The sequence below is a fragment of the Mobula hypostoma genome, unplaced genomic scaffold, assembly GCF_963921235.1.
Source record: "Mobula hypostoma unplaced genomic scaffold, sMobHyp1.1 scaffold_36, whole genome shotgun sequence".
Lineage (NCBI taxonomy): Eukaryota > Metazoa > Chordata > Chondrichthyes > Myliobatiformes > Myliobatidae > Mobula > Mobula hypostoma.
The window spans coordinates 4,177,885-4,303,816 of record NW_026948187.1 but is presented as its reverse complement, the minus strand read 5'-3'; the positions used below and the strand labels follow the sequence as shown (position 1 = coordinate 4,303,816).

General features: G+C 44.4%; 4 protein-coding genes, 1 long non-coding RNA gene and 1 pseudogene across 15 annotated transcripts in view; 3 read left to right on the top strand and 3 right to left on the bottom strand.

Moving 5' to 3' along the window:
* The first annotated feature begins 11,592 nt into the window (after positions 1-11,592).
* Positions 11,593-54,583, top strand: LOC134341663 (zinc finger protein 239-like). Of its 10 annotated transcripts, none has more exons than XM_063039579.1 (5): positions 11,593-12,018; positions 26,386-26,473; positions 38,742-38,905; positions 45,488-45,690; positions 46,850-48,716. In XM_063039579.1, exon 5 carries the CDS (start codon positions 47,258-47,260, stop codon positions 48,209-48,211), a length of 954 nt encoding a protein of 317 aa, XP_062895649.1. In that variant the 5' UTR covers positions 11,593-12,018; positions 26,386-26,473; positions 38,742-38,905; positions 45,488-45,690; positions 46,850-47,257; the 3' UTR covers positions 48,212-48,716. The 10 variants fall into 10 exon arrangements, 7 of the variants coding, with proteins under 7 accessions (XP_062895649.1, XP_062895645.1, XP_062895648.1 ...); XM_063039575.1 differs by having other exon boundaries at positions 38,738-38,905; XM_063039578.1 differs by lacking the exon at positions 11,593-12,018 and having other exon boundaries at positions 26,308-26,473; positions 38,738-38,905.
* LOC134341667 (zinc finger protein 239-like) lies at positions 12,393-21,240 on the bottom strand. 2 transcript variants are annotated; one of them, XM_063039591.1, is made up of 3 exons: positions 19,536-21,240; positions 16,134-16,376; positions 12,393-14,234 (listed from the first exon to the last, which is right to left on the bottom strand). In XM_063039591.1, exon 1 carries the CDS (start codon positions 20,661-20,663, stop codon positions 19,746-19,748), a length of 918 nt encoding a protein of 305 aa, XP_062895661.1. In that variant the 5' UTR covers positions 20,664-21,240; the 3' UTR covers positions 12,393-14,234; positions 16,134-16,376; positions 19,536-19,745. The 2 variants fall into 2 exon arrangements, with proteins under 2 accessions (XP_062895661.1, XP_062895662.1); XM_063039592.1 differs by lacking the exon at positions 12,393-14,234 and having other exon boundaries at positions 14,238-16,376.
* A 685-nt stretch (positions 54,584-55,268) lies between the features above and the next one.
* Positions 55,269-77,533, top strand: LOC134341677 (uncharacterized). Its single transcript, XR_010016841.1, has 3 exons — positions 55,269-55,373; positions 56,549-56,621; positions 75,282-77,533. It is a non-coding gene; the product is annotated as an uncharacterized LOC134341677 (long non-coding RNA).
* LOC134341673 (gastrula zinc finger protein XlCGF57.1-like) lies at positions 58,028-85,779 on the bottom strand. The gene is made up of 3 exons (XM_063039599.1): positions 85,362-85,779; positions 77,554-78,760; positions 58,028-64,442 (listed from the first exon to the last, which is right to left on the bottom strand). Exons 2-3 carry the CDS (start codon positions 78,357-78,359, stop codon positions 63,356-63,358), a joined length of 1,893 nt encoding a protein of 630 aa, XP_062895669.1. The 5' UTR covers positions 78,360-78,760; positions 85,362-85,779; the 3' UTR covers positions 58,028-63,355.
* A 14,178-nt stretch (positions 85,780-99,957) lies between these two features.
* On the top strand, positions 99,958-113,513 carry LOC134341652 (zinc finger protein 850-like; annotated as a pseudogene).
* A 9,975-nt stretch (positions 113,514-123,488) lies between these two features.
* LOC134341659 (gastrula zinc finger protein xLCGF3.1-like) overlaps positions 123,489-125,932 on the bottom strand; it is a 501,443-nt gene continuing 498,999 nt past the window's right edge. Inside the window, exon 2 of the mRNA XM_063039571.1 lies at positions 123,489-125,330. Within this exon, the coding sequence (XP_062895641.1) occupies positions 123,885-124,922 (1,038 nt within the window). The 5' untranslated portion in view covers positions 124,923-125,330 and the 3' untranslated portion in view covers positions 123,489-123,884. The remainder of the gene's footprint in view (positions 125,331-125,932) is intronic.

The following is a 125,932-nucleotide window of genomic DNA, read 5'->3' as shown; positions in this document are numbered from 1 at the left end:
GTAAAGCAGAGTGGCTTGAGTATTTGGCTTAGAGAGAGAGGAGAGGTGGTGTGTGTGTGTGTGTGTGTGTGTGTGTGTGTGAGAGAGAGAGAGAGAGAGAGAGAGAGAGAGAGAGAGATTTAAAGTGCAAAATATGTTGCATTGTGACAGTTCCACTCTCTTGACCTCAGAAGTCTGTGTCCAGTGGTACAAACAACCGTCACAAACTTCTTGTTTCCAGTGAATAGCCATGAGGTCATCTGTGCCTTGACATGTCCTTCGCTCTCTCCGAATGCAAACAGATACTTACAGAATCAAAACCAGGTTTATTATCACCGGCATGTGTAGTGAAATGTGTTAACTTAACAGCAGCAGTTCAACGCAATACATATTATAGAAGAAAACATTAAGTAAATCAATTACAGTATATGTGATATTCAGGAATCGGATGGCAGAGGAGAATCGCTAACTGTGTGCCTTCAGGCTTCTGTATGGTAACAATGAGAAAAGGTCATGCCCGGGGTGCTGCGGGTCCTTAGTAATGGACGCTGACGCCTCTCCTTGGAGATGTCCTGGGTACTTAGTAGGCTGGTACCCAAGATGGAGCTGCCTAAATTTACGACTGTATGCAGATTCTTTCGGTCCTGTGCAGTAGCAACCCCCACTCCAACCCCCAACCATCCATATCAGACAGTGATACAGCCTGTCAGAATGCTCGCCCATCTATAGAAGTTTTTGAGTGTATTTGTTGACATACCAAATCTCTTCAAACTAAAGTATATTCACTGTCTTGCCTTCTTTATAACAGCATCGATATGTTGGGACCAGGTTAGGTCCACAGAAATCTTGACACCCAGGAAATTGGAACTGCCCACTCTCTCCACTTCTGATCTCTCAATGAGGATCGGTACCTGATCCCTTGTCTTGCCGTACCTGAAGTTCACAATCAGCCCTTTCGTCTGACTGACGGTGCGTGCAATGTTGTTGCTGAGACACCACTCCACTAGCTGGTGTATCTCGTTCCTGTGCGCCCTCTCGTCTCCATATCATATTCTACCAGCAATAGTTGTATCATCAGTAAATTTATAGATGGTATATGAGCTATGTCTAACCGCACAGTCATGGGTGTACAGAGAGTAGAGCAGTGGGCAAAGCACACTGCCCTGAGGTGCACCAGTGTCGATCGTCAGCGTGGAGGAGATATTATCACCAATCCGCACAGATTGTGGTCTTCCAGTTAGGAAGTCGAGGATCCAATTGCAGAGGGAGGCACAGAGGCCCAGGTTCAGTAACTTCTCAATCCGGATTGCGGAATGATGGTGTTAAATGCTGAGCTATTGTCATCAAACAGCATCCTGCGTAGGTGTTTGCAATATCCAGGTGGTCTGAAGCCGTGTGAAGAGACATTAAGATTGCTTCTGCCGTTGACCTGTTGTGGCGATGGGCAAATTGCAGTGGGTCCGGATGCTTTCTGAGGCAGGAGTTCGCCCCAGTCATGACCAACCTCTCGAAGCAGATCATCACTGTAGATGTGAGTGCTACCGGGCGATAGTCATTAAGGAAGTTCACATTAATCTTTTTAGGAACTGGTATAATTGTTGCTTTTTTTGAAGTAGTGAAAAATTCCGCCCGTAGCAGTGAGAGGTTGAAAATGTCCTTGAATGCTGCCACCAGCTGGTTGACACAAGTTTTCAGAGCCTTACCAGGAATTCCATCAAACCTTTTGCCTTGCAAGGGTTCACCCTCTTTGCAGACAGCCTGACATCGGCCTCTGAGACAGAGATCACAGTGCAAGAAGGACCTTTCAGAGGACCCAGGACCCGGAGACCCGGTGCAAGAAGGATCTTCACAGCTGTAGTTATATTCTCGCTTTCAAAGCGCGCATAGGAGGCGTTGGATATATAATGGTTGGGAAGTACCGCTGCCATTAATACTTCTGCGTTTCGCCTTGTGGGAAGTAATGTCTTTCAAACCCTGCCAGAGTTGTCGTGCATCCGATGTCACCTCCAATGTCGTTGGAAATTGTCGCTTCACCCTCTGCAAATCATCCCTGTTTTTCTGGTACAAGCCTGGGTCGCCAGGTTTAAATACCAGAGATCTAGCATTCAGCATACGATGTACCTACTGGTTCATCCACGGCTTTTGGTTTGGGAATGTACAGTAATTCTTTATAGGCACACACTCATCCACACAGGTTTTAATGAAGTCGGTAACAACTGCAGTATACTCATCCAGATTCAAAGCTGAATCACTGAATACAGTCCAGTCCAGCAATTCAAAGCTGTCCTGTAGGCGCTCCTGTGCTTCCCTTGTCCAAACCTCCTTGGTCCTCACTACTGGTGCTGCAGTCTTCAGTCTCTGCCTATACTTAGAACATAGAACATAGAATAGTACAGCACAGTACAGGCCCTTCGGCCCAAAATTCTGTGCCGAACCTCAAACCCTGCCTCCCATATAACCCCCCACATTAAATTTCTCCATATACCTGTCTAGTAGTCTCTTAAACTTCACGAGTGTATCTGCCTCCACCACTGACTCACGCAGTGCATTCCACGCAACAACCACTCTCTGAGTAAAAACGCTTGCTCTAATATCCCCCTTGAACTTCCCACCCCTTACCTTAAAGCCATGCTCTCTTGTATTGAGCAGTGGTGCCCTGGGTAAGAGGCGCTGGCTATCCACTTTATCTATTCCTCTTATTATCTTGTACATCTCTGTCCTGTCTCCTCTCATCCTCCTTCTCTCCAAAGAGTAATGCCTTAGCTCCCTTAATCTCTGATCATAATGGATCCTCTCCAAACCAGGCAGCATCCTGGTAATTCTCCCCTGTACCCTTTACAATGCTTCCACATACTTCCTATAGTGAGGCGACTAGAACTGGACACAGGACTCCAATTGTGGCCGAACCAGAGTTTTATAGAGCTGCATCATTACATCTCGACTCTTGAACTCTATCCGTCGACATATGAAAGCTAAAACCCCATAAGCTTTCCTAACTACCCTATCTAGCTGTGAGGCAATTTTCATGGATCTGTGGACATGTACGCCCAGATCCCTCTGCTCCTCCACACTATCAAGTATCCTGCCATTTACTTTGAACTCTGCCTTGTAGATTGTCCTTCCAAAGTGTACTACCTCCCACTTCTCCGGGTTGAACTCCATCTGGCAGTTCTCAGCCCACTTCTGCAACCTATCAATGTGTCTCTGCAATCTTCGACAATCCTCCACACCATCTTCAACACCAGCAACCCTTGTATCGTCTGCAAACGTGCCAACACACCTCTCTATCCCCATATCCAGGACGTCAATAAAAAATCACGAAAAGTAGAGGTCCCAGAACAGATCCTTGTGGGACACCACCAGTCACAATCCTCCAATCTGAATGTACTTCCTCCACAACCCTCTGCCTTCTGCAGGCAAGCCAATTCTGAATGCACTTGCCCAAAATCCCTAGATCCCATGGCTTCTGACTATCTGAATAAGCCTACCGTGTGGAACCTTGTCAAATGCCTTACTAAAATCCACCCATAGATCACATCCACTACACTCCCCTCATCTATATGCCTGGTCACCTCCTCAAAGAACTCTATCAGGCTTGTTAGACAGGATCTTCCTTTCACGAAACCATGCTGACTGTCCCTGATCAGACCATGATTCTCTAACTGCCCATAGATCCTATCTTTAAGAATCTTTTCCAACAGCTTTCCCACCACAGACGTAAGGCTCACTGGTCTATAATAACCCGGACTATCCCTACTACATTTTTTTGAACAAGGGGACAATATTCGCCTCCCTCCAATCCTCCGGTACCATTTCCATGGACAACGAGGACATAAAGATCCTACCCTGAGGCTCAGCAATCTCTTCCCTCACCTCGTGCAGCATCCTGGGGAATATTCCGTCAGGCCCCGGGGACTTATCTGTCCTAATATATTTTAACAACTCCAACACCTCCTCTCCCTGAATATCAACATGCTCCAGAACATCAACCTCACTCATATTGTCCTCACCATCGTCAAGTTCCCTCTCATTGGTGAATACCGAAGAGAAGTATTAATTGAGGACCTCGCTCACTTCCACAGCCTCCAGGCACATCTTCCCACCTTTATCTCTAATCGGTCCTACCTTCAATCCTGTCATCCTTTTTTTCTTCACATAATTGAAGAATGCCTTGGGGTTTTCCTTTACCCTACTCGCCAAGGCCTTCTCATGCCCCCTTCTTGCTCTTCTCAACCCCTTCTTAAGCTCCTTTCTTGCTTCTCTATATTCCTCAATAGACCCATCTGATCCTTGCTTCCTGAACCTTATGTATGCTACCATCTTCCACCTGACTAGATTTTCCACCTCACTTGTCACCCATGGTTCCTTCACCTTACCATTCTTTATCTTCCTCACCGGGTACGAATTTATCCGTATCATCCTGCAAGAGACCTCTAAACATCGACCGCGTGTCCATAGTACATTTCCCTGCAAAACATCATCCTAATTCATACCTGCAAGTTCTAGCCTTATAGCCTCATAATTTGCTCTTCCCAATTGAAAGTTTTCCTGTCCTGTCTGATTCTATCCTTTTCCATGATAATACTAAAGGCCAGGGAACGGTGGCCACTGTCCCCCAGATGCTCACCCACTGAGAGATCTGTGACCTGAGCCGGTTCGTTACCGAATACTAGATCTAGTATGGCATTCCCCCTGGTCGGCCTGTCAACATACTGTGACAGGAATCCGTCCTGGACACACTTAACAAACTCTGCCCTGTCTAAACCCTAGGGACTAATCAGGTGCTAATCAATATTAGGGAATTTAAAGTCACCCATGATAACAACCCTGTTATTTTTGCACCTTTCCAAAATCTGCCTCCCAATCTATTCCTCTGTATCTCCGCTGCTACCAGGGGGCCTATAGAATACCGCCAATAGAGTAACTGCTCCCTTCCTGTTCCTGACTTCCACCCATATTGACTCAAAAGAGGATCCTGCTACATCACCCACCCTTTCTGTAGCTGTAATAGTATCCCTGACTAGTAATGCCAGCCCTCCTCCCCGTTTTCCGCCCTCTCTATCCCTTTTAAAGCACTGAAATCCAAGAATATGGAGAATCCATTCCTACCCTGGTGCCAGCCAAGTCTCCGTAATGGCCACTACATCATAATTCTATGTATGTATCCAAGCTCTCAATTCATCACCTTTGTTCCTGATGCTTCTTGCATTGAAGTACACGCACCTTAGCCCTTCTACCTTACTACGTTTACACCCTTTATTCTGCTTTTCTTTCCTCAAATCCTCTCTATATGTTAGATCTTGTTTTACTCCATGCACTTCTTTCACTGCTCAGTCGCTTCGAGTTCCATCCCCCTTGCAAATTAGTTTAAAACTTCCGGAACCGTGCTAGCAAACTTACCTGCAAGGATATTGCTCCCCCTCGAGTTCAGGTGCAACCCAACCCATCCCATTCGTACAGGTCCCACCGTCCCCAGAAAATATCGCAATGATCCAAAAATCTGAAAGCCTGCTCCCTGCATCAACTCCTCAGCCACGCATTCAACTGCCATCTCCTCCAATTCTTACCATCACTATCACGTAGCACTGGCAGCAAACTTGAGAACGCCACCCTTGAGATCCTGTTCTTCAGCCTTCTGCCTAGTTCCCGAAACACACACTACAGGACCTCATCCCTCTTCCTGCCTATGTCGTTGGTACCAACATGTATCACGATTTCTTGTTGCTTTCACTATCGTACCAGAATGTCGTGCACCCGATCAGAGACATCCCAGACCTTGGCACCCGGGAGGCAACAAACCATGCGGGTGTCCTTCTCACGTCCACAAAATCTCCTGCCTGCTCCCCTGACTATAAAGTCTCCAATGAAGGCAGCTCTTTCTTCTCCGTCCCACCCTTCTGCACCACAGGGTCAGACTCAGTGCCGGAGGCCCTGCCACCGTGGCTCACACCTGGTCAGCTGCCCCACCAACAGTATCCAGGACGGCAAACTTATTATTCAGGGGGATGGCTGCAGGGGTGCTCCGCATTACCTGTCTACTCACCTTCCCTATCCCCCGCGGAGAAACTATTCAGTCAGAGGGTGGTAAATCTGTGGAATATTTGCCACGAGCAGATGTGCAGCCAAACCCATTTGTTGTATTTAAGGCAGAGGTTGATAGTTTCTTGATTAGCCAGGGCATAAAGGGGTATGGAGAGAAGGCCAGATGGGTGGGGATGACCGGATGAACTGGATCAGCCCATGATTGAATGGCGGGTGTGAGGGGTTCCAGGAGTGCCCCTATTAACTGTTTGGAGAGAGACATTTATCATTGATGATTTGTTTGGAAAGGAGAGAGAGAGAGAGAGAGAGAGAGAGAGAGAGAGAGAGAGAGAGAGAGAGAGTTATTTACCACCGATATGTTGCTTTTGGAAAAGAGAGAGAGAGACGAAGATTAACAGTTGGACTGTCACTTTAAGGCATTGGAAGTAACTTGGATTTTTACTGAGTTTGGAGTTGGAGACAGCACCGAGCAGCTGGTAAGTTGCGGGCGGTGTTATTTAATGGACACTCGATGTTATGATTTTCAGCAGGTTGTTGATGTTATTTCCCAGGACAGGTTGCCTGCTTGTGCACTCCTTCACAGACAAAGGAGGGAGGGACTGTTTGAGTGTCAGGTGATGCTCAGCCTGGTGAAATAAATAGGAGGTCAGATGATACAGACCTCAGGACACATGATCTGGACACTGAATGAGCATTGCTGTGCCCGCAGAGAAAGTGGGTTTTGGAGGATCGATCAGGCAGATCGATCCAAATTGCTATTCCATCGGTGAAGAAGGGGTTGACTGGTGGGGAGCTGTCTGTGTGTCCACCCTCGCCTGGGTGATAGCCCCACCACAGAAGACCGGTCCCCCTGGTTAAAGTCACAGTCGGTGACTTGTACAGGATTTCGGAGGACGTCGAGAAGATCGACGGCATCAGCTCACCTGAAGACTCAACTCTCTCTCTCTCTCTCTCTGTCTCTCTCTCTCTCTCTCTCTCTCTCTCTCTGTCTCTCTCTCTCTCTCTCTCTCTCTCTCTCTCTCTTTCTTTCTCTCTCTCTCTCTCTCTTTCTCTCTTTCTTTCTCTCTCTCTCTCTCTCTCTCTGTCTCTCTCTCTCTCTCTCTCCATCACTACTCAACTAATTACCACGAACTGAACTGAACTGAACTTTACTCAACATCGTAAGACTGTATCCTTTTACCCCTAGACTTAAAGAAGCTTGGTTTTTCATACATACATATATAATTCACACTTACTTTTATATATAATCATTGCTAATCTGTTTGATTTATCTACATTTATATTATTGTATTGCGTAGTTACTAATAAATATTACTATTTGTTAGCAATACGAGACTCCAAAGTGTTCTCCATCTCTGCTGGTTTATTAACCCCTGTCACGGGGAACGCGACATTAAATTGGGGCCTGCGTCCGCGTTATGAACAAATTGGTCGGGAGGCTGGTTTGAATTGATTGGGAAAAATTCCTTTGATTGGTGGTGTGGAATATCAGCAGAAATGGATGTTGCGGAATTTTTGGAATCGCCAGACCCCGTGTCCTTGAAAAAGGCTAGGAAATATGAGTTGCGGGACATTGCTAAGGAAGTGAATGCTGAGGTAAAGAGAGGTATGACGAAAGCAGAAATTCAAAGAAAAATAGCTGTATATTATGTCTCTATACAGACTTTTGAGGAGAGCGAGTTGAAGAGGTTTCCTGTAGTGAAAGAGGAGGTCGAGGTATACCTGGAACAGTTAAAGTTAGAGAAACTTAAATTAGAGAGAGAAGAGGCACAGAAACAGAGAGAAGAGGCAGAAAGACGGAGACGGGTCGAGAGGGAGAACGGGCAACGTGAAGATCACGTGGCAGAAAGGCTGAGACAGTTTAAAAGGGTGAGGTTGCAGCAAAGAGGTTTAGTGTCGGACCCTGATGATTTTTACAGCTCGGCGGGGCTAGTTTTGTGTGATGAATTTAAAGGTTGTGTTCATGATTAGGGAAGGGCATATCCAGTGGCACAGAATGCCCCTACCCTGAAGGGGTCTGTTGAGAAAGCAGACTAAGAAGTTTTAACCCACAAGGTTGAGTTTACTCCAGGAAGGAGTTTGCCAGAGAATAGCTGGGAGGTTCGAGATGACCTTGAATTTGAATCTGGGACAAGTGATGACAGCCCAGAAGAGGCAGCTGTCCCGATTGCCTGTGTTCAGGTTGTTGAAGTACCTGTGAGTTCCCATGATACTGAACCTTGTGTTGAAACTCAGTTAAGGTCTGAGGTGCCTGACTTAGTTGGAAAAGAATGCAGTCCTTTTGTGTCAGATGATCTTGGTTCAGTGAGTAAGAGGTTAACCTTGGTATCAGTGGAATGTGAGGATTCTCAGTCATTTGTAGTAGACCGTGTTTTAAAAGTTGGTCATGAAGTAAAACCTGGTGAGTTCAGTGTTGTTGAAAGTAATGGGAAAAGTGCTGTTCCTGGACTTCTGGACAACGTGATGCGAAAGGTTGGATTGGTTGTGCGACCTTTGACCCTACTTGCAGGACCAAGGCCTGCTGAGACAGGATGCGCTAGTTTGTTGGATTTTGTTTGGACATTTGGAAGTAAGCACCTGCAAGGTCATGCTGTTATTCACAGTGATATTATGGAGAAGAAAAAGAGTTGTTGTGGTTTTGGAGTGGAAGTTGCCATGGATACAAGTCGAAGTATAGGCCGTAATGAGATGGGTAGTTTATTTGGTCTCTTTCATAATATATACGTAATTCTGATCAGTCTGATAATAGTACTGAGGTTAATAAACAATGGAGGCTTGTTGACAGCTCTCCAAGATAAGAGTGTTTCAGCAATTCAGCTGATGAGAAAAATTGCTATTGAGACTTACAATAGAAAAAACAAAGGTTTAAATTATGATGTGTCACAGACTTTTCTACCTTCCAGATTTCAGCAGGACTTAGAGGGTAGTACAATTGATAAGGGTAAGGTGTATAAGAAAGATTTGTCTTTGTTGAGAAAGGAATGTATCGAGGAACAGAAGCGAGATTCTGGAATGGTGGCTTTAAGGGAGATGGCTCTCACAGGAGAGGAGGTTCAGAGAGAGTCAGTGGGATGTTACCTTAAAGATGGGATGTTGATGAGGAAGTGGAGACCAGCCACTGTGCCTGCAAGTCAGGTGCTGGTTTTGAAAGGTTACCAGGCTGAAACTTTCAACATGGCTTACAGTATGTCTTTAGGTGGATGTCATTGTGTGAGAAATGAGGAAAATGGGAACGAGGAGGTTCCCTTCCATTTATTTATTGTTGGAGATTCGATTCAGAAAGCAGTGAAGGGTAATTTGTTGGAACCTGTGTTCAGTTATAAGCCAAAAGGACCTTTCACCCTACTCAGAGAATTCTGGAAGGGATATAGTAAGCTTTGTGACTTTGCTAAGGAAACTTTACAAAATGGTCGAGTCAAAATAACACACTTGTTTACTGGAATTGCAGCTGTCAGAATTATTGCAGTCCAAAATGGAATCGTTAAATCTGAAAATGGAATGTAAAAGCATGTTTACTCATTGAATCTAGACTCACCAAGATGTCAGAATTCCATTGTTTTGAAAAATATTACTGATAAGGTCCATCAGTAGGACCCAGAGCCGAAAAAACAAGTAGCAGGACTAATCGGTGTTTTGAAATGGGGCACAGGTGCAGAGCATGACATCATGATGAATTTAGCCCAGCTTATGAAATGGTATCTTCACAGAGTGAACTTTGAAAAAAGTAAAATGGTTGAACAAGAAATTAGAAACAAGAAAGAACAAAGAAAGAGAATGGGTGACTGTATTGATAGAGCGGGGACGGCTAAATACTTTATTAAGATTGACTTGTTAATAGGATACCGGGGAGTTCCTTTAACAGAGAGGGTTAAAGGGATATCAACATTTGTGACACCGTCTAGACTGTATGAATACAATGTTTTACACTTCGGGATGGATATCCTCTAGAAACGTTTCAAAGAATGATCAATTCGATGATTGGAGTGTTAGAAAGCTCAGGGGTTTATGTCAATGACTTAGTGGTCTGGAATGACACATGGGAAGAGCATATTGCAGCTGTAGAGAAACGGTTTGACAGACTTTCCAAGGCCAATCTTACAGTGAACCTTGCTAAAAGTGAATTCGGCCATGCCCCAGTCATATATCTGGGTTATGTGGTGGGCCAAGGCCAGCTGACTCCTGTACAGGCCAAGGTTCAAGCGATTGCTGAAGTTCCTGTTCCAACTAGCAAGAAAGCTTTGAGAAGCTTTGAGCTTTTAGGGATGGTTGGGTATTGTAGAAAATTCTGTAAGAACTTTGCTGATATTGCTCTCCCGCTAGCAAAGCTCCTAGGGAAGAGTGAAAGATTTGAATGGAGTGATCTTTGCTGGGAGGCATTTGAACGTTTGAAAACCATCCTGTGTTCAAAGCACCTGACTTTCCAAAGCCATTTTCTATAACAACCGGTGTTAGTGATGAAGCTGCTGGGGCAGTACTGTTACAGAAGGGAGTGGATGACATTGAATATCCAGTAGCTTTTTTCTCAAAGAACTTTAATATACACCAGAAAAAATATTCAACTGTTGAAAAGAAATTGCTAGCACCTATTCTGGCTTTACAACATTTTGAAGCCTATGATCAGAGACTTCAAAACCTTTCTGTTGCTCAAAGACCACTTGTGGTTTACATGGGTTATAATCCGTTGGTGTTTCTAAATAAAATGGATAAGAATAGAAGGTTGTTAAATTGGAGTCTAGTATTGCAGAAAGGTGACTTAAGAATCTAACATGTAAAAGGTACTGACAATGTTATAGCTGATTAGTTATCCAGATGTGAAGCTGAAAACTGTAACCATTTTTGCTTTGTCATCTGATGGTTTTTTCCCTGTATTGTTTAAAACCCTGTGATGGACATTTAGAAAAAAATCGGTTCGACGACTTCTTTTTCCCCTGAGGAAGGGGAGTGTGAGGGGATCCAGGAGTGCCCCTATTAACTGTTTGGAGAAAGACATTTATCATTGATGGTTTGTTTGGAAAGGAGAGAGGGACAGAGTTATTTACCACCGATATGTTGCTTTTGAAAAGAGAGAAAGATACGAAGATTAACAGTTGGACTGTCACTTTAAGGCATTGGAAGTAACTTTGGATTTTTACTGAGTTTGGAGTTGAAGACAGCACCGAGCAGCTCGAAGGTTGCTATGGTGACCGAAGGCGGTGTTATTTAATGGACACTGATGTTATGATTTTCAGCAGGTTGTTGATGTTATTTCCAAGGACAGGTTGCCTGCTTGTGCACTCCTTTACAGACAGAGGAGGGATGGACTCTTTGAATGACAGGTGATGCTCAGCCTGGTGAAATAAATGGGAGGTCAGATGATACAGACCTCAGGACACATGATCTGGACACTGAATGAGCATTGCTGTGCCCGCAGAGAAAGTGGGTTTTGGAGGATCGATCCAAATTGCTATTCCACCGTGTGAAGAAGGGGTTGTCTGGTGGGGAGTTGTCCATGTGTTCACCCTTGCCGGGGTGATAGCTCCACCACAGAAAACCGGTCCCCCTGGATAAAGTCACAGTCGATGACTTGTAAACACGAGAGCTCCCCCACAGGTGACGTCACACATGGCCCCTTCCGCCCACACCGGTATCTGCCGTCACGTGTGACTTATCTACGTCACCCACGCGCTGGTGAGTTCGAGCTCGGACGGTTTAACGGCTGGGCTACTAATCACGTGACTATCCCCTCCCCAACGCTGTCAACAGAGGATTCAGGAGCTGCGCTATTCCCATTGGTGCGAAGCGATGTCAATCATCGGTTACAACCAGTCGCGGAGGCGGATCGCCGAGAGGGCGTTACCCGGCTGACTCGGTGGCCCGCTCAAACTCGGCCTCTCCGTCAAAGAGGAACAAATCCCAAAGTAAATGTCCGCTTTCTGATTTATTTCCATTTCCCTCCGAGGGAAGTTGGGGCGTTTGTGAAGCGTCTCCTGCGGCCGGAGTCTGATGTATCGCTGAGAGGTAGGAGGAGACCGCTCGGCCCGTCGGTTTGATGCCGGTTCCCCGGGGAGGGAGAGGGGGATTTTATTGAAAGGATGAAGACGGTGAGAGAGGGGGCGGACAGGATGTTTGTCCCGGTGGGGACAGGAGGGGCTCATCTGTGGAAATGTCTGAGCCCACGGTGGTGGCGATTCACCACATTGGGGGGCAAACACCGGCAGACTGTTGCCCTGCAAGCGGGGACAGGAGTGGAGTTGGGAGGGTGGATGAGGAGAGGACATTTCGGGTAGTGGGGGTAAGATCTCGAAAGATCATTGCTAATGCCTCCACATCTCTTCAGCCACCTCTTTCAGATCTCTGGGGTGTTCACCATCTGGTCCAGGTGACCTATTTACCTTCAGACCATCTCTGTTTCCCAAGAACCTTCTCCCGAGTAAAGTAACTTTACACATTCTGACCACTGACATCTGGGACTTCCATATTCCTGCCAGAGTCTTCGACAGATAAGAGTGATTTACAATACTTATTCAGTTCATCTGCCATCACCTTGCACCCCCACCCCATTACTACCTCTCCAGCATCATTTCCCAGTGGTTTGATATCCACTTCCGCCTCTCTTTTACACTCTATGTACCTGAAGAAAAAAACGGCGCTCTCTTTAATATTACTGGCTAGCTCACCATCTTTTCTTTCTTAATTACTTTAGTTTCATTCTGTTGGTTTTTAAAAGCTTCCCAATCCTCTAACTTCCTAGTAATTTTTGTACTATGCCCTGTGTTTGGTTTTTATGTTGTCTTTGATTTCTCTTATCAGCCACGGTTTTGTCACCTTACCTTCAGAATACTACTTCCTCTTTGTGATTTATATATCCTGGGCCTTTCGAATTGCTTCCAGAAATTCCAGCCATTACTGCTTTGTTTTCATCCGTGTTCTTTTCAAATCAATTTTGACCAATTTTTCTCTCATGCCTCTCTAATTGTCTTTATTCCACATCTGACTTTAGCTTCTCCTTCTCTAATGTCAGGGTGAATTTGATCATATAATGATCACTGCCCCTAAGGGTTCTTTGAACTTAAGTGACCTAATTAATTCTGGTTCATTACAACACCCAATCCAGAATAGCTGATCCCCAAGTGGTCTCAACCACGAGCTGCTCTAAAAAAGCATCTTGTAGGAATTCTAGGAATTCCTCCTCTTGAGACCAACACCGTCCTAATTTTCCTAATCACCTGCATGACAATCCCCCATGACTATTGTAACATTGCCCTTTTGGCACGCATTTTCTATCTCCCATTGTAATTTGTGGACCACATACTCACTACTGTTTGGAGGCCTCTGTACAATTCCCATCAGGGATTTTTTTTACATTTGCTGTTCCTTAATTCTACCCACAGATTCTGCACCTTCCAACTTTATGCCACCTCTTTCTAATGATCTTGTTTAATATTTTACTAACAAAGCCACACAACCCCACTACCAGCTTGTTCTTGGCTTACTCTTTCAAGAAAGATGTAAGTATCTGGGAAACAAGAGGACCTGCAGATGCGAGAAATTGAGAGAACTACACACAAAGTGCTGGAGGAGCTCAGCATGTCAGGCAACACATCTATGGATGGGAATCAACATTTCGGGCCAAGACCCTTCATCGGGACTATTGATACCCGCATATCTAAATAGGGAAAACCTTTGACAAAATTTAGTTCAAGGCGTAAAAATAACCTGCCAAACAGAGCTCAACAGTTAACAAATACAACAAAGGTAATGAACACTTTCATCAATATCAACATTGACTTTTTTTATATAAAATATATCTTGGTCCCATTTCAATCAGGAAAATTAACAAAGATAAAGACCTGAAATGACAGCTTTAGAAAAGACTATTTACACTCAGACTCACTTAGATTAACACTACCTTGGACAGGAGGAGGAAGGGGAATAACACACATGAAAAAAAATCACACAACAGTAAGTATATATTTTCATCAAAAATGAACAGGATTGAGCACTCCATGTGTGTATATGAAATCGTGATAAGAAATACAGACCAGAAAACTTCAATGAGAGGACAAATCAGAAAAATGAATCATCACTATGGAAGAAAACATTAACCAGTGGAATGAGTATGACCCTCCATGGGAGACATCCCAATGATCTGAGCAGACGAGATGGTGACAGGGAAGCATCGAGCACCTGACTGAGAGTTGGAGACCTCTTCCGAGAAACAGAGGAGTTCCTTGCTGAAATACAGGACAAGGTGGTCAACAAAAGGAAAAAAAAACAAATACATGAAATACACACAAACAAGGCAGCAAGTGCAGAAAATGCCAAGAGAAACCAGACACAATCCAACACATCTCAGGATCCTGCAGCAGTTTAACTCAATTTGATTACTCACGCAGGTACAATCAAGAGGCAAATATCATTCACCAAAATCTTGCTTTAAAATACAAACTCATGAATGCCCTCCATCACTTCATTAAGGCAGCATAAATTCAAGCCTGATCCAGTTTTAGAGTCAAAATCTTACAAATTATATGATAATCAATACATTATTTCAAATAGAACAATCCATAATAATCATCCTTATACAATATTACAGGATAAACAAGCAGGAACAACTCCCCCAATAGATAAAACCACTCCCAACACACATTTTCCTTGACCAGTGGAGCACCTCACCACAGATATTGTTTGTGTCATCAGTCAGAAAACAGAAAATATTTCTCTGTCAATCAGCTTCCAAATGTTGCTACTCCGTCATTTGTTGCCACACCCCACTGCTGATTCCCTTCTCCTCATCATACGTTCTTACCCCGACCATCGTCCAGAGCCCCAAACTCTGCCCTGCCGCTGGTTTCTGACCCTGCTTCGTTGAACATCCAACTGATGGTTTCCCATTCTGCTTTCAGTCTTTAGAGGACAGTGGTGTTTTCTAACAATCGTTTAGAAGCAGGGAAAATGACCCATAATGTGAAAATGTGCAGTGAACAAGGAGGTTAACTACCAATGTCATTCTTCCTCAGTCCAGAGGTTAGAGGGGCGAAGAACATCTCAGACAGAACTGCAGTCAGCTCGACTTCTTCAGTCTGCAGAGAATTCAAGGGAAACCTCTTCACCCACACAGTGGTGACTGTTTGGAACCCATCACCAAAGGGAGAGCGAGAGGGGAACCACAGGGGTGGAATTTAAAGGACTGTCGTGGAACAGAATCACTGGCAGGGTCCAGCCGGCCTGAGTTGACTCTCTACTGTACACTAAGCGTGTCATAAATTCACTAAGTACCGGAGACAGAGTTTAAAATAGAACTGATTTATATGTCACAGATCCAGAATATTAAACTCCAGTCCCATTAAAGGTGAATATGCAGCAGAAGAAACTCCTCCCATGCCCAGTGACCAGGGTGCAGAACTGGGTGTGGTGAGCAGCAGCAATAATTGCAGAGTTCAGCACTAACAGTCACTCTCGAAATTGCATCAGCAACGGTGATGGACAAATATCCTGCATGAAGCTTATTGAAACTTCCTCCCAGTGTGAACCTGGTAGTGTGCCACAAGGTTAGGTGACTGAGTGAATCCCTTCCCACATTGAGAGCAGGTGAATGGCCTCTCCCCAGTGTGAACTCGCTGGTGTCTCTGTAGGGTGGATGACTTGAGTGAATCCTTTCCTACAGACTGAGCAGGTGAACGGCTTCTCCCCAGTGTGAACACGCTGGGGTACCAATAGTCCGGATGACTGAATGAATCCCTTCCTACAGTCCGAGCAGGTGAACGGTCTCTCCCCAGTGTGAACTCGCCGGTGTACCAATAGTCCGGATGACTGAGTGAATCCCTTCCCACAGTCTGAGCAGGTGAACGGCCTCTCTCCAGTGTGAACTCGCTGATGACTCTGTAGGGTGGATGACTTAGTGAATCCCTTTCCACAGTCCGAGCAGGTGAACGGCTGCTCCCTAGTGTGAACTCGCTCGTGTGCCATTAGGTCAGCTGACCGAGTGAATCCTTCCCCACAAATTCAGCAGATGACTAGCCTTTGCCCAGTTAGAACTGACTGGTGTGTCCACAGGTTGGAAGACCAACTGAATCCCTTCTCACGCATAGAACAGGCAAATGGCCTTGCTCAGTGTGAACTTACTGATGTACCTTCAGTTGAGATGAACGAGTGAATCCATTCCCACAGTCTGAGCAGAGGAATGGCCTCTCCCCTATGTAAATTGACGGACGTGCCAGTTGGTCAGATGATCGAGTGAATCCCTCCCCACAGTCTGAGCAGGAAGGATGATCGAGTGAATCCCTTGCTCCACTTCTTAAATATCTGGCCAAAGACAGCAAAACTAGCGTGCTGTGTTCGAGATTCCCGGAGACAAATTTCTTGTCATTTTTAACCTGTAAAGAGATTTACAAAATCCATCAATGGGTGATGGACAACATTTCAGATGAGATCACTTCAGTCGCTAAGACGTGAACTGACATCACACAGTTACAGTGAGGTTCAACCAAAGTTGGAGAGAGAAATCTTCTAACTGGGCACAGTGCTGGTATCTGAAATGACCATCAAATTCTCTGATGCTCTTCCTGTCTCTATAGGAATGGGGCATTTCTACCATCTCCAATCTGTCACCTGGCTTAGTTTGACTCTCTCCATTGGTATTATTCCCTGTTCCCACTGAGCTGCATGGGCTCCTGGCCCCAGTAACTGAAACACTCTCACACAAATAGCCCTTGTTGATGTGCAGCTGGGATTTTCTTTATGTACTGTTATTTTAAAGTGCCAAAGTTTTAGCGCCATGTAAATATCTCCTACTCAGATGTATGGTTGGTCTGCACAGCTGTTAAAAGGAATTAGAGTGAATATTAGTATTATTTAAGGTTCTTGTCAGAGTCATAGAAAAGTACAACACAGAAACAGACCCTTTGGCCCATCTAGTTGGTGCCAAGCTATTTGAACTTTCTACTCCCATACCCCCACCATCCAGGTACCGATACAAACCCTTAACATGTTGCAATCGAGCTCGCATGCACCATTTGTGTTGGCTGCTCACTCCACACCCAGATGACCATCTGTGTTAAGAAGTTTCCCCTCATATTCCCCTTAACATTTCACCTTTCACCCTTAACCCATGGCCTCTGGTTATAGTCCTACCCAATCTCAGTGGTAAAAGCCAGCTTGCATTTACCCTATCTATACCCCTCCTAATTGTGGTATACCTCCATCGAATCTCTCCTCAATCTTCTATGTTCCAAGGAATAAAGTCCTGACCTGTTCAATCTTTCCTTATAACCCAAGTCCTCCAGACCTGACAACATCGTTGTGAATTTTCTCTGAACTCTTTCAAACTCTTTTACATCTTTCCTGTAGGTTGGTGACCAAAACTGCACACAATACTACAAATTAGGTCTCACCAATGTCTTGTACAACATCAACATAACATCCATCTCCTGTACTCAGTACATTGGTTTATGAAGGCCAATGTGCCAAAATCTTTCTTTCCGTCCCTATCCACCTGTGACACCAGTGTCAGTGAAATATAGACCTGTATTCCCAGATCCCTTTCTTCCACAACACTCCTCCATGCCCTACCAGTCACTGTGTAAGACCTACCCTGGTAGGTCCTACCAAAGTGCAACACTTCGCACTTGTCTGCATTAAATTCTTTTTTCCATTTCTCAAGCCATTTTTCCAGCTGGTCCAGTTCACACTGCAAGCCATGATAGTCTTCCCGCAGTCCACTGAATCCCCAGTCTTGGTTTCATCCATAAATCTGCTGATCCAGCTAACCATGTTATCATCCAGATATCTGAAATAGATGACAAACAACAACAGATCCAGCACTGATCCCTGTGGCACACCACTAGTCACAGGCCTCTGGTCAGAGAGGCAACCATCTGCTACCACACTCTGTCCTCTCCCAAAACCAGTGTCTCATTCAATTCACTATCTCATCTTGAGTGCTGAGCGACTGAATCTTCTTGACCAACCTCCCAGATGAGATTTTAACTTCACTGCCTTGCCTTCATCCACTTTCCTGATAACATCCTCAAAAGACTCTATAAGATTGGTTAGACATGACCTACCATGCACAAAGCCATGCTGCCGATCCTTAATCAGAACACATCTATTCAAATACTTATATAAATATATGGTTTCTGCACATATGTTCCTCGTTTATTTTTAGAGCCTTTTTTGAACAGTGGAACAACATTGGCTATCCTTCAATCCTCCAGTCCATCACCTGTCACTGAGAATGATTTAAATATCAGTGCTTGGGCCCCGACAGTTTCTGCACTTGTCTTCTGCAGGGTACCAGGGAACAGCTTGTCAAACCCTGGGGATTTATCCACGTTAATTTGCCTTAAGACAGCAAACACCTCCACTTCTGTTACCTGTACAGGGTCCATGAAGTTGATCCTGCTTTGCCTCACCTCTATAAGACTCTGTGACCATCTCCTGAGTAAATACAGATGCAAAAATAATATTTAAATTCTCCCCCATCTATTTTGTCTCCTCATATGGATTACCATTCAGATCTTCCAGAGGGCTATTTTTTTTCCCGTGCAGTCTTTTTGCTCTTAACATATCTGCAGAATCCCTGAGGATTCTCCTTCACCTTGTCTGCTGGGACAACCTCATGCCTTCTTTTATTTCTTTCATAAGTGTTCACTTGAATTTCCTGTATTTCTATTTGTTCCTATCTGCCTGTACCTGGTATGCACCTCCTTTTTATTGATCTGGGAGATGAAAGCCAAAGGGGTGATAGAGCTGCACGGTGGGAGGTGGGGGTAGGGGGGTTAAACTGAAGTTGCAGGGAGAATGGGAGCCTGAATAACAGAACAGATAGTGAAGGAGTTGTGGAGATAGATGTTGTTCATTCCTCCTACAAAGTCAGGAATGAAAACGTTGAGCATGGTGCAGTGAATATGCTGAGCCCTGTATATTTCAATACAAGGAGCAGCGTAGGAAAGGCTGATCTGTTCAGTACATCGATCAACACCTGCAATTATGACACTAGGATCTGGCAACTGTGGACTGGGACAACAACAGACAGGATCTCCCAGTAGCCATCTGCTTCCCACTCCCATTCAGATATGTCCATATATGGCCTCCTCTACTGCCATGATGAGGCTAAACTCAGGTTGGAGGAGCAACACCTCATATAACGTCTGGGCAGTCTCCAGCCCCTTGGTACGAACATAGAATCCTCCAACTTCCTATAATTCCCTCCCCCTCCCTTCCTCTATCCCTATGTCACTCTGCCCCCTCCCACAGCTGCCTACCACCTCCCTCATGGTTCCACCTCCTTCCACTATCCATTGTGTTTTCCCCTATTCCTTCCTCACCTTTCCTGCCTATCCCCTCCCTGCAACCTCCCACCCCCCACCCCTTTATCTTTCCCCTTACTGGTTTTTCACCTGGAACCTACCAGCCTTCTCTTTCCCACCCTCCCCCCACCTTCTTTCTAGGGCCTCTGCCCCTTCCCTCTACAGTCCTGATGAAGGGTTCCGGCCCGAAACGTCGGCCGATCTTTTCCACGGATGCTGCCACACCTGCTGAGTTTCTCCAGCGCGTTGTGAGTGTTGCTTTGACCCCAGCATCTGCAGATTATTTTGTGTTGACAAATGTCCAGCATGCAGCTTAAACTTTCTCCGTAGTGTGAACCCGGTAGTGCATCACAAGTTTAGATTACTGAGTGAATCCCTTCCCACATTCACAGCAGGTGAACGGCCTCTCCCCAGTGTGAACGCAATGATACACATTCAGCTGAGATGATTGAGAGAATCTCTTCCCAAAGTGATCGGCCTCTCCCCAGTGTGAACTCGCTGGTGTCTTTGTAGGTTGGATGACCGAGAGAATCTCTTCCCACAGACTGAGCAAGTGAAGAGCCTCTCCCCAGTGTGAACTCGCTGGTGTCTTTGTAGGTTGGATGCATGAGTGAATGTCTTCCCACAGCCTGAGCAGGTGAATGGCCTCTCTCCAGTGTGAACTGACTGGTGTGCCAGTAGTTCAGATGACTGAGTGAATCCTTTCCCACATTCTGAGCAGGTGAATCGCCACTCCCCAGTGTGAACTGACTGGTGTGCCAATAGGGTAGATGACTGAGCAAATCCCTTCCCACAGTCTGAGCAGGTGAATGGCTTCTCCCCGGTGTGAACTCGTTGGTGACTCTGTAGGTTGGATAACTGAGTGAATGTCTTCCCACAGTCTGAACAGGTGAACGGTCTCTCTCCTGTGTGAACTGACTGGTGTCTCAGTAGGTGAGATGCCTGTGTGAATCCCTTCCCACAGTCTGAGCAGGTGAACGGCTTCTCCCCAGCGTGAACTCGCTGGTGACTCTGTAGGTTGGATGATCGAGTGAATTCCTTTCCACAGTCTGAGCAGGTGAACGGCTTCTCCCCAGTGTGAACTCGATGGTGTCTCTGTAGGTTGGATGATCGAGTGAATTCCTTTCCACAGTCTGAGCAGGTGAAATCCCTCACTGCATTGTGAACTGACTGGTGACTTAGTAGGTGAGATGATTTAGTGAATCCCTTCCCACAGTCTGAGCAGATGAATGGCCTCTCCCCAGTGTGAACTTGCTGGTGAGCCATTAGGTCAAACGACCGAGTGAATCCCTCCCCACAGTCCGAGCAGGAAGGATGGTCGATTGAATCCCTTGCTCCACTTCTTAAATACATAGACAGAGACAGCAAAACTGGTGTGTTGTGTTTGAATTCCCAGACAGATTCCTCGTCGTTTTTTAAGCTGTAAAAAGATTTACAAAATCCATCAATTGGTGAAGGACAACGTCTCAGATGAGATCACTTTTGTTTGCCAAAGTGTGATCTGACATCACACTGTTACAGTGAAGTTGAACCCAAGTTGGAGAGAGAAATTATCTTGTAACTGGGCACAGTGCTGGTATCTAGAATGACCATCAAACTCTCTGATGCTCTTCCTGTCTCTATAAGAATGGGGCATTTCTGCCGTCTCCAATTTGTGACCTGGCTCAGTTTGACTCTCTCCATTGGTATTATTCCCTGTTCCCACTGAGCTGCATGGGTGCCTGGCCCCAGAGTAACTGAAACACTCTCACACAAATAGCCTTTGTTGACGTGCAGCTGGGATTTTCTTTTATGTACTGTTAATTTAAAGTGCCGCAGTTTTAATGCCATGTAAATGACTCCTACTCAGATGTATGGTTCATCTGCACAGCTGTTAAAAGGAATCCGAGGGACTGTTAGTATTATCTAAGGTTCTTGTCACAGAGTCACAGAAAAGGGCAACACAGAAACAGGCCCTTTGGCCCATCTAGTTTTTGCTGAACTATTTAAACTGTCTACTCCTGTACCCCTACCATCCAGGTACCTATGCAAACCTCTTAAATGTTGAAATTGAGCTCGCATGCACCACTTGAGCTGGCTGCTCATTCCACACCCGGATGACCATCTGTGTGAAGAAGTTTCCCCTCATGTTCCCCTTAACATTTCACCTTTCACCCTTAACCCTACAATGTGGGGAGGAGAAGATGGCGACGCGACAGCAGCGCATTCAGCCACTTCGGTGGTGATGTCTGTTATCCGTCAAGTAGGGGACCGTGCACAATTCTGATTTGATGGAGACGGACGTGAGAGTACGGAGAAACATCTGGAAAACTTCTGAAATGCCCACTTCACTGCCGCTGCTACTGTGTGGTAACTGGAATCTACGGAGCAGAAGGCCCCGAAATCCTCGTCTTTGCGTGTGTCAGTGGCCAGGGCGAGATCGAAGGCGCTTGGCAGAGGATGGTGCTCGGGAGGCTGTATCGGAGAGGCGGTTCGGAAGCTCGAAGTTTTCGGACGGATGGACTCAGTGTCGGCTGTGGTCGGCTGCTTCCAAGGCATCGGCAAGTTGACGGTGCCCGGAGGTTTATGGCAGGGAGTTTCTCCCTTTTGCCGCCTGTTTTCAGGGACTCGGGAACTTTTGAGACTTTATTTACCGTGCCCATGGTTTGTTCCTCATCAAATTATGGTATTGCTTTGCACTGCTGTAACTATATGTTATAATTATGTGGTTCTGTCAGTGTTAGTCTTTGGTTTGTCCTGTTTTCTATGATATCACTCTGGAGAAACATTGTATTATTTCTTAATGCATGTATGCATTTCTAAATGACAATAAAAGAGGACTGAGTGTTCTCATAATCTAATCTAACGCATGGCCTCTGGTTGTAGTCCCATCCAATCTCAGTGTAAAAGCCAGCTTGCAATAACCCTATCTATAGGAAATCTGCATCAGGCAGAAAAGGGTGTTGTGTAAACTGATGGGACTGAAGGCTGATAAATCCCCAGGGCCTGATGGTCTGCATCCCAGGGTACTTAAGTAGGTGGCTCTGGCAATCATGGATGCATTGGTTATAATTTTCCAATGTTCTATAGATTCAGGATCAGTTCCTGCGGACTGGAGGGTAGCTAATGTTATCCCACTTTTTAAGGAAGGAGGGAGAGAGAAAACAGGCAATTATAGACCATTTAGTCTGACATCAGTGGTGGGGAAGATGCTGGAATCAGTTATAAAAGATGAAATAGCGGCATATTTGGATAGCAGCAGCAGGATGGGTCTGAGTCAGCATGGATTTACGAAGGGGAAATCATGCTTGACTAAGCTTCTGGAATTCTTTGAGAATGTAACTATGAAAATGGACATGGGAAAGCCAGTAGATGTAGTGTACCTGGACTTTCAGAAAGCCTTTGATAAGGTCCCATATAGGAGGTTAGTGTGCAAAATTACAGCAAATTGTATTGAGGGTCGGGTACTGACATGGACAGAAAATTGGTTGGCAGACAGGAACCAAAGAGTAGGGATTAATGGGTCCTTTTCAGAATGGCAGGCAGTGACTAGTGGGGTACCGCAAGGCTTGGTGCTGGGACCGCAGCTATTTACAATATACATTAATGATTTAGATGAAGGGATTAAAAGTAACATTAGCAAATTTGCAGATGACACAAAGCTGGGTGGCAGTGTGAAATGTGAAGAGGAGATTATGAGAATGCAGGGTGACTTGGACAGGTTGGGTGAGTGGGCAGATGCATGGCAATGCAGTTTAATGTGGATAAATGTGAGGTTATCCACTTTGGTGGCAAGAACAGGAAGCCAGATTACTATCTGAATGGTGTCGTTAGGAAAAGGGGAAGTACAACGAGATCTAGGTGTCCTTGTTCATCAGTCAATGAAAGTAAGCATGCAGGTACAGCAGGCAGTGAAGAAAGCTAATGGCATGTTGGCCTTCATAACAAGGGGAGTTGAGTATAGGAGCAAAGAGGTCCTTCTGCAGTTGTACAGGGCCCTGGTGAGACCACACCTGGAGTATTGTGTACAGTTTTGGTCTCCAAATTTGAGAAAGGACATTCTAGCTATTGAGGGAGTGCAGGGTAGGTTCACAAGGTTAATTCCCAGGATGGGGGGACTGTCATATGTTGAAAGATTGGAGCGATTGGGGTTGTATACACTGGAATTTAGAAGGGTGAGAGGGGATCTGATCGAAACATATAAGATTATTAAGGGATTAGACACGCTAGAGGCAGGAAACATGTTCCCGATGTTGGGGGAGTCCAGAACCAGAGGCCACAGTTTAAGAATAAGGGGTAGACAATTTAGAACGGAGTTGAGGAAAAACTTTTTCACACTGAGGGTTGTGGCTTTGTAGAATGCTCTGCCTCAGAAGGCAGTGGAGGCCAATTCTCTGGATTCTTTCAAGAAAGAGTTAGATAGAGCTCTTAAAGATAGCGGAGTGAAGGGATATGGGGAGAAGGCAGGAAAAGGGTACTGATTGTGGATGATCAGCCATGATCACAGTGAATGGTGGTGCTGGCTCGAAGGGCTGAATGGCCTACTCCTGCACCTATTGTCTATTGTCTATAACACTCATAATTGTGGTATACCTCCATCAAATTTCCCCTTAATCTTCTACATTCCAAGGAATAAAGTCCTGATCTGTTCAATCTCTCCTTATAACCCAAGTCCTCCAGACCTGGCAACATCCTTGCAAATTTTCTCTGAAATCTTTCATACTTTTTTACATCTTTCCTGCAGGTTGGTGACCAAAAATACACACAATACTCCAAATTAGGCCTCACCATTGTCTTGTACAAAGTCAAGACAACATCCATCTCCTGTACTCAGTACTTTGGTTTATGAAGGCCAATGTGCCAAAATCTTTCTTTCCGTCCCTATCCACCTGTGACACCAGTGTCAGTGAAATATAGACCCAGATCCCTTTCTTCTTCAACACCCCTCAGTGCCCTACCAGTCACTGTGTAAGACCTACCCTGGTAGGTCTTACCAAAGTGCAACACCTCACACTTGTCTGCATTAAATTCCATTTTCCATTTCTCAATCCATTTTTCCAGCTGGTCCAGTTTGCACTGCAAGCCATGATAGTCTTCTCGCAGTCTGCTAAACCCCCAGTCTTGGTTTCATCTACAAATTTGCTGATCCAGCTAACCACGTTATCATCCAGATTGCTGATGCAGATGACAAACAACAACAGATCCAGCACTGATCTCTGTGGCACACCACTAGTCACAGGCCTCCAGTCAGAGAGGCAACCATCTGCTACCACAGTCTGGCTTCTCCCAAAGAAAGTGTCTCATCCAATTGGTATGCACCTCCTTTTTATTGATCTGGGAGATGAACGCCAAAGGGGTGATCCAGCTGCATGGTGGGAGGTGGGGGTAAGGGGGGGGGGGTTAAATTAAAGTTGCAGGGGGAATGGGAGCCTGAATAACAGAACAGATAGTGGAGGGTTGTGGAGACAGATGTTGTTCAGTCCTCAGACAAAGTCAGGAATGAAAAAGTTGAGCATGGTGCAGTGAATATGCTGAGCCCTGTATATTTCAATACCAGGAGCAGCGTAGGAAAGGCGGATCTGTTCAGGGCATGGATCAACACCTGGAATTATGACACTAGGATCTGGCAACTGTGGACTGGGACAGGCTGCTTTATGGCAAAGGTGTGCTTGGTTAATGGGAGGCCTTCAAAACGAAATTTTGAAAGCACAAAGCGGGTATGTGCTTGTCAGAATAAAAGGTAAAGATAGAAACTGTATCTCTTGGTTTTCAAGAGATATTGAGACTCTGGTGAAGCACAAAATGGAGTTGCATAACAGAGATAGGCAGGCAGGTTCTTATGGAGTATAAGAAATGCAAGGGAACACATAGGAAATAAATCAGGATGGCTAAAAGAAGGCATGAGGTTGCCCTCGCAGAAAAGATGAAGGATAACCCTCAGGGATTCTAGAGATAGATTAAGATCAAAAGTATTGCAAGGGACAAAGTTGGTCTTCTGGAAGACCAGAATGGTAATCCATGTTTGGAACCAAAGCAGATGGGGAAGATCATCTCTATTTACTCAGGAGATGGACACAGAGTCTATCGAAGTGTGGGAAAGCGGCATTAACATCGTGGGCCCTGTACAGATTAAAGAAGAGGGGATGTTCACTATCCTGAGGCAGATTAGGGTGGATAAATCTCCAGGGCATGACAAGGCGCTCCCTCGGATCCTACGGGAGGTAAGTACAGAAATTGTCGGGCCCCTAGCAGAGATAATTAAATCATCGTTGGTGACAGGAGGAGGAATCAGAGGATTGGAGAACAGCCAATGTTGTTTCGCTGTTTGACATAGAACATAGAAATCTACAACATATTACAGACCCTTCAGGCCACAAAGTTGTGCCGACCGTGTAACCTACTCTAGAAGCTGCCTAAAATTTCCCTCGCACATCGCCCTCTATTTTTCTAAGCTTCATGTACCTATCTGAGAGTTTCTTAAAAGACCCTATTGTGTCCACCTGTACCACCGTCGCTGGCAGTGCATTCCATGCATCCATCACTCTCTGTGTGAAAAACTTACCTCTGACATCCCCTTGGTACACATTTTCAAGCACCTTAAAACTGTGTCCCCTCGTGTTAGCCATTTCAGCCTCTGGCTATCCACATGATCAATGCCCCTCATCATCTTATACACGTAAAAAAGGCTCTGAACATAAACAAGGAAATTATACATTGCTTTGAGGATTTGTTGGAAGTATACAGAATTATGAAGGTAGAGATAAGGTAAATGCAAGCAGCTTTTTCCACTGAGGTTGGGTGGGATGACAACCAGAGGTCATGGGTAAGTGGGGAAGGTGGAAAGACAAGAGGAACATGTGGAAAAACCCTTCACTGAAATGGTTGTGAGAGTGTGGAATGAGATGCCAGCACAAGTGGTTCATGCCAGCTGAATTTGACCATTTAAGAGAAGTTTGGATGAGCACCTGGATGGTAGGGGTATGGAGGGCTGTGGTCCCAGTGCGGGATGTTGCATTAGAGAGTTTAAATATTTTCAGCATTGTCTCGATGGGCTGAATGACCTGTTTAACAGAACTTCTCCATGTTTCTTTGACAGAGAAGCTGGCCAAACTTGATTGGAAGGGAAACTGGTAGGAATGACGATGGAGCAGCAATGGCTGGAGTTTCTGGGAGCAATTCAAGAGGTGAGTGATCGATACATCCTAAAGAAGTGGAAGCATTGGATAGGCAGGAGGACACAACCGTGGCTGAAATGAGAAGCCAAAGCCAACATAAAAGCCAAAGAGAGGGCAAATAATAGAACAAAAACTATTGGAAAGTTTTTAAAACTAACAGAAGACAACTAAAAAAAATCAGATATGCTCAGGGCATTGAATTATGATTTGTAGTCATTAATGAGTCTTGGTAGTACCCAACAGTTTGAGGCATTTAGAGGAACAAAATATCCGGGGCCTCAATATCTCTAGAAAACCAAGGTTCCCTGCACCAGTTACCTTTCAACTTTTAACTTGACAGGCTCATACAAACGCTACACATTCAAAATTCCACTTCTGAAAGACCCCCACTTACCAAGTACTCCTTTGCCAGAAAACAGCCTGTCCCAATCCACACTTGTCAGATCCTTCTTATACCATCAAAATTGACCTTTCTCCAATTTAGAATCTCAACCCGTGGTCCAGACCTCTCTTTTTCCATATTTACTTTGAATCTCATAGTATTATGATTACTAATTTCTGTCTCCAGCCCTGGATCATTCCCTGACAGCTTATTGAACACCTCGATGTCAGGACTTCTATGTACTGATTAAGGGCACATTTGACAAACTCTACCCCATCTAGTCCTTTTAAGTATGGGAGTCCCAGTCAATATATGGAAAGTTATAATCACTGACTGAATCAATCTTTGTTTCTTGGCATGGTCTGCGATCTCTCTACAAATTTGTTCCTCAAAATCCTTCAGGCAGTTGGGCGCAACCAAGTCCCAGTAATGGCGACAATATCATGATTCCATGCCCTGAGCTCATCTGGCTTTCCAATGATGCTTCCTGCATTGTGATATACACAGCTCAGCACATTCATCACACCATGCTCAACCTTTTGATTGCTGACTTTGTCTGAGCAACATCTGTCTGGGTATAAAGAAAGCAACCTCTCCCTCAATGTCACAAAAACAAAGGAACTGGTTGTGGACTTCAGCAGGGGTCCCCGACCTTTTTTGCACCGCGGACCGGTTAAAAATTGACAATATTCTTGTGGACCGGCCGACCTTGCGGGGGGGGTGTGGGCAGTGTTCAAGTAGGGTTAAACTCACCTCAACATGTCTTTTACAGTTAGGGTTGCCGACTCTCTCACTCCCAAATAAGGGACAAAAGTAGCAGTCAAATACGGGACACTTGTGTTTACCCCGAGAAAGACTACAATGACCATGAAGCCTTGCGTGGGCACTGTGTGTGCATGCGCGTACGTGCCGATTTTTTTTTCCCGCAAATCGGCTTTGGCTTAATCTTCCCGACTACAATGTACATACATTATTTCTACCTTATATAGGCTGTGTATTTATCATATCATTCCTGCTTTTACTACGTTTGTATATGTTAGTGTTATTTTAGGTTTTATATGTTACTTGGTATGATTTGGTAGGTTATTTTTTGGGTCTGGGAATGCTCATAAATTTTTCCCATTAATGGTAATTGCTTCTTCGCTTCACGCCATTCTGGCATGAATGGTTTCATAGGAACACTCTACCTTAGCGGGGGAAATACGGGACAATCCGTATGGGTCAAACCAATTTAGCCCAATATACGGGATGTCCCAGCAAATAAGGGACAGTTAACAACCCTGTGTTCAAGTTCAACAGTGCGTGACAGGGAATGAGGAAAGGTGCAGCTGACTCCCGGTTCCTCCTGGCCCGCTAGCACATGGTTGGGGACCGGTGGTTGGGGACCGCTGTACTACAGAAGGAATGGAGACAGGCTGATCACTATTGACATCAATGGATCTGGGGTTGAGAGGGTGAACAGCTTTAAATTCCTCGGCATAAACACCACCGAGGATCTCATGTGGTCTGTACATACCGGCTGTGTGGTATGTGGCTGTGAGCCTCTTTCACCTCAGATGCTTGAGGAAGTTTCCTGTGTCCTGCACCTTGGGTGTAACTCACCTCTCTTCATGTCATATCTATCCCAGATGATCTGGAATTCATCCATTTCCAGCTCCAACTCCCTAACGTGCAGGGTTGCAAGCTGCAGCTGGATGCACATCTTATAGGTGTCGGTGTCAAGGACACTGGAGTCTCCCCACCTTCCCACCAATGTCCCGTCTAATTTGTAATGATCGGTGTGCCAAAAAATCTGGTGCTGTGCAATTGTTACCCAGTGACAATATATGCACACTGAATTTTAAATAGAGAGGTATTTATTTTAACAGCCTGCAAATTACTCTTAATAAGATATCCTCTGGGTTTGATCAAGTTAATCTGCAATCTCACACAACCTATGTAGCAGGCCTGTAGAGGGTGATGAAGGATTTTCTCACTCCAGCTATTGCACATCGTCCATATCTGATTTGCTTACTAAATGACACTTTAAAAAGTCAGATTTCCAAATATCACTCCACTTCCTCCCACTTGCAAATTCTCCAGCAACTTTTGCATTGCCACAACACACACAGGTAACACCAGTTTCTGTATTGTACATAAATATTTCCCCTGAACCCTCCCTCAGGTGACTGACGGCCAATGCATATGAAATGAAGGGCAGTATTCTGTCTCCTTGGCGTCTGGCACATTCGTGATGTGAAAGCTATTTGTTGCCCAGGACAAAGGTGTTTGATATCATTATCTTCACAGAGTGAATGGATCAAAACATGTCCTCACGGTTAAAAAGGTCCAGAACAATAAGAGGTCGAACAAGCAACACACACAAAATGCTGGAGGAACTCAGCAGGCCGGGCAGCATTTATGGAAAAGAGTACGAATGCTGAGTTCTTCCAGTATTTTGTGTGTGTTGCTTGGATTTTCAATATCTGCAGATTATCTCTTGTTTGTGATTGGAAGCAGAACAAAGGTGATTTTCTTAACAGCTGATGTAAAAGATTTTGTTCCCTTTCTCCGAGTTCCTACTCCTTGCATTTAGACAGCTGGAGCTCAGCTCTGTCTGAGAGATCCATCGGTTCCCATTCCCTTATCAGCCGGAAGCTCCCCGGGGCCCGTGTACGGGTCGTGGGGCTGAGAGAGGGGGAAGAGAACAGGACTGTCCCGGGATTGCGGGCCACGGTGTCCGGAGCTCACAGCAATTGTCCCAAATTCGGTGTTGAAAACCCCCTCCCGCAGCCGGGGAAAATCTCTTACCTGAAGCCGATTTCCCGCGGCCTTTGTGCACTGCGCGCATGCGCGATATTCGGGAACAGCCTGTGTATTCGATCAGTGTTTCAGCGACAGTGAACATTGTTGCGCAGAGCTTTCTGGGTAATCACGCTTCCATTAAAAGTTCCTGCAAGCACCGGTTCCATGTCCATACCTCAGGTTTTTTTTGTGTAGAAAACTCAGTGCTGTTTTAACGCACAAAACAGCTCCCATAAACAATTCACTTAATATTAACAAACTTTCCACGTGTCTAATGCCAAAGTAGAACCTTCTTACAAATGCATTATAAAACAAAAGAAATTCTGCGGTTGCTGGAAATATAAACACATACACACAAAAATGCTGGAGGAACTCTGCAGTTCAGGCAGCAGCTAACCAGAAAAGTACACTGTCTCGGCATGCTGAAGGGGCTCGGCTTAAACGTATTCCTCTCCACATTTGCGGCCTGATCTGTTGATTTCCTCCAGTGTTTTGAAGAAATTAACCACTTTGTTTTCAATCAAACAGTTTCAATATGTTTCTGATCTTTTATTTGTAGCAACATCCTGCTGGTCTGATTCCTCTTCCTCCTCCTCCTTGAAAACTCTCAGCCCCATCTCTTTCTGGAGCCCCAAAGCCCTGATTCACGCTGGTACCTCTTTGGTTTCTGACTCTGCACCATCGAAGATTCACTCGCTCATCTGCTGTCAAACTTAAGAGGCGCATTACAACAACTCAGCTGTCTGAGGCACAGACCTTTGAAATGAGTGAAAATGACACAAAGCTTTGAAAAAAGCAGGGAAGAAGGAGCTTAACCACCATAGTCCAGAGCCCTGGGGAAAGTTGAAACCACAGTGTGCTCATCGTCTTATTCAGCCTGGAGAGAAGCATGCAGGAAATCCATGCAGGTGTATTGGATGATGAGAGGCATTGGTCGTGTGGATAGCCAGAGGCTTTTCCCAGGGCTGAAATGGTTAACACGGGGTGGCGGGGCGGGGGGGGGGGGCGGAATGAGGTTTAAGCTGCTTGGAAGTAGGTACAGAGGAGATGTCAGAGCTAAGTGTTTTAAACAAAGTGTGGTGTGTGTGTGTGTGTGTATGTGGAATGCACTGCCAGCGACGGTGGTAGAGGCGGATACGACAGGGTCTTTTAAGAGACTCTTAGATAGGTACGTGGAGATTTGGAAAATAGAGGTCTATGTGGTAGGGTAATTCTACGCAGTTTCTAGAGTAAGTTACATGGTCGTCACAACATTGTGGGCCAAAGGGTCTGTAATGTGCTGTAGGTTTCTATGATTCTATGAAATTCAAGGGAAATCTCCTATCCCACGGAGTGGTGACGAGTTGCAACCTGTCATCACAGGGAGAGTGAGAGGGGAACAGCAGGGATAGATTTTGATATACTGATATGGGACAGAAAGATGGGCAGGGACCAGATGGGAGGAGTGGCCTCTCTAGCGTACGTTGTGACCGTGGTAGAGACAGTAAGTACCTGAGACACAGGATTTGATACAGAACTGATTTATCTTTCACAGACCCTCAATATTAAACACCAGTCTAGTTTAAGGCTAACATCAGCAGAACGGACTCCCCCAATGCTCAGTGACCAGGGTTCAGTCCTGGGTGCGATGAACAGCCGCAAGACTGCAGAATCTGACAGTAACAGCCCCTCATGAACCTGCAGCTGCCTTCAATCACCAGATCTGTGCATTCCGACAGTACATTGAGCTGATATACGACAAAACAATAACTGTAACAAAGCATTATGGCTGCAGAGAAAGTGCAGTGCAGATAGACATATGGTGCAGGGTCACGTCAAGTTACATTGTGAGGTCAAGTACATTTTATCAAACTGGAGACCATTCATTTGGTTTATAACCGCAGACAGGAAGCCGTCCTTAAGCCTGGTGGTACGGGCTTTAATCCTTTTGTATCTCTTCCCCGATGGGGGAGTGGGTTTGCAGCAAGAATGTCCGGGTTGTGAGGATCTTTGAGTGCACGGCCTGCTTTTCCGACGCAGGGGAAGTGTAGGAAGAGTCCATGGAGGGGAGGCTTGTTTTTCTGATGTTCTCTGCTCTCCAAAGTTCTCTGCAGTTCCTTGCAGTCATGGGCAGAGCAGTAGCCGTACGAAGGCGTGAAGTATCGACAAGAAGCACAGAGACCTCGGCCTTCACCCTGCCTTGTGTAGCTGGATCCTGGACTTCCTGTCAGATCGCCGGCAGGTGGTAAGAGTGGGCTCCCTCACCTCTGTCTCTCTGACCCTCAGCACTCATACCCCACAGGGTTGTCTCCTTGGCCCCCTCCTTTACTCTCTGTATTCCCATGACTTGTGTCCCCACCCACAGCTCCAATCTGCTAATTAAATTCGCTGACAACACTACACTGACTGGCCTAATCTCAAATAATAACGAGGCAACCGGCAGAAGTTATCACCCCGACACAGTGGTGTCAAGAAAACAACCTCTCCCTCATGGTGACAAAAACAAAGGAGCTGGTTGTGGACTACAGGAGGAATGGAAACAGGGACCAAATTCAACATTTCCAGTTCTTTTATTGACACAAAAGTTAGTGATTATGGCCTAATATCATCAGGAGGACATCAGGAGGAAGAAATTGCAAAGCAGAACTTTGAACACGTTAGTGCGCATGCCGCCTGTTACAGCCGTTCCGACGAGTTTTCTTAATTTTTAAACTTACGTTACTTGTTGTATTTTTTTCACGGTAACACGTTGAAGCTGCACCCTCTCGAACAGGCTGGTGGAGAGAGTTTTATTTGGGTTTTTAGCGCTGGAAATAGTTACATCTGGACACGTCTCCTTAGCGTGGCAGCAGTATGGTCGCATTGTTTATTCCAGGGACCAGCTGATTGCGCTTATACCGGCCGGTTTAGCGAACAGAGCGGCGGACACCCCTGCTGAAATCTGGAGGAAAACACACAGAGGATGCAGAGGGGGATCAAAAAGGCGAGGGAAGAGGACCGGGTTGAGACAACAGAGATTTATGGAGAAATGGAGTTATAAGCCGTGTCTCCCCTCTCTCATCATGGGAAATGTGAGATTGCAGGGTAATAAAATGGACGAGTTGACGGAGCTAGCCAGGAGTCAGAGAACATTTCGGGAGGGCAGTGTTATGTGTTTTACTGAAACGTGGCTGGACGAGGACATACCCGACCAAAACGTTTCCATAGAGGGCTTCCAGACCGTTCGGGCTGACCGGAATTGCACTGAGAGCAGTAAGCGTAAAGGAGGTGGGCTACCTGTTCTGGTCAACAACAGATGGTGCAATCCTGGTCAGATTACGATCAAGGAACGTGTTTGTAGCCCGGACATTGAACATTTTGCTGTTGGACTCCAGCCATATGATTTGCCAAGGGAAATCTCACATGCAAAAGAGGATGCTGCCCAAATTGCATGCTATCTTGGTCAATGTCTCCCATCCACTACATAATGTACTGGGTGGGCACAGAAGTACATTCAACCAATGACTCATTCCACCGAGATGCAACACAGAGCGTCATAGGAAGTCATTCCTGCCTGTGGCCATCAAAATTTACAACTCCTCCCTTGGAGGGTCAGACACCCTGAGCCAATAGGCTGGCCCTGGAATTATTTCCATCTGGCATAATTTACATATTATTTATTTATTTATGTTTTCATATTGCTACATTTATACTCTATTCTTGTATGCTGCAACTGTAACGCAACCCAATTTCCCTCGGGATCAATAAAGTATGTCTATCTATCTATCTATCTAAAATGCACATTTTAATATTGATCATGACACAATGTATTTTATATATATTTAATGGCATAAAACATATTTATAGATTGTTCCTGGCAGACAACCGTAAAATTTGTGTTATCTGAATGTACTTGCCTGTGATGCTGCCACAAGTCAGTGTTTCTCTGTACCTGTACCTTCCCGTACTTGTGCACTTGGCAATAAATTCAACAGGACCTGAGAAATCTCAGTGAGATTTGATTAGTGATGATCATCTTGGCAGCTCGGTAGGTCGAATGTATGAGACAGTACACTGTTAAATGCAAAACCCTGAACAGTGTTGATGATTAGAGGGATCTTAGACTCCACGTTCATCGCTCCCTGAAAGAGACTGCACAGATTGATCGGGTGGTTAAGAAGGCAAATGGCGTGGTTGTGTTTATTAGTTGAAGCACTGAGTTGAAAAGTTGGGAAGTTGTGTTGCGGCTGTTGCGAGCCTGCGGTCGGACTGTGACTGTGTCTTTAAGAGCGCCGGAGTGAGGAGGCGAGACTATGACGTCAGTCACAGGCTGACGGCGCTCACTGTGGATTTAACCATAAGAGAGAGAGAGCGATCTGCAGACAGGCAGTCGGACAGTCTAGAGAGAGAGAGATAGAGAGACTGAGATACTGAGAGAGAGAGAGAGAGACAGAGAGAGAGAGGGACTGGAAAAGCTGATAGCTTCAGCTTGTCGCAGCTGAGGCTTGGAACTCTTCTGTGCCCGCAAGAGTGGGTTGATCATCGGTACACGGAACCACAACGAATGTGTGTGGCTATCACTTCGTATAATCCACAGGAGTGGATTTTGGAATATTTTGGGGGCCGCTTGTGTTAACCCTTGCCTGGGTGTGTTGTGTGGTAACCCCTGGAAGACGGTATTCCTGTGACAGGTCACTTTCGCTGATAACTTGTATGTGGACGGATTCAACGGATAAGAACTTCGACGACGGTTATTTTGATGTAACGGCCTTTTCTCCACGTTTCACCCTGGATTACAAATATCTCTCTCCCATCATTTATTCCGTGGATTACTGAACTTTCCTACTTTACCGTCTCAAGACTCTAAGCTTTGTTCTCTCAGTCTCCCACCCGAGGCGTGGACTCCAGCTACCCACCACTCTGTGAAAAGAAGAGTTTATATGATTACGAGAGGTATAGATAGAGTGGATAGACGATATATTTTTACTGGGGGTTGAAATGTCTAATACAGTTAAGGTGAGAGGAGATGTGAGCGGCAAGTTTGGCAGTTATATTTACACATATATACACATAACACTGTTAACTTTCTTTTATTTCGATAAGTTACTACATTTTAAATAGATACTAATAAAGCTGGTGCTTTTAACATCAAAACCAGATTCCAGTGTGAACTGTATTGCTGCTGGTTCGTTTCTAAAACGTTACAGTTCGTAACACAGCTTTATAAAACTAGTTAGACCACATCTGGAGTACCTCATACAGTTCTGGTCGCCCCCACTCTCGGAAGGATGTCGGGGCTTTGGAGAGGGCGCAGAGGAGGTTTACCAGGATACTGCCCGGATTAGAGGGCATGAGTTTATAGCGAGAGGTTGGACAAACTTGGGTTGTTTTCTCCAGAGCGGCGCAGGCTGGGGTGACCTGTCCCACGATCCTCTCGTATCCCTTTTGCCAATCACCAGTCCAGCTCTTGACTCCATCCCTCCCCCTCCTGTCTTCTCCTATCATATTGGATCTCCCCCTCTCACTTTCAAATCTCTTACTAACTCTTCCTTCAGTTAGTCCTGACGAAGGGTCTCGGCCCGAAACGTCAACTGTACCTCTTCCTAGAGATGCTGCCTGGCCTGCTGCGTTCACCAGCAACTTTTATGTGTGTTGCTTGAATTTCCAGCATCCGCAGAATTCCTCGTGTAGACGTTTATAAGATTACGAGAGGAATAGGTAGAGTTTACAGATGATATATTTTCCCTCGGGTTAAAGTATCGAGTACATTTAAGGTGAGTAGTTGGTAGCTGGAGTCCCTGCCTGGGTGGTAGACCCCATTGATCACGTGATCGCATTTGCCCCCCCCCCCCCCGCCCTCCCCACCTCCCGTTTAACCACAGCTGGGCAGCATCTGCGCGTCTGTTTCCAAGGCCCCGCCCTCCGGATGATGTAACACCCACCGCGCATGCTCATAGTGTCCGGGTGGGCGGTGTTTTCCTTTCCGGTCAGTGCTGAAGCCGATCGTCTGCGGGATCGGGTAGGGTATCCTCGCCTCCTGAGTTGGGATCACTTCGACGGGCCGAAGGTATCACTTTCCTATTGGTGAGTATTGAGACCGTTCCCGAGCGGGGAGATCTGATGCTGGCCGTGAGTCCCGAACTGAGGGCCAATTACTCGTTTATTTTCGAGTTGTCTGGGCTCGTCAGAAATGCGTAGACTTCACTTAATCTTCATTGAACGATCCAAACCAGGAGCCCAAGCTGTCTATTTCCGCAGAATTGAAATGGAAGTCCCGCCAACAGGTCACGTGAGGCTGTGTGCCGGAGATCTGTCCCGCCCTCCGCTTTGTGACGCAGGATCACGTGGTGTGTACTCAGACACCCTGAGCCAATAGGCTGGTCCTGGACTTATTTTCCATCTGGCATAGTTTGCATTTTGTTGTTTGATTGTTTGTGGTTTTTGTATTGCTATACTTATGTTCTATTCTTGGTTGGTGCGGCTGTAAGGAAACCCAATTTCCCTCGGGATCAATAAAGTATGTCTAAGTAAGTATCTATCTATCTATCTATCTATCTATCAATAGTCCCCAGATGGGTGGTGATGCTTCCTCCATATCGTGTTGGGAAATATGATGTTGGCCACTGAGTCCTGTTAACTTCCCCCAACTCGCCTCGCTCCCTGAGGCTCCTCGCATTTGTCCTTGAGCTTTCTGGTTGTTGTGTCTTCTCCCCGATTGGGGTGGGTGAGAAAGGAGTATGTCCTACGTTATGGGGATCTTTGATTTCACTGCCTGGTTTACCAAGGGACTGGGAAGTCCAGGGGTTTCTGTGATATGCACATGGTCAAGTGGTTAAGCTGTTGAACTAGCAATCTGAAGGTCATGAGTTCGAGCCTCAGTCCAGGCAGCGTGTTGTGTCTGTGAGCAAGGCACTTAACCACACATTGCCCCTGCACGTTAAGAGCCCAGCGATGGTGGTTGGTGCAGTATGTACAAGACAAGATCTGTATCTAAAGGTCTCTGCATTTCCTCGCAGACATGGGCAGAGTAGTTACCATGCAAAAGCAAGAAGTGTCCAGATGGGAAATTTTCTATGGTGTGTTGATAAAAATTTGGTGAGGGTCAAAGTATATATGGAAAAGTTCCTGTTGTTTGTTATAACTTTGTTATTTTAGAATCTTTTGTACTATTCATTCAGTATCTGTGTATTGTTGGAGGACCATCAGTGATTGTCCTTGATCCCTTCTCCCACCTGGTTCCATTTGCTCATCCCTGCCATCTTGTTCAACCTCTATTTAGTCTCCTGCCACCCGCTTCAGTGCTATGCATCAGCCATCTGGGTCAACCTTGGTCCACCCTGTGTCCCACCTCCTCAATGATATATATGAGCAATCTTTCTTCTAACCTTTGTCTTCATTGTGAGGTCTTCTTTTGCACATTTGGCCTTGATGAGTTATTTCCAGAATCAGTTTTTGTTAGCTGGAATGCCTGAGGGTCATCAGGTTCCAGTTCTGTTGTACATTGGTGTGGAGGTGCTTGCTGGGAACTATTACTGTCTGACACATTGCAGCATTTTACGGGCAGCAAAGAGTACTGGGAAAGTTGGTGCTTGGGCTATAATCCTGTGATCAGCTTTCCAGGCATATGGAACTGTTGGTGTTTTGGTTTTGACATTGGTTAGTGCTTCTACAGATGGGATGGGATGGTCGTCTTTCTGCAGTGAAGCAGAAATTTTGAGCAGCTGGACACTGGTTGTGGGGAAATCCCAGATTGCACTACCCAGTGTGAGATGCGGGGACGATGTGTGAGTCTCTCAGGGTCGGTGAGTGGCAGATTCAGCTGTTGACTCTGTGAGGTTGGGTCCTGGGGATATCACAGTTTTTGATCCAGGTAAAATGGACCCGGGGATCAAGCTGCTTGGGCTTATGAGGTGTTGAGCGGGTATTTCTGGTCTGGGATCAGATGTTTGTTTCTGGAATTCCTTCGGAAGCAATGACTGCTAATCTGAGGAGAGGATGCATTCCCATTCCATCCTCACAGGGGGAGGCTATGAGTAAATGAGCTGTTCCGTGTTTACAACAGTAGAAATAGACCTGTGAGTTTGGTGTTCAAACTGTGTTTGCAAATCCCACCCCCACAACTCACTGTCACCTGTCTCTGACTCGGTGGAAATCAAGCAGAATCTCAAGTTGCTGCGGATCTGCACTAAAAGCTGAAAATGTTTGCAGTCATTCTGACAAAACTTTATTAACCTGAATTGCAAAGTTTGTTCCTCTCCCCACAGCTGTTCCTTACCTGCTGAGCGTTTCTGGTAATTAAGTTTCTTTTTATTACATTCACCCTGAACTGGTTTATATTTCCTGAAATGGACCTGTTTTAAGCTGGGAATGGAAATGGTTCATTCTGTGATAGTAGAACAGTAAAGAAACCACAACTTTTCCCTGTAAATTATCCTGGTACCAATTTGTCTATTATTCCTGGAAATGTGTTCAGTACAGTTGTTGCTAACGAGGTTTGCAAGAATAATCTCAGGAATGATCAGCTTTATGTATGAGGAGCATTTGATGGTTCTGGAACTGTGCTCAATGGAGTTCAGAGGGACGGTGGGGGTGGTGGAGGGATGTATGGTTAAGTAAACCTTCCGGATGTTGAAAAGCCTGGATACAGTGGACTTGAAGAGGAGATCTGACAGCAGACTCAGAATAAAGATGCTTCCCTTTAAAACTGAGATGAGAAAAAAATTTGGCCAAAATATGTCTGATCTGTGGAATTTGTTGCCACAGAGGTTGGTTCAGGCTGCCATTTGTGTATATTTATGACAGAGATTAATGTATTCATGATTTCGAAGTAGCTTCAGGGTTACAGGTGGAAGGCAGGAATATGGTGTTGGAATAAAAATCAGCCATAGTTGAGTGGTGGGGCAGACCAGCTGGATCGAATCACCTAATTCTGTTCCAGTGTCTGATGTCTGACAGTGTCTGAATGATGGCTCCTTTTTATCCCATATTGTTTTGTGATGTGTGAGGGACAATAAAAGATTGTTCACTGAGATCATTATATCTGCCTTCAACGTTTAATTTTCAGTGAGTTTTGTTCTTAGTAACATTAAGCAGAAATGTTTTGTTCTCCATTTTATTGTTAATGAGCTTCATTATCTTTCCTGTTAAAGTTAGACCTGCGGTGAGAGATTTATTGGGAGAAAACCCCCAACTGGAAGCAAACCACGACTGAAGACGAGGGAACAGCAACAAGTGAACCAGCCCAAGGACTGAGAGCATCAACTGGAGAGGACCCATCTGACTCGGAGAAACCAGTGATTCGGTCAGGGGAAAGTTTGGTGAGTCTCATTTACTCAAACACTGGTCCTTTAGACTTTACATAACTGTACAAGAGAAAGTAGGAAATAGTTGGAGTAAGACTGAATGTGCCCAGAAGAACCAATTATGCCTCTGTCAGACCCATTTGCAATCACTCCAGGTCTGGTAATGTGCTTCCAGCTGCCCAGCCCTTTAAAACCACTCCCATTCTGTGGAAGTCGAATCCGGATAAAGTCACTCAGAGACTGTATAAGTACAAACTCTTTATTCCAAGCACCCGGGGCTTACTCAGTTAGTTGCTCAAACAGGAACAGTGTATGACTTTTCTCGCCCAATCCACTAACTGACTAACAATTCCCCTTACACCACAGGTATATCTGTCTAGATAGCCCACACACAAGATAGACTGGAGCAAAAGTTATTTACTACACGACAGCCCTGAAAGGCAAATTACATATTGTCATAATGGCTTACACACACAGAACAGACTGAAGCTGTCCTATCTCTATGCATGAATGCACAGGGAGATAAGCATCCTGAAACCCCAGCTAGCTACCCTCAAGAAGAAATATGGCTCAGCGTGGCTTAGCACATCTGTTGATCATCAGCAGTTTCTTTCAGAAAAACAGGCTGCTATTGTTTAACGAAGTGTTAACCCTTTTACATACTTTATCATTCCCTCCTTTTGATCATTACATGATCAACAAAGCAGTATTTTTTTTTACAGAGAAAGCCACTGAGTACAGCATTGACTTATCAGTGGGTAAAAACAGCGTGCAATGTTAATTATTACAATGATATGTATAACTATTAGGCCAGAATGCAATATCATGCCCCACATATTACCGAAAAGGCCTTCAAAGACCACCATTTTGACTCTTCGGTGAACCCGTGTAAATCCTGCCCTACTTTCTTGATGTTGTCAATCTCCTTGGCAGTGTGCTCGGAGAGGGATGTAATGTTAGTGGAGTCATCAGGGATATAGTTGCAGCATTCTGTGTCAATAATAGCACAGGTTCCCCCTTTCTCAGCTGGGATAAAATCTAAAGCCATACGATTCTGTAGGGCTGTTTGCCGGATTGCAATCATTTCAGTGGATATTTCTGTTACTTGGGCCTGTGTTTCTGTCAGGGCCCCTGCAGTATTGTGGCCAGCTCCTCAAGTGTTGTAGCCAAATTGATTATCTCTCGTGAATTCCTGGCTACTCCATAGGAGAGAAAAGCGATCATCCAAAATCACTCAGTCTCAGTTATTCCTCTCCGCTGCTGGGCACCTGCAAGTATGGCCAGGATGCATGTTTCCCAGTATAGGAATTCCGTTTGGTCAGGGCCTGAGATACCATCCCTCAAAACACTGACATCCACAGTCATCTCTGACTGAACCACAGTTCCTCACCTCACTTCCCCGGGTGATATTTGAGAAAGCCCAGGCTGAGAGTTCCTCACTCTGGTTGAGCGGGATTACTGACATTGGAATCATAGTTTTATCATGCTGGGGAATTTCAGCACAAACCCAGCGGGCCCCTAGTTCTACCTGTTTGGCACAGGTGTGACAGAGAGACAGAAAGGTGTTAACATGGGAGCCCCCAGATGCTGGGGTGAGCCCTCTCAAAGTCATAAACACGAACACCACTATCAACCAATACATTTTCCTTTGGTCCGAGAGAGTCCTTCTACTCAGTTCCTTCAGTAACATGTTTGCAGTCTGTTCGATGGTATCCACCAAGATTACCCCTTCAGTTTCACAGCATGGGGGTGGTCAGTAACTCCTGATGTGGTCCTCTCCACCGAGAACTGAGTTTCCCTCAATTCCAGTTCTTGATCAGGACAAAGTCCCCAGGTTCTATGGTGGGATAGTCACTCCTCTCTGTGGGGTAGTTCTCTTCCTTGTAAGCCTGCTGTATCTGCGATTGTAATGCTTGGAGTATTTTGGTTAGTTGGCCCATAGTCATGTACAATTCCAAATGCATAACGGGAGTCTGGGTTAACGTTCGCACTTTTGTGTTTTGCTGGGATACAGGCACGAGTCGGAGCAAACAGCTCAGCCTTCTGGGCGGAGACAGCTGCCTCAAAAGAGGCCTGCTCAACTATTTCACTGTCCGTCACCATCGCATAGCCAGAATATGCTGCTGGATCCACAGAAGAGCTTGCATCGTCATAAAATATTGCCTCGGGATTGAGGGGATATTGCGGAATGGGTGGGAGAGTCTGGCCTTCTTTCATGATGATCCGGACAGGGGAGCAGTTGGTGTAATCGAATTCATGGCCTGAAATTGCCCAGAGATGGGGAACAACATCTTGGGTTTGGTCAATATTAAAAGAGTGCCTTACCAGATGTCCCGTCTTCACCTCAGACTCGTTCTAGTATCGGAGTTGGCCCACAACCAAGTCCTGCCAGTCTCCCTTGGTGCTGGATGCTTGTTTCGTCAAGTGTAGGCAAGGAACTCCAGGCTCTTCCCTCGGTTGTTGTCCCCACCTGTCCCTTGGTCAGTTTTCGTTCCAATTTCTGATCCCCAGATGTAGCCCGCTCGCGTCCTGCTTCCCGCTGAACATAATCACCTTTAATATTAGCTCCCTTCGGGGTTGATCGGGATTCAAAAGCCGGGTCCCAATAATACGTCAAAGCTCGTTGCATTCAATTTCGTTGATTCTCAGGCCAATCCATATAATTTGTTTTAATCATGTTGGCTAACTTTAACCAATTTCCCCCGGGATCAATAAATTATGACTCTGACTATGACTATCACTAACTTAATTGGTAAGCATTGGAGCAGTAAGGCATTAAACTGGGGGACGGATTCCCATCATTAAAGGCTTGATCTCCTGTGAAAGTGCCCCAATAGGGCACAAATCGCTCCCAATAGTCTGGTCCCAATTTCCCCAGGCTGAGGTTTGCCTTCTTGTACCTGAGTGATGTTTACGAGTTGCTGGAGAGCCCTTTCCAAGGCCTGAATAATCTGGTCTGTCTGTTCATTCTCATTATGGTTTCCCGCCTGTAACTGCTGATAGATTTGGTATCTCAATTCTGCCTTCCATTTCCAGCCCTCATCAGCTGACAGAATCATGCAGCAGAGACCGAATAAATCTTGTGGGGTCACATTAAACTCTTGTATAGTACTGCGGACAAACTGAGCAAACTGTGCTGGTTTTTCTTTTCTATCTGGGGCCTGATTCATGATCATGATCATTTCCTGAGGCTTCCAGGGTGCATACAGAGGAATCACTGAGGGCTGTCCCTCCTCCTGCTCATGGATTGGGCAGCATTCCGGTGGGCAACTGTCTTTGTGGAGCCATTAACTCTGGGGTTTTATTGGATTCTCCCCTCCCTGTCTCGGAATAATCCTCAGTATTCCCTGTGTGGATCTCAGGGTATAGGGACCTTCCCTTCCCTGCCGCTGCTGTTTTACCCGAGCGGCCACCGTATCTGAGCACTGGGAGGATCGGGGTTCGGGAGCACTGGGTGCAAAGGCTCTTGTGAGAAAATCCTTCATTACCCGTTAACAGGCCTACGAGATAGGTTGTGTGAGAATGCAGATGAACCCAATCGAACCCAAAGGAGATCAAAGTTCTTAGTGACAGTGATTTGCTAGCTGTAAAAATGAATACCTCTCTATATAAAATTCACTGTGCACATTTTGTCACTGGGTGGGAAAAATGCACGGTACTATATTTATGTGCACACTGGTCATTACCAATTAGAAGGGACATTGGTGGGAAGATGGGGAGACCTCCAGTGTCCATGATGCCCTCAGCTACAAAAGGGGTCCCCAACTATTTTTGCACCGCGGACTGGTTTATTATTGACAATACTCTTGCGGAGCGGCTGACTGGGGAGCGGGGCAGGCTAGAGTTACCAAGGGACAAGGGTAGCAGTCAAATAAGTTGTGTTTACTCTGAGAAAGACTACAATGACCATGAAGCCTTGCACGGGCACTTGTGTGCGCATGCATGTACGTACCGATTTTTTTTCTACAAATTGTTTTTGGCGATTCTGTTCAGTGAAACTACGCTGTACATACATTATTTCTACTTTATATAGGCTGTGTATTTATCGTATCATTCCTGCTTTTACTATATGTTACTGTTATATAGTGATAAGTCAATTATAAGTCACTTGTAGGTCATCATAACATTTTAAGTAACGTTTGGATATTAAACACACAGCACATATTTTCCCCGTATGAACATATAAAATCATTGCAACACACCAATATCGCTGAATCAGTGGGAGCCCTGGGCATGTTTCCCTGCAACAAGATGGTGCCATCGAGGGGTGATGGGAGACAGTGATACTCGAAGGGGGTTCCTTATGTCCACTCTATTCCACAATTTAGTTTTCATTGCATTCATTGCAGAAAACCCCGCTTTGCAGAAATATGTTGGAAATGGGAGCAACATTTTCCATGCTTTCGTGGCTATCCCAGGATATTCAGCCTTGACTTTGATCCAGAATGCCGGCAGAGATGTTATGTCAAATGTACTTTTCAGCCTGCCGTCATTTGCAAGCTCGAAGAGTTGATCTTCTTCCCGTGCTGACATGGATGACGTGTGCGTTTTGACCTCGCATGCGTTCAAGTTCAGCAGTGGGCATGATAGGGAATGAGGAAGGGTGCAGCTGACTCATATCGCCAAATCATATCGTTGCCTTGCGGCCCGGTACCGGTCCGTAGCCTGGTGGCTGGGGACCACTGACCTACAAGATGTGCATCCAGCTGCAGCTTCTAACCCTGCTCTTTAAGGTGTTGGAACTTGAGATGGATGAATTCCAGATCATCCAGCAGTTGGAGGGGGTGATAGATATGACATGAAGAGAGGTGAGTTACACCCAAGGTGCAGGACACAGGAAACTGGGTGAGAGTCAGGAAGGGGAATGAGGTTAAACAGCCATCACAGAGTACTCTTGTTGCTATCCTGCACAACAACAGGTGGGCCACTTTAGAAACTGCTCGAGGTGGGGGGGAGGTGTCGGGAAATTACCTGGCAGAGGAATGTCAAAGCGGTGACAAGGGATTTGTTAGTTCAGGAATTTAAACTAGCAGAGGTCTAATGTTCTAGTGGTAAGTTTGGCTTGTGTGAGTGTGGGGGGTCAGGGGTGTTGGTTGAACACAGTTGGAAAGAAACTGTTCCCAAATCTGGCCGTACGAGTCTTCAAGCTCCTGAACCTTCTCCTGGAGGGAAGAGGGATGAAAAGTGTGTTGGCTGGGTGGGTCGTGTCCTTGATTATCCTGGCAGCACTGCTCCGACAGTGTGCGGTGTAAAGTGAGTCCAAGGACGGAAGATTGGTTTGTGTGATGTGCTGCGCCGCGCCGTGTTCACGATCTTCTGCAGCTTCTTTCGGTCCCATGGGTGTTATGTTGACTTGTAGAAGACATTGGTGAGGCCTAATTTGGAGTCTTGTTTGCAGTTGTCGTCACCTACCTACAGGAAAGATGTAAAAGAGGTTGAAAGAGTTCTGAGAAAATTCACAAGGATGTTGCCAGGTCTGGAGGACTTGGGTTATTAAGAAAGATTGAACAGATCAGGAATTTATTGCTTGGAATGTGGAAGATTGAGCAGAGATTTGATTGTGATAGAGGTGCATAGATAGGGTTAATGCAAGCTGGCTTTCTCCACTGGGATTGGGTGGGACTACAACCAGAAGCCATGGGTCAAGGATGAAAGGTGAAACGGTAGGGGGAACATGAGGGGAAACTTCTTCACACAGATGGTCATCCAGGTGTGGAATGAGCAGCCAGCACAACTGGTTCATGCAAGCTCAAGTCCAACATTTAAGAGGTTTGTATAGGTACCTGGATGGTAGGGGTATGGCAGTGGAAAGTTTAAGTAGCTCGACATCAACTAGATGGCCCAAAGGGTCTGTTTCTGTGTTGTAATTTTCTGTGACTGTGACAAGAACCTGAAATAATACAAAAATTCACATTAAGTCCTTTTAACAGCTGTGCGGACCAACCATTCATCTCAGCAGGAATTGTTTATATGGTGTTAAAACTGTGGCACTTTAAGTTAATAATATATAAAAGAAAATCCCAGCTGCAGGTCAACAAAGGCTATTTGTGTGAGAGTGTTTCAGTTACTGTGGGGCCAGGCACTCATGCAGCTCAGTGGGAACAGGGAATAATACCAATGGAGAGAGTCAAACTGAGCCAAGTGACAGATTGGGAATGGTAGAAAGATAGAAAAAAAAAACTACCCCACAACACGGGCTCTTCGGCCCACAAAGCTGTGCCGAATATGTCCATACCTGAGAAATTAACTCTAATTTTCTCCATATACCTGTCCAGGGGTCTCTTAAAAACCCTATTGTATCCACCTCTGCCACCGTTGCTGGCAGCCCATTCCACACACTCAGCACTCTCTGCGTAACAAAACTTACCCCTCACATCTCCTCTGAAACCATTCTCATAGAGACAGAAAGAATATCAGAGAATTTGATAGTCATTCCACATACCATCACTGTGCCCAGTTAGAAGATGATTTCTCTCTCCAACTTGGGTTGAACTTCACTGTAACAGTGTGATGCCAGATCACACCTTGACAACTGAAGTGATCTCATCTGAACTGTTGTGCTACACCAATTGATGAATTTTATAAATCCTTTTACAGGTTAAAAATGACAAGGAATTTGTCTACGGGAATCTCGAACACAACACGCCGGTTTTGCTGTCTCTGTCCAGATATTTAAGAAGTGGAGCAAGGGATTCACTCGATCATCTGAGCGACTGGCACGCTCGTCATTTTACACAGGGGTGAACCCATTCACCTGCTCAGACAGTGGGAATGGATTCAGTCAGTAATCTCAACTGAAGGTACATCAGCAAGTTCACACTGTGCCAGTCCATTCCCTGTCAGTGTTTGCTCTTTTGTTTGCCCTCTCTTTGGCTTTGATGTTGGCTTTGGCTTCTCATTTCAGCCATGGTTGTGTCCTCCTGCCTTTCCACTGCTTCCACTTCTTTGGGATGTATCGATCACTCAGCTCCCGAATTGCTCCCAGAAACTCCAGCCATTGCTGCTCCGTTGTCACTCCTACCGTATCCCTTCTGAACAAATTTGTCCAGCTTCTCTGTCATGGAAACATGGAGAAGTTCAGTTCAGAAGCAGGCTATTTGGCCCATCTATTCAATGCCAAACAAACATTTAAGCTGTCTAATGCAACCACGTGCACTGGGACCATTGCCCTCCGTACCCCTACCATCCAAACCTCTTCGAAATGGTGAAACCGAGCTCATATTCACCACTTGTGCTGGCATCTCATTCCGCACTCTCACAACCATTTCAGTAAAGAGATTTTCCAAACGTTCCCGTTAAATTTTCACCCATGACCTCTGGTTGTCATCCCACCGAACCTCAGTGGAAAGAGCTGCTTGCATTAACCCTATCTATACCCTTATAATTTTGTATACTTCTAACAAATCTTCAATGTATAATTTCCTTGTTTATGTTTAGAGCCTTTTTTAGGGGTATAGGATGATGAGGGGCTTTGATCGTGTGGATAGCCAGAGGCTTTTTCCCAGGGCTGAAATGGATAACAAGAGGGGTCATAGTTTTAAGGTGCTTGGAAATAAATACCAAGGGTATGTCAGGGGTAAGTTTTTTACACAGAGTGGTGGGTGTGTGGAATGCACTGCCAGCTATTTGTGTGAGAGTGTTTCAGTTACTGTGGGGCCAGGAACCCATGTAGCTCAGTGGGAACAGGGAATAATACCAGTGGAGAGAGTCAAACTGAGCCAGGTCAGAGATTGGAGATGGTGGAAATGCCCTATTCTCATAGAGACAGGAACAGCATCAGGGAATTGATGGTCATTCCAGATACCAGCACAGTGCCCAGTGAGAAGATGATTTCTGTCTCCAACTTGGGTTGAACTTCACTGTAACTATGTGATGTCAGATCACACCTTGACAACTTAATTGATCTCTTCTGAAATGTTGACCGACACCCATTGATGGATTTTGTAAATATTTTTACAGGTTAAACACAACAAGGAATTTGTCTACAGCAATCTTGAGCACAACACGCTAGTTTTGCTGTCTTGGTCCAGATATTTAAGAAGTGGAGCAAGGGATTCACTCGATCATCCTTCCTGCTCAGACTGTGGGGAGGGATTCACTCGATCATCTGACCGACTGGCACACCCGTCATTTTACACAGGGGGAAACCCATTCATCTGCTCAGACTGTGGGAATGGATTCAGTTGGTTATTTCAACTGAAGGTACATCAGCAAGTTCACACTGGGACAAGGCCATTCACCTGTTCTGTATGTGAAAAGGGATTCAGTCGGTCTTCCCACCTGTGGACACACCAGTCAGATCACACTGGGCAGAGGCTGGTCATCTGCTGAATTTGTGGGGTAGGATTCACTCGGTCATCTGACCTAATGGCTCACCAGCGAGTTCACACTGGAGAGCAGCTGTTCACCTGCTCAGACTGTGGGAAGGGATTCACTCGGTCATCCGCCCTACTGAGACACCAGTCAGTTCACACCGGGGAGCGGCCGTTCACCTGCCCAGACTGTGGGAAGGGATTTACTTGCTCATCTAAACTGAAGGTACATCAGAGAGTTCACACTGGAGAGAGGCCTTTCATCTGCTCAGACTGTGGGAAGGGATTCAGTTCGTCATCTCAACTGAAGATACATCAGCGATTTCACACTGGGGAGCGGCCATTCACCTGCTCAGACTGTGGGAAGGGATTCACTTCGTCATCTGAACTGAAGGGACATCAGCGATTTCACACCGGTGAGAAGCCGTTCACCTGCTCAGACTGTGGGAAGGGATTCACTCGGTCATCCGACCTACTGGTACATACGTCAGTTCATACTGGGGAGAGGCCGTTCAAATGCTCAGACTGTGGGAAGGGATTCACTCAGTCATCTAAACTGAAGGTACATCAGAGAGTTCACACTGGGGAGAGGCTATTCACCTGCTCAGTGTGTGGGAAGGGATTCACTTGGTCATCTAACCTAAAGGCACACCAGCGAGTTCACACCAGGGAGCTGCCGTTCACCTGCTCAGACTGTGGGAAGGGATTCACTTACTCATCTCATCTGAAGGAACATCAGAGAGTTCACACTGGGGAGAGACCATTCACCTGCTCAGACTGTGGGAAGGGATTCACTCGGTCATCCCACCTACTTGTACACAAGTCAGTTCACACAGGGGAGAGGCCGTTCACCTGCTCAGTGTGTGGGAAGGGATTCACTCAGTCATCTCAATTGAAGGAACACCAGTCAGTTCACACTGGGGAGAGGCCATTCACCTGCTCAGAATGTGGAAAAGGATTCACTCGGTCATTCCACCTCCTGAGACACCAGCGACTTCACACTGTGTAGAAGCCGTTCACCTGCTCAGACATTGGGAAGAGATTCTCTCAGCCAAATCAACCAAATGTGCATCACTGAGTTCACACTGGGGAGAGGCCGTTCACCTGCTCTGAATGTGGGAAGTGAGTCACTCAGTCATCTAACCTTATGTAACTCTCGCTTCGGCTAGCAGCTTAATATAGGGGGTGATAGCCCTCCAGCCCAGCCAAACTTAAGAAATCTCGTTTGGGTGGATGCTGTGTGATGTGTCCACTGTTACAAATCAGTACCGCAAAATAACAAGCAGGAGACAATATGTGATTAAACAATTGAGCTTTATAATTCTTACTTTGACTATGTGGTTAGTAAAGGAAACAAAAAAAAAGCAAAAGGGCCCACTCTCTCCATTCGTGTCTTCTCATCTCTCCCTGGCAAAAGACCATGAAATCTCTCTTCCAGACTCACAAGAAAGAACATTTCTCTCTTTGGAAAGCCCTGCACGCCAAAACCCTGTTATCTCTAGTCATAACCTAAACATTGCTCTACAGAGAACCATTACCTCAGAAGTGAAACATTACAGAGAGGCCGTTACATTAGCAGTGAAACCTTACAGCATGTTACACTTGTGATACACTACCGGGTTCACACTGGGGAGAAAGTTTCAATAAGCTGCTTGCTGGATATTTGTCCATCACAGTTGCTGAATGCAATTTTGAGAGTGACTGTCAGTGCTGAACTCTGCAATTATTTCTGGTGCTCACCACACCCAATTCTGCACCCTGGTCACTGGGCATGGGAGGAGTTTCTTCTGCTGCATATTCACCTTTAATGGAACTGGAGTTTAATATTCTAGATCGGAGACAAATATATCAGTTCTATTTTAAACTCTGTCTCCAGTACTTAGTGAATTTATAACGCACCAAGTATACAGTAGAGAATCAACTCAGGCCGGCTGGACCCTGCCAGTGATTCAGTTCCACGACGGTCCTTTGAAATCCTGCCCTGTTGTTCATCTCTCGCTCTCCCTGTGCTTATGGGTTCCAAACAGTCACCACTCTGTGGGTGAAGAGGCTTCCCTTGAATTTTCTGCAGACTCAAGAAGTCGAGCTGACTGCAGTTCTGTCTGAGATGTTCTTTGCCTCTCAAGTCTCTGGGCTGAGGAAGAATGACATTGGTCATTAACTTCCGTAATGATGACTCATTTCCACATTATGGGTCATTTTCCCTGCTTCTAAAGGGTTGTTAGAAAACACCACTGTCCTCTAAAGACTGAAAGCAGAATGGGAAACCATTAGTTGGATGTTCAATGAAGCAGGGTCAGAAACCAGAGGCAGGTCTGCACAGGACAGAGTTTGTGGATCTGGATGATGGTCGGGGTAAGAACGTATGATGAGGAGAAGGGATATGATGAGGGGCGTGGCAACGAATGACAGAGTAACAACATTTGGAAGCTGATTGACAGAGAAAATCTTTCAGTTGTCTGACTGATGACAGAAACAATACCTGTGGTGAGGTGCTCCACTGGTCGAGGAACATGTGTGTGTGGGGAATGGTTTTATCTATTGAGAGAATTGTTTCTGCTTGTTTATCCTGTAATATTATATCCGGATGGTTATTATGGATTGTCCTATCTGAAATAATGTATTGATTATCATATAATTTGTAATATTTTGACTGAACTGGATCAGGCTTGAAATCTGATGCCTTTATGAAGTGATGGAGGGCCTTCATGAGTTTGTATTTTAAAGCAAGATTTTTGTGAATATTATTTGCCATTTGATTGTACCTTTGCAAGTAATCAGATTGACTTAAACTGCTGCAGGATCCTGGAATGTGTTGGATTGTGTCTGGTTTCTCTTGGCATTTTCTGCACTTACTGCCTTGTTTTTATATGATTATGAAGACACGTAGTCCTCTTTTATTGTCATTTAGTAATGCATGCCTTAAGAAATGATACAATATGTCCTCCAGTGTGATATCACAAAACACAGGACAAACCAAGACTGAAAAAACTGACAAAACCACATAATTATAACATATAGTTACAAACAGTGTAACAATACCATAACTTGATGAAGAAATCCGTGACCACAGTAAAGTTCAAAGTTTCTCAAATGTCCCACATCTCACGCAGACGGGAGAAGGAAGAGAAACTCTCCCTGCCATGCCGACCACAATCCAACTCTGAGTCATCCGAAAACTTCGAGCTGTGATCAGCTCTCTGACACCGAGTACTGAGTCCGAACGATTCGACCTCAATCTCGGTCACCAAAAGCAGGCAAGGCCAGGGATTTTGAGGCCTACCCTCCGAAACATTCCCGACCACACAGTAATGACAGCAGCAAACGGGCATTTCATAAATTTCTCCAGATGTTCCTCTGTGCGTTCACATCCATTCTCCATCAAATCAGAATTGTCCACGGCCCCTATTTAACAGATACAATATCATTTTTCACCTGAGGGCTGTGCACACGCAGGCGTGCCGCCATCTTCTCCTCCCACCGTGTTTGTGTGTATTTCATGTATTCTCAATTTTTTTTTTCCTTTTGTTAACCACCTTGTCCCATATTTCTGCAAGGAACCGCTCTGTTTCTGGGAAGAGGTCTCCAACTCTCAGTCAGATGCTCGATGCTTCCTTGCCACCATCTCGTCTGCTCAGATCGTTGAGATGTCTCCCATGGAGGGTATACTCATTCCACTGGTTAATGTTTTCTTCCATAGTGATTTTTCATTTTCCTGAGTTGGCATCTCATTTAAGTTTTCTGGTCGATATTTCTTATCACGATTGCATACACACACATGGAGTTCTGAATCCTGTTCAATTTTGTTGAAAGTATATACTTAGAGGTTTTATCTGACCTTTGTGTGATATTTTTTTCATGTGTGTTACTTCTCTAGCTCCTGTCCAAGGTAGTGTTAATCTAAGTGTGTTTGAGCGTAAATATCATTTCAGTTCTTATTTATCTTTAAATTTTACTGATTGAAATGGGACCAAGATATTTTTATTTTTTAAAAAAATCAATGTTGGTATTGATAAAAGTGTTTATTGTCTTTGTTGTATTTGTTAACTTTGAGCTCTGTTTGGCAGGTTTTTAAATGCCTTGAACTAAATTTTGTCAAAGGTTTTCCCTATTTCACACTACTTTCTATTTTCTTTGCTTGTTGATATTCCAGATATGAGGGTATCAAGAGTCCCGATGAAGGGTCTCGGCCTGAAATATTGATTCCCATCCATAGATGCTGCCTGACATGCTGAACTCCTCCAGCAGTTTGTGTGTAGTTCTCTAGATTTCTAGCATCTGCAGGTCCTCTTGTTTCCCAGATACTTGTATGTTTCTTGAAAGAACAAGCTGGTAGTGGGGTTGTGTGGATCTGTTGGTAAAATATTAAATAAAATCATTAGAAAGAGATGGCATAGGGTTGGAAGGTGTAGAATCTGTTGGTAGAATTAAGGAACAGCAAATGTCAAAAAAAAAAAAAATCCCTGATGGGAATTGTATAGAGACCTCCAAACAGTAGTAAGTATGTGGTCCACAAATTACAATGGGAAATAGAAAATGCGTGCCAAAAGGGCACACAATAGTCATGGGGGATTGTCATGCAGGTGATTAGGAAAATTAGGACGGTGTTGGTCTCAAGTGGAGGAATTCCTAGAATTCCTACAAGATGCTTTTTTAGAGCAGCTCGTGGTTGAGCCCATTTGGGGATCAGCTATTCTGGATTGGGTGTTGTAATGAACCAGAATTAATTGGGTCACTTAAATTCAAAGAACCCTTAGGGGCAAGTGATCTTAATGTGATCAAATTCACCCTGACATTGGAGAAGGAGAAGCTAGAGTCGATGTGGAATAAAGAGAATTAGAGAGGCATGAGACATAAATTGGTCAAAATTGATTTGAAAAGAACACGGGCAGGGATGAAAACAGAGCAGCAATGGCAGGAATTTCTGGAAGCAATTCGGAAGGCACAGGATATATACAGTGGCATGCAAATGTTTGGGCACCCCTGGTTAAAATTTCTGTTACTGTGAATAGTTAAGCGAGTAAAAGATGACCTGATTTCCAAAAGGCATATAGATAAAGATAAAAGATTTCTTTAATATTTTAAGCAAGATTACATTTTTATTTCCATCTTTCACAGTTTCAAAATAGCAAAAAAGGAAAAGGGCCCAAAGTAAAAGTTTGGGCACCCTGCATGGTCAGTACTTAGTAACACCCCCTTTGGCAAGTATCACAGCTTGTAAACGCTTTTTGTAGCCAGCTAAGAGTTCCAATTCTTGTTTGGTAAATTTCTGGGTTCAGTGTTTAGTAGCAAAGCACTGACTGTGGAAATTACAAATCAGAATATTATGACAGTCACAGAGCCCAGCAGCACTGAAACAGGCCCTTCGGCCCTTCTAGTCAATGCTGATCTGCTTTACTTTTTACTGCCTCGTTCCAACTACCTGCACCATAGCCTTCATTAAATGTCAGCACATATAACCGTGAGATTCTTTTTTCTACAGGAACACTTAGCAAATCTGTAGAATAGCAACGGAATCAATGAAAGATCAAGTAGAGCATATAATTCAACAAACTGTGCAAATGCAAATATAATTAAATATCAATAAATAACAAGAGCAATGGTTGTAACCCTGGGGAACCCAACTGGGCCGGGCCTTGAGTCCAATAAACAGCCTCCCACCATCACTCTCTGCTTCCTACCATCAAAACAAATGTGCATCCAGTTCGCCAGCTCTCCCTGGATCCCATGTGATCTAACTTCCCACAGCAACTTACCATGCTGAACCTTGTCAAAGGCCTCACTGATGCCCATGTCGGCCACGATCCTGGGACAGAGGTGTCACAGATCAGAGGGCATAGATTTAATGAGGACGAAGAGGATTATAGGGATCTGAGGAAGAGATTTTTCTCTCGGGGGTAGCTGAAATCTGGAACACACTGTCCGATTTGGTGGTGGAGGCAGGTCCCTTCACAACATTTACGAAGTGAGTGAGCACTGAAACTGCCGAGATACAGTCGGCTATGAACCGAGTGCTGATAAATGGGACCAGTGTAGACAGTGAGTGGATGGTCAGAACAGGTATGGCCGGCCAAAGGCCTGTTTCCGTGCTGTGTGATCCACCACTCCGGACATGACAAATTAACGATGGTGACACCGCACGGCATTGATTTCAAAACTCCACAGCCCTCTCCAACCTGAAGTAAACCAGACTGAACCCCTTTGTCACCACTGTGAATATCTGTTTCTGTCAAGGTAACATACAAATTGGTCACTTCTGCTAAACAACTGGCAATTGATTAAGTCCCTGTGTCGTCTTCGATTAATGTTGCTTCCTTACAGCAAAATTAACCCTCTCACTGTGTCAGAATCAGTGATAAAATCCGACCCCAAACACTGTGTTTTCATCCCTGCACATTGTAATTTGAACCATCTCACTGAGGGTCTGATGGAGACACAACCCCTGCCCTCTGCACATGTGATCACATCTCCCCTGCTTCTGACATTTCAAATACCCTCAGAATGGTTTTCTGATTCAGTCTGAAGGTTATGGTACATTCAGCTCATCGTCAGACCTGACAAACCATGTCTTCCCACAGCTGGTTCCACCTGTTGGTGTGTCCTCTTTCCTCCACCTCCAGGGAAGCTGCATCTCCACACAAACTCCTCACTTGAGACGACTGTCTGTACCCGTGACACAGGAAATCACATCACTGTCACTCTCCTGATACCATCCGGGAAGCGGTACCGCAACATTAAAGCCAGGACCAACAGGCTCCGGGACAGCTTCTTCCACCAGGCCATCAGACTGATGAATTCACGCTGATTTGAGTGTAGTCTATATTACATTGTCTGTTTTATTTATTATAAACTATTATAAATTACTATGATTGCACGTTGCACATTTAGATGGAGACGTGAGGTAAAGATTTTTACTCCTGATGGATGTAAGAAATAAAGTCAATTCAATTCAATTCCTGATTCCGTGTCTGAGCTGCTCGCCTCCGGGTATCCTCCGTCAACAAGCTTCTTCCTCAGTCACCATCTGTCAGATTATAAAAAACAATTAAAACGATCTATCAGACAGCTCCTGTACCCCTCCACCCCTGAACAGGTTCCCCTGTTAAAACTCTCTGCTCAGCCCCTTCCCTATTCCCTTTCCCTTTCAGACTCCCGATGTGCCAGCAGATCCGAATTCACCGTGTGGACATTTCTACCCCACAGGAGGCTGTACAAACCCGTGTCCTTCTCTGATGCACAGCTCAGTGACCCCAATCCCTGTCTGCACTCGCAGCCCATGACGGTGACAGCTGTCCTAGACTCTGTAACTCACAATCTTGTAACACACAATCTTGTTCACAGCAAGTTTAGACAGTCATTAATATGAAGAGAGAATTGTTGTTTCCTGAAAGGACAGGCGAGCGAAGCTGTCTGATCCAATTCACCAGATGGTCCGGTGTTTACAAGTTAATTTGTCCCGGGACCCACTCATAACCCCGACCCACACAGACAGACAGACTGTCCCTTCGCCCCAAACCCCCTGCACAACCACAAGGAATTGATCCACGGCCCGGGCTCGGTCGCAAAGTGAAAACCGGGGCTGAGGAGAGCCCGGAGACAAACACCCCGCTGCCCACTCCACCAACAACACGGCACAGCCGGACACATCTCACAACACCGGATCCGGTCCCGATGAAACCCGAATTTCATTTTGTTGTTCCAGATCGGACCCAACAAAAGGTGTTTTAAAACTGAAGCGCCCCCTCACGTGACGTCACACAGCAGCCCCCCCCACGGGCCTGACGTCACCCATGGTCTCCCCGGATCTGCATCCGCTGTCACGAGCACGGTGCCTTACGTCACACACGCGCTGCTGTGCTCGAGCTTTTTCGGTTTAACGGCTGAGCTACTGAGCACGAGCCACGCCCCCCCCCGCACAGTCAACAGAGGAATTGAACTGATTGCAGAGCTGCGCTATTCCCATTGGTGCGAAGCGATGTCAGTCACTGGTTACACCCAATAGCGGAGCCGGACCTGCCGAGAGGGCGTTACCCCCGCTGACATCTCTTCTCAAAGAGGAACAAATCCCGAAGTAAATGTCCGCTTTCTGATTTATTTCCATTTCCCTCCGAGGGAAGTTGGGGCGTTTGTGAAGCGTCTCCTGCGGCCGGAGTCTGATGTATCGCTGAGAGGTAGGAGGAGACCGCTCGGCCCGTCGGTTTGATGCCGGTTCCCCGGGGAGGGAGAGGGGGATTTTATTGAAAGGATGAAGACGGTGAGAGAGGGGGCGGACAGGATGTTTGTCCCGGTGGGGACAGGAGGGGCTCATCTGTGGAAAGTCTGAGCCCACGGTGGTGGCGATTCACCACATTGGGGGGCAAACACCGGCAGACTGTTGCCCTGCAAGCGGGGCCAATGGTCCGGGCAAAGTGACAAGTTTTGTGTTTTGTTGAGATTGTACCGGGAATATGGTGTAAAATCCCGCTCCCCACACTAACCCGGGTTATACAGACCAAAGAACAAACTGCCGGAGGAACTCAGTGGGTCGGGCAGCATCTGTGGAGGGAAATGGACCGTCAACATTTCGGGCCGAGACCCTCCCTCTGGACTGAGAGTGGACGGGAAATAGTCAGAGAAAAGAGGTGAGGGGTGGGGATGGGGCAAGAGCTGGGGAGTGAGAGGTGGATCCAGGTGAGGGGGAGGTGGGAAGGTGGAAATAGTGACGGGGTGGGAGGTGAGTGGTTGGGGCAACACGGGGCTGCAGAAGATGGAAATTAATTCAATAGAGGGTTAACAAAGAGATTAGAGAGTATTTGTTATAGAGAGTGCAATGAAGATTCACCAGACTGATCCCTGGAGTGGTGGGGTCATCATATGAAGAAAGATCAAATGTGATAACCCTTTCATTTAGAGAATCGAGGACTGAGAGGTGAACACGTTGAAATGCACAACATCATTACCGGTTGAACCAGGGATCCCAGTCTCTGAAAAAGGGGGTGGACTGTCCGGGACTGAGATGAGGGGAAATGTCTCCACTCCGAGGGTGATGAATGTCTGTAAATCCCCACCACGCAGGGCAGTGAAGACTCAGTGATCGTCCTCACATAAAACAGAGGCCGGCAGATGAGTGGAGACCGAAGGGATCGAGGAAATGAGGATCAGGCAGAAACATGTGGCTGAGATGGGAGAGCAGCCGCCATCTTGTTGATGGTTCGAGGGGCTGAATGGCCATCTCCTGCTGTTTCTCAGTGTTGCTGTCCAGTGAGGCCGGGGGGAATGTGAATAGAAATGAGTGTTTATAAACATGGACTGATTTAAATGAAACCTGCACATTTCCTGTTTGGGTCTGAATTGTGTGTTGGATCAGGATGGGAATCGAGCCCATGACTCTGTGACCTGGAGGTGGAGGGAAAGGGACAGAGAAGATATGGAGAGAAAAGGTAACCATGTATTTGTTGTAAATATGGAATAATGTGGGAAATGCAGCGGATGGGTCGGACAGCATGTGAGGGGCAAGGAGCAGAGTCACCGGTCCGGGTGGGAGACCATCCACCCGTCACCTGATCCCGTTTCCTGTTCACGTTTTCCCGCAGATCTGCAGCATCTGCCGGTCACTGCTCTACGTGTCCCTGTAGCTTCACCTTTCGCCCGTTCAGACAAGGCAGTGAGATGGGATCTGTCACGTCCTCTCGTGGGTGGACAATATGTTTTTATCTGCAAAATTTTCATCATGTTTCATTCCACTGTTTTTACCTGCTGAAGTGCAGCCAATGTTTCTGGGTGTATGATCAATTTATGTGAGAATTTAGCCTTTTCTATTTATCTGAGCTTCTCATAAATGTGTACACTTTAGTTAAGCTTCACTCCAGAATTTCCAATGCAACAACCCAGTCAGTCAAATAGCTCCACACAATTAAAATAGTTTATTACATTTTTTTATGTTGTACTACTTACATAATTTAACTATTTAATATATATATATATTTCTTATTTTAAATCACAATTGTTAAAATCTATTATTATGAATTAGGTTCTACTGCTGCCGCAGAGACAACGAATTTCATGACATATGCCAGTGCTATTAAACCTGATTCTGATAATTGGTATGGAAGACCCACCACCGGTCACCTGATCCCAGTTACCACACATTGTAATGTGAGATTGAAGCCTTTTCCATTTGTTTGCATTCTTCAGAAATGACAACAATTAAATTTCCTTCTGTGGCTCCAAAGCAGCTCAGTCTGTCTAATATTTCCACACAATTAAAATGGGGAATTTGTTTGTTATCAGCACATACTGAGCTACAGTGAAAATCTTGTCTGACATACCATCCACACAGTTTGATACATGATGACAGTACATTGAACTGATATACGACAAAACAATAACTGTTACCAAGTATTATGGCTGCAGAGAAAGTGCAGTGCAGGGTCACATTGTGAGGTCGAGTCCATTTTATCGGACTGGAGACCATTCATTTGGCTTATAACCGCAGACAGGAAGCCGTCCTTAAGCCTGGTGTTACGCGCTTTAAGGCTTTTGTATCTCTTCCCTGATGGGGGAGCGGGTTTGCAGCAAGAATGTCCAGGTTGTGAGGACCTTTGAGTACATGGCCTGCTTTTCCGACGCAGGGGAAGTGTAGGAAGAGTCCATGGAGGGGAGGCTTGTTTCTCTAATGTTCTCTGTTCCCCAAAGTTCTCTGCAGTTCCTTGCAGTCATGGGCAGAGCAGTAGCCGTACGAAGGCATGAAGTATCGACAAGAAGCTCAGAGACCTCGGCCTTCACCCTGCCTTGTGTAGCTGGATCCTGGACTTCCTGTCAGATCGCCGGCAGGTGGTAAGAGTGGGCTCCCTCACCTCTGTCTCTCTGACCCTCAGGACTCATATCCCGCAGGGTTGTCTCCTTGGCCCCCTCCTTTACTCTCTTTATACCCATGACTGTGTCGCCAGCCACAGCTCCAATCTGACAAGGCTCGGTCCAGACAAACTTTTCAACCTTCTTCAGGAGATTAGTCAGAGGAAGAGCGATATCTACAAAGTTCTTACAGAACTTATGATAATATCCAACCATTCCCAGAAACCTTCTAAGAGGCTTCTTACCAGTTGGAATAGGAACTTCAGAAATTGCCTGAACAGGAGCCAACTTGCCACGACCTACTACATAGCCAAGATAGGTCACAGTGGCATGGCCAATTTCACTGTTAGCTAAGTTAACTGTAAGGTTGGCCTGGGAAAGCCTGTCAAACAGCTTTTCTACTGCAGAGATATGCTCTTCCCAAGTGTCACTCCCTGTGACTAAGTCATTAATATAGGCAACTGTGTGTTCTAACCCTCGAATTACAGAATCAATTATTCTCTGGAATGTTCCTGGAGCATTTTTCATTCCAAATGGCAAACCATTGTATTCATACCACCTAGAAGGTGTCACAAATGCAGAAATTTCTCTACCTCTGTCCGTCCATGGAATATACCAATACCCTTTAAGCAGACCAATCTTTGTAAGAAATTGAGCTTTTGCAACCTTATCGATGCACTCATCCACCCTAGGTATAGGATGGGCATCTGTTTTCGTTATTGCATTTACCTTCCTATAATCAGTGGAAAATCTAACACTGCCATCAGGCTTGGGCACAACAATGCAGGGTGAGCTCCAATTTGATGTTGAAGGCCTAATAATATAATTTTTCAGCATATATTAAATTTCTTGCTCAGTCAATTTACACTTTTCTACGTTCAAGCGATACGGCTGTTGTTTAATTGGTTTGGCTTGACCAATATCTGTGTCATGTACTGTGACCATGGTTTGCTTGTCAAAATAAGGCTTTATCATATTTATGTGTACCACCTGTGTTAGTTTACATCGGGCAGGTGTTTTAATAACATAATTCACATCATTACTTTGAGAGACTATTTCATACGGTCCATTGAATTTCGCCTGAAGTGGATTCGGCAACATTGGAAATAAGGCCAGCACGTTATCCCCCACCTGACATTTTCTTTTGCAAGCCAGCTTATCAAACCAACACTTCATTTTATTTTGAGAAATCTTTAAGTTTTGTCTCGCTGGACTACAGGCTTGGTGTAGTTTATTTTTGAACTTCAAAACATAGTCTAACAGGTTAACATGTACATCCCCATCAGTCCATTGTTCCTTTAACAAGGTCAAAGTTCCCCTCACTCGATGACCAAATATAAGTTCAAATGGACTATGCCCAGTCTTTCCTGTACCGAGACACTTATTGTGAACAAAAGCAAAAAAGACAGTTTGCCTTCATCCAAGTCTTTTCCATTTTCTGCACAGTATGTCTTAATCTTTGTTTTGAGGGTAGAATGAAATCTTTCCAAAGCCCTTTGCAATTCTGGATGGTACGCAGACGATGTAATTTTTTTAGTTCCCAGTTCATAAACTACCTGCTGGAACAATCCAGATGTAAAATTACTTCGTTGATCAGACTGGATTTCTCTAGGCAAAGCAAATAAAGTAAAAAAAAACTGATAAGAGCCCTCCCCACAGTTTTAGCTTTAATATTTCTGAGAGGTATTGCTTCTGGGAATCTGGATGCAGTGCACATAACAGTTAGCAAGTACTGATGGCCAGCTTTAGTCTTTGGCAATGGGCCAGCACAATCTACTATAGCTTTGGAAAAGGGTTCACTGAAAGCAGGTATAGGCCGGAGTGGGGCCACTGGGGTGAACTAATTGGGTTTACCCACAGCTTGACAAGTGTAACAGGTTCTGCAATAGGTCACAACATCTTTCCTCAAATTAGGCCAGTAAAATTCTTTCATAATCCTGCTTACAGTTTTATTCACTCCAAAATATACAAGATATTAAGAGGAATAGATGGAGTGGACAGCCAGCGCCTCTTCCCCAGGGCACCACTGCTCAATACAAGAGGACATGGTTTTAAGGTAAGGGGTGGGAAGTTCAAGGGGGATATTAGAGGAAGGTTTTTTACTCAGAGAGTCGTTGGTGCGAGGAATGCACTGCTTGAGTCAGTGGTGGAGGCAGATACACTGGTGATGTTTAAGAGGCTACTAGACAGGTATATGGAGGAATTTAAGGTGGGGGGTTATATGGGAGGCAGGGTTTAAGGGTCGGCACAACATTGTGTGCCACAGGGCCTCAACTGTTCTAGGTTCTCAATGGCCACCTAAGGGCATACTGTGGGGGAAAGTTAAAATTTCAGTCCTATATACTTTAGGGACTACAACTTGGTGAACAATTGCCCATTCCTCACTCACAGGTATAGCAGGTGGCCTCTACTTCCTCATTAACACTCCATCCTTGAGATAATACCCGACTGGCACTTTCTTATTCGCATCATCTGAGACAGCTGTTTCTTTTAAAGGTTCAATCTCAGGGTCTCAATTCTGTTCTGCTATAAACTCCTTCCAAGACAGGGATAAATCCTTCTCATCAGACTTAGTACCTGAATCCTGTTGAAACAATGAAGGCAGAAAAGACCCTTACAAGTCATCATAACCTGATCCCGATTTTGGCTGTCATAGGTACCAGAATCATGCTGCACAGAACCGTCTCCATTGGCAGACTTTTTAGCCATACTTCGAGTTACTGCACAGGAAGGATAAATGTTAAAATCCATCTGTGGGTCGTCAGTGGTTGGCTTAGTTGTCAACTGCACTGCAGGAACAACTTTACCATCTGCCAGGACATTCCCTAACAGCAAAGTAACATCTTCCACCAGTAAACTGGAAGATAATCTGAATTTAACAGGTCCTGAAACCAAACCTGACTGTAAAGTTACCCTGTGCAATGGCACAGAAACCATGCCACCCCCAATGCCTTTAATAAGATTTACCTCACCAATGTTAGTCTCATCACCCAACTTTAGAACGCTGTCTAACGTAACTGACTGAGAAGCCCAGTATCTCGAAGAATTTTCACTGGTACTGGGGTTGACCCTTCCTTTACTAATACAAACCCATCTGACATAAAATGATCGAATCCCTTCTTAACTCGGTCAGACCTCTCAGTCCTTAACTAAGCCTCAACAGAATGTTCAGAACCCTGTGGGTTTATATGTGCTTCAACATATAGATCACAGGCATTTCGGATGGCCTCCTTTTCCTTTTTCTTCTTCAGGATGGAATAATTAGCCATCATATGACCAGCTTTCTTACAATAGTAACAAGAAAGATCAGAATATTTCTCCTTCAACTGCTTCCCTTCATCCTTACTCCTGTTACTAATCCCAGCTTTAACTTCTGGTTTACCCTGGTTATTCCTGCTACTCTTTTGGAAGCTCTTATTCCAGGTAAACTGAACCTTACGAGTTAAAGCAAACTCATCTTCTAATCTAGCAGACTATTGAAAAGTGGCAGCATCCTTTTCATCTAAATATGTCTTCATGTCATCAGGGATGCACCTTTTGAATTCTTCAATTAAAACCAACTCTTTCAAGCTGTTAAAATCATCATTTACATTTTCATATGTGTGCCGGCGTTCAAAACACACAAACTTCTCATAAGCAAATTCCATACAACAATTTTCTTAAATTTCTAAACCTTTGCCTGTATGCTTCTGGGACCAACTTGTAAGCTTTCAGCACAGCCTGTTTCACAATGTCATAATCAGCTGCTTCATCAACTGTCAAGGCAGAATAGGCTCGCTGAGCCTTCCCCTTAATTACACTTTGTCAGAGAATTGGCCAACCCGCTTTTGGTCACTTTAAACTCTGAGCAAACTTCTCAAAATGCTGGAAGTATTTATCAACCTCTGCCTCATCAAATGGAGGTACCAATTTAACTTCCTGACTGGACTCAAACTTATCACCAGAGTGTAACACTAGACCCCTTTGCAGCAATCTCTCTATCTTTTCCAGCTCAAACAGCCTCTGTCTTTTTGCTTCCTCCCTCTGTTTTTCTGCCTCTCTAGCCTCAAACTGCCTCTGCCTTTCTGCAGCCTCCATCTTTAATTTTTCTAACTTGTTCTGGAGCTCAAGCTCAGTGGGCTTACTTTCAGGAAACACCTCCAACTCCTCCACTTTAAACACACCCTCGGATACACAATGCTCAGTTATTATCCTCTGCATCTGTGACCTCCTCATTGTCAATTTCACCTTTCCAAGTTTTAACCTTTTAGCAATACTCAACAACTCAATCCTTCTGGCATCCTCTAATGCTTCAGAGGTTGGCGCTTCCAGAAATCTATCAATATCCATTGCTGCTGATTTTTCACACACAAATAAATCAAAAGGGATTTCCCAATGAAATTGATAATTAATCAATCAATATGCCCCCACATTTGTTCATATCCCAGACGCAGGCCCCAATTTTGTTACGAACCGTAACGCTTTAGAAACGAACCAGCAGCAATAGACTACACCCGGAGTCTGGTTTTGATGTTAAAATCACTATCTTTATTAGTATCTACTTATAAGATAGTAACTAAAACAAGATAAACAAAATTGAACAGTGTTACGTGTGTGTGTATATATATATATATATATTTAAATATAACTCCCAAACTATTGAGCTTAGAGGCTTGAGATGGTAAAGTATGAAAGTTCAGTTCATCCATGGAATAGTTGATGAGACAGATATTTGTAATCCAGGGTAAATGTCGAGACAAGGCAATTATGTCAAATTCCATAGGTTCCATGGTGGTAAAACAAGAGAACAGTCGCTGTAGATTTTATCCGTTGTCGTTCTAAATCCACATACGAATTATCACCGAAAGGGACTTGTCACAAGGGGTATCATGGTCAAGTGAATTACCAGACCATACCCAGGCACATAAGACATAAGTGGTCTTCACAAATCCGATCCACTCCGATGGATCAAATGAGGTGATAACATTTGGTCTCGGACTGAAACGTCGACTGCGCTTCTTCCTATAGATGCTGCTTGGCCTGCTGCGTTCACCAGCAACTTTGATGTGTGTTACCACACATTTGATGTTCGCTGAATCAATAACTAACCCACCCTTGTGGGCATAGGAAAGTTCTAAACAGTGACCCTTGACCACTAGTTCCCTTCTTTCGATCCTTCCATTTTTTCTCCTTTGTCTCCATCTGACTGAGTGTCTGTGTCCTCGGTTAAAAATAAGCAAGCTGTGAGCAATGTAAACAAGCTGCAAGTCAGACTGATTCGCCTTCTTAATCTCTCCCTCTCTCTTAAAATGACAGTCCACAGGAAATGAAACCTCGAGATTCATATCAATGCCCGCTCCCCAGTGTGAACTGACTGGTGTGCCAGTAGTTGGGATGACTGACTGAATCCTTTCCCACAGTCTGAGCAGGTGAACAGCCCCTCCCCAGTGTGAACTAGCTGATGACTCTGCAGGGTGGATGATCGAGTGAATCTCTTCCCACAGACTGAGCAGATGAACGGCTTCTCCCCAGTGTGAACTCGCAGGTGACGCTGTAGGGTGGATGAATGAGTGAATCTCTTCCCACATTCTGAGCAGGTAAACGGCTTCTCTCCGGTGTGAACTCGCTGATGACTCTGTAAATCAGATGATCGAGTGAATCGCTTTGCACATTCTGAACAGGTGAACGGCTTCTCTCCAGTGTGAACTCGCTGGTGACTCAGTAGGTCGGATGATCGAGTGAATCTCTTCCCACATTCTGAGCAGGTGAACGGCCTCTCCCCAGTGTGAAGTCGCTGGTGACTCAGTAGGGTGGATGACTGAGTGAATCCCTTCCCACATTCTGAGCAAGTGAACGGCCTCTCTCCAGTGTGAACTCGCTGGTGGGTCAGTACGTGAAATGAATGAGAGAATCTCTTCCCACAGTCTGAGCAGGTAAACGGCTTCTCCCCAGTGTGAACTCGGTGATGACTCTGTAGGTTGGATGACTGAGTGAATCCCTTTCCACATTCTGAGCAGGTGAACGGCTTCTCCCCAGTGTGAACTCGCTGATGACTCTGTAGGTCGGATGACCGAGTGAATCTCTTCCCACAGACTGAACAGGTGAATGGCCTCTCCCCTGTGTGAACTGACTGGTGTGCCAGTAGGTCGGGTGACCAAGTGAAACCCTTTCCACAGTCTGAACAGTTGAATGGCCACTCCCTGGTGTGAACTGACTGGTGTCTCAGTAGCTGAGATGACAAAGTGAATCCCTTCCCACAGACTGAGCAGGTGAATGGCCTGTCCCCTGTGTGAACTCGCTGGTGACTCTGTAGGGTGGATGAACGAGTGAATCCCTTCCCACATTCTGAGCAGGTGAACGGCCTCTCTCCAGTGTGAACTCGCCGGTGAGCCATCAGGTCAGATGAGCGAGTGAATCCTTTCCCACAAATTCAGCAGATGACCAGCCTCTGCCCAGTGTGAACTGACTGGTGTGTCCACAGGTGGGAAGACCGACTGAATCCCTTCTCACACACAGAACAGGTGAATGGCCTTGACCAGTGTGAACTTACTGATGTACCTTCAGCTGAGATGACTGAACGAATCCATTCCCATTACCTGAGCAAGTGAATGGCCTCTCCCCATGTGTAAAATGATGGACGTGCCAGTCAGTCAGATGATCGAGTGAATCCCTCCCCACAGTCTGAGCAGGAAGGATGATCGAGTGGTTCCCTTGCTCCACTTCTTAAATATCTGGACAGAGACAGCAAAACTGGTGTGTTGTGTTCAAAATTCCCAGAGACAAATTCCTTGTAGTTTTTAACCTGTAAAAAGATTTACAAAATCCATCAATGGGTGAAGGACAACATTTCAGATGAGATTACTTTAGTCACCAAGGAGTGATCTGACATCACAGTTACAGTGAGGGTCAACCCAAGTTGGAGAGAGAAATCATCTTCTAACTGTGCAGAGTGCTGGTATCTGGAATTAAATGGTATCTGGTATCTGGAATTGAACTCTCTGATGCTCTTCCTGTCTCTATACGAATGGGGCATTTCTGCCATCTCAAATATGTGACTCGGATCAGTTTGACTCTCTCCACTGGTATTATTCCCTGTTCCCACTGAGCTACATAGGTCTCTGGCTCCACAGTCACCGAAACACTCTCACACAAATAGCCTTTGTTGACCTGCAGCTGGGATTTTCTTTTATGCACAGTGAATTTAAAGTGCCACAGTTTAAACACCGTATAAAAATTTGCTGCTGAGATGAATGGTTGGTCTGTTAAAAGGATATAAAGTGAATATTAGTATTATTTAAGGTTCTTGTCACAGTCATAGAAAAGTACAACACAGAAACAGACCCTTTGGCCTATCTAGTTTGTGCTGAACTATTTTAACTTTCTACTCCCATATCCCTATCATCCAGGTACCTACTCATACCTCATAAGTGTCGAAATTGAGCTCACATTCACCATTTGTGCTAACTGCTTATTCCACAACCGGATGACCATCTGTGTGAAGAAGTTTCCCCTCATGTTCCCCTTAACGTTTCACCTTTCACTCTTAACCCACGGCCTCTGGTTGTAGTCCCACCCAATCTCAGTGGTAAAAGCCAGCTTGCATTTACCCTATCTATACCCCTCATAATTTTGGTACACCTCCATCAAATCTCCCCTCAATCTTCTACGTTCCAACAAATAAAGGCCTGACCTGTTCAATCTTTCCTTATAATCAAAGTCTCCAGACGTGGCAACATCCTTGCAAATTTCCTCTGAACTCTTTCAACCTCTAACATCTTTCCTGTAGGTAGGTGACCAAAACTGCACACAATAGTGCAAATTAGGTTTCACCAATTTCTTATACAACATCAACATAACATCTATCTCCTGTACTCAGTACTTTGGTTTATGAAGGCCAATGTGCCACAATCTTTCTTTCCGTCCCTACCTAACTGGGGCACCACTTTTAGTGAACTATGGACCTGCGTTCCCAGATCCCTTCCTTCTACATCACTCCTCAGAGCACTACGAGTCACTGTGTAAGACCTTGGTCCTACCAACGTGTAACACTTCACACCTGTCTGCATTAAATTCCATTTTCTGTTTCTCAACGCATTTTTTCCAGTGGGTCCAGATTGCTCTGCAAGCCATGATAGTCTTCCTCACTGTCCACTACACCCCCAGCCTTGGTGTCAGCCACAAATTTGCTGATACAGCTAACCATTTTATCACCCAGATATCTGACATAGATGACAAACAGCAACAGATCCAGCAGTGATCCCTGTGGCACACCACTAGTCACAGGCCTCCAGTCAGAGAGGCAACAATCTGCTACCACAGTCTGGCTTCTCCCAAAGACAGTGTCTCATCCAATTTACTATCTCATCTTGAATGCTGAGTGACTGAACCTTCTTGACCAACCTCCCATATAAGACTTTGACAAGTGCCTTGCTAAAGTCCATGTAGACAACATCCACCGCCTTGCCTTCATCCACTTTCCTGATAACTTCCTCGAGAGACTCTATAAGATTGGTTAGACATGACCTACCGTGCACAAAGCAATGCTGTCTATCCTTAATTAGTCCACATCTATCCAAATAATTATATAGCCAGTTCCTGCACATATGTTCCAATAACTTTTCCACTACTGATGCCAAGCTCACCAACGTATAATTTCCTAGTTTATATTTGCAGCCTTTCTTGAACAGCAGAATAACATTGGTTCCAAACCTCCAGTACCTCAGCTGTCACTGTGAATGATTTAAATATCTGTGCTTGGGCCCCGCCAATTTCTGCACTTGTCTTCCACAGGGTCCTAGGGAACAACTTGTCACGCCCTGGGGATTTATCCACGCTAATGTGCCTTAAGACAACAAACACCTCCACCTCTGTAATCTGTACAGGGTCCATGAAGTTGATGCTGCTTTGCCTCACTTCCATAGACTCTGTGTCCATCGCCTGAGTAAATACAGATGGCAAAAAAATCTCCCCCATCTATTTTGTCTCCTCATATGGATTACCATTCTGATCTTTCAGAGAATTAATTTTCTCCCCTGCAATCTTTTCACTCTGAACATATCTGCAGAATCCCTGAGGATTCTCCTTCACCTTGTCTGCTGGGCAACCTCATGCCTTCTTTTATTTCTTTCGTAAGTGTTCACTTGAATATCCTGTGCTTCATAAGTACCCCATTTGTTCCTATTTACCTGTACCTGGTATGCACCTTCTTTTTATTGATCTGGGAGATGAAAGCCAAAGGGGTGATAGAGCTGCATGGTGGGAGGTGGGCGTGTGGGGGGGGGGGTTTAAAGTAAAGTTGCTCAAGTTTTTCATTCCTGACTTTGTCTGAAGTCTGAACAACATCTGTCTCCACAACTCTGCACTATATGTTCTGGTATTCAGTCTCCTCATGTTAGCCATTTCAGCCCTAGGAAAAGCCTCTGACTATCCACATGATCAATGCCCCTCATCATCTTAGACACCTAAAAAGGTTTTAAACATAAACAAGGAAATTAGACATGATTTGAGGATTTGTTAGAAGTATACAGAATTATGAGGGTATGGATAGGGTTAATGCAATCAGGCTTTTACCACTGAGTTTGGGTGGGATGACAACCAGAGGTCATGGGTAAGTGGGGAAGGTGAAAATTTAAGGGGAACATGTGGAAAACCTCTCAGTGAAATGGTTGTGAGAGTGTGGAATGAGATGTCAGCACAAGTGATGCACGTGAGCTCGATTCCACCATTGATGAGAAGTTTGAATGGGTATCTGTCTCCTGAGTAAATACAGATGCAAGAATGCTATGTAAAATCTACCCTATCTATTTTGCCTCCTCGTATAGTCAGAGTCATGCTTTATTGATCCCGGGGGAAATTGGTTTTTGTTACAGTTGCACCATAAATAATTACCAGTAATAGAACTATAAATAGTTAAATAGTAATATGTAAATTATGCCAGTAAATTATGAAATAAATCCAGGACCAGCCTATTGGCTCAGGGTGTCTGACCCTCCAAGGGAGGAGTTGTAAAGTTTGATGGCCACAGGCAGGAATGACTTCCTATGACGCTCTGTGCTGCATCTCGGTGGAATGAGTCTCTGGCTGAATGTACTCCTGTGCCCACCCAGTACATTATGTAGTGGATGGGAGACATTGTCCAAGATGGCATGCAACCTAGACAGTATCCTCTTTTCAGACACCACCGTGAGAGAGTCCAGTTCCATCCCCACAACATCACTGGCCTTACGAATGAGTTGTTGATTCTGTTGGTGTCTGCTACACTCAGCCTGCTGCCCCAGCACACAACTGCAAACATGATAGCACTGGCCACCACAGACTCGTAGAACATCCTCAGCATGGTCCAGCGGATGTTAAAGGACCTCAGTCTCCTCAGGAAATAGAGCCGGCTCTGACCCTTCTTGTCGACAGTCTCAGTATTCTTTGACCAGTCCAGTTTATTCTCAATTCGTACCCCCAGGTATTTGTAATCCTCCACCATGTCCACACTGACCCCCTGGATGGAAACAGGGGTCACCGGTACCTTAGCTCTCCTCAGGTCTACCACCAGCTCCTTAGCCTTTTTCACATTATAGATACCGTTCACAGTATAGATTACCATTCACTGATTGTCCAGTGTGGGCATGTTTCTGCACTGACCTTCTCCATGTCTCTATGACAGAGAAGCTGGCCAAACTTGACTGGAGGGGGAAACTGGTAGGAATGACAATGGAGCAGCAATGGCTGGAGTTTCTGGGAGCAATTCGGGAGCTGAGTGATAGACACATCCCAAAGAACTGGAAGCATTGTAAAGTCTGGAGGGCAGAACCATGGCTGAAATGAGAAGCCAAAGCCAATGTAAAAGCCAAAGAGAGGGCAAACAAAAGAGCAAAATCCATTGGGAAGTTTTTAGAAACCAACAGAAGACAGCTAAAAGAGATGTCAGATGAGCTCAGGGCATGGAATTATGATTATTGTAGTCACTCATGAGTCTTGGTAGCACCCAACAGCCTGAGGCATTTAGAGAAACAAAATATCCGGGGCCTCAATATCTCTGGAAAACCAAGGTTCCCTGCACCAGTTACCAAACTTTTATTTTGACAGGCACATAGAACCCTCGAAATTTCACTTCTGAAGAACTCCCACTTAACAAGTACTCCTTTGCCAGAAACATCCTGTCCCAATTCACACTTGTCAGATCCTTTCTGATACCATCAAAATTGACCTTTCTCTAATTTAGAATCTCAACCTGTGTTCCAGAGCTCTCTTTTTCCATATTTACTTGGAATCTCATGGCATTATGATTACCAGGTGCAAAGTCTTCCCATACAATAATTTCTGTCACTAGCACTGGATCATTTCCTGATAGCTTATTGTACATTTCTATGTCGGGAATTCTACTGATTGAGGGCACATTTTGACAAACTCTGCCCCATCTAGTCCTTTTACAGTATGGGACTGCCAGTCAATATATGGAAAGTTAAAATCACTAACTCTATCAATCTTTGTTTCTGGCATAGTCTGTGATCTCTCTGTAAATTTGTTCCTCTCAATCCCTCAGACTTTTGGTTTCAACCAAGTCCCAGTAATGGTAACAATATCATAATTCAATGCACTGAGCTCATCTGGTTTTCCTACGATGTTTCTTGCATTTGATTTACACAGCTCAGTACATTCACCGCACCATGCTCAACCTTTTGATTGCTGACTTTGTCTGAAGTCTGAACAACATCTGACTGGTGTCAAGAAAACAGCCACTTCCTCAATGTCACAGAAACAAAGAAGCTGGTTGTGGATTACAGAAGGAATGAAGACAGGCTAACCCCTATTGACCACAATGGACCTGGAGTTGAGAGGGTAAACAGATTTAAGTTCCTCCGCATAACCATCGTTAAGGATTTCACGTGGTCTGTACATCCCGGCTGTGTGGTGAAAAAGGCACAACAGTGCCAATTTCACCTCAGACGGCTGAAGAAGTTTGGAATGTGCCCCCAAATGTGAAGAACTTTCTACAGGGGCACAACTGAGAGCATCCTGACTGGCTGCATCACTGCCTGGTATGGGACCTGTACCTCCCTCAATCGCAGGACTCTGCAGAGAGTGGTGCAGACAGCCCAGTGCACTATTCCACTATTCAGGACATTTACAGTGTCAGGTGTGTAAAATGGGCCTGAAGGACCACTGGGAACCCGAGTCACCCCAACCACAAACTGTTGCAGCTGCTACCATCTGGGAAATGGTACCACAGCATGAAAACCAGAACCAACAGGCTCTGGGACAGCTCCTTCCACCAGGTCATCAGACTGATATATTCATGCTGAAACAATTGTATTTCTATATTATACTGACTGTCCTGTTTTAAATACTATTTATTATAAATTACTACAAATTGCACATTTAGATGGAGACGGAACATAAAGATTTCTACTCCACATGTACACGAAGGATGTAATTCAATTTCTACTCCACATGTACATGAAGGATGTAATTCACTATCCGTTCAGGCATTCTGGCTCCCATCCGCCCTGCAACTTTAATTTAACATCCACTAGCACTTGCAAGCATTACCACGAGGATATTAGTCCCCTTCTAGTTCTGTTCCCCTAACTAACGAATACCCTATCACCCCTTTGACTTTCCTGTGCTAACTAATTCCCTGCCAACAGTTTCTAACGTGTTCTACCTGTTGTCATGGGGGATGGCCACAATAGTACTCAGCGATGGCTATTTAACCTCATTACCCTTCCTGACTCTCACCCAGTTTCCTGTGTCCTGTACCTTTGGTGTAACTCACCTCTCTTCATGTCATATCTATCATCCCCTCTGACTCCCGAGTGATCTGGAATTCATCCATTTCCAGCTCCAACTCCCTAACGTGCAGATTTACAGGGAGTCAGGTATGTGAGGGTATCAGGGACACTGGAGGTCTCCCCTCCTTCCCACCAAGGTCCCCTCTAATTTGTAATGACCAGTGTGTGCAAAAATCTTCTGCTGTACAATTCTTGCCCAGTGACAACAACATGTGTAAACTGTATTTTATATAGAGAGCTATTCATTTCAACAGCGAGCAAATCACTGGAGATAAGAACTTTGATCTCCTCTGGGTTCGATCACGTTCATCGGCACTCTCACACAACCTATGTAGCAGGCCTATAGCAGGTAATGAAGGATTTTCTAACCAGAGCTTTTGCACACCGCCTATATGTGATTTTCTTGCTAAATGATGCTTTAAAAAGTCAGATTTCCAAATATCACTCCACTTCCGCCCACTTGTAAATTCTCCAGCAACTTCTGCATCGTCACAATACACACAGGTAACACCAGTTTCTGTATTGTACATAAATATTTCTCCTGAGCCCTCCTCCAGGTGACTGACAGTGGTGAACTCATTGATGGCAATCCCAATGAATATAAAGGGAAGCGCAGTAGTCTGTCTCATTGGAGTCTGGCACATTTGTGATGTGAAAGCTACTGTTGCCCAGGGCAAAGGTGTTTGATACCATTATGTACCCAGAGAGAATGGGGCAAAACATGTCCTCACGGGTAGAAAGGTCCAGAACAAGAGGAGGTAGAACAAGCAACATACACAAAGCTGGAGGAACTCAGCAGGCCAGGCAGCATTTATGGAAAATAGTACTAATGCTGAGTTCCTCCAGCATTTTCTGCGTGTTGCTTGGATTTCTGCAGATTTTCTCTTGTTTGTTTTTGGAGGCAGAACAAAGGTGATTTTCTCAACTGCTGATGTAAAAGATTTTGTTCCCTTTCTCCGAGTTCCCGATCCTTGCATTTAGACAGCTGGAGCTCAGCTCTGTCTGAGAGATCCATCGGTTCCCATTCCCTCATCAGCCGGAAGCTCCCCAGGGCCCGTGTACGGATGGTGGGGCTGAGAGAGAGGGAAGAGAGCAGGACTGTCCCGGGATTGCGGGCCACGGCGCCCGCAGGTCACAGCAATTGTCCCTCAGTCGGTGTTGAAAATAATCGCCCCGAGATACTCGCTTACCTGCGTCCGTGATCCTGAGGGCGATCGTGTACTGCGCGCATGCGTGATATTGCAAATCTAATCAACCTTTACGCCTGCGCATTTGAGCGGTGCTTCAGCGCCGGCGAAATTTTTAACGCAGGTCTATCTGCGTAATCAAGGTGCCATTAATAGTTTCTGCAACCACCGGTTCCATGTCCATACCTCAGTTTTTTTTTGTGTATATAGAAACCTCAGCAGCTGTTTTAGCGCAGAAAGCGGCTCCCATAAACAATACACTCAATATCAAACTGTATGTAATGCCAAAGTATAATCCTCTTACAAAGGCAGATATAAAACACAGCTGCAGTTGCTGGAAATACAGAGACGCACAGACACAAAACGCAGGAGGAACTCTGCAGTTCAGACAGTAACTAAGCAGAGTATACAGTCTGGGCATGCTGAAGGGGATCGGCCTAAACGTTGTCGAGATATTCCTCTCCACATTTGCTGCCTGATCTGCTGATTTCCTCCAGTGTTTTGCATTTTCTTTCAATCAGTTTCCAAATGTTTCTGATCTTTCATCTGTAGGAACATCCTGCGGGCCTGATTCCTCTTCCTCCTCCTCCTCGTAAACTCTCAACCCCATATCTCTCTGGAGTCCCAAAGCCCTGACTCAGGCTGGTAATTCTTTGGTTTCTGACTCTGCTCTATTGAAGATTCACTCACTAGTCTGCTGTCAGACTTTAGAGGCGCATTGCAACAACCCAGCTGTCTGAAGCACAGTACTTTGAAATGAGTGAAAATGACACAAAACGTTCAAAAGAGCAGGAAAGAAAGAGATTAACCACCCTAGTCCGGAGCCCTGGGGAATGTCAAAACCACACTGAGCTCATCGTCATATTCAAGCTAGAGAAAGTCATGCAGGAAATCCATACAAGTGATGATGAGAGAAATTGGTCATGGAATAGCCAGAGGCTTTTATCCCACGACTGAAATGGCTAACACAAGGGAGCATAGCGTTAAGGTGTTTGGAAGTATTTGCAAGAGAGTTGTCAAAGGTAATGCTTTTACATAAAGAGTGGTGGGTGGATGCAATGCACGGCCAGTGACGGTGGTGGAGACGGATACGACTGAGTCTTTTAAGAGCTTAGATAGGTACATGGAGCTTAGAAGAATAGAGGGCTATCTGTGAGGGTAATTCTAGGCGGTTTCCAGAGCAGGTTACATGGTCGGCACAACATTGTGGGCTGAACAGCCTGTAATGTGCTGCAGATGTCTATGATTCTCTAAAATTCAAGGGAAATCTCTTCTCCCACCGAGCGGTGACTAGTTCCAACTCATCATCACAGGGAGAGAGAGAGAGAGAGAGGAACCTCAGAGATGGATTTTAAAATATGGAACAGAAACATGGGCAGGGACCAGATGGACTGAGTGGCCTCTCTAGTTTACATTGTGAGTTTGGTCGAGAGAGTAAGTACCTGTGACACGGGATTTGATACAGAACTGATTTATCTTTCACAGATCCACGATGTTAATCACTGGTCTAGTTTAAAGCTTAAAGCAGCAGAACAGACTCCTCCAATGCTCAGTGACCAGGGTTCAGTCCTGGGTGCGATGAACAGCCGCAAGAACTGCAGAATCTGGCAGCAAGAGTCCCTCATGAACCTGATAGAGTTAGACAGGTTTTTACAGAGTAAGGGAATCAAGGGTTATAGGGAGAAGGCAAGTAGATGGAGCAACTTGCTGGATGATCTTGCATCCAGCATCATTTTTCAGTGGTCCAATATCCACGTCCACCTCTCTTTTACACTACATGTACCTGAAGGAAAATTTAGTATCCTCTTTAATATTACTGGCTAGCTCACCTATGTGTTCCATCTTTTCCTTCTTAATTATTTTAGTTGCATCCTGTTGGTTTTTAAAAGCTTCCCAATCTTGGAGGAGAAGATGGCAGCAATCCAGTGAATGATATCTGTAATCTGTCAAGTAGGATGCCGTGCACAATTCTGATTTGATGGAGACAGACGTGAGAGAATGGAGGAACATCTGGAGAAACTTCTCAGATGCCTTTTTTGCTGCCGCTGTTACTGTGTGGTCCTGAATCTCCGGAAGGGAAGGCCCTGAGTCCTCGGCTTTGCTTGCTGCTTGGCGGCCGGGATGGGGTCGAGGCGCTCGGCAGAGATGGTGCTCGATGCTCGGTGTCGAAGGGCTCGTTGGAGGCTCGAATTTTTTGGACAGACTCAGAGTCGGCTCGGCTGGGGTCGGGTGCTTCCAATGCATCAACAGTTGTCGGTGCCTGGAGGTTTATGACAGAGAGAGTTCCTCACTTCTGCCGCCTGCTATCAGGACTATTGGGAGCCGATGGGAACTTTGCATCTGTTTTTTTTTTACCATTCCCATGGTCTGTTCTTTATCAAATTATGGCATTGCTTTGCACTGCTGTAACTATATGTTATAATTATGTGGTCTTGTCAGTGTTAGTCTTTGGTTTGTCCTTTTTTTTGTGGTATCACTCTGGAGGAACATTGTATCATTTCTTAATGCACGAATGCAGTTCGAAATGACAATAAATGAGGACTGAGCGTCCTCATAATCTAATCTAATCCTCTAACTTCCTAGTAATTTTTGCTCTATGCCCTCTCTTTGGTCTTTATGTTGCCTTTGATTTCTTTTATTAGCCACGGTTTTGTCAATTTACCTTCAGAATACTACTTCCTCTTTGTGATGTGTCTATTCTGTGCCTTTCGAATTCCAGCCATCGCTGCTGTTTTCATCCCTGCCCATGTTCTTTTCAAATTAAATTTTGACCAATTCTTCTCTCTTGCTCTCAAATTCTCTTTATTCCACATCTAACTTCAGACTCTCCTTCTCTAATGTCAGGGTGAATTGGATTATATTAAGATCACTTGCTCCTAAGGGATCTTTGATCTTAAGTGACCTAATTAATTCCGGTTCATTACAACACCCAGTCCAGAATAGGTGATCCCCAAGTGGGCTCAACCATGAGCTGCTCTAAAAAAAAACTTGTTGTAAGCATTCTAGGAATTCCTCCTCGAGACCAACACCATCCTAATTTTCCTAATCACCTGCATGACAATCCCCCATGACTACTGTAACACTGCCCTTTTGGCACGCATTTTCTATCTCCCATTGTAATTTGTAATTTGTGGACCACATACTTACTACTGTTTGGGGTTCTTTATACAATTCCCATCAAGGATTTTGTTTTATTTTTACATTTGCTCTTCCTTAATTGTACCCACAGAGATTCTACACCTTCCAGCCCTTTGCCACCCCTTTCTAATGATTTTATTTAACATTTTACCAACAGAGCCACGCAACCCAACTACCGGCTTGTTATTTCAAGAAACATACAAGTATCTGTGAAACAAGAGGATCTGCAGATGCTAGAAATCTGGAGAACTACACACAAAGTGCTGGAGGAGCTCAGCATGTCAGGCAGCATCTATGCATGGGAATCAACATTTCAGGCCAAGACCCTTCACTGGGACTCTTGATACCCACGTATCTGGAAAATCAACAAGCAAATACAATAGAAAGTAGTGCAAAATCGAGAAAACCTTTGACAAAATTTAGTTCAAGGCTGAAAAAAAAACCTGCCAAACAGAGCTAAATAGTTGACAAATACAACAAAGGCAATAAACAGTTTCACCAATACCGACACTGACTTTTTTTTAATATAAAAATATCTTGGTCCCATTTCAATCAGTAAAATTTACAAAGATAAATAAGAACTGAAGTGACAACTTTAGAAAAGACTATTTAAACTCAACCCACTTAGATTAACACTACCTTGGACAGAAGGAGGAAGAGAAAAAACATACATGAAAAACAAAAATCACACAACAGTCAGAATAAAACTTCTAGGTATATATTTCCATCAAAAATGAACAGGATTCAACGCTCCATGTGTGTATATGCAATCGTGATAAGAAATTCAGACCAGAAAATTTTAATGACAGACCAACTCAGAGAGATGAATCATCACTGTGGAAGAAAACATTAACCAGTGGAATGAGTATGACCCTCCATGGGAGACATCCCAATGATCTGAGCAGACGAGACGGTGACAAAGAAGCATCGAGCACCTGACTGAGAGTTGGAGACCTCTTCCCAGAAACAGAGGGGGTCCTTGCAGAAATACAGGACAAGGTGGTTAACAAAAGGAAGAAAAATTGAAAATACATGAAATACAAACAAGCAAGACAGTAAGTGCAGAAAATGCTAAGAGAAACCAGAGACAATCCAACACATTGCGGGATCCTGCAGCAGTTTAACTCAATCTGATTACTTACAAAGGTACAATCAAGTGGCAAATATCACTCACCAAATTCTTGCTTTAAAATACAAACTCACGAATGCCCTCCGTCGCTTCATAAAGGCACCATAAATTCAAGCCTGATCCAGTTTTATAGTCAAAATCTTACAAATTATATGATAATCAATACATTATTTCAGATAGGACAATCCATAATAACCATCCAGATATAATATGACAGGATAAACAAGCAGGAACAACTCCCTCAATAGATAAAACCATTCCCAACACACACATGTTCCTTGACCAGTCGAGCACCTCACCACAGGTATTATTTGTGTCATCTGTCAGACAAACAAAAGGTTTTCTCTGTCAATCACCTTCCAAATGTTGCTACTCTGTCATTTGTTGCCACGTCCCGCTGCTGATTCCCTTCTTCTCATCATACGTTCTTACCCCAACCATCGTCCAGAGCCCCAAACTCTGCCCTGTGCAGACCTGCCTCTGGTTTCTGACCCTGCTCCATTGAAAATCCAACTGATGGTTTCCCAATCTGCTTTCAGTCTTTAGAGGACAGTGGTGTTTTCTAACAACCCTTTAGAAGCAGGGAAAATGACCCATAATGTGGAAATGAGTCGTAATTAAGGAGGTTAACTACCAGTGTTATTCTTCGTCAGTCCAGAGATTTCAGTGGGAAGAACATCTCAGACAGAACTGCAGTCAGCTCGACTCCTTCAGTCTGCAGAAAATTCAAGGGAAACCTCTTCACCCACAGAGTGGCGACTGTTTGGAACCCATCACCACAGGGAGAGCGAGAGATGAACAACAGGGCAGGATTTAAAAGGACTGCCGTGGAACAGAATCACTGGCAGGGTACAGCCGGCCTGAGTTGACTCTCTACTGTACACTAAGTATGTTATAAATTCACTAAGTACCGGAGACAGAGCTCAAAATAGAACTGATTTATTTGTCTCAGATCCGGATTATTAAACTCCAGTCCCATTAAAGGTGAATATGCAGCAGAAGAAACTCCTCCAATGCCCAGTGACCAGGGTGCAGAACTGGGTGTGGTGACCAGCAGCAATAATTGCAGAGTTCAGCACCGATAGTCATTCTCGAAATTGTATTCAGCAATGGTGATGGACAAATATCCAGCAAGCAGCTTATTGAAACTTTCTCCTCAGTGTGAACCCAGTAATGTGTCACAAGGTTAGATGACTGAGTGAATCCCTTCCCACATTCACAGCAGGTGAACCACCTCTCCCCGGTGTGAACTGAATGATGCACGTTTGGTGAAGATGGCTAAGAGAATCTCTTCCCAAAGTCTGAGCAGGTGAACGGCCTCTCCCCAGTGTGAACTCGCTGGTGTGCCAGTAATTTGGATGACCAAGTGAATCCCTTCCCACATTCAGGGCAGGTGAATGGCCACTCCCCAGTGTGAACTGACTGGTGTGCCAGTAGTTTGGAAGACTGACTGAATCCTTTCCCACATTCTGAGCAGGGGAACCGCCACTCCCCAGTGTGAAGTGACTGGTGTGCCAATAGGGTGGATGATTCAGTGAATCGCTTTCCACAGTCTGAGCAGGTGAACGGCTTCTCCCCAGTGTGAACTTGCTGGTGTCTCTGTACGTTGGATAATCGAGTGAATCCCTTCCCACAGTCTGAGCAGGTGAACAGCTTCTCCCCAGTGTGAACTCGCTGATGACTCTGCAGGTGGGATGACCGAGAGAATCTCTTCCCACAGACCGAGCAGATGAACAGCCTCTCCCCAGTGTGAACTCGCTGGTGTCTCTGTAGGTTGGATGATCGAGTGAATCCCTTCCCACAGTCTGAGCAGGTGAACGGCTTCTCCCCAGTGTGAACTCGCTGATGACTCTGTAGGTGGGATGACCGAGAGAATCTCTTCCCACAGACTGAGCAGATGAACAGCCTCTCCCCAGTGTGAACTCGCTGATGTCTCTGCAGGGTGGAAAAGTGAGGGAATCTCTTCCCACAGTCTGAGCAGGTGAAATCCCTCTCTGCAGCGTGAACTGACAGATGTATCAGTAGCTGAGATGACTGAGTGAATCCCTTCCCACAGTCCGAGCAGGTGAATGGCCCCTCCCCCGTGTGGACTCGCTTGTGAGCCATTAGGTCAGATGACCGAGTGAATCCTTCCCCACAAATTCAGCAGATGAACAGCCTCTGCCCAGTGTGAACTGACTGGTGTGTCCACAGGTGGGAAGACCAACTGAATCCCTTCTCACACACAGAACAGATGAATGGTCTTGTCCCAGTGTGAACCTGCTGATGTACCCTCAGTTGAGATGACTGAGTGAATCCATTCCCACTGTCTGAGAAGGTGAACGGCCTCTCTGCTCTGTAAAATGACGGGCATGCCAGTCAGTCAGATGATCCAAGTGAATCCCTCCCCACAGTCTGAGCAGGAAGGATGGTCAGTTGAATACCTTGCTCCACTTCTTAAATATCTAGACAGAGACAGCAAAACTGGCGTGCTGTGTTCGAGATTCCCACATTCCGTCATGTTTAACCTGTAAAAAGATTTACAAAATCCATCAATGGGTGAAGGATTTCAGATGAGATCACTTGATTTGCCAAGGAATGATCTGACAACACACTGTTGCAGTGAGGTTCAACCCAAGTTGGAGAGAGAAATCATCTTCTAACCGGGCACAGTGCTGGTATCTGGAATGATCACCAAACTCTCTGATGCTCTTCCTGTCTCTTTAAGTATGGGGCATTTCCGCCATCTCCAATCTGTGACCTGGCTCAGTTTGACTCTCTCCATTGGTATTATTCCCTGTTCACACTGAGCTGCATGGGTGCCTGGCCCCAGAGCAACTGAAACACTCTCACGCAAATAGCCTTTGTTGACGTGCAGCTGGGATTTTCTTCTATGTGCTGTTAGTTCAAAGTGCCGCAGTTTTAACGCCATGTAAATATTTCCTACTCAGATGTATGGTTGGTCTGCACAGCCGTTAAAAGGAATTAGAGTGAATATTGGTATAATTTAAGGTTCTTGTCACGGTCATAGAAAAGTACAACATAGAAACAGGCCCTTTGGCCCATCTAGTTTGTGCTGAACTATTTAAACTTTCTACACCCATACCCCTACCATCCAGGTACCGATACAAACCTCTTAAGTGTTGAAATTGAGCTTGCATGCACCACTTGTGCTGGCTGCTCATTCCACACCTGGTTTACCATCTGTGTGAAGATGTTTCCCCTCTTGTTCCCCTTAACACTTCACCTTTCACCCTTAACCCATGGCCTCTGGTTGTAGTCCCACCCAATCTCAGTGGTAAAAGCCAGCTTGCATTTACCCTATCTATACCCCTCTTAATTGTGGTATACCTCCATCAAATCTCCCCTCAATCTTCGATGTTCCAAGGAATAAAGTCCTGACCTGTTCAATCTTTCTTTATGACCCAAGTTCTCCAGACCTGGCAACATCCTTGTGAATTTTCTCTGAACTCTTTCAACCTCTTTTACATCTTTCCTGCAGGTTGGTGACCAAACCTACACACAATACTCCAGATTAGGCCTCACCAATGTCTTGTACAACATCAACATAACATCCATCTCCTGTACTCAGTACTTTGGTTTTAAAGGGCAATGTGCCAAAATCATTCTTTCCATTCCTATTGAACCGTGACACCACTTTCAGTGAATTATAGACCTGTATTCCCAGATCCCTTTCTTCAACAACACATCTCAGTGCCCTACCAGTCACTGTGTAAGACCTACCCTGGTAGGTCCTACCAAAGTGCAACACCTCACACTTGTCTGCATGAACTTCCATTTTCCATTTCTCTACCCATTTTTCCAGCGGGTTCAGATCGCATTGCAAGCCATGATAGTATTCCTCGCACTACACCCCTAATCTTGGTTTCATCCACAAACGTGCTGATCCAGCTAACCATGTTATCATCCAGATTACTGATACAGGTGACAAACAACAACAGATCCAGCACTGATCCCTGTGACACACCACTAGTCACAGGTCTCCAGTCAGAGAGGCAACCATCTGCTACCAGTCTGGCTTCTCCCAAAGACAGGGTCTCATCCAATTTACTATCTCATCTTGAATGCTGAGTGACTGAACCTTCTTGACCAACCTCCCATATGAGATTTTGTCAAGTGCCTTGCTGAAGTCGATGTAGACACCATCCACTGACTTGCCTTCATCCACTTTCCCGATAACTTCCTCGAGAGACTCTATTAGATTGGTGAGACATGAACTACCGTGCACAAAGCCATGCTGTCTATCCTTAATCAGTCGACATCTATCCAAATACTTATATATCCGGTTCCTGCACATATGTTCCAATAACTTTCACACTACTGACGTCAAGCTCACAAACATAGAATTTCCTCGTTTATTTTCAGAGCCTTTCTTGAACAGTGGAACAACATTGGCTGTCCTCCAATCCTCCAGTACCTCACCTGTCACTGAGGATGATCTAAATATCTGAGCCTGGGCTCCAAAAATTTCTGCACTTCTCTTCCGCAGGGTCCCAGGCGCTGGGGATTTATCCATGGTAATTTGCCTTGAGACAGCAAAAACCTCCACCTCTGTAATCTGTACAGGGTCCATGAAGTTGATGCTGCTTTGCCTCACTTCTATAAACCCTGTGACCATCTGAGTAAATACGGCTGTGAAAAAAAATCTCCCCCATCTATTTTGTCTCCTCATATGGGTTACCATTCTGATTTTCCAGAGGATTAATTTTGTCCCTTCCAATCTTTTTGCTCTTAACATATCTGCAGAGTCCCTGAGGATTCTCCTTCACCTTGTCTGCTGGGGCAACCTCATGCCTTCTTTTATTTCTTTCATAAGTGTTCACTTGAATTTCCTGTATTTCAATTTGTTCCTATCTGCCTGTACCTGGTATGCACCTCCTTTTTATTGACCAGGGAGATGAAGCACAAAGGGGTGATAGAGCTGCATGGTGGGAGGTGGGGGAAGGGGGAGTTAAACTAAAGTTGCAGGGGGAATGGAAGCATGAATAACAGAACAGATAGTGGAGGTGTTGTGGAGACATATGTTGTTCAGTCCTCAGACAACGTCAGGAATGAAAAAGTTGAGCATGGTGCAGTGAATATGCTCAATCCTGTATATTTCAATACAGGGAACACTGTAGGAAAGGCAGATGTGTTCACGGCATGGAACAACACTGGAATTATGACACTAGGATCTGGCAACTATGGATTGGGACAGGCTGCTTTATGGCAAAGGTGTGCTTGGTTAATGGGAGGCCTTCGAAGCGAAATTTTGAGAGTACAATGCGGGTACGTGCTTGTCAGAATAAAAGGTAAAGTTAGAAACTGTATCTCTTGGTTTTCAAGAGATATTGAGACCCTGGTGAAGCACAAAATGGAGTTGCATAACAGGGATAGGCAGGTAGATTCTTATGGAGTATAAGAAATGCAAGAGAACAAGTAAGATATAAATTAGGATGACTAAAAGAAGGCATGAGTTGTCCTCGCAGAAAAGATGAAGGATAACCCTCAGGGATTCTACAAGTAGATTGAGAGCAAAAGGATTACAAGGCACAAAGTTGGTCCTCTGGAAGACCAGAATGGCAATCCACGTGTGGAAGCAAAGCAGGTGGGGGAGATCTTAAATATTTTTTTTCATCTCTGTTCACTTAGGAGATGGACACAGGGTCTATGGGAGTGTGGAAAAGCGGCAATAAAATTGTGGACCCTGTACAGATTAAAGAAGAGGAGATGCTTGCTATGCTGAGGCAGATTAGGGTGGATAAATCTCCAGGGCATGACAAGGACCTTGGACCCTATGGGAGACAAGTGTAGAAATTGACAGGGCCCGAGAAGAAATAATTAAATCATCCTTAGTGACGAGGGAGTTATCAGAGGATTGTAGAAGAGCCAAAGTGATTTCGCTGTTCAACATAGAACATAGAAATCTACAGCATATTCCAGGCCATTCAGCCCACAATGTTGTGCCAACCATGTAACCTACTCTAGAAACTGCCTAGAGTTTCCCTAGCGCATAGCCCTCTATTTTCCTAAGCTCCATGTACCTACCTAAGAGACTGTTAAAAGACCCTATTGTATCTGCCTCGACAACCACTGCTGGCAGTGCATTCCACGCACCCACCACTCTCTGTGTAATAAAACATACCCATGACATCACCTCGGTATCTATTTCCAAGCACCTTAAAACTATGCCCTCTCGTGTTAGCCATTTTACCCCTGGGAGAAAAACCTCTGGCTATCCCCACGATCAATGCCCCTCATCATCTTATACACCTAAAAAAGGCTCTAGGCATAAATAAGGAAATTATACATTGCTTTGAGGATTTTTTGGAAGTATATAAAATTAGGAAGGTATCGATAGGGTACAAGCAAGCAGCTTTTTCCACTGATGTTGGGTGGGATGACAACCAGAGGTCAGGGGTAAGTGGCCCATCTAACGAAAATTTAATGGGTACATGTGGAAAACCTCTTCCCTGAATTGAATGTGAGTGTATGTGAGAGTATGGAATGAGGTGCCAGCACAAGTGGTGCACGTGAGCTCGATTTCACCATTTAAGAGAAGTTTGAATAGGTACCTGGATGGTAGCGTTATGGACGGCTATGGTCCCAGTGCAGGTCATTGCATCAGACAGCTTAAATGTTTTCAGCATTGTCTATATGGGACAAATGGCCTGTTTCTGTACTGAACTTCCCCATGATTCTTTGACAGAGAAGCTGGCCAAACTTGATTGGAAGGGGAAACTGGTATTAATTCATGCTGATACAATTGCATTTCCATGTTATATTGACTGTCCTATCTACAAACGACTTAGTATAAATTACTACAAATTGTACATTGCACATTCAGACGGAGACAAAACGTAAAGATTTTTACTCCTCAGGTATATGAAAGATATAAATAATAAAGTCAATTCAATTCAACTCAACCTCTCCACTCTCTGTTCTGTCATTCTGGCTCCCATTCCCCGTGCAACTTTAGTTCAACCGGCCACCCACCACCGCCCCCCCCCCCAAACACTAGCAAAAGCAAGCCTTACCACTAGGATATTAGTCATAGTCATACTTTATTGATCCTGGGGTAAATTGGTTTTCGTTACAGTTGCACCATAAATAATTAAATAGTAATAGAACCATAAATAGTAATATGTAAACTATGTCAGGAAACAAGTCCAGGACCAGCCTATTGGCTCAGGGTGTCTGACCCTCCAAGGGAGGAGTTGTAAAGTTTGATTGCCACAGTTAGGAATGACTTCCTATGACGCTCTGTGCTGCATCTCGGTGGAATGAATCTCTGGCTGAATGTACTCCTGTGCCCAACCAGTACATTATGTAGTGGATGGGAGACATTGATCAAGCGGACATGCAACTTATACAGCATCCGCTTTTCAGACACCACCGTGAGAGAGTCCAGTTCCATCCCCACAACATCACTGGCCTGCTGAATGAGTTTGTTGATTCTGTTGGTGTCTGCTACCCTCAGCCTGCTGCCCCAGCACACAACAGCAAACATGATAGCACTGGCCACCACAAACTCATAGAACATCCTCAGCATCATCTGGCAGATGTTAACTGACCTCAGTCTCCTCAGGAAATAGAGATGGTTCTGACCCTTCTTGCAGACAGTCTCAGTGTTCTTTGACCAGTCCAGTTTATTGTCAATTCATACCCCCAGGTATTTGTAATCCTCCACCATGTCCACACTGACTCCCCGGATGGAAACAGGGGTCACCGGTACCTTCGCTCTCCTCAGGTCTACCACCAGCTCCTTAGTCTTTTTTCACATTATACTACCATTTTCCACTATCAGCCCTTTGAATTCCCTCTGCCAGGTAGTGCCCCCCGACAGTTTCTAAAGTGGTCCACCTGTTGTTGTGCGGGACAGCAACAAGAGTACTCTGCAATGGCTATTTAACCTCATTCCCCTTCCTGACTCTCACCCAGTTTCCTGTGTCCTGCACTCTGGGTGTAACTCACCTCTCTTCATGTCATATCTATCACCCCCTTCAACTCCCAAATGATCTGGAGTTCATCCATTTCGAGTTCCAACTCCCTAACGTGCAGGGTTACAAGCTGCAGCTGGATGCACATCTTGCAGGTGAGGGCATCAGGGACACTGGAGGTCTCCCCACCTTCCCACCAATGTCCCCTCAAATTTGTAATGACCGGTGTGCCAAAAAATCTTGTGCTGTACAATTTTTACCCAGTGATAACAACATGTGCACACTGAATTTTAAATAGAGAGGTATTTATTTTAACAGCTAGCAAGTCACTGTTAATAAGATTTCCTCTGGGTTTGATCAAGTTCATCTGCACTCTCACACAACCTATGCAGCAGGCTTGTAGAGGGTTATGAAGGATTTTCTCACTCCAGTTTTTGCACACTGTCCATATCTTGTTTACTTGCTAAATGACACTTTAAAAAGTCAGATTTCCAAATATCACTCCAGTTCCTCCCACTTACAAATTCGCCAGCAACTTTTGCATTCCCACAATACACACAGGCAATACCAGTTTCTCTATTGCACATAAATATTTCCCCTGAACCCTTCCCCAAGTGACTGACGGCCAATGAATATGAAGGGAAGGCAGGAGTCTGTCTCATTGGAGTCTATCACATCTGTGATGTGAAAGCTACTTGTTGCCCAGGATAAAGTTGTGATATCATTATGTACCCAGAGAGAATGGATCAAAACATGTTCTCACGGGTAGAAAGGTCCAGAACAAGAGGAGGTAGAACAAGCAACACACACAAAATGCTGGAGGAACTCGGCAGGCCAGGTAGCATATATGGAAAAGAGTACTAATGCTGAGTTCCTCCAGCATTTTGTGTGTGCTGCTTGAATTTTCAATATCTGCAGATTTTCTCTTGTTTGTGATTGGAGGCAGAAACATAGAAACATACAAAATAGGTGCAGGAGTAGGCCATTCGGCCCTTCGAGCCTGCACCGCCATTCAGTATGATCATGGCTGATCATCCAACTCAGAACCCTGTACCAGCCTTCCCTCCATACCCCCTGATCCCCGTAGCCACAAGGGCTATATCTAACTCCCTCTTAAATACAGCCAATGAACTGGCCTCAACTGTTTCCTGTGGCAGAGAATTTCACAGAACAAAGGTGATTTTCTCACCTGCTGATGTAAAAGATTTTGTTCCCTTTCTCCGAGTTCCCAATCCTTGCATTTGGATAGCTGGAGCTCAGCTCTGTCTGAGAGATTCACCGGTTCCCATTCCCTCATCAGCCGGAAGCTCCCCGGTGCCCGTGTACGGGTCGTGGGGCTGAGAGAGGGGGAAGAGAACAGGACTGTCCCGGGATTACGGGCCACGGTGTCCGGAGCTCACAGCAATTGTCCCGAATTCGGTGTTGAAAACCCCCTCCCGCAGCCGGGGAATATCTCTTACCTGGAGCCGAATTCCCGAGGCCATTGTGTACTGCGCGCATGCGCGATATTCGGGAACAGCCTGTGTGTTCGATCGGTGTTTCAGCGAACATTACTGCGCAGAGCTTTCTGGGTAATCACGGTGCCATTAAAAGTTTCTGGAAGTACCGGTTCCATGTCCATACCTCAGGGTTTTTTGTGTAGAAAACTCAGCAGCTCTTTTAATGCAGAAAGCAGCTCCCATAAACGATGCACTCAATATCAGCAAACTTTCCGCGTGTCTAATGCCAAAGTAGAACTATCATGTTTGCTGTTGTGTGCTGGGGCAGCAGGGTGAGGGTAGCAGACACCAACAGAATCAACAAACTCATCCGAAAGGCCAGTGATGTTGTGGGGATGGAACTGGACTCTCTCACGGTGGTGTCTGAAAAATGGATGCTGTCTAAGTGGCATGCCATCTTGGACAATGTCTCCCATCCACTACATAATGTACTGGGTGGGCACAGGAGTACATTCAGCCAGAGACTCATTCCACCGAGATGCAGCACAGAGCGTGATAGGAAGTCATTCCTGCCTGTGGCCATCAAACTTTACAACTCCTCCCTTGGAGGGTCAGACACCCTGAGCCAATAAACTGGTCCTGGACTTATTTCATAATTTACTGGCATAATTTGCATATTACTATCTAACTATTTATGGTTCTATTACTATTTATTATTTATGGTGCAACTGTAACGAAAACCAATTTCCCCCGGGATCAATAAAGTATGAGTATGACTATGAACCTTTTTACAATTGCAGATATATAGCACAAGAGATTCTGCAGTTTCTGGAAATGTAGACACATGCACACAAAATGCTGGAAGAACTCTGCAGTTCAGGCAGCAACTAAGCAGAGGAGTACGCTGTCTAGGCATGCTGGAGGGGCTCGTCCTAAACATTGTCTATTTATTCCTCTCCACATTTGCGGCCTGATCTGTTGATTTCCTCCAGTATTTTGCAGAAATTAGCCACTTTTTTTTCAATCAAACAGTTTCAGAATGTTTCTGATCTTTCATTTTAGCCACATCCTGCTGGTCTGATTCCTTTTCCTCCTCTTCCTTGTAAGCTCTAGTTCCCATCTCTTTCTGGAGCCCCAAAGCCCCGATTCAAGCTGGTAACTCTTTGGTTTCTGACTCTACAGCATCGAAGATTCACTTGCTCGTCTGCTGTCAGACTTTAGAGACGCATTGCAGTGGTCTGAGGCACAGTCCTTTGAATGAGTGAAAATGACACAAAACGTTGAAAAGGGCAGGGAAGAAGGAGCTTAACCACCTTAGACCAGAGCCCTGAAGAACGTTAAAACCACAGTGAACTCATCGTTTTATTCAACCTGGAGAGATGCCTGCAAGAAATTCTTTATTTTCAAATCTTTTAATTGTTACATTATACAAAAGAAATAACATGAGCACATTGAAGTAACAACACCTACAATGTCTCAAAAAAGACATTATCTTAAAGACTGAAAAAAATTGTGATAACAAAAAAAAACCTTCAAAGCAGAAAAAGTGAGAAAAAATAAGAACCCATTAGGTGTACAACCCCGGAGTCATAGGTCACACAAAAAGCTTCTAAAAGTAAACATCAAACCGCCAGCAAGAAAAGAAAATATGCTAAAAAAATTACAATTAGATCGTGGAAAAAATCTATCAATTAGCTCAAATGATCATAACAAGCAAACGAGCCCCATCTTTTCTCAAAATCAAATAAAGGTTCAAAGGTTCGACTTCTAATTTTCTCCAAACTAAGACAGAGCATCACTTGAGAGAACCATTGTGACAAAGCGTGAGCTGATGTATCCTTCCACTACAACAAAATGGCCCTCCTAGCTATCAATGTAACAAATGCATTAACATGTTGGTCAGACACAGAAATACCATGAATATTTTGAGGAATTATTCCAGAAAGCACAGTTAATTTATTAGGTTGTAGATTGATTTTAAGTGCGTTAGAAATTGTTTAAAAAAAAACAATTTCCAGAACTGTTCCAACATAGAACAAGACCAAAACCTATGTGCCAGTGTAGCTATCTCAGTTTTACGTCTATCTCAATGACTATCAACATTAGAAAATATTTTAGAAAGTCTCTCTTTCGTCAAATGATAACCATGTACAATTTTAAATTGAATCAATGAATGGCTAGCACAAATTGAAGAAGTGTTAACCAACTTCAAAATCCGCACCCAATCCTCCGTCATAAAAGTCCAATTAAGTTCCTTTTCCCAATTCTGTTTAATCTTAGGCGAAGGACGCTTATCCCATTGTAATAATAAATTATAAATTCTTCCAATAGAACTCTTGATCGAAGGGTTCATACTCATAACAGTATCTAACAGGTCAGCCTCCAATATGTAAGGAAAATTACTTAAATATTTTTGTAAAAAATGTCTAAGTTGAAGGTATTGCAGAAAGTGTGAGTATGAAAGAAAATATTTATCAATTAATTGTTCAAATGACATCAATATATCTTCTTTAAATAAATCCAAAAAAGAATTAATACCTTTATTTTCCCAAAGTAAATAAAAATGGATCACTCAAAGAAGGCTTAAAAAAGTAATTTCGATAAATTAATCTACAAAGTTTATATTTTTTAAGATTAAAAAAAAATGCAGAACTGGAGCCAAATTTGTAAGGAGTACTTAATCACAGGATATAGGTTTAAATTAACAACTTTACCTAATTGCATAGGTAAAGCAGCTCCCAATAACGAGGTTAAATAAAACTGTTTTACAACTTTCAGTTCCAGGTCTACCCAAATTGGCCGATCACTCTTATCAACCCAATATAACCAAAAAGACATGTATCGCACATTAACAGTCCAATAATACATTGTTAGATTAGGCAAAGCAAGACCTCCATCCTTTTTCAATTATTGTAAGTAACATTTACTAATTCTTGGTCTTTTATTATTCCAAATAAAAGATGAAATATTAGAATCAATCCGATCAAAAAACTTCCTAGTAAAAAAAACAGGAATATTCTGAAATAAATATATATTTTTTTGTAAAATCATCATTTTAACTATATGAATACGACAAACAAGTGAAAATGTAAGTGGACTCCATCTACTAAATAAATACTTCATAGAGTCTACTAAAGGAATAAAATTGGCTTTATAAAGATCCTTATATTTTTTAGTAATTGTAATACCTAAATATCTAAAAGAATCTGTGATTTTAAAAGGAGTATTATCATATATAGAGACGGAATCATTTAAAGGCAACAATTCACTTTTACTAAAATTTATTTTATATCCTGAAAAAACTCCAAATTCATTAAATAATTTTAGCAAGGCAGGAATAGATTCGTTAGGATTAGACATATAAGCCAATAAAGCATCAACGTAAAGATAGATCTTATGCATGGTCTCATTCACAAAAATTCCATGGATATTTTTAGCCTCACGAAGAGCAATAGCAAGGGGTTCTAATATTAAATTAAACAACAAAGGACTTAATGGACAGCCTTGCCTTGTCTCCCATGAAAGCTGAAAAAAAGGAAACCTACAGTTGTTAGTGACAACGGTAGCAATAGAGGCTTTATATATCATTTTAATCCAATTATTAAAATTAGCACGAAAACCAAATTTCTCTAAAACATTGAATAAATATTTCCATTCGACTCGATCGAACGCTTTTTCAGCATCCAAAGATATAACACATTGTGGAGTTTTAAAAGAGGAGGAATATATAATGTTAAATAGTCTCCGAACATTTGAAAAAGAATAGTGACCCTTTATAAAGCCTGTTTGATCTTTAAAAATAATTTTACTCAAAATATTCTCCAACCGATTGGCCACTATCTTTGACAAAATCTTAGCGTCAACATTCAGTAATGAAATAGGTCTATATGAAGCACAGCCAGTGGGATTTTATCTTTTTTAAGAATTAAAGAAATAGAGGCCTCATAAAAAGTAGAGGGCAAGTCACCTTTCACAAAAGAATCCTTAAACATTTCCAACATATACGGAGCAAGCAACTTTCCTAATTTTTTATAAAATTCTACAGGATAGCCATCAAGTCCCGGGGACTTACCAGACTGCATTGTGTGACGAAAGAGGGTTACAAAAGTACACATAGACTAAGATGTTAACTGTCCTGTGCTACCACCAGTGGGATCAACAGTTGATCTGCCACCTGTCTTCAGGAGAGAGAGATAAGTAAGACAATGGAGCAGCATTTGGAAATGTTAATGAAGAGACGAGAGAGTTTAACGGAAGGAGACACCGGTCTGAGTATTGTCAAGACCGGCTCCTTTTGAACCCTGAACTGTTTGAAGTGTGATGGACAGGCGATACCCCAGCAGGGGGATAAAAAGGGACAGGTTCGCTAAGGCAATCGACACACGACTCCACGAGGTAACGAGACCCTGAAAGCGGTGAGCCCCCCCCCCCGGACTAGTTGGTGGGTGTTTTTGGAGGTCTGGTCGTGGGACCAGCCATAGACGCACAGGGTAGAAAGGTACGAATTGGTGGGAACCTGGTGTGTGTGTCCGCCCTTGCCTGAGTGCCGGGTTCACCGCAGAAGAACGATCGTATCTGGAACGGACGGAGGGGTCACAGTTGGTGACCTCAGAAGACATTACCAAGGACTCGCCCGAAAGCTAACTGCGAGGAATATCGAAGGTCTGTGTGGAATCCGTTTTGAATATTCATTCGCTTTCGCTCTCTCTCCTTTTTCCCCGCCCAACGGCACAACAGCGATTACTGCGAACTGAACTGAACTCAATTGAACTGAACTTTGCGTCACTTGAAACTAGTCATTTACCCCTAGACTGCGATAGAGCTTGATTGATCCTGTTATCCTAGTTCTGCGTACATGTGTGTTTATCATTGCTGAACTGTTGCATTTATTATCCTTGTGATTAGAGTACTGTGTTGCTTATTTCTTTAATAAATCTTTCTTAGTTCCAGTAATCCAGACTCCAACTGAGTGGTCCATTTCTGCTGGTTTGGCAACCCAGTTACGTGGTACCTAACAATTGAAAAGAATAGCTTTATGAATTTCAGCTTCAGTGATTTGAGCATCAAGAGTTTTTTGATCCTCAGCCGAGAATTTAGGAAAAACAATCTTTCGTAAAAAAGCATTCATTTCAGAGGAATCTAACGGACATTGACATTTATAAAGTTCAGCATAAAAATCTTGAAAAATCTTATTAATTTCTTCATATTCCTGATCCAAGGTACCATCTTTCCTACGAATTTTCATGATTTGCCTTTTGGCTGCAGCCATTTTTATTTGAGATGTGAGCAGTTTATTATTTTTATCTCCAATCATATAAAATTAGCTCTTTAACTTCAGCAAATATCCTTCAATGGGATGAGTTAATAACAGGTTATATTGTGATTGAAGTTCCACCCTTTGTTTAAATAAATCAGTATTGGGGGAAATTGCTTAGATATTATTTAAATCTTTAATTTGTTTTGAAATTCTATCTAATTCTGCTTTAGTCTGTTTTTTTTTTTAAGTTTAGCTGAATACGAAATAATCTGACCACGTAAAAATGCTTTAAATGTATCCCATATAATTAATTTAGACATACCCCTATATCATTAAAAAGAAAAAAAAATCTGGGTTTCAATGAAACTGACAAAGTCAGAGTTTTGCAATAATGTCTGAGACATGCGCCAAGTCGGGCGGACAAGAATGACATCATCAAATTCAAAAAACAAACTCAGAGACGCATGATCAGATATAGCAATAGCGTCATATTCGCAAGTTTTAACACTCGGCAAGAAGCGGGGATCGATTATAATATATCGATCCTCGAATATTTTTTATAAACATGTGAGAAGAAAGAATATTCTCTGTTATCGGGATGGAGATACCTCCACAATGCAATCAACCCAAAATTAATCAAAAAGGAATTAATAAATGACGCCGATAGATTCAGAAGTCGCTGATTGTTTGAGCTCTTATAAATCATAGGATTTAAGCAGCAGTTAAAATCTCCACCCATTATCAGCATATATTCATTTAAATCAGGCAGTAAAGCTAATACCTTTTTTTTTAAAAAAAGGATCATCTAAGTTAAGACCATAAAAATTAACCAAAACAACTTTTCTGTTACAGATCGTTCCCTTAACAATTACAAATCTACGATTAGAATCTGATTCAATATCCTCTTGAATAAATCTATTAGGTTTAATAAAAATAGCCACGCCTTTTGTTTTTCTCTGAGTAGGAGAGTGGAATTGCCAGCCATTCCATCATTTAAATATCTATATCGATCTCCCGCCTGATATGTGTCTCTTGAGCAAAAATTATATCAGGGTGGAATCGGTTAATAATTTAAAAAATCTTTTTTCGTTTAACAGGATGATTCCAACCATGTACATTCCAACTAATTATATTAATCCGTTTAAATACCATGCTATAATTTTATTCTACTTTACACATGCGCAGAGCACATACCAATGCAGGATGATCAAAAATGGCGGTGATGAAGAATACAACCACATAAAAAACATGCATGCTCTGGAACTACCCAATGGGGAAAAAAACTACTAACTCTAAACCCACCCACCCACATCCGGAAGCCCGAAAAAAGCAAGCGGTCTGCGATACAGTTCAAAGCTACTGACCGCTCTGTCTGTGTGTTCTTTCCCTCCCCCCAGTTAGTAAAAAAGTAGCAACACACATCAAAGTTGCTGGTGAACGCAGCAGGCCAGGCAGCATCTCTAGGAAGAGGTACAGTCAACGTTTCAGGCTGAGACCCTTCGTCAGGACTAACTGAAGGAAGAGTTAGTAAGAGATTTGAAAGTGGGAGGGGGAGGGGGAGATCCGAAATGATAGGAGAAGACAGGAGGGGGAGGGATGGAGCCAAGAGCTGGACAGGTGATTGGCAAAGGGGATATGAGAGGATCATGGGACAGGATGCCCGGGGAGAAAGACAAGTGGGGGGGGTGGGGGGAACCAGAGGATGGGCAAGGGGTATAGTCAGAGGGAAAGAGGGACGAAAAGGAGAGTGAGAGAAAGAATGTGTGCATAAAAATAAATAACAGATGGGGTACGAGGGGGAGGTGGGGCCTTAGCGGAAGTTAGAGAAGTCGATGATCATGCCATCAGGTTGGAGGCTACCCAGATGGAATATAAGGTGTTGTTCCTCCAACCTGAGTGTGGCTTCATCTTTACAGTAGAGGAGGCCGTGAATAGACATGTCAGGATGGGAATGGGTTGTGGAATTAAAATGTGTGGCCACTGGGAGATCCTGCTTTCTCTGGCGGACAGAGCGTAGGTGTTCAGCAAAGCGGTCTCCCAGTCTGCGTCAGGTCTCACCAATATATAGAAGGCCACATCGGGAGCACCGGACACAGTATATCACCCCAGTCGACTCACAGGTGAAGTGTCGCCTCACCTGGAAGGACTGACTGGGGCCCTGAATGGTGGTAAGGGAGGAAGTGTAAGGGTATGTGTAGCACTTGTTCCGCTTACAAGGATAAGTGCCAGGAGGGAGTTCAGTGGGGAGGGCTGGGGGAGGACGAATGGACAAGGGAGTCACGTAGGGAGTGATCCCTGCGGAAAGCAGAGGGGGTGGAGGGAAGGATGTGCTTAGTGGTGGGATCCCGTTGGAGGTGGCGGAAGTTACGAAGAATAATATGTTGGACCCGGAGGCTGGTGGGGTGGTCAGTGAGGACCAGGGGAACCCTATTCCTAGTCGGGTGGTGGGAGGATGGAGTGAGAGCAGATGTGCGTGAAATGGGGGAGATGCATTTGAGAACAGAGTTGATAGTGGAGGAAGGGAAGCCCCTTTTTTTAAGAAAGGAGGACATCTCCCTCATCCAGGAATGAAAAGCCTCATCCTGAGAGCAGATGCGGCGGAGACAGAGGAATTGCGAGAAGGGGATGGCATTTTTGCAAGAGACAGGGTGAGAAGAGGAATAGTCCAGATAGCTGTGAGAGTCAGTAGGCTTATAGTAGACATCAGTGGATAAGCTGTCTGCAGAGACAGAGACAGAAAGATCTAGAAAGGGGAGGATGGTGTCGGAAATGGACCAGGTAAACTTGAGGGCAGGGTGAAAGTTGGAGGCAAAGTTAATCAAGTCAAGGAGCTCAGCATACGTGCAGGAAGCAGCGCCAATGCAGTCCTCGATGTGGCAAAGGAAAAGTGGGGGACAGATACCAGAATAGGGACGGAACATAGATGGTTCCACAAAGCCAACGAAAAAGCAGTCATAGCTAGGACCCATACGGGTGCCCATGGCTACACCTTTAGTTTGGAGGAAGTGGGTGGAGCCAAAAGATAAATTATTAAGAGTAATGTCTAATTCCGCAAGGCGGAGCAGAGTGGTGGTAGAGGGGAACTGATTGGGTCTGGAATCCAAGAAGAAGCGGAGAGCTTTGAGACCTTCCTGATGGGGGATGGAAGTATCAAGGACTGGACAACCATGGTGAAAATAAAGTGGTGGGGGCGAGGGAACTTAAAATCATTGAAAAGTTTAAGAGCGTGAAAAGTGTCACGAACATAGGTAGGAAGGGATTGAACAAGGGGGGATAAAACCCTGTCGAGGTATGCAGAGATGAGTTCGGTGGGGCAGGAGCAAGCTGAGACAATAGGTTTGCCAGGACAGGCAGGTTTGTGGATCTTTTGTAGGAGGTAGAAACAGGAAGTGCGGGGTGTGGGAACTATAAGGTTGGTAGCAGTGGATGGGAGATCCCCTGAGCGGATAAAGTCGGTGATAGTGTGGGAGACAATGACCTGGTGCTCCTTAGTGGGGTCATGATCGAGGGGTAAATAAGAGGAGGTATCCGCGAGTTGTCGCTGTGCCTCGGCAAGGTAGAGGTCAGTGACATTCCACATCCCATTCCCATTCTGACATGTCTATCCACGGCCTCCTCTACTGTAAAGATGAAGCCACACTCAGGTTGGAGGAACAACACCTTATATTCCATCTGGGTAGCCTCCAACCTAATGGCATGAACATCGACTTCTCTAACTTCCGCCAATGCCCCACCTCCCCCTCGTACCTTATCCGTTATTTATTTTTATACACACATTCTTTCTCTCACTCTCCTTGTTCTCCCTCTGTCCCTCTGACTATACCCCTTGCACATCCTCTGGTTCCCCCCACCCCCTTGACTTTCTCCCGGGACCTCCTGTCCCATGATCCTCTCATATCCCCTTTGCCAATCACCTGTCCAGCTCTTGGCTCCATCCCTCCCCCTCCTGTCTTCTCCTATCATTTTGGATCTCCCCTCCCCCTCCAACTTTCAAATCCCTTACTCACTCTTCCTTCAGTTAGTCCTGACGAAGGATCTCCGCCTGAAACGTCGACTCCTCCTCTTCCTAGAGATGCTGCCTGGCCTGCTGCGTTTACCAGCAACTTTGATGTGTGTTGCTTGAATTTCCAGCATCTGCAGAATTCCTGTTCTTTGCGAGTAAAAAAGTAGAGTGGCCTTGTAAAAAAGACAATAAAGTCTCAGCAAAGAAAGGTGTTTACATTCCATCAACTAATAAACAAGAAAGAACCAAAATAATGTTATCTCTCAGCGAGAAAAACGAGCGCCATCTTTAAGTTTGATATTAATTCCCTAAAAAAAACTTTCAATTCAATTATAACATATTATAATAAAACAGAAAGAAATATTAATAGTGTATTTGACCCAGCTGAATTTTTTAAAAGGACTGATTAATAATATCATAATTAATTAAACCCTCCCAAATATATATATAAAGCCCTATTAGTAGGAAAAAAAACTACCAATTAGCTGATTAAAAAAAGAAACAAACCAAGTATTAAATTAAAGGAACAAATCCCCTTATCTTCTTCTCAAAGTCAAATGCTCAGATGATCATTTAGACAATCATACTTGAGCTGTAAATCTTCTTTCCAAAGGAAAACCAACAATATGCAATAATGAACAACTCTCCTTGTCTTCTTTAATTAGTTTCTCAATGAAATATACAAATTACCTTCATAAATCTTCTTTCCAAAATGCGAATAATATACAGATAGCCAAACAGCTTTTCAGATAGTTCGTTCAATAGCGGCGTCAGTAACAGCGGCGGGTAAAGCCTGAACAAAGTCCCGTGCAGATTTTGGATCAAAAAAAGTACGAGGAGGAGAATTAGCAGGAAAAACTTTAATTCTTGTCTGATACCTCAGAGAGGGAAAGAGTTTTTTTTTATCATATGTCTGTTTCATCACCAGTGCAAATTTTGATCTTTGTTCCATTACATCTCTTGGGTAATCTTCGTGAAAACGGAGCTCAGATTCCATAAATCTAAAAACTCTGTTTTCTTGCCTGTCGTATTATTTGATCTTTAACTTTAAAGTGATGAAAGCAAACCAGAACAGATCTTGGTTTACGAGAATCCTCCAATTTCGAGATAAACGCCCTGTGTGCCCTTTCTGTAGCAGGTGGCTTTGATAGAATGGTAGGAAATAAAATGTGGAAAAGCTGACCAACGTAAGCAGTTAAATCTCCATCTTCAGCTCCTTCTTGCAGCCCAACAGTTCGTATATTCTTTCGGCGAGCCCTAGTTTCCAGGTCTATAATCTTATTTTGATATCTTTCCAAACGAGTTGTAGCTTCAGGCAACTTTTGCTTAGTTATCTTCAATTCCTCTTCATTGTGTAATAACTTGAGTTTCCAGGTCTTTATGTTTTCCCAGAAATGACTTCAGTTCATTACTATTCTTTTCCAGTGGATCTTTAAATCATCCATTCTGATTCTTAATGGAATTCAATGTCCAAACAATATCTTCAGCCCACGATGGCATTTCATCAGATCTTTGCTTTTGCACCTTTCCTTTCCCATTACCTTTATCACTATGTTCAGGTAAATTCTTCCCACTTTTCGTAGACATAGACATATTGTTTCCCCCTCAAGAATCAGCAAATAAAAATTTTAAATTCAAAGTTTAAACTAGGCAAAGAGAAAGAAAACTAAAGCAGCACAAAATTACTGCTGCTCCATTTGCAGACAGGGGCGGTCTTCGTCTGCAGGAAATTCATGCAGGTGTATAGGATGATGAGAGGCATTGGTCGTGTGGAGAGGCTTTTTCCCAGGGCTGAAACGGCTAACACAAGGTGACACAGGTTTAAGGTGCTTGGAAGTCGGTACAGAGGAGATGTCAGAGCTAAGTTTTTTAAACAAAATGTGGTGTGTGTGTGTGGAATGCACTGCCTGTGACAGTGGTAGAGGTGGATACAATCGGGTCTTTTAAGAGACTCTTAGATAGGTACATGGAGATTAGGAAAATAGAGGGCTATGCGGTAGGGTAATTCTAGACAGTTTTTAGAGTAAGTTACATGGTCGGAACAACATTGTGGGCCGAAGGGTCTGTAATGTGCTGTAAATTTCTATGATTGCATGAAATTCAAGGGGAATCTCCTGTCCCACGGAATAGTGACCAGTTGCAACCTGTCATCACACGGAGAGTGAGAGGGGAACGGCAGGGATAGATTTTGATATACTTATATGGAACAGAAACCTGGGCAGGGACCAGATGGGCCGAGTGGCCTCTCTAGTGTACATTGTGAGTCTGGTAAAGACAGTAAGTACCTGAGACACGGGTTTTTGATACAGAACTGATTTATCTTTCACAGATCCACAATACTAAACACCAGTCTAGTTTAAGGCTAACATCAGCAGAACGGAACCCTCCAACGCTCAGTGACCAGGGTTCAGTCCTGGGTGCGATGAGCAGCCGCAAGAACTGCAGAATCTGACAGTAACAGTCCCTCATGAACCTGCAGCTGCCTTCAGTCACCAGATCTATGCATTGCAACAGTACATTGAGCTGATATACGACAAAACAATAACTGTAACAAAGCATTATGGCTGCAGAGAAAGTGCAGTGCAGATAGACATATGATGCAGGGTCACGTCGAGTCACATTGTGAGGTCGAGTCCATTTTATCATTCATTTGGCTTATAACCGCAGACAGGAAGCCGTCCTTGAGTCTGCTGGTACGCGCTTTAAGGGTTTTGTATCTCTTCCCCGATGGGGGAGCGGGTTTGCAGCAAGAATGTCCGGGTTGTGGGGATCTTTGAGTACACGGCCTGCTTTTCCGACGCACGGGGAGTGTAGGAAGAGTCCATGGAGGGGAGGCTGGTTTCTCTGATGTTCTCTGCTCTCCAAGGTTCTCTGCAGTTCCCTGCAGTCATGGGCAGAGCAGTAGCCATACGAAGGCGTGAAGTATCGACAAGAAGCTCAGAGACCTCGGCCTTCACCCTGCCTTGTGTAGCTGGATCCTGGTCTTCCTGTCAGATCGCCGGCAGGTGGTAAGAGTGGGCTCCCTCACCTCTGTCTCTCTGACCCTCAGCACACAAACCCCACAGGGTTGTCTCCTTGGCCCCCTCCTTTACTCTCTGTGCACCCATGACTGTGTCGCCACCCACAGCTCAAATCTGCCAATTACATTTGCTGACGACACTACACTGACTGGCCTAATCTCAAATAATAACGAGGCAGCCTACAGAGAAGAAATCATCACCCCGACTCAGTGGTGTCAAGAAAACAACCTCTCCCTCATGGTGACAAAAACAAAGGAGCTGGTTGTGGACTACAGGAGGAATGGAGATAGGGACCAAAATTCAACATTTCGAAGTCTGTTATTGACACAAAATGCACATTTTAATATTGATCGTAACACAATGTATTTTATATATTGTTAATAACATTAAACGTATTTATAGATTGTTACTGACAGACAATCGTATAATTTGTGTTCCGTGTGTTATCTGAATGTACTTGCCTGTGATGCTGCCACAAATCAGTGTTTCTCTGTACCTGTACCTTCCCGTACTTGTGCACTTGGCAATAAATTCAACAGGACCTGAGAAATCTCAATGAGATTTGATTAGTGATGATCATCTTGGCAGCTCGGTAGGTCGAATGTATGAGACAGTACACTGTTAAATGCAAAACCCTGAACAGTGTTGATGATCAGAGGGATCTTAGATTTCAAGTTCATCGCTCCCTGAAAGAGACTGCACAGATTGATCGGGTGGTTAAGAAGGCAAATGGCGTGGTTGTGTTTATTAGTTGAAGCACTGAGTTGAAAAGTCGGGAAGTTGTGTTGCGGCTGTTGCGAGCCTGCGGTCGGACTGTGACTGTGTCTTTAAGAGCGCCGGAGTGAGGAGGCGGGACTATGACGTCAGTCACAGGCTGACGGTGTTGACTGTGGATTTAACCATAAGAGAGAGAGAGCGATCTGCAGACAGGCAGTCGGCCAGTCTAGAGAGAGAGAGAGAGAGAGATACATATATATATATATATATATAGAGAGAGAGAGACTGGAAAAGCTGATAGCTTCAGTTTGTCGCAGCTGAGGCTTGGAACTCTTCTGTGCCCACAAGAGTGAGTTGATCATCGGTACACGGAACCACAACGAATGTGTGTGGCTGTCACTTCATAATATCCATTGGAGTGGATTTTGGAATATCTTGGGGGACCGCTTGTGTTAACCCTTGCCTGGGTGTGTTGTGTGGTAACCCCTGGAAAACGGTATTCCTGTGACAGGTCACTTTCGCTGATAACTCGTATGTGGACGGATTCAACGGATAAGAACTTCGACGACGGTTATTTTGATGTAATGGCCTTTTCTCTACGTTTCACCCTGGATTACAAATATCTCTGTCCCATCATTTATTCCGTGGATTACTGAACTTTCCTACTTTACCGTCTCAAGACTCTAAGCTTTGCTCCCTCAGGCTCGATAGTTTGGGAGTTATATTTACACATATATACACATAACACTGTTAACTTTCATTTATACCGTTAAGTTACTATATAATAAGTAGGTATTAATAAAGATGACGGTTTTAACATCAAAACTAGACTCTAGTGTGAACTGTGTTGCTGCTGGTTCGTTTCTAAAACGTTACAGTTTGTTACACAGCTTTATAAAACTAGTTAGACCACATCTGGAGTGTTTCACACAGTTCTGGTCATCCCTACTCTCGGAAGGATGTCGGGGCTTTGGAGAGGGCGCAGAAGAGGTTTACCAGGATATTGTCTAGATTACAGGGCATGAGGTATAACAAGAGGTTGGACAAACTTGTGTTGTTTTTTCCAGAGCGCCGCAGGCTGGTGTGAGACTGGATGAACGTTTATAAGATTACGACAGGAATAGAATGGACAGATGATATAATATTCCAGGGGGTTGAAATGTCTAGTACATTCAAGGTGACAGGAGATCGGAGCGGCTTGTTTGTTTATTTCCACAGAGTGGTGAGTACTGGAATGGTCTGGCTGGGTTGGGGGATGGGGAAGAGAGAGAGAGAGAGAGAGAGAGAGAGAGAGAGAGAGAGAGAGAGAGAGAGAGACACACACACACGTTCGCCCCTCCCATTTAACCGCAGATGGGCAGCATCTGCGCGTCTGTTTCCGAGGCTCCGCCCTCCGGAAGATGTAATAATCACTTCGCGCATGCTCACAGTCTTCGGATGGGAGGTGTTTTCCTTTCCGCTCAGTGCTGAAGCGGATCGTCTGTAAGTTCGGGAAAGTGTCCTCGCTTCCTCGGTTGGGGACCCGAGGGTCGGGATCGCTGTCTGCGGGCCGAAGACATCACTTTCCCACCGGTGAGTATTGAGACCGATCCCGAGCGGGGAGATCCGATGTTGGCCGCGAGTCCAGAACTGAGGGCCAGTTACTCATTTAGTACCCAGTTGTCTGGGCTCGTCAAAAATGTGTAGACTTCACTTAAGCTGCATTGAACGATTCATACCAGGAGCCCAGGCTGTCTATTTCCGCAGAATTGAAATGGGAGTACCGTCAGCAGGTCACGTGAGGCTGCTTCCCGCAGTTTTGCATGGCCCTCCGCTTTGCGACGCACGGTCACGTGGTATGAGTGTTTCAGAATTCCCGATTGGGTGGTGATGCTTCCTCCATGTTGTGTTGGGAAATCTGATGTTGGCCACTGAGTCCCGTTAACTTCCCCCAACTCGCCTCGCTTCTTGAGGCTCCTCGCGTTTGTCCTTGAGCGTTATGGCTGTTGTGTCTTCTCCCCGATTGGGCTGGCTGAGAAAGGAGAACGTCCCAGGTTGTGGGGATGTTTGATTTCACTGCCTGCTTGCCGAGGGACTGGGAAGTCTAGGGGGGAGAATGGTTTCTGTGATGTGCTGATCTGTATCCAAAGGTCTCTGCAGTTCCACACAGTCATGGGCAGAGTCGTTACCATGAAGTGTTCAGATGGGAAACTTTCTATGGTGTGTTGATAAAAATTTGGTGAGGGTCAAGGTGTAAATGCCGAAGTTCTTATTGTTTGTTCTAACTTTGTCATTTTAAGGTCTTTTATACGGTAGTGTACTATTATTTCAGTATCTGTGTATTGCTGGAGAGCCATCAGTGTTCATCCTTGATCTCTCTCCACCTGGTTCCATCTGCTCATTACCTGCCCTTCTTGTTCAACCTCTGTCCACTCTCTCTTTCCTGCCCCCCCACCCCAGCTTCAATGATGTATATCAACCATCTGGGTCAACCTTGGTCCACCCTGCATCACACCTCTTCAATGACATATATCAGCAATCTTTCTTCTAACGCTTGTCTTCATTATGAAGTGTTCTTTTACAGCTTTGGCCTCGCTGAGTTATTTCTGGAATCAGTTTTCATTATTGGAGTGCTACAGGATCATCAGGTACCGGTTCTGTTGTGCATTGGTGTGGGAGTTCTAGTCTTTGAACTATGACTGGCTGACACACTGCAGCATTTTCCTGACAGCAAAGAGTACTGGGAGAGTTGGTGCTTGGGCTACAATCCTGTGATTGGCATTCCGGGGATATGGAACTGTTAGTGTTTTGGCTTTGACTTTGGTTAGTGCTTCTATAGGTGGTGCTGGATGTTCCTCCTCCTGCACGAAGCAGAAATTTCAAGCAGCTGGACATTGGTTGTGGAGGAATCCATGACTGCACTATCCAGTCTGATGTGTGGGGACGATGTGTGAGGGTGGGTAAGTGGCAGGTTCAGCTGTGTGACACTGTGAGGTTGGGTCCTGGTATATCACAGTTTTAGATCCAAGTAAAAAGGACCCGGGGATCAAGCTGCCCGGGTTTATGAGGTGTTGAGGGAGTATTTCTGGTATGGAATCAAATGTTTGTTTCTGGAGTTCCTTTGGAAGCAATGGCAGTTAATCTGAGGAGAGAATGAGTTTGTATTCCATCCCTCAGAAGGAGAGCCTGTGATTAAATGGGCGGTTCTGTGTTTGCACCAGTAGAAATAGACCTGGGGGTTCAGTGTTCGAACTGTGTTTGTAAATTCCTCCTCACTGTCACCTGTCTGTCAGGCAGTGGAATTCAAACAGAAACTCAAGTTGCTGGAGATCTGCACTAAAAATGGAAAATTCTGAATCCATTCTGACAAAAGATTGTGAACCTGAATCATTATTTTTTTTTTTTTGCTCTCCCCACAGCAGTTCCTTACCTGTTGAGCGATTCTGGTGATTCCAGTTTCTTTTTTATTACATTCACCCTGGAATGGTTTACATTTCCTGATTGCCTGTTATACTTGGGAATGTGTTCAGTGTATTTGTTGCTAACAAGGTTCACATGAATAATCTCAGGAATGATTGGCTTTATGTATGATAAGCATTTGATGGTTTTGGACCTGTGCTCAATGGTGTTCAGAGGGATGGTGGGGGTGGTGGAGGGATGTATGTTTAAGTAAACCTACTGAATGCTGAAAAGCCTGGATACAGTGGACACGGAGAGGATCCTTCCATTAGACAGAGAGTCTGTTATCTGACAGCACAGTCTCAGAATAATGACGCTTCCCTTTAAAACTGAGATGAGAAAAAATTCTTCAGCCAAAATGTGGCTGATCTGTGGAAGCTGTTGCCATAGAGTGTGGTTGTGGCTGTCATCTGTGTATATTTATGGCAGAGATTAATATATTCATGATGGCTAAGTAGCTTCAGGGTTACAGGAGGAAGGCGAGAATATGGTGTTGGAATAAATCTCAGCCATGGTTGAGTGGTGGGGCAGACTCGATGGATGGAATCACCTAATTCTGTTCCTGTGTCTTATGTCTTACCATGACTGAACGATGACTCCTTCCTATCCCATATCAGGTTTTGTGACGTGTCAGGGGCAATTACAGATTTGTTCACTGAGATCATTATATTTGTCTTCAATGTTTAAATTTCGGTGAGCAGAAATATTTTGTTCTCCTTTTTATTGTTAATGTGCTTCATTATCTTTCATGTTAAAGTTAGACCTGTAGTGAGAGATTCATTGGAAGAAAAGCCCACAACTGGAACAGAACCACGACTGAAGATGAGGGAACAGCAGCAAGTGAACCAGCCCGAGGATTGAGAGCACCAACTGGAGAGAACCCTTCTGACTCAGGGTTTCCATCGATTCAGTCAGGAGAAAGTTTGGTGAGTCTCATCTACTCAAACACTGGTCCTTTAATCATTACATATCTGCACAAATTAAGGTAGGGAATAGTTGTGGTGAGAACGAATGTGCCTAGAAATACCAGTTATGCCACTGTCAGACCCAATTGCAATCACTCCAGGTCTGGTAATGTACTGTCAGTATCCCAGCTCTTTAAACTCAACACATTCCCTCAGTGTCTCCTCATTTGAAGAACTTGCATCTTCTGAAGTAGCTTTTGGTCAGTTCTGAGTGTGGAGAGGGAAAGGGGGGTGTTTATATTTACTATCTTGCAAAAAGAAATAATTGTTTGAAATTACTTGCTGCAAACTCACTACCCATACCCTGTACATTCTTAACCAGATTATTAACATAGATGACAAGTAGCAATGGGTGTAACCCTGGGGAACTCCACGAGGCACGGGCCTTGACTCCAATAAACAGCCTCCCATCATCACGAGCTGCTTCCTACCATCTAGCTATTCCCAGACTCTGGGCTCTGTGACAAACACAATGTTAGCAGCAAGATTAGACAGAAATTAATATAAAGAGAGATTTGTTGCTTTCTGAAAGCTGTCTGATGCAATGGACCAGATCCCCCCCTTGTTTGCAATTTAATCTGCCCTAGGACCCATCCTCCTGGGTCACACTGTGTCCTATAACCCACATCCCCAATCTCCCTCCACCCCGCCAGTAGCCCCACAACTTTCCCACCATTTACCCCACACCCGTACACGTAAACAGATCCACGTCACCGACATCAACTCTCACAGCTTGGGGAACCACAACAAACTGATCATACATTCCCGGCCCAGACTGTCCAGCCGTCTGGCTCAGTCCCGGTCATTTCCCACTGCAACCGACCTTCGATTTACAGAAACCCGAGATCAGCCCATTCCTCATCGCTGCCCAACCAGGAGATCCGCCGGCAACAGCTGGGGTCTGCAGTGTGCTGTGGTTTGCAGGATGTCCCTGCAGCACCACTAGTGGCCAGAGGTCAAAGGGACAACGTAGAGGATCTGGCTGTTCGGTTCTTGCACTGTGATACCCCCGAACTCTGCATTAAATCCATCCAACCAAATCTGGACCAACTTTAATGACCAACAAATATAATTCCTCTCAGCAATCAGCTAACTGAATGATTCACTCACTTTCAGATGAAGGAGTACCTACACTGTCGGGGTGTTTAGATTGACAGGAGACAAGGTCCGCAGGGACGAGATGTCTTCTGTTAACTGATATGAGCCTGTCTTTACCCTGCTGGCAATTCCGGTTTATATTAGTAAAACTGTTGTTTCTGAAAATACTAAACAACGAGACACTTCACTGACTGAACCACCCAGACCAGATCACCCTGGAAAGTCCTCCTCAGAAACATTGGGGCCTTGTGATCCAACCAGAGAGAAGCACCACACCTCCCACTCTACGGACAACATGGCAGAGCAGGGTATCTTGTAAGGGACTTTAGATCACACAACATTGGATTCATTGATGAAACCAATTAAGTTTCTTTCGTTCACCCCCCGAAATCATTAAAAACCTCCATTAAACAGCTTTTCAATACAAACTCTCACCCACATGTGACATCATTCTGGTGCCCCCACATAAAACCATGAAACATAGGAGCAAAATTAGGCCATTTGGCCCATTGCTCCTGCTCTGCCATTTAATCATACCTGTTCCAATTTTCTTCATTCCCAGTCTCCTTCCTTCTCCCCATAAACCATCATCAATTAAGAACCTAGGAACCTCTGCCTTTGATATCCGTAAATACCTGGCCTTCACAGCTGCCCATGGCAAAGGATTCCACAGATTCCGCACTCTCTGGCTAAAAAAAATTCCCCTCATCTCCTTTCTAAAAGAATGCCCATCTATCCCCGTTAATCTGAGACTGCATCCTCTCGTCCTAGACTCTCCCAATACAGGAAACATCCTCTCCACATTCACTCGATCAAGACCATTCACCATTTGATAGGATTCAATGAAATCATCCTTCATTCCTCTGAATACAGATCCAGAGCCATCAAATGCTCTTCATATGACAGGCCATTCAATTCTGCACTCATTTTCATAAACCTCCTTTGAACTCTCTCCAGTGTCAGCACATCCTTTCTGAGATAAGGGGCCTAAAACTGCTGAGAATAATCCAAGAGCTTTATAAAGTTTCAACATTACATCCTCATTTTCATATTTTAGTCTTCTTGAACTGAATGCGAATATCATATTTGCCTTCCTCACCACAGACTCAACCCACAAATTAACCTTTAGGGAATCCTGCACAAGGACTCCCAAGTCCATTTGTACCTCAGATTTTTTTTTCTACATTCTCTCCATTTAGAGAATAGTCAACCTTTTCATTTCTTCTCGCAAAGTGTATAATCATGCACCTCCCAACACAGTATTCTATCTGCCATTTTGTTGCCCATTTTCCTGATCCTTCTGTAGCCTCCCTACTTCTCCAAAACGACCTGCCCTTCCACCTATCTTTAAATCCCCTGCAAACTTTGCAACAAAGCAATCAATTCCATCATCCAAATCATTGGCATATAACATGAAAAGAATCATTCCCAACATAGACCCTTGTGGAACTCCACTAGAAACCGGTAGCCAGCCAGAAAAAGGCTGTCTATATGTCCACTCGTTTCCTCCTGCCAATCAGACACTATCTTTTCCCTGTAATAACATAGGCTCAGAGCTCGTTAAGGAGCCTCATGTGTGGCACCTTGTCAAAGGCCTGAAAATCCAAGTACACAACATCAGCCAATTCTCCCTTGTCTACCCTGCTTATTATTTCTTCAAAGCTTTCCAACAAATTTATCAGGAAACAATGCTGACTCCAGCCTATTTTATCATGTGCCTTCAAGTACCCCGAACTCACATCCTTAACAATCGACTCCAACATCTTCCCAACCACTGTCAGACTGAGTGGCCTATAGTTTCCTTTCTTCTGCCTCTCTCCCTTCTTGAAGAGTGGAGTGACATTTGCAACTTTCCAGCATTCCAGCACCATTCCTGAATTTAGTGATTCTTGAAGGATCATTACTAATGTCTCCACAATCTTTCCGGCCACCTCTTTCAGAACAGTTGGTGCAAACCATCTGCTCCAAGTTACTTATCTGCCATCAGATCTTCAGTTTCCAAAGAACCTTCTCTCTTGTTGTGGTCCCTTCTGTACAGGTCTCACCTTCCCTGGAAGAGAGCCACGGAACCAAAAATCTTATCCCCTCCCCTTCCCTCCCCCCACCACAAGCCTGATGTCATGCATGGGTTTGCTATACCAGGATCTGACGTCATCAGTGCGGTTACTTAAGTCTGCCGGTTTGTTTCTCGTGGTTGTGCTGTTTAATCTTTTTTTCCATTCAGACAAGGGAGTTAGATCCAGATCTGTCACGTCCTCTCATTGTGGGTGGGGATTTTTCTCATTGACTCCATTCCACTGTTACAACTTGCCGAAGTGCAGCCAATGTTTCGAGGTATATAACCCTATTAATGCAAGAAGGAAGCCTTTTCTGTTTCTTTGGGCTTCTCAAACATTTGTACACTTCAGTGAAATCTCCCTCTGGAAGTTCCGGAGGAGAAGCTCAGTCTATCTAATATTTCCACACAATTAAAGTGGGGTGTCGTTTATTATTGTCATGTACCGAGGTTCAATGAAAATCTTGTCTTGCATACCATCCGCTCAGATCAACACATTACAGCAGTAGAGTATGGTAAAACATTAACAGAGTCAGGAGTCCATCTTATAATGCTGAGGAATATTCAGTTTGCTTATATCAGCAGAATGGGAAATGCCCCTAGGTCTGGTGGTGCATTTTCTGTTTTTTTGTTTTCATTTATCTTTGACCTGGTGGGTGGTTGAGAATTGAGAATGTCTGGTCTGGAGTTCTGGGAATCTTTAATTATGTTGCCTGAATTACTGAGGCATCAGGAAATACAGAGTGATTCCATGGAGGGGAGGCTTGTTTCCATGATGTGTCCACAGTTCTCTGCTACTTCTTGAAGTCAAAAGAAGAGAGTAGCCGTACAAAGGTGTGAAGTATCCGGATGGGATACTTTTTATGGTGTAAACCTAAATTCGCCGGGCCAATAACACATCACAAACAGTTCTTTACTTTATCCTTTTCCCCAGTTCATCTGTTTGAACTCAGCCGGCAAGAAGCTCGGAGCCAAGCATCAGAGAGACTGAACTCCACTCCCTTTGGCGGCTCATGACGAACCTCTGTCTAACATGCAGAAACGTTACAATTTATAGAACTAGCAAAACAGAGCAATTTAGTTCAACTGGTATTCCCACCGAGTCTGTTAGAGCAAAACTTAATTTCTTAGATAAGAGGGTTTTAATTACAAATGAATGCTCTGTCCAATCCTTATCAGTTATTCTCTTTTGTTAGACAAAGAAGGGAGCTTAGTTCAAACCGTGTCTCATGAGAACTCAACTCTACATAACGTTCCCAAGAGATATCTGTGAGTCGTTAATCTAAACAAGCTGCAAGCAGATTCCTCAGTGAAGGACAAAACAGAAATTTGCACACTCTCCAGAACAGAGTACATATAACTTTGCATTTAATTTTAACCTGTTATTTACAAGCGTCCAAGAATCATTTCTTACATCCCCCAATACCCTTAAAACTTCATCACCAGAGTATGGTAGCAGATGGTTGCCTCTCTGACTGGAAGCCTATGACTAGTGGTGTGCCACACGGATCAGAGCTGGATCTGTTGTTGTTTGTCATCTCTATCAGTAATTTGGATGATAGGCTGGTTAATAGGATGAGCAAATTTGTGGATGACACCAAGACTGGTGGTGTGTGGACAACGAGGAAGACTAGCTTGCAGTGAGACTGGCTTACAGTGAGATCTGGACCTGTGGAAAAATGGGTTGAGAAATGGAAAATAGAATTTAATGCAGACAAGTGCGAGGTGTTGTGCTTTGGTAGGGCATTCCAGGGTAGGTCTGACGCAGTGACTGCTAGGGCACTGAGAAGTGTTGTAGAAGAAAGGGATCTGGGAATACAGGTCTATGTTTCACTGAAAGTGGTGTCACAGTTCGATAGGGATGAAAAGAAAGATTTTGGGACATTGGCCTTCATAAACCAAAGTACTGAGTACAGGAGATGGATGTTATGCTGACTTTGTACAAGACATTGGTGAGGTCTAATTTGTAGTATTGTGTGATGTTTTGGTCACCAATCTAGAAGACGATGTAAAAGAGGTTGAAAGAGTTCAGAAAAAATTCACAAGGATGTTGCCAAGTCTGGAGGACTTGGGTTATAAGGGGAGGTTGAACGGGTCAGGACTTTATTCCTTGTGATGCAGAAGATTGAGGAGAGGTTTGATGGAGGTGTATCAAAATTATGAGGGTTTTAGATGGGTAAATGCAAACTGGCTTTTTCCACTGAGATGGTGTGGGACTACAAACAGAGGCCATGAGTTAAGGGTGAAAGGTGAAATATTAAGGGGAACATGCAGAGAAACGTCTTCACACAGACGGTCATCCAGGTGTGGAATGAGCAGACAGCCCAACTGGTGCATGTGAGCTCAATTTCAACATTTAAAAGGTTTGTACAAGTATCTGGATGGTAGGGGTATGGATGTAGATAGTTTAAATAGTTCAACACAAACTAGATGGGCCAAAGTGCCTGTCTCTGTGTTGTACTTTTCTATGACTCTATGACAAGAACATGAAATAATACTAATGTTCATTTAATTCCTTTCAACAGCTGTGAAGACCAACCATTCACCTGGGCAGGAAATGTTTACATGGCCTTAAAACTGTGGCACTTTACATTGACAGTAGATAAAAGAAAATCCCAGCTGCACATCCACATAGGCTATTTACGTGAGAGTCCTTCAGTTACAGTGGGGCCAAGATCTCATGCAGCTCAGTGGGAAGAGGGAATAATACCAGTGGAGAGAGTCAGACTGAGCCAGGTCACAGGTTGGAGATGGCAGAAATGTCCCATTCTTAAAGAGACAGGAAGAGCATCAGAGAGTTTGATGGTCATTCCAGATACTAGCACTGTGCCCAGTTAGAAGATGATTTCTCTCTCCAACTTGGGTTGAACCTCAGAGTAAAAATGTGATGTCAGATCACACCTTGGCAACTAAAGTTATCTCATCTGAAATGTTGTCCTTCACCCATTGATGGATTTTATAATTTTTTTTTTCAGGTTAAAAACGACAAGGAATTTATCTATGTAATCTCGAACACAACACACCAGTTTTGCTGTCTCTGTCCACATATATAAGAGGTGGAGCAAGGGATTCACTCGATCATCCTTCCTGCTCAGACTGTGAGGAGGGATTCACTCGATCATCTGACCGACTGGCAGGCCTGTCAGTTTACACACAGGGGAGAGGCCGTTCACCTTTTCAGACTGTGGGGATTCAAGGTCATCTCATGAAGGTACATCAGCAAGTTCACACTGGGACAAGGTCATTCACCTGTTCTGTGTGTGAGAAGGGATTCAGTCGGTCTTCCCACCTGTGGACACACCAGTCAGTTCACACTGGGCAGAGGCTGGTCATCTGCTGAATTTGTGGGGACGGATTCACTCAGTCATCTGACCTAATGGCTCACCAGCGAGTTCACACCAGGGAGTGGCCATTCACCTGCTTGGACTGTGGGAAGGGATTCACTTGCTCTTCTAAACTGAAGTTACATCAGCGAGTTCACACTGGGGAGAGGCCATTTACCTGCTCAGACTGTGGGAAGGGATTCACTTGCTCATCTAATCTGAAGTTACATCAGAGAGTTCACACTGGAGAGAGGCCGTTCACCTGCTCAGAATGTGGGAAGGGATTCACTCAGACATCCCAACTGAAGGAACATCAGCGAGTTCACACTGGAGAGAGGCCGTTCATCTGCTCAGACTGTGGGAAGGGATTCACTTGCTCATCTCATCTGAAGGTACATCAGCGTATTCACACTGGGGAGAGGCCGTACACCTGCTCAGACTGTGGGAAGGGATTCACTCAGTCATCCCAACTGAAGGAACATCAGCGAGTTCACACTGGAGAGAAGCCATTCATCTGCTCGGACTGTGGGAATGGATTCAAGGTCATCTCATGAAGGTACATTTGTGGGAACGGATTCACTCGGTCATCTGACCTAATGGCTCACCAGCGGGTTCACACTGGGGAGAGGCCGTTCACCTGCTCAGACTGTGGGAAGGGATTCACTGAGTTAACTAGCCTACAAGCGCACCAGTCAGTTCACACTGGAGAGAGGCCGTTCACCTGCTCAGTGTGTGGGAAGGGATTCACTCGGTTAACTCAGCTGAAAGAACATCAGAGCGCTCACACTGGAGGGAGACCATTCTCCTGCTCATTCTGTGGGAAGGGCTTCACTCGGTCATCTGACATAATGGCACACCAGCGAGTTCACACCGGGGAGCGACCGTTCATCTGCTCGGACTGTGGGAAGGGATTCACTTGCTTATCTAATCTGAAAGTACATCAGAGAGTTCACACTGGGGAGAGGCCGTTCACCTGCTCAGTCTGTGGGAAAGGATTCACTCAGGCATCAAACCTGCAAGAACACCAGCGAATTCACACTGGGGAGCAGCCGTTCATCTGCTCGGACTGTGGGAAGGGATTCACTTGCTCATCCCAACTGAAGGTACATCAGAGAGTTCACACTGGGGAGAGGCCATTCACCTGCTCAGACTGTGGGAAGAGATTCACTTGCTCATCCCAACTGAAGGTACATCAGCGTATTCACACTGGGGAGAGGCCGTACACCTGCTCAGACTGTGGGAAGGGATTCACTCAGTCATCCCAACTGAAGGAACATCAGCGAGTTCACACTGGAGAGAAGCCATTCATCTGCTCGGACTGTGGGAAGGGATTCAATTGCTCATCTAATCTACAGAGACACCAGCGAGTTCACACTGGAGAGAGGCCGTTCACCTGCTTAGACTGTGGGAAGGGATTCACTGAGTTAACTAGCCTACAAGCACACCAGTCAGTTCACACTGGAGAGAGGCCGTTCACCTGCTCAGTGTGTGGGAAGGGATTCACTCGGTTAACTCAGCTGAAAGAACATCAGAGCGCTCACACTGGAGGGAGACCATTCTCCTGCTCATTCTGTGGGAAGGGCTTCACTCGGTCATCTGACATAATGGCACACCAGCGAGTTCACACCGGGGAGCGACCGTTCATCTGCTCGGACTGTGGGAAGGGATTCACTTGCTTATCTAATCTGAAAGTACATCAGAGAGTTCACACTGGGGAGAGGCCGTTCACCTGCTCAGTCTGTGGGAAAGGATTCACTCAGGCATCAAACCTGCAAGAACACCAGCGAATTCACACTGAGGAGCAGCCGTTCATCTGCTCGGACTGTGGGAAGGGATTCACTTGCTCATCCCAACTGAAGGTACATCAGAGAGTTCACACTGGGGAGAGGCCATTCACCTGCTCAGACTGTGGGAAGAGATTCACTTGCTCATCCCAACTGAAGGTACATCAGAGAATTCACACTGGGGAGAGGCCGTTCACCTGCTCAGACTGTGGGAAGGGATTCACTCAGTCATCCGAACTGAAGGTACATCAGCGAGTTCACACCGGACAGAGGCCGTTCACCTGCTCAGTCTGTGGGAAGGGATTTACTTTGTCATCGTACCTACTGAGACACCAGTCAGTTCACACCAGGGAGTGGCCATTCATCTGTTCAGTCTGCGGGAAAGGATTCACTGAATCATCCTCCCTACAGAGACACCAGTCAGTTCACACTGGGGAGACGCTGTTCACCTGCTCAGACTTTGGGAAGAGATTCTCTCAGCCATATCAACCAAATATGCATCATTGAGTTCATCGAGCTGGGATGAGGCTGTTCACCTGCTCTGAATGTGGGAAGCAATTCACTCAGCCATCTAAACTTATGTAACTCTCGCTGAGGCTAGAGTTAATAGAGGGGGTGATAGCAACCCCCCACCCCCCAGCCCAATCTTATCTAATTCTACTTTAGTCTGTTTTTTAAGCTTGGCTGAATAAGAAATCATCTGACCACGTAAAAATGCTTTAAATGTATCCCATATAATTAATTTGGACATACCCCCGATATCATTAAAATGAAAGAATTATTTTATCTGGGTTTCAATAAAACCGACAAAGTCAGAGTTTTGCAAAAATGTCTGAGACATGTACCATGTTGGGTGGGCAAGAATGACATAATGAAATTCAAAACACAAACTCAAATGTGCATGATCAGATATAGCAATGGCGTCATATTCACAATTTTTATCACTAGGTAAGAAGCAGGGACCGATTATAATATAATCAACCCCCAAATATTTTTTTATAAACATGTGAAAAGAAAGAATATTCTCTGTTATCAGGGTGCAGATATCTCCATAATTCAATCAATCCAAGATCGATCAAAAAGGAGTTAATAAGTGACGCAGAGTGATTTGGAAGTCGCTGATTGGTTGAGCTCTTTTCAATCATAGGATTTAAACAACAGTTAAAATCCCCACCCATTATCACATATATTCATTTGAATCAGGCAGTAAAGCAAATACCTTTTTTTAAAAGAAGAAGGATCATCTAAGTCAGGACCATACAGATTGACAAAAACAACTTTTCTGTTACAGATCACTCCTTTAACAATTAAAAATCTACCCTTCGAATCTGACTTAGTATCCTCGTGAATAAATATATTAGATTTAATAAAGATGGACAGGCCTTTAGTTTTACTCTGCGAAGTAGAGTGGAACTGCAAACCTCTCCACCATCCAAAAAAATATATTTTGATCTCCCACCCTGATATGTGTCTCTTGAGCAAAAATTGTATCAGTTTGGAATCGGTTAATAGTTTTGTCTTTTTCTCATTTAATAGGATGATTCCAAGCACATACATTCCAACTTATTACATTAATCCGTTTAAATACCATATTATAATTTTATTCTACTTTATACCTGCACAGAGCACATACCAATATGGGATGATCAAAAATGGTGGTGATGAAGAATACAACCACATAGAAAACACCCATGATCCAGAACCACCCAAGAGGAAAAAACTCCTAATTCTAACCCCACCCACCTCCCTGAAAGCCCAAAAAAAAAAGGCAAGCAACCTAGGATAGCATACGAAGCCAGGGACCGCTCTGTCTGTACAGACTCTTGATGCCCAAATTACTGAAGACGAAATTCATAAAGCTACTTTTCCAATGCAATCTGGTAAGGCCCATGGACTTGATGGCTGTCCTGTAGAATGTTATAAAAAAAAATGGAAAATTGCTTTTTCTGGATATATGTTAGAAATGTTTAAGGATTCTTTTGTGAAAGGTGATTTACCCTCTACTTTCTGTGAGGCTTTTATTTCTTTAATTCTTAAAAAGGATAAAGATCCTACTAACTGTGCCTCATATAGACCTATTTCATTATTGAATGTAAATGCTAAGATTCTGTCAAAGATACTGGCCAATCGGTTAGATAATATTTTAAGTAAAATTACTTTAAAGATCAAACAGGCTTTATAAAGGGTCGTTATTCCTTTTCAAATGTTCGGAGACTACTTAACATTATATATTTGTCCTCTTTTAAAACTCCACAATGTGTCGTTTCTTTGGAAGCTGAAAAAGCATTCGATTGAGTCGAAATAGTTATTTAATGTTTCAGAGAAATTTGGCTTCGGTGTTAATTTTAATAATTGGTTTGGAATGATATATAAAGCTCCTATTGCTACTGTGGTCAATAACAACTGTAGGTTTCCTTTTTTTCAGATTTCATGGGCGACAAGACAAGGTTGTCCATCAAGTCCTTTGTTATTTAATTTAGTGTTAGAACCCCTTGGTATTGCTCTTCGTGAAGCTAAAAATATTCATAGGATTTTTGTGAATGGACCATTCATAATTTTTCTCTTTACGCTGACTAGTTATTGGTTTATATATCTAATCCCAAAGAATCTATTCCTGCTTTGCTAAAATTATTCAATGAATTTGGAGATTTTTCAGGATATAAAATAAATTTGAGTAAAAGTGAATTGTTTCCTTCAAATGAACCTGCCTCTATATATGATAATACTCCTTTCAAAGTCACAGATTCTTTTAGATATTTAGGTGTTATAATCACTAAAAAATATAAGGATCTTTATAAAGCCAATTTCGTTCCTTTGGTAGACTCTATGAAGTATTTATTTAGTAGATGGAGTCCACTTACATTTTCACTTGTCGGTCATATTCCTATAGTTAAAATGATGATTTTACCAATTCTTTAATATTTATTTCAGAATATCCCTGCTTTTTACTAAGACATTTTTTGATCAGATTGATTCTATTATTTTATCTTTTATTTGGAATAATAAAAGACCAAGAATTAGTAAATGTCACTTACAAAAGTTGAAAAGGGATGGAAGTCTCGCTTTGCTGAATTTAAGAATGTATTACTGGGCTGTTAATGTGCGATACATGTCCTTTTGGTTATATTGGGTTGATAAGAACGATCGGCCAATTTGGGTAGACCTGGAATTGAAAGCTGTGAAACAGTTTTACTTAACCTCGTTATTGGGAGTTGCTTTACCTATACAATTAGCTAAAGTTGCTAATTTAAACCTATACTCTGTGATTAAGCATTCTTTACAAATTTGGCTCCGGTTCCACAATTTTTTTTTAATTTTAATCTTAAAAAAATTAAACTTTGTGGTTTAATTTATCAAAATTACCTTTTTGAGCCTTCTTTGAGTAATACATTTTTTTTTACTTTTTGATGCATAAAGGTATTAATTCTTTTTTGGATTTATTTAAAGAAGATAGATTGATGTCTTTTGAACAATTAGTTGATAAATATTATCTTTCATACTCACACTTTTTACAATACCTTCAAGTTAGACATTTCTTACAAAAATATTTAAGTAATTTTCCTTGTGTATTGGAGGTTGACATGTTAGATACTATTATGAGTATGAACCCTTCGATGAAGGGTTCTATTGGAAGAATTTATATATTTTTTTATTACAATGGGATAGGTGTTCTTTATTTAAGATTGAACAAGATTGGGAGAAGGAACTCAATTTATCTTTTATGACGGAGGATTGGACACGGATTCTGAAGCTGAACTCTTCTTCGATATGTGCTAGTCATTTAAAATTGTATATCGTTACCATCTGATGAAGGAGAGACTGTCTAAAATATTTCCTAATGTTGATAGTTATTGTGATGGATGTAAAACTGAGACAGCCATGCTGACACACGTGTTTTGCTCTTGTTCTATCCAGGAACAGTTCTGGAAGTCAGTTTTTTTTTGACAATTTCTAAAGCCCTTAAAATTAATTTACAACTTAACAAATTAACTGTGCTTTTTGGAATAATTCCTCAAAATATCTGGTATCTCTATATCTGACGAACATGTTATTGCATTTGTTACATTGATAGCTCGGAGGGCCATTTTGTTGAAGTGGAAGGATACATCAGCTCCCACTTTGTCACAATGGTTCTCTCAAGTGATGCTATGTCTTAGTTTGGAGAAAATTAGAAGTTGAACCTTTGAACCTTTATTTGATTTTGAGAAAGATGGGATTCATTTGCTTGTTAATATCATTTGAGTTAATTGGTAGATTTCCTCCACGATCTAATTGTAAATTTTGGTATGTATTTTTTTTTTCTTGCTGGCAGATTGCTGTTTATTTTTTAGAAGCTTTTTGTATGACGCATGGCTCCGGGTTGTACACCTAATGGGGTTTCCCCCCACTTTTTCCTGCTGAGTAGGGTTTCTATTTATTATCAACAAAATTTTTCAATCTAGAAAATAATGTTTTTTTTTCCTTGAGACATTGTAAGTGTTGCTTACTTTGATGTACTCATGTTATTTTTGAATAATATAATAATAATATAAAGATTTGAAAAGAAAGAAAGAAACTGCCGAGATACAGTCGGCTATGGACCAGGTGCTGATAAATGGGACCAGTGTAGAATTGATGAAGTTCCTGTCTCTTCTTCCATTAATGTTGCCTCCTTATGGCAAAACTAACCCTCTCACTGTGTCAGAATCAGTGATTAAATCCGGCCCCAAACACTGTGCTTTTATCGCTGCACATTGTAACTTGAACCATCTCACTGAGGGTCTGATGGAGACACAACCTCTGCCCTCTGCACATGTGGTCACATCTCCCCTGCTTCTGACATTTCAAATACACTCAGAATGGTTTTCTGATTCAGTCTGAAGGTTATGGTACATTCAGCTCATTGTCAGACCTGACAAACCATGTCTTCGCACAGCTGGTTCCACCTGTTGGTGTGTCCTCTTTCCTCCACCTCCAGGGAAGCTGCATCTCCACACAAACTCCTCACTTGAGATGATTGTCTGTACCCGTGACACAGGAAATCACATCACTGTCACTCTCCTGATACCATCCGGGAAGCGGTACCGCAACATTAAAGCCAGAACCAACAGGCTCCGGGACAGCTTCTTCCACCAGGCCGTCAGACTGATGAACTCACGCTGATCTGAGTGTACTCTATATTACATTGTCTGTTTTATTGATTATAAACTGTTATAAATTACTATGATTGCACGTTGCACATTTAGATGGAGACGTAAAGATTTTTACTCCTGATGGATGTAAGAAATAAAGTCAATTCAATTGAGTTCCTGATTCCGTGTCTGAGCTGCTCGCCTCCGGGTATCCTCCGTCAACAAGCTTCTTCCTCAGTCACCATCTGTCAGATTATAAAAAACAATTAAAACGATCTATCAGACAGCTCCTGTACCCCTCCACCCCTGAACAGGTTCCCCTGTTACAACTCTCTGCTCAGCCCCTTCCCTATTCCCTTTCCCTTTCAGACTCCCGATGTGCCAGCAGATCCGAATTCACCGTGTGGACATTTCTACCCCACAGGAGGCTGTACAAACCCGTGTCCTTCTCTGATGCACAGCTCAGTGACCCCAATCCCTGTCTGCACTCGCAGCCCATGACGGTGACAGCTGTCCTAGACTCTGTAACTCACAATCTTGTAACACAGAATCTTGTTCACAGCAAGTTTAGACAGTCATTAATATGAAGAGAGAATTGTTGTTTCCTGAAAGGACAGGCGAGCGAAGCTGTCTGATCCAATTCACCAGATGGTCCGGTGTTTACAAGTTAATTTGTCCCGGGACCCACACCCACACCCACTCATAACCCCGACCCACACAGACAGACAGACTGTCCCTTCGCCCCAAACCCCCTGCACAACCACAAGGAATTGATCCACGGCCCGGGCTCGGTCGCAAAGTGAAAACCGGGGCTGAGGAGAGCCCGGAGACAAACACCCCGCTGCCCACTCCACCAACAACACGGCACAGCCGGACACATCTCACAACACCGGATCCGGTCCCGATGAAACCCGAATTTAATTTTGTTGTTCCAGATCGGACCCAACAAAAGGTGTTTTAAAACTGAAGCGCTCCCCCTCACGTGACGTCACACATCAGACCCCCCCCTCGCCTGACGTCACCCATGGTCTCCCCGTATCTGCTTCTGCTGTCACGAGCACGGTGCCTTACGTCACACACGCGCTGCTGTGCTCGAGCTTTTTCGGTTTAACGGCTGAGCTACTGAGCACGAGCCACGACCCCCTCCCGATCAGTCGACAGAGGAATTGAATTGATTGCAGAGATGCGCTATTCCCATTGGTCTGAAACGATGTCAATCACTGGTTACAACCAATAGTGGAGGCGGACCAGCCGAGAGGGCGTTACCCCGTTAAAGCGGAATAAAATCTTAAAGTAAATGTTCCGCTTTCTGATTTATTTCCATTTCCCTCCGAGGGAAGTTGGGGCGTTTGTGAAGCGTCTCCTTCGGCCGGAGTCTGATGTATCGCTGAGAGGTAGGAGGAGACCGCTCGGCCCGTCGGTTTGATGCCGGTTCCCCGGGGAGGGAGAGGGGGATTTTATTGAAAGGATGAAGACGGTGAGAGAGGGGGCGGACAGGATGTTTGTCCCGGTGGGGACAGGAGGGGCTCATCTGTGGAAATGTCTGAGCCCACGGTGGTGGCGAGCAGAGGGATTCACCACATTGGGGGGCAAACACCGGCAGACTGTTGCCCTGCAAGCGGGGCCAATGGTCCGGGCAAAGTGGGGATGGGAGCGGTGTTGGGGGCTCCGGGTCTTATTGAATGACAGGACTGTTTGGAGGGGCCGAGTGGCCTTCTCCAGTTCCTGGTCTCTGTGTGTTTAAATACAAGGAATAACCAGACCCTTCCCGGGCCTGCAAGATGTCCCAGTCGGTGTTGTAGGGACTAATGCTTTGAACCCAGTTGTTCCCAAGCTGTGTCAACGATTTGGCTGAGAGACCAAATCCAACATTTCCAAATCTGTTACTGACACAAAATGTATGTTCATAGAAACATAGAAAACCTACAACACAATTCAGACCCTTCAGCCCACAAAGCTGTGCCGAACATGTCCTTACCTTAAAATTACCTAGGGTTACCCATAGCCCTCTATCTCTATAAGCTCCATGTACCTATCCAAAAGTCTCTTAAAAGACCCTTTCGTATCCGCCTCCACCACCATTGCCGGCAGCCCATTCCACGCACTCACCACTCTCTGAGTAAAAAACTTACCCCTGACATCTCCTCTGTACCTACTCCCCAGCACCTTAAACCTGTGTCCTCTTGTGACAGCCATTTCAGCCCTGTGGAAAAAGCCTCTGACTATCCACACGATCATCTTGTACAGCTCTATCAGGTCACCTCTCAATCCTCCAGCTTGAACTCCATCTGTCACTTCTCAGCCAAGTTTTGCATCCTATCAATATCCCGCTGTAAGCTCTGACAGCCCTCCACACTATCCACAACACCCCCAACCTTTGTGTTATCAGTAAATTTACTAACCTACCACTTCCTCATCCAGGGCATTTATATAAAGAGTAGGGGTCCCGGAACAGATTCCTGAGTCACACCACTGGTGACCAACCTCCATGCAGAATATGACCCGTCTACAACCACTCTTTGCCTTCTGTGGGCAAGCCAGTTCTGGATCCACAAACCAATGTCCCCTTGAATCCCATGCCTCTTTACTTTCTCAATAAGCCTTGCATGGTCTACCTTGTTAAAGATCATCTGAAATCCAAGCCAACATCCACTGCCTCTGCTTTATCTATACTGCCTGCTATTTCCTCAAAGTATTCCAAGAGATTTGTCAGACATAATTTCCCCTAAAGGACTCCTGCTGACTTTGGCCTACTTCATCAGGCGTCCCCAATTACAGTACCCAAAAAAACTCACCCTTAATACACACAAACACCTTCCTGACCACTGAGATCAGCCTAACGGTCCTATAATTTTCTTTCTTCTGCCTCCCTGTCTTAAAGAGTGGAGTGACATTTGTACTTTCCAATCCACCAGAACCGTTCCAAAATGTAGTGATTCTTGATACATCATTACTCATTACTTTAAGAGAAAACTAAGGGGGAAATTATTTGATCAGAGGCGGGGAGAGTGTGCAACCAGCTGCCAGAGCAAGTGGCAGGGACGATTTCAACCTTTAAGAGAGGTTTGCTTTGGTCCATGGATGAGAAGGATATGGAGGGCTATGGTCCAGGTGGAAGTTGTTGGAACTCGGCAGATTAATGCTTTGGCACAGACTAGATTGGCCGAATGGCATTTTCCTGTGTTGTGGTGTTCTATGACTCTAATGCCTTCACAATCTCTTCAGCTACCTCTTTCTGAACCCTGGGGTGTTCACGTTCTGGTCCAGGAGTCTTATCTACATTCAGGCCTTTTAGCTTCCAAAACACCTTCTCTCCTTGGTAAAAGCATGTATCCTCACTTCTGCCCCACATACTCCCGAATGTTTGGCATTTATGTAATAAATTTAATGACACAATTGTAGTGTGTGACTTCAGTCTGCAGGAGAATTGGGAAAGTCAGACTTGTGTGAGATCGCAAGGAGGGACTGCATTGAATGCATACAAAATGGCTTTTTAGAGCAGCTGATGTTTGAGCCTACTCGGGGAACTGCTATCTTAGATTGCATGTTGTGTAAGATGTGGTTAATGTAAAGGAATCATTAGAAGGCAGTGATCATAATATGATTGAATTCCTACTGCAATTTCTGAGGGAGAAGCATAGGTCACATGCATAGTATCACAATGGAACAAAGGGAATTACAGAGGCATGAGAGAGGTGATTCCCCAGGTGGATTGGAGAAGGATACTGGTGGGGATGACCAGAGCAGAAATGGCTGACGTTTCTGAGAACAGTTCATAATGTACTGAACAGATATGTCCCGCAGAAATAGTTCTCAAACAGCGGGGCTAGGCTACCGTGGCTGACAAAGGGAGTTAAGGACTGTATAAAAGTGAAGGAAAGTGCATATAAGGTAGCAAAAGTGAGTAGGAAGTTAGATAATTGGGTAGCTTTTAAAATCCAAAACAGGCAATGAAAAAAAGCTATTTGAAGAGAGCAAACTAGACAATAATATAAACCATTATAATAGTGGTCTCGGCCTGAAACATCGACTGCACCTCTTCCTAGAGATGCTGCCTGGCCTGCTGCATTCACTAGCAACTTTTATGTGTATTGCTTGAATTTCCAGCATCTGCAGAATTCCTGTTGTTAATAGTGAATTATTATCTGATTGGGGAGAAGGTTCAAACAACAGAAGTACAGAAGGAAATATGAGTCCTTGGGGCAAGACTCCCAGAAGGTTAATTTACAGGTTGAGTCTGTGGTAAAGAAGGCAAATGCAATGCTGGCATTTAAAGTGAAGTAGAAAATATAAGCAAGGAGATAATGCTGATAATTTATAAGGCACAACTTAGGCTGCACTTAGAATATTTTGGACCCATATCTCAGAAAAGGTGTGTTGTTATTGGAGAGAGTCCAGAGGATACTGAAGAAGATGATTCCGGAAATGAAGGGGTTAAGATATGAGAAGCATTTGCCAGCCTTGGGCCTGTACTCCTGCACTGACTTATGTTTAATAAATGCAGATGATGGGTGGTAAATCTCACTGAAACCCACCGAATGTGGAAAGGTCTGGAAAGGGTGGATGAGGAAAGGACTTTTCGTATGGTGTTTGTAGCCATAACAGAGGGCACAGCCTCAAAACTGAGGAGTGACCTATTAGAGTAGTTAATGAGGATTTTATTTAGTCAGAGAGCAGTGAATCTGTGGAATTCTCTGACACAGATGGCAGTGGAGGCCAAGTCTGTGGCTACATTTAAGGCAGAAGCTAATAGTTTGCTGATCAGTCAGGGCATTACAGGATATGCCAAGGAAGCAGGTGCATGGGGCTGAGTGAGAACTGGGATCAGCCATGATAGAACAGCGGAGCAGACTTGATGGGGCTGAATGGCCTAATTCTGCTCCTATGTCTTATGGTCTTATACTGCTCCTGTTTTACACAGTGAAGACTGACACAAAATACTCATTACGCTCGGCCGCTATTTCTTTGCTCTATTACTGACTCTCCAGCATCATCTTCCAGTGGTACAATACCAACTCTTCCCTCTCTTTTACTCTTTATAGATCTGAACAAAAAACCTGCCAAACAGAGCTCAATAGTTAACAAATACAACAAAGGCAATAAACACTTTCATCAATACTGACATTGACTTTTTTAATGAAAATATCTTGGTCCCATTTCAATCATTAAAATTTACAAAGATAAATAAGAACTTTAGAAAAGACTATTTATATTCAAACCCACTTAGATTAACACTACCTTGGACAGAAGGGAGAAGAGAAATAACACACATGAAAAAAAAAATCACACAACAGTCAAATAAAACTTCTAAGTATATATTTTCATCAAAAATGAACAGGATTCAGCACTCCAGGTGTGTATATGAAATCGTGATAAGAAATACAGACGAGAAAACTTCAATGAGAGACGAACTCAGAAAAATGAATCACCACTATGGAAGAAAACATTAACCAGTGGAATGAGTATGACCCTCCATGGGAGACATCCCAACGATCTGAGCAGACGAGATGGTGACAAGGAAGCATCGAGCACCTGAATGAGAGTTGGAGACCTCTTCCCAGAAACAGAGGGGTTCCTTGCAGAAATACAGGACAAGGTGGTTAACAAAAAGAAAGAAAAAAAATCGAAAATACATGAAATATAAACAAACAAGGCAATAAGTGCAGAAAATGCTAAGAGAAACCAGACTCAATCCAAAACATGCCAGGATCCTGCAGAAGTTTAACTCAATCTGATTACTTACAGAGGTACAATAAAGTGGCAGATATCATTCACTAAAATTTTGCTTTAAAGTACAAACTCATGAATGTCCTCCATCACTTCATAAAGGTACCATAAATTCAAGCCTGATCCAGTTTTAGAGTCAAAATCTTACAAATCATATGATAATAAATACATTACTTCAGATAGGACCAACCATAAAACCATCCAGATATAATATTATAGGATAAACAAGCAGGAACAATTCACTCAATAGATATAACCATTCCCAACACACATATGTTCCTCGACCAGAGGAGCACCTCACCACAGGTATTGTTTGTGTCATCAGTCACACAACGGAAAGATTTTCTCGGTCAATCAGCTTCCAAACGTTGCTACTCTGTCATTCGTTGCCATGCCCCGCTGTTGATTCCCTTCTCCTCATCATACCCTGACCATCATCCAGAGCCCCAAACTCTGCCCTGTGCAGACCTGCCTCTGGTTTCTGACCCTGCTTCATTGAACATCCAACTAATAGTTTCCCATTCTGCTTTCAGTCTTTAGAGGACAGTGGTGTTTTCTAACAACCCTTCTGAAGCAGAGAAAATGACCCATAATGTGGAAATGAGTCATGAGTAAGGAGGTTAATAACCAATGTCATTCTTCCTCAGGCCAGAGATTATAGGGACGAAGAACATCTCAGACAGAACTGCAGTCAGCTCGACTTCTTCAGACTGCAGAGAATGCAAGGGAAACCTCTTCACCCACAGAGTGGTGACTGTTTGGAACCAATCACCAGTGGGAGAGTGAGAGATGAACAACAGGGCAGGATTTAAAAGGACTGCCGTGGAACTGAATCACTGGCAGGGTCCAGCCAGCCTGAGCTGATTCTCTGCTGTAAACTAGGTGTGTTATAAATTCACTAAGTACCAGAGACAGAGTTTAAAATAGAAATGACTTATTTGTCTCAGATCCAGAATTTTAAACTCCAGTCCCATTAAAGGTGAATATGCAGCAGAAGAAACTCCTCCCATGCCCAGTGACCAGGGTGCAGAACTGGGTGTGGTGACCAGCAGCAATAATTGCAGAGTTCAGCACCGATAGTCATTCTCGAAATTGTATTCAGCAATGGTGATGGACAAATATCCAGCAAGCAGCTTATTGAAACTTTCTCCCCAGTGTGAACCCGGCAGTGTGTCACAAGTGTAACATGCTGTAGGTTTCACTGCTAATGTAACGGCCTCTCTGTAATATTTCAGTGCTGAGGTAATGGTTTCTCTGAAGCAGCCCTATTTAGATAATGACTAGAGATAACAGGGATTTGGAGTGCAGGGCTATCCAATGAAAAAAATGTTCTTTCTTATGAGTCTGGAAGAGAGATTTTCATGGTCTTTTGCTGGGGAGAGATGAGAAGGCACGAATGGTGAGAGTGGGCCCTTTTTCTTTTTTTTTTGTTTACTTTACTAACCCTATAGTCAAAGTAAGTATTATAAAGAGCAATCGTTTAATCACATATTGTGTACCATTTGTTATTTTGGGATACTGATTTGTAACAGGGGACACATCACGCAGCATCCACCCAAACGAGATTTCGTAACTTGCCCGGGCTGGGAGGCTATCAACCCTTATATTAAGCTGCTAGCTGAAGCGAGAGTTACATAAGCTTAGATGGCTGAGTGAATCGCTTCCCACATTCACAACAGGTGAACGGCCTCTCCCCAGTGTGAACTCAATGATGCACATTTGATTGATTTGGCTGAAAGAATCTCTCCCCAGAGATTGAGCAGGTGATCGGCCTCTACCCAGTGTGAACTCGCTGGTGTTTATGTAGTTGGGATGACCAAGTGAATCCCTTCCCACACACAGAGCAGGTGAATGGCCTCTCCCCTGTGTGAACTCGCTGGTGTCTCTGTAGTTGAGATAACCGAGTGAATCCCTTCCCACATACTGAGCAGATGAACGACCGCTCCCCAGTGTGAATGAACCGGTGTTCTTGAAGGTGGGATGACTGAAAGAATCCTTTCCCACAGTCTGAACAGGTGAATGGCCTCTCCCCAGTGTGAACTCGCTGATGTACCTTCAGTTGAGATGAGAAAATGAATCCTTTCCCACAGACTGAGCAGGTAAATGGCCATTTCCCTATGTGGGCTGACTGGTGTCTCAGTAGCTGAGATGATAAAGTGAATCCCTTCCCACACAATGAGCAGGTGAACGGACTCTCCCCAGTGTGAACTCCCTGATGTACCTTCAGTTTAGATGAGCAAGTGAATCCCTTCCCACAGTCCGAGCAGGTGAATGGCCACTCTCCAGTGTGAACTGACTGGTGTCTCAGTAGATGAAATGACTCAGTGAATCCCTTCCCACAGTCCAAGCAGGTGAATGGCCTCTCCCCGGTGTGAACACTCTGATGTACCTTCAATTTAGATGACTGAGTGAATCCCTTCCCACAGTCTGAGCAAATGAACGGCCTCTCCCCAGTGTGAACTCGCTGATGTACCTTGAGTTGAGATGAGCAAGTGAATCCCTTCCCACAGTCTGAGCAGGTGAATGGCCTCTCCCCAGTGTGAACTCGCCGATGTACCTTCAGTTTAGATGACCAAGTGAATCCCTTCCCACAGACTGAGCAGGTGAACGGCCTCTCCCCAGTATGAACTCGCTGGTGTGCCACTAGGGTGGATGACTGAGTGAATCCCTTCCCGCAGTCTGAGCAGGTGAACGGCCTCTCTCCAGTGTGAGCTCTCTGATGTACCTTCAGTTCAGATAACCAAGTGTATCTTTTCCCACAGTCTGAGCAGGTGAATGGCCGCTCCCCGGTGTGGACTCGCTGGTGAGCCATTAGGTCAGATGACCGAGTGAATCCTTCCCCACAAATTCAGCAGATGACCAGCCTCTGCCCAGTGTGAACTGACTGGTGTGTCCACAGGTGGGAAGACTGACTGAATTCCTTCTCACACACAGAACAGGTAAATGGCCTTGTCCCAGTGTGAACTTGCTGATGTACCTTCAGTTGAGATGACCGACTGAATCCATTCCCACTGTCTGAGCAGATGAATGGGATCTCTCCTGTGTAAAATGACGGGTGTGCCAGTCGGTCAGATGATCGAGTGAATCCCTCCCCACAGTCTGAGCAGGAAGGATGATCGAGTGAATCCCTTGCTCCACTTCTTAAATATCTGGACAGAGACAGAAAAACTGGTGTGTTGTGTTCGAGATTTCCGTAGACAAATTCCTTGTCATTTTTAACCTGTAAAAAGATGTACAAAATCGTCAATGGGTTTAGGACAACACTGCAGATGAGATCACTTGAATCATCAAGGTGCAATCTGGAATCACACCGTTACAGTGAGGTTCAACCCAAGTTGGAGAGAAATCATCTTCTAACTGGGCACAGTGCTGGCATCTGGAATGACCATCAAATTCTTTGATGATTTTCCTGTCTCTATAAGAATGGGGCATTTCTGCCATCTCCAATCTGTGTCCTGGCTCAGTTTGACTCTCTCCATTGGTATTATTCCCTGTTCCCACTGAGCTGTCCCACAGTAACTGAAACAATCAAATGCAAATTAGCTGGAAGCGCACTCCACGCACCCACCACTCTCTGTGTAAAAAAAACTTACCCCTGACATCCCCTCGGTATCTATTTCCAAGCACCTTAAAACTATGCCCCCTCGTGTTAGCCATTTCAGCCCTGGGAAAAACGTCTGGCTATCCACACGATCAATGCCCCTCATCATCTTATACACCTGAAAAAGGCTCTAAACATAAACAAGGAAATTATACATTGCTTTGAGGATTTTCCAGAAGTATACAGAATTATGAGGGTACAGATAGGGTAAATGCAAGCAG

Coding starts and splice junctions, on each gene's coding strand:
- LOC134341673 (XM_063039599.1), bottom strand. CDS start 78,359: ATGGCTCACAAGCGAGTCCACACGGGGGAGGGGCCATTCACCTGCTCG. Junction 64,443..77,553: donor AGGCCGTTCACCTGCTCAGA/CTTTGGGAAGAG, acceptor CATCTGCTGAAT/TTGTGGGAAAGGATTCACTC.
- LOC134341663 (XM_063039579.1), top strand. CDS start 47,258: ATGGCTCACCAGCGAGTTCACACTGGAGAGCAGCTGTTCACCTGCTCA.
- LOC134341667 (XM_063039591.1), bottom strand. CDS start 20,663: ATGTATTTAAGAAGTGGAGCAAGGGATTCAATCGACCATCCTTCCTGC.